The 144179-nt window shown below is 41.4% G+C and overlaps 1 protein-coding gene and 2 pseudogenes across 1 annotated transcript; 1 reads left to right on the plus strand and 2 right to left on the minus strand.

Annotated features, from left to right (window-relative positions):
- Window positions 1-8032: 8032 nt before the first annotated feature.
- Window positions 8033-9588, minus strand: LOC140516283 (neuronal tyrosine-phosphorylated phosphoinositide-3-kinase adapter 2 pseudogene; annotated as a pseudogene).
- Window positions 9589-40506: 30918 nt separating this feature from the next.
- LOC140516432 (protein bicaudal D homolog 2-like) lies at window positions 40507-69987 on the plus strand. The gene is made up of 9 exons (XM_072627396.1): window positions 40507-40685; window positions 51895-52114; window positions 52633-52845; window positions 55391-55543; window positions 59034-59456; window positions 63484-64491; window positions 65614-65765; window positions 67745-67916; window positions 68466-69987. The coding sequence occupies exons 1-9, from the start codon at window positions 40678-40680 to the stop codon at window positions 68487-68489; spliced, it is 2373 nt and encodes a 790-aa protein (XP_072483497.1). The 5' UTR covers window positions 40507-40677; the 3' UTR covers window positions 68490-69987.
- LOC140516433 (ataxin-3 pseudogene) lies at window positions 48320-48920 on the minus strand (annotated as a pseudogene).
- Window positions 69988-144179: the final 74192 nt, after the last annotated feature.

Here is a 144179-nt window from a genome sequence, read left to right on the forward strand (position 1 = left end):
CCTAAACTGCCATCCTCACCTCCAGTGTAAAAGCTTTATCTTTACTCTTGTATCTGAGATATTTCACCCCATTCTACCTCTCCCTTTATGTTTCTCCCCATACATTCTTCTCTCACCCCTTAATTTTTTAGGTATCATCCCTTCATTTTCAATTCACTCCTGTGTCCTCTGTCTATAGATACTTCTATCTACACTAATATTAAGAAAGGTCTTAAAAATTACAAATAACATCTTCCAATGTAGGAATGTAACCAATTTATCCATGTTAAACCTCTTCCATTTTTAAAAAATTTTTTCTGTAATTTATTTATTTTAAGTTTTGAACACTCCTTTCCACAAAATTTTTGAGTTCCAAATTTTCTCCCCATCTCTCCCCTCCCTCCACCCCAAAACGTCTTGCATTCTGATTACCCCTTCCACCAATCTGCCCTCCCTTCTAACACCCCTCCTTTACCTTATCCCCATCTTCTCTCTTGTCCTGTGGTGCAAGATACTTTTCTATACTCCATTACCTGTATTACTTATTTCACAGTTGTATGCAAAAGCAATTCTCAACATTTATTCCTGAAACTTTGAGTTCCAACTTCTCTTCCTCCCTGCCTCCCTACCCACCCCCACTGAGAAGGCAAACAATTCAATATGTTATATACGTGCAGTTTTCCAAATGACTTTCATAATAGTCATTATATATATATATATATATATATATATATATATATATATATATATATATATATATATATATATATACACACATGGTATATACATATATACTATATATAATACACATATAGTATATAATAATACTATAGTTACTATACTAACTATAGTAACTTACAGTTAGTGTAAGACTAATTATACTTCCCTTCATCCTATCCTGCCCCCCATTTCTTCTATTCTCTCTTTTGACCCTGTCCCTCCTCAAAAGTGTTTGCTTCTGATTACGCCCTCCTCCCATTTGCCCTCCCTTCTATCATCCCTCCTCTTCCCTTTCCCCCCTACATTCCTGTAGGGTAAGATAAATTTTCATATCCATTTGAATGTGTATGTTATTCCCTCCTGAAGTCAAATCTGAGGAGAATAAGGTTCATTCATTCCCTCTCACCTCCACCCTCTTCCCTTCCATTGTAAAACCTTTTTCATGTCGCTTTTATGTGAGATAATTTACCACATTGTACCTCTTCCTTTCTCTTTCTCTCAATATATTCTTCTGTCAACCCATAATTTTATGTTTTTGATATCATCTCTTCATATTCAACATACCCTGTGCCCTTTGTGTGTGTATATATATATGTGTGTGTGGTTTTGTGCGTATATATTTATGCATAAACATATATACATGTGTGTAGGTATGTATAAATATATGTGTGTATGCATGTGTGTGTATTTCCTCCAACTGTCCTAATACTGAGAATGTTCTCATGGGTTACTGTGAGGAAACTGAGGAAGTTTCTCCCCAGCCTCTTGCATGACCACCACATGACCTAACATAAGAGAATCAACTTAAAGTTGATATGCTTTCCTAGGAGTGCCAGGGGAACCAGCAGAATTAATGAAGCATGCAGCCAGGGTGAAGGAATGGAGGAGGTGTCTCTGTTCAAGGACCTGGACAGTCCTTGGGCATATACATCAAAGTCAACAACTGAAACTTTTGGCTAGAGTTTCTTCTTTGTTCTAAGGGTTCTCTTTTCCCTGAAGTTACATGTAAAAAGAGACTGAGTGAGAGCAGGATCTTTGGAAGTCTTTTGCTGCAGAAGTGGGTACGCCTGCTTCTGCTGTCCCAGCCAGTACCTTTGCAGACTGCTCCCCCTTTCAGCCTCCCCAGTTTTGTCAACGTGTGGGAGCTCAGACTTGGCTGCTGACGTATACTTTTTCTTTTTCTATTCTGTCTTAACTATTATCTATTCTTTATGTGTATACACTTGCTAACTTGCACGATTTGTAGTAATAGAATTTAACTGCCTATCAAGTTTGTTTTAGTGCGTGTCATTGTATCTTAAGATCTGAACCAAAAGTAAAAGTCTCTGTTTTTACTCCACCATCATGGCCCTGCCTATTTTTCCTTTTGAAAACACTTTGTTTTGGTTGTCCAACTCTGAGAAAGGTCCATTAAAGTCCCTTACTATAATTGTGTTATCTTGCAATTAGGTTTTTTTTTTCTTTATGACTTTATAGATACTGGATTGTTATCTATATTAAGCAAAATGTGATTTCCTTCCTTTTGTTTATATCATAAATTTGGATTTTGCATTTTCCGATGGCATGATTTCAAATGTTACTTTTTTAGATTTGCCTGATACGTATTAAATTTTGCTCTACCTTCTCATTTTTATTATATATATACATCCATCCATCCATCCATCCATCCATCCATCCATACATACATATATGACTTAAGTGTATTTCTTATAATCACCATTTGGGGAGAGAAGGGATTCTCCAATCTGTCACTCTCTTTCCATTGCTTGATTGTTTAATCCGTTTATATTTGTAGTTATGAGAATTAAGTTTGTCAGTTTATCTTTTCTTCTATATTTCTTTCTAGTACTGTTTTTTGTCTGAGTAGGGATTTAGGAGGCCTCCCTTCCTCTTTTAAGTCAGGACTTTGTACCCACTATTAGTTTTGCTTATTCGAGTTTACGGCAATCCTATTCCCACAAACTATCTCTCCCTCTCTCATTTGTCAAGTATTTTACAAATCTTGGAGTTTTGTTTAACTTACTGATTTCTCTTTCTTTGTTCCCTTTATTAATTATCTAATTCTTTTCCTTTTTTCTTTCTCAAGTAAGAGGTTAATTCAAATATCTTCCTTTTCTCCTCCCCTACACTCTTTTTGTTAATTTTTTTTTAATTTTTAGCTTTTTATCCTAAAAGTTATTTCTGCTTTGTTTTCTTAATTCTTTTCTTTCTTTCTATCCTAAAAATTTATTCTTTGATTAATTTCTGCATAGTTACTTATTCCTTATTTAGACTTTTTTGTATTCCTCATGGAATTCAAAGCTTCTAAAAGACCAAGCTTGAGTCCCCTTTTCTCACCAGTTTCTACATTTTTGCTTTTGTAGATCTTGCCCTCCTCACCTCTTTTTCTTACTGCAAGTCACTCTTAGAACTATCCATTCATGAGGGATGTAATGAGGATAGAGGAATTGTCCCATGTTAAAAATGTCCCAAATCTAATTCTACCCCCTGACCTCCTCATGGTTATTTTCTTTTCAACGTGCAATGCAATCTTCTTTCTGGGTCCATGTCTTTCCAACCTTCTGGATGCCAGTTGCCCTGAGGAACTTTGATTTTTCTTCTCCTGAGATGTGATGTTCCATGGAGACTCAACACTCTCTCAGACTAGGTTATCTCCTTATGCAACAGTTCCCTGCATATTGAATCCGTGGCAAGATCCCCATCTCCTGTTATAGAATATACTCCTTCCTTATGAGTATGCTCTTCAGTAGGACCCTCCCTTTGCTCCTCCTCCATCTTTCCCCCTGATTAAATACTTTCCGTTGCCACTCCACACATTCTTGTTGCATCCCCTCTTCTTGCTGAGAGACTACAGACGTTATCTTCCTTTGTTGGTCATCCACGGACTTGATTAGAGTACACCACACATTTCCCTTTATCTTCTATCTTCCTTCTCCCCTTTCATGCACCCTTCCATTGTGCAACTTAGTAACACAAAATATTCACCTATAAGGAAAGCTAAGTCATGCAATTTATTTTGTGATATTTTAAGCTTGCTCCTCCACTGTCTCCTATTTCTTTAAAGGCTGCAGGCATATTTATACTTTTATGTACTTTTAGAATCTATTAATGGTCACTCCATTATTGTTGCTGTTGTTGCTTAACTCATTAGATATCTTTTTCTTTCTAAATTTTTTTCTTCTTTTTATAGTCCCTAGAGATGGACTAATTAATTTAATTATATATTCTTTAATGTATTCGTCATGTTCTTTTAGTAATTAAATTTATTTACCTCATGTATTTCAGGTGTTTGGGGATATTTGTAAGTCAAGTAATCCAAATTAAGCCAGTAAAAAAACCAGGCATTTTTAATGGATAGGAAGCATAACTATTAAAATCACATCACCAAAATAAGAAAACTGAAATTAAAAATCACTACTGATTATTTCTCTTGAAAAACCACATGAAAATTTCAAATATGCATAGTAAAAACGCTGTTATCTGCAATATTTTCCCCTTGACCTGGGAACTCTGGAATTTGGCTCCAATATTCCTAGGAGTTTCTCTTTTTGGATCTCTTTCAGGAGGTGATCAATGGATCCTTTCAATATTTATTTTGCCCTGTGGTTCCAGTAGATCAGGGCTGTTTTCCTTGATAATTCCATGAAAGATGATGCCCAGGCTCTTTTTTTGCTCATAACACTCAGGTAGTCCCCATAATTTTTAAATTGTTTCTCCTGGATCTATTTTCCCAGTCAGTTGTTTTTCCAATGAGATATTTCACATTATCTTCCATTTTTTCATTCTTTTGGTTTTGCTTAGCAATTTCTTGGTTTCTCATAAAGTCATTAGCTTCTATCTGCTCCATTCTAATTTTTAAAGAATTATTTTTATCAGTGAGCTTTTGAATCTTCTTTTCAATTTCGCTAACTCTGCTTTTTAAAGCATTCTTCTCCTCATTGGCTTTTTGGACCTCTTTTTCCAATTGACTTAGCCTATTTTTAAAGATGTCATTTTCTTCAGCATTTTTTGGGTCTCCTTTAGCAAGCTGTTGACTCACTCTTCATGATTTTCTTGCATCGCTCTCCTTTGTCTTCCCAATTTTTCCTCCATCTCTCTTACTTGATTTTCAAAATCCTTTTTGAGCTCTTCCATGGCCTGGGACCATGGCATATTTATTTTGGAGGTTTTGGATGCAGAAGCCTTGACTTTAATGTCTTCCCCTGATGGTAAGTATTATTCTTTCTCATATGAAAGATGGGAGAGAATACCTGTTCACCAAGAAAGTAACCTTCTATAGTCTTATTTTTTCCCTTTTTGGGCATTTTCCCTACCAGTTCCTTGACCTTTGGGTCCTTTGTCAAGAGTAGAGTATACTCTGGGGACCTGTAAGAGCTTGGTTCCTCTCAGGTGGCACAGTCAAAGGAGAGGTGGGGTTCCTCTCTGATTTTATTCACAACGTGACCTACATGGAAATATGTTTTGTTTCATTGCACATATATAATCTTTCTTGCTGGAGTAGGGGGAAAGGAAGGGACAAAATTTGGAACTCAAAATTTGAAAAACAAATGTTTAAATTGTTTCATATGTCATTAAAGAAAAAATAAAATATTAAATAAAAAGCGACGTGTTCATACCCTTGGGCCATTTGTCAACTGGGAAATGACACATACACCTTGACTATGTTAACAGGATTTTACTGAGCCAGTCTCTAACCTGAGAATGATGAAACAGAAAGTCAGAGACAAAGTGCTAGTTATCAAGTAGCCATTTAATTAATTAGTTTCATTATGGGGAACAGATTTGCAAATTGGGAATTCTTCCGATCAGAATTCCAACTGGCTGAAGTGAAGACACAAATTATATACATGAACCACAAATGGGAAAGGAGGTGGACATTTGAATTACAAACCAGGAACTCATGAGTGACCACAGTCAGTAGGGTCCCACTCCTCTGCTATGCACTCATCAGCATATACTCCTCCTGGAACCATAGCCACAGCCTGAGAGTTATTCTGGTCAGCAAAGCAGGGCCCACCATCTATCATCAGCCAGCAGAAGGTCCCTGCAAATTTTCCTGGTCAGCCCCCATTCCTCTTCAATGTGGGGTACAAGCTGAAGCTAAGGCTGCTGCCTATATAAGGTGGGGGTAGGGCAGACTTAAGTTAGGTTTCAAGCCCGTGGGTTGGCTTGTGCAACCCTGCCTGAGTGTGGTGATTGAGGCGGGAAAAGTTACTGAGTGAGAGTGTTGGGGTTTAGAGATTGGCCTTCTCTGCTGTTAGTTGAAGGCTACTACCTAGCACAATAACAGAGTGCTGGTCTGAAGTCAGGAAGACTCAACTTCTGAGTTTCCAGATCAGGCCTCAGTCACTATGTGGTCCTGAACAAGCCACTTTACCCTGCTTGCCTGAGTTTCCTGCTATGCAAAAATGAGCTGGAGAAGGAAGTGGCAAAACACTCCGGTATATTTTTTTCAAGAAAACAAATGTGGTCAGGAAGAGTGGGGAATGACTGAGAACAACTAAACAACAGCAAGCTTATTAATCCCTAAGATTTTTGGTTCATTGAGGTTCTTGGTGTCTTAGATCTTGAAGATTGCTGAAATTTCCTTATTTCTTACACGTAATTCCTATTTTGGAGATGACCAAAAATCTAGTCTGTCATATTGTTGGTCACACTAATAGGAAGTTAAGAAAAAACATTACAAAGACATATTAGAGGTCAGGAATCTTCAAGAGGAAAATCCAGAAGAGAAAAACACCGCATCTAAAAGCTAAGCCTTAGCGGGGGGAAATATGGCTTGGCCACAAGACTAAATGAGTGCCTTGGAAAAGAATGAAGAGATCTTCCTAAAATGAAATCAAAACTGAAATAAAATGTCTAGGGAAAAGAATAGGAAGGAAGGAAACATTTATTATGCACGTAAACTCTGCTAAGCATTTTATAATTATCTCATTTGATATTCACAACAACTCTGGGAAGTAGACTTTAGGTCTTTTTCAAGGGGAGTGGGGGGGATCAAGCTAATTTACATTTCTGCCTATATATATATATATATATATATATATATATATATATATATATATATATATATATATATATATATATATATATATATATATATACATGCATACATACATATATGTGTTTGTGTGTGTGTGTGTGCGTGTGTGTTAGTCCTTCATTGCCAAAGAAGACCATGCCATCAGAGAAATGATGACATGATTTGCACTTGACATTGTTTTGAGTGAGGGAGGGCTGCGCAGGTTACCAGCCTCACTTCTCCTCCAAAGCCATCTGAATCCAGTGACCACATATTCATCAGGATGACTGGAGATGACGCAGGATGAGGCAATTCGGGTTAAGTGACTTGCCCAAGGTCATGCAGCAAGTGAGTGTCAAGTGTCTGAGGTGAGATTTGAACTCAGGTCCTCCTGATTCCTGCACTGGTGTTCTATCCACTGCACCACCTAGCTGCCCTTACATTTCTGCGCTTTTTGTTCAAAGGTGTGCCAAAGGAGTCACCTGCAGAACAAAGAAGGTATGGGGAAAATCTCACTCTTCCTCAGGGAAGTGGAAAGAGAGATTTTGCAACTCTTTGCAATACAAGAAATAGCAAGAGAAGGGGGTCCCAAGGTAAGGGGAATGGGGGGCACAGTCAAAGAAAGCCATCCAGACAAACGAACCAAGAACTAGGGAAGCCTAGGGATACAGGCAAATGGTGTATGGAATGTAAGGATCTGGAAAGAGGGCTCAAGTAGGGAGGTAGTCCTTCTCCTCACTGGTTTGGTCTGGATTCTTAGGGAAGTCATCTGCAGTAGATGTCATCTTTTTCAGGGACTTACTAAACTAGAGGACAAAGTCTTCTGTGGACTCAGATGTTCACTGAGAGAGGGTTAGCTTCAGATGATCCAGGAGTTCACATCCACAAGTTGGCAGCTGTGGGAGTAGTTGGAAGGACCTTATGGGGACTCTTAGAATACATATGAGTTGAAAATTGAGAGAAAACATTATAACATAAGTCCCTGGTTAAAGGCACAAAGAGATGGTCCAGTTTCCCAGCCATGCAGGGCTAGGTTCAAATAATCCAAATAATCCAATAAAGTTTTACTTGCAATTCACATATTTAAATTCCCATATGCAATATAATTATATCTTCTTAGGTACAGATCAAATCAAAACAATAGTAAGTTACAGTCCCATAAAGTCTTTTTTATTCATTTGTAATTCAACACATTTATTAGCAAACAGTCTATTATAGAAGCATGTCAGATGAAAGTCACTTTCTCTTCTGACAGTCTAGATTCTTTAATTTCTATGGTTTGTCAGAGCAGAGAAGGCACTGGTCATGGAATTAAGGGAATGGGATTCCAATCCAACTCCAACATTTATCAGTTGTATATCTAAGATGTCTCAGGGTTTTAGTTTCCACATTCTCTGCAGGTTCTTTTGATCTTCTTCCACTGGAGGATTTCCTCAGCAAGATTTGTCCTGAAGTAAAGAGTCTGGTGAGCTCTTCTAAAGGACTTGTGGGAGTTCTGGAGTGGAAGCCACTCTGAGAGGACCCATAGGTACTGATAGAGGCATTTACCATCTTCCCTCCTTCCTGTAATGTGTTTCTGGCTGTAGTATGTGGCACTGATGGAGAGCTCATTGAGGTGCTTCTTGAATGTAAAGATACATAGGATGGTGGTCTTTTGAGGCTTAATGGGGTAAGTGACCTCCTCATACTATCAGGAGAAGGTGAAGCAGAGTGACTTTTAGAGTATCCATGTGGAGATGATGTTTTATATAAATTGAAGGATGGGGAGGTGACGAAGAATGAACACAAGAGGAAGAAGATGGTCCATGAGCTATTTTCTGGTCTTTCTCTGATTTGGGATGACCCAAATGAGATGGCAGTGATGATGGAGAAGCTCCAATCTGCTGTTTGATGTAAGACACATTTTCCAATACAGGAAGCTTTGTGACCTCAAGCGGAGTTAGAGGTGACTCATCAGAATTGGGGGAACACTGGACAGGTGTTGGTGGGAACTCCAATATTGAGGGTCTATGAGACAGTAAGTTAGGCAAGGGAGGGGGATATCACAGAGCAAACCCTTTGGAGTACATGGCACTCAGGACTTGGCAAAGTCAAAGTCAGGCACTGTAGCCGTAGCACACTGAGAAGAGCAGCTGTGATGGTCTAATTCACATTTTCACTCTTGGCAGACATCATCAAAAACAGGATATTTCATTTCCTCGTAAACTGCCTCACTTTGGTCATCTTTCTCTTTTTTTTGAAGTCTCTTAAAATAGCCCCCACCATTTCAATGTACACAGGTTCCTCTTCCTCAGGATCTAGAGCAGGACTGCTCACCTGTGATAAGGATGTGTCCCATGTCAACAAAGTCTTTGTAAGCCCATACTTTTTAATATAGGTCTCATCAAAAGATGTGCTTAGATAGGTATTTGGATTTCCCTTAGGCTTAGGAGGAGGCATCTTCTTGCAACATTCATCATTGTGGTGCCTGGGTTTGGCTAGCCCTTCCATTTTCTCATGGAGTCTCACACTTTTCCCCGTTGCTGTATCATTGATGGTCTCTGACAATGTGCTCAGTTTTGTCCTGGGGTCCCGCTTTGGCTTTGGTGGAGGCTGTCTCTGAGAGTCACAGCTGCTGTCATCATCCATGCCCCTCACTGGGTGAAGGGACTGGGATCTCACTGAAAGGCCACTGGAACAAGGATGAGGAAGTCTGTCCTGAGGGGCAGGCATGGTCATAATCCCGTTTGGAAATGTTTGCCCACATAACTTCCTTCGTGCTGTCACCTAACTTCTCCACCTATGCTACTCCTCTTTATTTCACTTGGTTGTTCTAGGACAGCTGAGTCTTGGCTCAGCTTTTCTTGATATTGGTCCTTTTTCTCCATTTCTGGTCCTGAGAATCTATCCCGAAAAAGTCTTAAATAACAAGTTCCCATAATCAGAGCTTCAGGTGGGTTCAGCTTTCAAGGATCACACATCCGAGATAATAAGTATTGACTATAATCTTACACTGGTGACGGTAATAGATTGTTCACAACAATACCGCTGCTCTCAAAATCCCTTTAAAGAATGGGAACATCTCTAAGGCGAGTCTTAAATTGCTTGAATACATTTCTGCACATGTTGTCACTTCAGATTAAATAACGGACATAAATAAAATCAGATTTCTCTTTATGATAACACAAGACAGCTCACTAACATAACTGATTGTCCTGTAATCCTATTCCTTTAACAAAAATAAAAGAGATTCTTGACTTTAACTTCACAACTTAACATATTCACATCCTTGTTTCACAAGTTTATTTATCCTTCTCTAATTATAATCATCATTCCAAAAGAAGGAGATACTTCAGCTATAGAATTTTATACCTATTGTAAGTTCAAACATTGATTTAACTCTTACTGTTTTGTTCTGAATTTGTAGTCATTTTATGGACTAAGCAATAAATCATCTTACAAATAAAAATATAGTAGGCCTTCTAAAACTCATGCAAAACATTTTTATAAAACATTACTTCCCACAAGTATTTCCCAAGAAAACAAATCCAAGAGAATGAAAAAAATAGAAGACAATGTGTAATATGGCATTGGAAAAACAACTGACCTGGAAAAGAGATGCAGGAAGACCATTTAAAAAGCATTGGACTACCTGAAAGCCATGATCAACAACCAAAAAAAAAAAAAAAAAAGCTTACACAATATCTTTCAAGAAAACTTCAAGCAAAAATGCCCTGACATTCTGGAACCAGAGGGCAAAATAGAAATTGAAAGAATCTACCAGTCACCTCCTTAATGAAATCCTCAAATGAAAACTGTCCAATTCCTGAGTTCTCTGGTCAAGGAGAAAATATCGTAAGGCATCAGAAAAAAGCAATTCAAGTATGGTGAAGCCACAGTCAGAAAAATACAAGATTCAGCAGCTCTACATGAAAGAATCAGAGTGCTTTGAATATATTCTGGAGCAGCAAAAGAGCTATGGTTACAACAAAGAATCACCTTCCCTGCAAAGCTGAGTATAATTCTTCAGGGGAAAAATGAACATTCAATGAGGAGGAGGATTTTCAGACATTCTAGATATAAAGACAAAAACTGAAGAGAAAACTGAATTTTCAAATACAAGACTCAAGAAAAGCATAACAAAGGTAAACAGGAAGGGGAAATCACGAGGCTTACTAGAGGGGTGGAGCCAAGACAGCAGAGTAGAAAAACGCACATACTCTAGCTCTTCCCCTACAGCCCATAAAATACCAATGACTCTCGGATTTCCGTTTCCGGGAGCCAAGATGGTGGAGTTATTGGTCACTGCTATGTCTCTCCCCTTGTTGACCTTGACTAGCCCAGAGATTATTTCCCTGTAAAAAAAACCCCTGGAACAGTGGGAGCAGCAGAAGGGGTAAACAGGCTCTCAGCACAAGAGGCTAGAAAGATCACTAAGGAGTGTTCCTCTTGCTGTGGCCAAAGGTGACCAGTGCAGGATCAGAACTGGCCCAGACAGTCCCACCTCAACAAACCGGGTGAAGATCCTCAACCCCAGAGGAGTGAAGCCAGCAACTGCCAACACCAGGACTGCAGGTGTGCTTCAGCAACCCAGTAGAACTGGGAAGACACTAGCGCAGAAAACTGAGTTTGCCTGTGTTCTATCTCAGCAGAGGAGCCGCTACAGTCCAGACCACCCCTCCCCCACACTAAAAGCAGCTAGTTTCAGGGTAATTGCGGGGAAACCTTAAAAGACCTAACCAGCCTTTGCTTTCAAACACCAGCCAGTTCAGCACCAGGTAAGCTGCAGCATTTAATTTCTAGCTGAAAGAACCAGAGGGCACAACACACAAAGCCTCAAGTTTTGGGCACAAGAACTGTGAGACAGAGCTCCTTGTGCCACAGAAGCAGAGATCTACCCTAAAAGCCAGGAAAACGGTTATTATCAGAAGTAAAAAGCAAAGCAGAAAAGAAAAGAGCACAGAATCTTTCTATGGGGACAAGGACCAAAACATAAAAAGCAAAGAGGTCAGCATTGACACTGTACTCCCATCTGAAACTTCAGAAGGGAATATGAACTGGTCTGAAGCACAAAGAGCCTTCTTGGAAGAGCTCTGGAAGAATTTTAAAACCTAAATTAGAGAAATAGAAGAAAAACTAACCAATGACATTAAAAATACGAAAAAAGAATTCACTGAAGAGAACAGCTCCTTAAAAAGGAAAATTGGACAAATGGAAAAGGAAGTACAAAACTTATCTGGTGAAAACAACTCCTTAAAAGGAACAACTGAACAGATGAAAAAGGAGACGCAAAAGTTAACTGAAGAAAACAATTTGATTAAAAAACAGAATCGAGCAAGTAGAAGCTAATGAATCTATGAGGCATCAAGAACCAGTCAAACAGAACCTAAGAATGAAAAGACAGAAGAAAATGTAAAGTATCTAATTGGAAAAACAACTGACCTGGAAAACAGATTCTGGAGAGAAAATCTAAGCAGTATTGATCTACTAGAAAGCGATGATGAAAAAAGGAGCCTGTACAATGTCATCCAAGAAATCATCAAGGAAAATTGCCCGGAAGTCCTAGATCCAGAGCAAAAAATAGCCATTGAAAGAATCCAACGTTCACCTGAAAGGGACCCCAAACTAAAAACACTAAGGAATATTGTTGCCAAATTCCAGAACTATCAAGTGAATGAGAAAATATTGCAGGCAGCCAGAAAGAAACAATTCAAGTATCAAAGAGCTACAGTCAGGATCACACAGGACCTTGCAGCTTCTACATTAAAAGACCAAAGCAATTGGAATATGGTATTCCATAGGGCAAACAGGTGGGACTACAACCAAGGATTAATTACCCAGCAAAGTTGAGCATAAAATTTCAGGCAAGGAGATGGACATTCAGTGAAATAAGAGATTTCCAGACCTTCCTGATGAAAAGGTCAGAACTGAACAAAAAACTTGAACTTCAAATGCAGGTCTCAAGAGAAGCACAAAAATTTGAAGAGGAAAAAAAAACCTGTTACGCAATATGGGCAAACTTCTTACATCCCTGTAAGGGAATATGATACTTGTTAATCTTGAGAATTGTATACTTATTATGAAATGTAAAATTGATATACATCGATAGAGGGAGTGGATATAAATTATATGATGTGATGATAATAAATGTGATTTAAGGGTGTCAAAGGGATTGTAAGTGGAGATTTGAAATGGAGGAGGCAGAAAAAAAATAAATTGCATCACAGGAAGAGGAATAAAAATATGTTAATGAAGAGGGAAAGAGGGGAGGGAGATGAGTGTTGTTTGAGGTACTCTCATCTGATGAGATTCAGTTAAGTATAGAAATACAACTAGCTCTATAGGCAATAGGAGGGGAAGGGGGAAAGAAAAGGGAGGGGAGGCTAAAAGGGAGGGAAGAAGTAGTAAGGGAAAAGGGGATTAAAAGGCAGGAGGACTGAAAGAAGGGAGGGAAGACTGAGATGGTCAAAAATCAAAATTATTGGGGAGGAGAAGGGAGAACTAAAAGCATAAACATGGGGAAACAGGATGGAGGGAAAGACACAGATAGTAATCATAACTGTGAATGTGAATGGGATGAACTCTCCCATAAAACAGAGGCAGATAGCAGAATGGATTAAAAACGATAATCCAACAATGCATTATTTACAAGAAACACATTTGAAAAGGGGAGATACACATAGAGTGAAGATAAAAGATTGGAGCATACCATGTAGTGTTTCAGCTGATGTAATAAAAGCAGGGGTGGCAATCCTAATCTCAGAAAAACAAAAGCAGGAATAGATCTAATCAAAAGAGATAAAGAAGGAAACCATATCCTGCTAGAAGGCACTATAGACAGTGAAGCAATTTCATAACTAAGCATACATGCTCCAAGTGGTACAGCATCCAAATACTTAGAGAGGTCAAGGGAGTTACAGGAAGAAATAGACAGCAAAACTATAATAGTAGGGGATCTCAACCTTCCTCTCTCTGAGTTTGATAAATATAACCTCAAAGTAAACAAGAAAGAAGTTAAGGAGGTGAATAGAACTCTGAATAAGGTAGATATGATATATATCTGGAGAAAATTGAATGGGTATAGATAGGAATACACTTTTTTCTCAGTGTTATATGGCACATATACAAAAATTGGCCATGTACTAAGCCATGAAATCCTCACAATTCAGTGCAGAAAGGCAGAGATAGTCAATGTACCCTTCTCAGATCATAATGCAATAAAACTTATATGTAATCAAAGACCATGGAAACATAAACCAAAAACTAATTGGAAACTGAACAACCTAATCCTAAGAAATGAGTGGATTAAACATCAAATCATAGAAACAATCAACAGCTTCGTTGAAGAGAAGGACAATAATGAGGCAACTTACCAAATTTTATGGGATACTGCAAAAGCAGTTGTTATAGGAAGTTTTATATCTTTGAATGCCTACATGAATAAAATAGAAAAAGGGGAGATCAAAAAATTGGGCATGCAGCTGAAAAAACTCGAAAAAGAACAAATTGAAAATCCCCAAGTAAATACCAGATTAGAAATACTGAAAACCAAAGGAGAGATTAATGAAGTTGAAATTAAGAAAACTTTTGAACTTATAAATAAAACTAGGATTTGATTTTATGAAAAAAACCAATGAAATCTATAAACTTTTGGTTAATTTGACTAAAAAAAAAAGAAAGAAGAAAACTAAACTACCAATATCAAAAATGAAAAGGGTGAACTCACCTCCAATGAGGAGGAAACTAAAAGAATAATGAGAAATTACTTTGCCTAACTATACGCCCATAAATTCTACAAAGTAAATGAGATGGATGATTATTTTAAAAGATACAAATTGGTCAGACTAACAGAAGAGGAAGTTGAATGCTTAAATAGCCCCATCTCAGAAAAAGAAATTGAACAAGCCATCAATGAACTCTCCAAGAAAAAATCTCCAGGGCCACATGGATTCACAAGTGAATTCTATCAAACATTTAAAGGATAATTATTTCCAATACTATATAGAATATTTGGAAAAATTGGGGAAGAAGGAATACTCCCAAATTCTTTTTATGATACAAATATGGTTTTGATACCTAAAACAGGAAGGGCCAAAACAGAGAAAAAAAGTTCTAGACCAATTTCTCCAATGAATGTAGGTGCAAAAATTTTAAATAAAGTTTTAGGAAAAAGAATGCAGCAACGAATCAAGAGAATAATACATTATGGTCAGGTAGGATTTATACCAGGAATGCAGTGATGGTTCAATATTAGGAAAATTATTAACATTCAACAACAAAACTAACTGAAACGACATGATTATCTCAATAGATGCAGAAAACGTTTTTGACAAAATACAACACCCATTCCTATCGAAAATACTGAGAAACACAGGAATAAATGGAACTCTCCAGAAAATAATAAGCAGTATCTACCTAAAACTTTAAGCAAGGATTATATGCAATGCAGTTAAGCTAGATACATTTCCAACAAGATCAGGGGTGAAACAAAGATATCCATTATCACCACTATTATTCAATGTGGTACTAGAAATGTTGGCTGTAGCAATAAGAGAAGAGAAAGAAACTGAAGGAATTAGAATAGGCAAAGAAGAAACTAAGTTATCACTCTTTGCAGATGATATGATGATATACTTAGAGAATCCCAGATAATCAAGTAAAAAACTACTTGAAATAATAAATAGTTTTGGCAATGTTGCAGTTTACAAAAATCTTCCACATTTCTGTATATTACTAACAAAGCCCAGCCACAACAGATAGAAAGAGAAATCCCAGTTAAAGCTACAGTAGACACCATCAAATATTTGGGAGTCTACCTGCAAAAACAAACCCAGGTACTATATCAACACAATTGCAAAACACTTTTCACACAAATAAAGTCAGATCTCAGTAAGTGGAAAAACATCACTTGCTCATGGGTGGGTGAGTCAATATAATAAAAATTAAAACTCTACCCAAATTAATTTATTTATTCAGTGCCATACTAATCAACCTATCAGATAATTATTTTGTAGAGCTAGAAAAAATAATATCAAAATTCATCTGGAAGAACAAACGGTCCAGAATAACAAGGGAACTAATGAAAAGAAATGCTAGGGAAGGCAGCCTAGCTCTACCAGATCTCAAATTGTATTATAAAGCAGCAATTGTCAAAACCACTTGGTATTGGCTAAGAAACAGAAGGGGAGACCAGTGGAATTGGGTACGTACTCAAGTCACAGTAGTCAATGAATATAGTAATCTACTGTTTGATAAACCCATGGACCCCAGCTTCTGGGATAAGAATTTACTGTTCAACAAAAATTGCTGGGAAAACTGGACAAGAGTATGGAGGAAACTAGGCATAGACCAATGCCTGACACTGTACACAAGAATAAAGTGCAAATGGGTACATGATCTAGGTATAAAGACTGATACTATAAACAAATTAGTGAAGCAAGAAATAGTATATTTATCAGATTTATGGAGAAAGGAAGAATGTTTGACTAAACAAGAGATAGAAAACATCATGGAGTACAAAATGGATAATTGTGATTACATTAAATTGAAAAGTTTTTGCACAAACAAAACCCATGCAACCAACATTAGGAGGGAAACAGAAAACTGGGAAAGAATTTTTGCAGCTAGCGTCTGTGATAAAGGCCTCAATTCTAAAATATATAGAGAACTGAGTCAAATGCACAAGCATACAAGTCATTTCTCAATTGATAAATGGTCAAACGATATGAACAGGAAGTTTTCAAAGGAAGAAATCAAAGCTATCTATAGTCATATGAAAAAATGCTAGAAATCACTATTGATTAAAGAGATGCAAATCAAAACAGCTCTGAGATACCACATCACACACATCAGATTGGCTAACATGACAAAACAGGAAGATGATAAATGTTGGAGAAGATGTGGGAGAGTTAGAAAACTAATTCGTTGTTGGTGGAGCTGTGAACTGATCCAACCATTCTGAAGAGCAATTTGGAATTATGCCCAAAGGGCTACAAAATCGTGCATATCCTTTGACCCAGCAATACCACTTGTAGGACTGTATCCACAAGAGAGCTTAAAAATGGGAAAGGATCCCACATGTACAAAAATATTTATAGCAGCACTCTTTTTGGTGGCCAAAAACTGGAAATCAAGGGGATGCCCATCAACTGGAGAATGGCTGAATAAATTGTGGTATATGAATGTAATGGAATACTATTGTGCTATAAGAAATGATGAACAGGAAGGCTTCAGAGAGGCCTGGAAAGACTTAAATAAACTGATGCTGAACAATAGGAGCAGGACCAGGAGAACTTTATACACAGCAACAACCACAGTGTGTGAGATTTTTTCTGGTAGACCTAGAACTTCATTGCAGTGCAAGGACTTAAAAAATTCCCAATGGTCTCTTAAGGCAAAATGCCTTCCACATCCATCGAAAGAACTGTGGATTCTATCACAGAATATTTTCATTTTCTTTTTGTATTATGCTTTGCTTTGTTTTATGATTTCTCCCATTCATTTTAATTCCTCTATGAAACACGACTAAGGTGAAAATGTATTTTATAGGGATGTATGTGTAGAACCTACATAAAATCATATGCTGTCTCAGGGATGGAGTGGGAAGGTAGGGGGGAAGAAGGATGAAGGAGAGGAAAAAATCTAAGATATATGAAAGTGAATGTAAAACATTGAAAACAAATAAAATAAAAATAAAATAAAAAATAAAAGAATGACTCTCAGCAAATTCTAGAGCAGCAGAAGCCACAGAACAATGGAGTGGAGGAGATTTCCAGCCCAGGGTGACCTGGAAGGCCAATGCAAAATTCTGTCTCATTGGACGTGGAGAGGAGCTTAGCCCACCCTTGGCCATGCACCACCAGGAAGGCAAAATAAATATTGAAAAAATCCTCCAATCAACTCCTGAAAGAGATCTGCAAAGAAAAAGTACTAGGAATATTGTAGCAAATCCCAAAGTTCCCAGGTCAAGGAGAAAATATTGCAAGCGGCTAGAAAGAAACAACTCGAGTACTGTAGAAATACAATCAGGATAACACAAGATCTAGCATCTTCTACATTAATTGATCAAAGGGACGTGAAATATGATATTCTAGAAGTTAAAGGAACTAGGATTAAAACTACGAATGACCTACCCAGCAAGACTGAGTATAATGCTTCAGAGGAAAAAAATGGCTATTCAATGAAATAGAGGACTTTCACACACTCTTGATGAAAAGATCAAAGCTGAAAAGAAAATTTGACTTTCAAACACAAGAATCAAGAGAAGTATGAAAAGGTAAACAGGAAAGGGAAATCACAAGAGAGTTATTAAAGTTGAACTGTTTACACTCCTACACAGAAAGATAATATTTTTAAATTTTGAAACTTTTCTCAGTATCTGGGTAGTTGGAGGGATTAGACACACACACACACACCGACAGAGAGAGACAGCAACAGAGACAAAGAGGCAGAAAGCATAGGGTGAGGTGAATAGAAAAGGATCATATCTAAAAAAAATAAAATTAAGGGGTGGGAGAGGAATATATTGGGAGGAGAAAGGGAAGAATGGTATGGGGCAAATCATCTCTCATAAAAGAGGCAAGAAAAAGCTTTTTCAATGGAGGGGAAAAGGGAGGAGGTGAGAGGGAAAAAGTGAAACTTGCTCTCTTCACATTTGGCGCAGGAAAGGAATAACATGCACACTCAATTTGGTACGAAAACCTATCTTACACTACAGGAAAGTAGGTTAGAAGGGGATAAGCAAGGTGTGGGGATGAAGGAAGGGAGGGCAAATGGGAGGAGGGAGCAATTAGAAGTAAACCCTCTTGGGGAGGGACAAGGTCAAAAGAGAGAATAGAAGAAATGCAGGGCAGGATAGGAAGGAGGGAAAGGTAGTTAGTCTTACACAACATGACTATTATGGAAGTCATTTGAAAACTACACATATATAGCTTATATTGAATTGCTTGTCTTCTCAGTGGGGATGGATGGGGAAGGAGAAAGGAAGAGAAGTTGAAACTCCAGGTTTTAGGAACAAATGTTGAGAATTGTTTTTGCATACAACCGTGAAATAAGAAATACAAGTAATGGGTGTAGAAATGTATCTTGACCTACAGAACAAGAGAGAAGATGGGGATAAGGGAAGGGAGGAGTGTTAGAAGGGACAGTATGTTGGTGGAAGGGGTAATCAGAATGCAAGGTGTTTTGGGGTGGAGGGAAGGGAGAGATGGGGAGAAAATTTGGAACTCAAAATTTTGTGGAAATGAATGTTGAAAACTTAAAATAAATAAATTACAGAATAAAATTTTAAAAAATGGAAGAGGCTTAACATGGATAAATTGTTTACATTCCTACATCGGAGATGTTATTTGTAATTTATAAGACCTTTCTTAATATTAAAGTAGGTAGAAGTATCTATAGACAGAGGACACAGGAGTGAATTGAAAATGAAGGGATGATATATAAAAAATTAAGGGGTGAGAGAAGAATGTATTGGGAGAAACATAAAGGGAGAGGTACAATGGCGTAAAATATCTCAGATGCAAGGTAAAGATAAAGATTTTATACTGGAGTAGGGAAAGGGGAGGCGAGAGAGAGTGAGAGAACCTTACTCTCAGGAGAATTGGCTCAGAGAGGGAATAAATACACATTCAGTTGGGTATAGAAATCTACCTTTCCCTACAGGAAAGTGGGAGGAGAAGGAGATAAGAGAAGGGGGGAATGACAGAAGGGAGAGCAGATTCAAGGAGGGGTTGGTCAGAACCAAAACCCTTTTGAGGAGGGAGCATGTGAAAGGAGAGAGAAAATTAGAATAAACAGGGTGAGGGAATGGGATGGAGGGAAATGCAGCTACCAATAGTAACTGTATGGAAAATAATTTTGAATCAAGTGTCTGTGATAAGGGACTGATTTCTCAAACATATAGAGACCTGAGTCAAATTTACAAAAATTAGAGCCATTCCCCAACTGATAAATGATCTAAAGATATAATAAGTTTTCAGATGATGGAATCATGCTAAATGGCAGGAGGGAGCAATCAGAAGTAAAGACTTTTGGGGAGGAACAGGGTCTAGAGAGAGAATAGAATAAGTGGAGGACAGGATAGTATGTAGGGAAATGCAGTTAGTCTTTCACAACATGAGTGGTATGGAAGTGTTTTGGGTCTCGACTCATATATAACCTATACTTAATTGCTTGCCTTCTCAGTGGTGGTGGGTGGGGAGGGAGGAGGAGAGAATTTGGAACTCATAGTTTTAAAAACGAATGTTAAAAAAAGTTTTTACATGTAACTGGGAAATAAGACTTAGAGGCAAGACACTTGCAATGGTATAGAAATCTATCTTGCCTTACTAGAAAATAGAGGGGAAGGGGTTAAGGGAAGGGTGTGTGTGTGTGTGTGTGTGTGTGTGTGTGTGTGTGTGTGTGTGATAGAATGGAGGGCAGTTTGGGGGAAGGGGAAATCAGAATGCATGCTGTATTGGGGTGGGGGAGGGGAGAGATGGGGAGAAATTTTGGAACTCAAAGGCTTGTGGAAGCGAATGCTGAAAACTAAAAACAAATAAAATTTTTTTGCGCAATACAATGAAGGCAGATCTTTTTTTTAGGAAGAGAACTGGATTCAATTCATTGTAGAACTGCTGAATTTCTGAACTAAGTTCAGAGACAAAGAAGCATGGCTTAAGTAGTAGGACGACAAAATTAATTAACTATTGAAAGGATCAATTAAAAATAATACAGAATCAATCTGATTCATTTGAACATCATGCTATTTTTTACACTTATCTGAAACATAACTTTTATGGAGGGGCTCTTTCTTTTTTTAAAATTAATTTATTTGTTTTCAGTATCCTACGATCACTTCCATACATCTAAGAATTTTTTCTAATCCCTCCCCTTCATTCCCACCTTCCTCCTCATTCCCTCCCTGAGACAGCACACAATCTTATATAGTTTCAAGTCATTCATTCCTATTAAATACATTTTCACCTAAGTCACACTGCATAGGAGAAATAAAATGAATGAGAGAAACCTTAAAACAAAACATTATACAAAAGAAAGTGGTGTGCTTCATTCTGCTATTCAATTCCATAGTGCTTTATCTGGATGTAGGAGGCATTTTGCCTCAAGGCTCCATTGGGAATTTTTTAAGTCATTTCATTACAATGAAGTACAAAGTCTACCAGAAAAATTCCTCGAACACTGTGGTTGTTGCTGTGTACAAAGTTCTCCTGCTTCTCTTCCTTTCACTCAGCATCAGTTCATATATGGGGCTTAGTTTTTGGTAAGAAGGTTTTAGTGCCAGATGAGGACCCTGGTAAGCTGCTAAGGAGCCCCCAGAATTTGACAACCCAGACATCGTGCTTTCATCTCTGCATTCAGAGACATAAAACTTCCCTTAAGAACTGTTTTCAGAACTCTCAGGAGCCAAGATGGTGGAGTGATCAGTAATTGCTATCTCACTCCCCCATTGACCTTGAAGAGCCCAGAGAATATTTCCCCAGGAAATATTTTAAAAATTAATGGGGGGTGGAGCCAAGATGGCCGACTAGAAAGACACAGTTAGGCAGGGTCCTCCCCACAGCCCATAAAATACCCGCAGAGAGGGACTCTCAACAAATTTTGGAGCAGCAGAAGTGGAGAACAAGAGAGCGGAGGAGATTTTCAGCCCACGGTGACCTGAAAGGCCCATGGAAATGTCGGTTGCGCCAGACGTGAAGCCAAGGATGCAGGTCAGTCCAGACTTGGCCTCGCAGCACACCGCAATGAAACTCTGGGAGGAGGACACCTTGGGAGCACAATCTCCAGTCGCAGTAGTGGGTCCTCAGACCCCTTGGCCCACAGGCACCAAAGGTCACTGATGGGGTTTTTTCAGCTAGCCACTCAGGGAGAAGGGCCTTCCCATAGCTCTGGCAGCAGGCAGCAGCCACAGAGCCTGCACAGCAGCCCCTATGGAAGCTCCATTGTTGGAGCGTAAAAACCCCTGGGGGCATTGAAGAGCTGAGTCTTACCTCAGCCCTAGGTGGAGGCCCTGGGAGAGCTGTTCTTTGTCTGACACTGAATGATGGCCCTGCCCATCCAGCTTATCTGAAAATCAGCCCCCAGTGCTGACTTGGGAACTGAAGGCCAGTTGACTGTGGAGAGGTAACTGCTAAAATTCTGGGCATAAAAATCCCTCTCTGAGTCCAGACCAGTACATGCTTCTTTGTTCCACCCTGGAGGAACTGAGATCTCACAGATTCCCAGAGCATACCCAACTATTGACAAAGGACCCAAAAGTCAAGTAACTGGTTGGGAAAATGCCCACAAAAGGGAAAAAAAATAAGATCATAGAAGGTTACTTTTTTGGTGAACAGATATCTCCTCCCATCCTTTCAGATGAGGAAGAACAATGCTTACCATCAGGGAAAGACATCAAAGTCAAGGCTTCTGCATCCCAAACATCCAAAATAAATATTCAATGGGCTCAGGCCATGGAAGAGCTCAAAAAGGATTTTGAAAATCAGGTAAGAGAGGTGGAGGAAAAACTGGGAAGAGAAATGAGAGAGATGCAAGAAAAGCATGAAAAGCAGGTCAACACCTTGCTAAAGGAGACCCAAAAAAATGCTGAAGAAAATAACACCTTGAAAACTAGGCTAAGTCAATTGGAAAAAGAGGTTCAAAAAGCCAATGAGGAGAAGAATGCTTTCAAAAGCAGAATTAGCCAAATGGAAAAGGAGGTCCAAAAGCTCACTGAAGAAAATAGTTCTTTCAAAATTAGAATGGAACAGATGGAGGCTAATGACTTTATGAGAAACCAAGAAATCACAAAACAAAACCAAAAGAATGAAAAAATGGAAGATAATGTGAAGTATCTCATTGGAAAAACAACTGACCTGGAAAATAGATCCAGGAGAGACAATTTAAAAATTATGGGCTTACCTGAAGCCTTGATCAAAAAAAGAGCCTAGACATGATCTTTCATGAAATTATCAAGGAAAACTGCCCTGAGATGCTAGAACCAGAGGGCAAAATAAGTATTCAAGGAATCCATTGATCACCGCCTGAAAGAGATCCAAAAAGAGAAACTCTTAGTAGCAGTGTGGCCAAATTCCAGAGTTCCCTGGTCAAGGAGAAAATATTGCAAACAGCTAGAAAGAAACAATTCAAGTATTGTGGAAATACAATCAGGATAACACAAGATCTAGCAGCTTCTACATTAAGGGATCGAAGGGCGTGGAATACAATATTCCAGAAATCAAAGGAACTAGGACTAAAACCAAGAATCACCTACCCAGCAAAAGTGAGTATAATACTTCGGGGGAAAAATTGGTCTTTCAATGCAATAGAGGACTTTCAAGCATTCTTGATGAAAAGACCAGACCTGAAAAGAAAATTTGACTTTCAAACACAAGAATGAAGAGAAGCATGAAAAGGTAAACAGCAAAGAGAAGTCATAAGTTACTAAAGTTGAACTGTTTACATTTCTACATGGAAAGACAATACTTGTAATTCTTGAAACTTTTCAGTATCTGGGTACTTGGTGGGATTACACAAACACACACACACATACACAGAGCACAGAGTGAATTGAATAGGATGGGATCATATCTTTAAAAAAATGAAATTAAGTGGTGAGAGAGAAATATATTGGAAGGAGAAAGGGAGAAATGTAATGGGGCAAATTATCACTCATAAAAGAGGCAAGCAAAAGACTTTAGTGGAGGGAAATAGAGGGGAGGTGAGAGAAAAACACGAAGCTTACTCTCATCACACTCGACTAAAGGAAGGAATAAAATGCACACTCATTTTGGTATGAAAATCTATCTTACAATACAGGAAAGTGGGGGAGAAGGGGATAAGCAGGGTGGGGGGATGATGGAAGGGAGGGCAGTGGGAGGAGGGAGCAGTTTGAAGTCAACATTCTTGGGTAGAGACAGGATGCAAAAGAGAACAGAAGCAATGGGGGGCAAGATAGGATGGAGGGAAATATAGTTAGTCTTACACAACACGAGTATTATGGAAGTCATTAGCAAAACTACACAGATATGACCTATATTGAATTGCTTGCTTCCCAAAGGGAATGGATGGGGAGAGAGAGATGAAGAGAAGTTGGAAGTCAAAGTTTTAGCAACAACTGTCGAGTACTGTTGTAGCTACTAGGAAATAAGAAATACAGGTAATGGGGTACAGAAAGTTATCTGGCCCTACAGGACAAAAGAGAAGATGGGGACAAGGAAAGGGAGGGATGTTAGAAGAGAGGGCAGATCGGTGATAGGGGCAATTAGAATGCTCGAAGTTTTGGGGTGGGGGAGGGGAGAAATGGGGAGAAAATTTGGAACCCAAAATTTTGTGAAAATGAATGTTAAAAGTTAAATAAATAAATTTTAAAAAAATAATTAAAAAGGATTTTTTAAAAAAGGAATTAAGGATGTCCGTCTGAGATGGGCAAGTCAGGAAGTCTTGACAGAAGCCAGAATGACTCATTTCTGGGCCAACCATACAGGGCTGTCGACCGGGTTTATGTGTTCTTTTCCAGGAGGGTAAGGGAGGAACCTTTCATTCTCTGTTTATTCCACTTTATGAGAACTGAATGACTCGATAATAGCAAACATAGAAAGAACTCATATATTTATTTGTATATATTCTCTTTATTACTTTATGAGTAATCATATATATGGCTTTAGAGTCTCCTATAGAATAAAAGTCAATACTTATGTAGACAATATGAAAATATGAAAACTCACCCACATGAAGATGATATATGTGTATATATATATGTATATGTGTGTGTGCGTGCGTATACAAGTGTGCGTATATGTATATATATACATACATATACATACACTCATGTTTTTGCTCGTCATTCCCATTTATGAAGGTTCATGAACTCTATCTAAAATTTTGTTAATATGACATGCATTCTATCTCCTCTTAAATTTTAGCAACCACTCTCTCTATTCATATCTGTATGAGTCCTCACATGTTCACTCTCTATCCATCTGTATGAAGGCCCATCTTCTCCCTAGTATCACACACACACACACACACACACACACTCACACACACATCTAACATTCTTTCTCTCTCTCTTCCCCTCTAAGAGTTCTCCTATATTCTCATTAAAACCATTCCAGTGCTTTCTCCTCTGTGAGAGAATATGTGAAGATGCCGGTCTATGAACACAGAAGATATCAGTACTCACATATAGGAATACAGAGAGAACAAGGGATTACTATAGATAAAGGAATATTCAGGGGATGACCACTCATTAATGTTGCACTAATATAGCAACGTAGAAAGACTATATGAGTGCTTATATATACCAATATAGAGAGAATCGATGAATAGTGATATATGAGTCAAAAGAAGCAATATACTATATTAACATATACTGAAAACATAATTGTTCTTGCCTGTGACTCTTGAGATAATATGTGGGAACATGTATACATTGATTGATATAGAGAGAGGATATTTAAATACTGAAATGCAAGCAGTAAAGTATTGTGGAGGAGTATTCATGCATATTCATACAAAAAGAGGACATATCAGTACTCACACGTGTGGATGGAGTGACAGAAGAGTTGAGAACTTATACCAGTCAAAATGCACATGGAAGATGCAATATTCATCTATGAGGAGATATGTCCAAATATTCCACCATTTTTGTTTCTTCGTCTGGATAAGGAAAAAGCAAGCTACTCTAGTATATTTTCCAAGAAAACACCAAATGTCGTCAGGAAGAATGGGGAACAACTGAAAGCAAATGAACAAAAACAAGGTTATTAATCCCTAAGATTTTTACTTCATTACTTCATTCTTGGTGTCTTAGACCTGGAAGATAGCTGAATTTCTTGCCTTATTTCTTGCACGTAATTCCTATTTTGGAAAAGTCCAAGAGGCTGTGAGGATCAGAGAAACTGTCTAGTTCTCCATATTGTTGGTCACAACAATAGGAAGTTAACGCCAAACATTATGAAGACATATTAGGGGTCAGGAACATTCACGAGGAAAATTTAGAAGAAGAGAAAAACACAAGTAAAAGTTCAGCCTCACAGGGGAAATATGGCTTGGCCACAAGACTGAAAGAGTGCCTGGAAAAAGAAGGAACCAAGAGATCTTTTTAAAATGAAATCATAATTGAAATAAAACACCTAGAGAAAAAAATAGGAAGGATAGAAACATTTATTATGCAAGCAAAGGGTGCTAAACATTTTATAGTTATCTCATTTGATCTTCACAACAACTCTGGGAAGTAGGCTTTAGGTATTTTTCAAGGAGAGAGAGGGGTTCAAGCTGACTTACATCTCTGCACATTTTGGCCAAAGGTGTGCCAAAGCAGCCACCAGCAGACCAAGGAAGGTATGAGGAGAATCTCACTCTTCCGCTGGGAACTTGGAAAGGGAGTTTTAGCAACCCTTTGCAATGTAACTGTAAGCAAGGGAAGCAGGGCCTAAGATAAGGGTAATGAGGGGCACAGTAAAAGTAAACCAGCCAGCCAGACAAACGAGAACTAAAACTAGGGCAGCCTAAGGATATTGGCAAATGGTGTATGGAATGTCAGTATCTGGAAAGAGGACTCACATAGGGAGGTAGCCCTTCTCCTTACTGACTTGGTCTGGATTCTTGTGGAAGCCATCTGCGTTAGATGTTGTCTTATTCAGAGCCTTACTGAAATGGAGGACAAAGTCTTCTGTGAGCTCAGATGTTCACTCAGAGAGGGATATCTTCAGATGATCCAGGAATTCACACCCACAATTTGGCAGCTGTGGGAGTAATTGGAAGGACCTTATAGGGGCTCTTTGAAAACATGTGGGTTGACATCTATAAGTGGTCAAAGGTTATGAACAGGCAGTTTTCAGAGGAAGAAATTAAAGCTATCTATAGTCATATGAAAAATACTCTAAATAGCTATTGATTAGAGAGACGCAAATCAAAACAACTCTGAGATACCACATCACACCTATCAGAATGGCTAACATGACAAAAAAGGATGATGGTAAATGTTGGAGAAGATGTGAAAGAGTTGGAGCATTAATTCATTGTTGGTGGAGCTGTGAGCTCATCCAGCCATTCTGGAGAGCAATATGGAACTATGCCCAAAGAGCTACTAAAATGTGCATACCCTTTCACCCAGCAATATTGCTTCTAGGACTGTATCCCCAAAAGATCACAAAAATGGGAAAGGGTCCCACATGTACAAAAATATTTATAGCAGCACTCTTTGTGGTGGCCCAAAACTGGAAGTCAAGGGGATGCCCATCAATTGGGAAATGACCGAATAAATTGTAGTATTTGAATGTAATGGAATACTATTGTGCTATAAGAAATGATGAACAAGAAGACTTCAGAGCAGCCTGGCAAGGCTTGTATGATCTGATGCTGAGCGAAAGGAGCAGAACCAGGAGAACTTTGTGCACAGCAACGACCACAGTGTGCGAGAGTTTTTCTGGTAGACTTCGAACTTCATTGCAGTGCAAGGACTTAAAAAAAATTCCCAACGGTCTTCTAAGGCAAAATGCCTTCCACATCCAGAGAAAGAGCTATGGAATTCAATCGCAGAATGTAGCAGATCATTGTGTGTGTGTGTGTGTGTGTGTGTGTGTGTGTGTGTGTGTGTTGCGTTTTGGTTTGTTAGATGATTTCTCCCACTCATTTTAATTCCTCAACACAGCATGACTGTAGTAAAAATGTATTTAATTGGAATGCATGTGTAGAACCTATATAAAATTGTATGCAGTCTCAGGGAGGGAGGGGGAAAGGAGGGGAAAATAATCATCTAAGTTATATGGTAGTTACCGTAGAACACAGAAAATAAATAAAATTATTTAATTAAAAATGTCAAGGAAGAATGCCCTGATATTCTGGAACCAGAGGGTAAAATAGAAATAGAAAGAATCCACCAATCACCTCCTGAAAGATGTCCCAAAATGAAAATTGCCCGGAATATTGTATCCAAATTCATGAGTTCTCAGGTTAAGGAGAAAATGTTGCAAACCATCAGAAAGAAACAATTCAAGTATTGTGAAGTGACAGTCAGGATACCACAAAATTTAGCAGCTCTACGTTAAAGGATCAGAGGTCTTGGAATATATTCTGGAGGGCAAAAGAGCAAGGATTACAACCAAGAATCACCTACCCAGCAAAGTGGAGTATAATTCTTCAGGGGAAAAATGGACATTCAGTGAGAGAGAGAATTTTCAAGCATTCTTCATGAAAAGACCAAAGCCGAATGGAAAATTTGATGTTCAAATACAAGACTCAAGAAAGGCCTAAAAATGGTAAATGGGAAAGGGAAATTGTGAGAGGCATGATAAGGTTAAACTGTTTACATTCCTACATGGGAAGATGTTATCTGTAATTCATAAGACCTTTCTCATTATTAGGGTAGTTTGAAGTGCATATAGACAGAGGGCCCAGGAGTGAGTTGAAAATGAAGGGATGATAACTAAAAATGTAGGGGGTGAGAAAGGAATGTACTTGAAAAAAAAAGAAAGGGAGAGGTAGAATGGGGTAAATTATCTCAGATACAAGAGTCAGGAAAAAGCTTTTACACTGGAGGGGAAGAAGGGGAGGTGAGGGAGAGTGAGTGGACCTTACTCTCATCAGAACTGGCTCAAAGAGGGAATAACACACATACTCAACTGGGTATAGAAATCTATCTTACCCTACAGAAAAGTAGGAGGTGAAGGAGATAAGAGAAGGGGGGAAGTGATAGAAGGAAGGGCAGAATCAGGGTGATCAGAAGTGAAATACTTTTGAGGAGAGACACGTTGATAGGAGAGAGAGAGACGAGAATAAATAGGGTGGGGGAATAGGATTGGAATGCCCATTTCTGAGAAGATATGGCTAAATATTCCACCATCTTTGTCCATGAGATTTCCATTAGGAGTTAAGGTTCTCAACCTGTTTCACTTCAGTCTACCTGACATCTCCACTTCCTACGTCAATCAGATGATTCAGAAGACATTCTTGAGACCCCCTTTTGCCTTCTCATCATGATTACTAACTGATATCAATTGAGTGTTTATGAAATTATTTTGTTGCGGCCATGAGAGTGGGTGTGAGAGTAAGTGTGGAAGGGGGTGTATTTTCAGCGTTCTGTCAGTGTGTGTGTGTGTGTGTGTGTGTGTGTGTGTGTGTGTGTGTGTGTACTAATTTCCATCCCATTCCCAGTTCATTGACTGGTGTACAAGTGTGTGACTGGGGGACTTTTTCTCAGAGTGTCACATTGAGGGCTGGACTCTCCCAAGTTCTAAACCCTAATCCTTCCTAAATTAGGTAAACCTCTACTTTGATTAGGAAACCACCAAAACCCCTAAATTTTATTTATTTTGCAGAAATTTTGAAGCGGAAATTTCTGCGATTCTTTCAAGTTTAAGGTTGCCTACACTTTGGAGAAGAAAAACTTTTTATTATAGTGTATCCTCCACATTAGGGGGGAAAAAGGGATTTGTGTGCAGGTTTTTTGTTTTGTTTTTTGGAAAAAAGTCTGTTATTAGAAAGATATCCTCTGGGAAAGAAAAGGTTCTTAGGGAAGCAAAATAGCCAATTCACATTTCACTTGAAAATTCTTTTTTTGTGTGTGTTATTTAGTTGAGAATCTAAAAGAATCAAAATTCTCTATTTGGGAATTGTTCTAAATACAAAGTGCACTTTAAATGGCTGAACCAAATTTGCAAATTAATCCAAAGTATATGACAATGTTACCAAATTACATATTCTTGCTGATAAGATTATAAGAACATTAAGACGAGTAGTACACCAAAGAAGTCATTTTAGACAGACAACAGGAGCCCAACCACAGGAGTGTCATAAATTGTCATAAAACTAGAGGAGACAGGAGAGGTCATAACATCCAATTCTCTTAGGGAAAACTGAGAAAACATTCAGGTATGATTGAGTGTTCTTTCCAGTCTTGTGTCCTTTGTGTCCATTTTGTGAAGGATACAACTGAGTTTAGGAGTGGTGGGTTTCTTCTTTCAGTTCAAAGGGACCTTCTACAATTGGGAAAATCTTTAAAGACTGGGAAATATGTGCTGTCATCTCTGTACTAATCCATTCTCGTAGGTGCTTCCAAATATTTGTTTGGTCTTAGACTTTTTCCTGTGCCCTAATAAGCCAGGAGAAAAAGACTGGAAGAAGGAAAACTTAAAAAAAATTTTTCGGAAGAGATAAGTATATCTTTTTTCTCTCTATTTCCAATACTGTCCACATTGGAGGTTGGCAGAGATGAAAGGTACTACTACTACTAAGACTACTACGACTACTACGACTACTACGACTACTACTACTACCACTACTACTACTACTACTACTACTACTACTACTACTACTACTACTATTACTACTACTACTGGATGAATTTCCTATTCTCTATTGGAAAATTCTAAAATTAGGATTTGAAAACTTTATATGAGCACTGACCATAAGTTGCTCTTTCCCAGGACACTTTTTGTTACAAAAGGCACACCCTGTACGAAAGGACTTCTCAGGTAGGATAAAGAAAGTCCTTAAGAAGCTAACAAGTCAGGTGGCCTCCCTCCTCACCACACCCCCATTGAGTACAACTTGCTAATGATGTACAGAAACATATTTATAAGATATGACAACTCATATAGGAAAATAGAAAATACATTCATATATATTTATTCAGGTTCTTTCTCCTCATTATTGTATACATGAAGTTATGTATTCTTCTTGTAAATTCATTTCAATAACTTAGTGTTCTAACTCCTCATGTGTATTAGTAACCATTTTCTCTATTCTTACATATGAGTACTTGAATTTCATATGTATGAGTACCCATGTGGTGTATATTGAACCATAAACACATGTATAATGTATGCATACATTCTCTCTACATATTCACATATGTAAGGTCTCCTATAAGCTCTCAGTAATGTATATGTATAATATATATATATATCATATTATTATTACATATCAGTAATCACAGACAGATACAGCATATAGGAATATAGTCTGTAGTACAGAATAGCATATAGGAATGTAGCATATTGTTCACTATCAGATACAGGAATATAATCTGTAGCACACTGTGGCATATTGGAATGCATTATGTTGTATGCTGTGGTACATGAGAATATAGTCTGTAGCACAATATGGCATATAGGAATGCAGTATGTTGAACACTATGGTACAGAGGAATATAGTCTGTATTATATTATGGCATATAGGAATATAGTACATAATACACTACGGCATAAAGAGATATAGTCTGTAGTACACTATGGTATACAGAAATATAGTAAGTAGTACACTATGACATGTAGGAATATAGCATGTAGTATACTATGGCATATAGGAATATAGTATGTAGTACGCTAGGGCATATAGGTATGTGGTACACTATGGCATATAGGAATATAGAAGAGTATAGAAATAAGGTACATGTACGTAGAGGAATATGGAGAGAATGAATACTCACAGGTGAAGTAATCAGAGAGGAACATGGAAAAGCCGTATGAATGCTCATCTATGCCAATATAGAGTGAGAATACTTGAATAACCATGTATATGAGTCAAAAGAGAAAATATAGTACATGTATATACACTGATTACATGACTGCTCACACACACACATATGTATATCATAAGTATGTGACTGCAGTACTTGGGGGAACGTAAATATATTGATTTATTTATAGAGAGTATATATGAGTACTGAAGTATGGACAATAAGAGAGTGTGGAGGAATATTCATTCACCTAAGAATACATAAGGATAATATATCATTACTCAGATGTATGGCTACAGTGAGAGAAGAGGTGAGTACTCATCCGTGTCAAAATACACATGGAAGACAGTAGTGCTCATCTATGAGGAGATATGTCCAAATATTCCACCATCTTTTCCCCTGACGTTTCCCTTAGGAGTTAAGGTTCTCATCCAGTTTTGCCTTTGTCTGCCGCACCTCCTGAGTCAATCAGGCACTCTTGAGACCCTCCTGTATCTTCTCACCATGATCAGTATTGATATGGATTAAAATATTTTTAACGAAACAATTGTTCCAGAGGTGCCCAAGTGTGAATGAGTGTGGGAGTGTATGTGTTTCAGTGTTTCTGTGTGAGTGTCTCTGTATGTCTTAACTTCCATCCTATCCCCTGTTTGATCATTGGTTCACCAGAGCGTGTGTGGAATTGTGGGAGTGAGACTTTCTGTATGTCTGTGGCTGTGCATATTCTAAATTATATCTGATTCACTGTTCATTGATTTGGGGGCGCGCTCACCCCTGCGTGCATGTGTGTATGTGTGTGTGTGTACATGTGGGAGCATGTGGGATTCTGTACGTCTGTATGTGTGTGTTTATGTCCAAACTTCCATCCCACCCTTAGTTCAATTATTGCTAACACATTTTGAAATAGGTCAGATTGGAGTGTGTTTTAATGTAGGCCACATCTTTCTGTGTTGCGCTTTCCTTTAGAGGCCAATATGGAAGCCGGCAAGGCTAGCAAACAGGAGAGACCCGGTCTGTCCCTTACGGAATGTGTGACCTTGGCCATGTCCCTGCCCTCCTCTTGACCTCAGCCACCCTTTTTCTCAAACGAGGAGGCTGGACCAGATGAGCTCTGAGGTCTCTTTTAGGCCTTCGTCCTATCCAGGCCAACAAGGGCAATCAGACTGCAGTCCCACACCCATACCACCCTTTCCCTAGGATAGGAAACTAGTCCCTGCGCCTCAGCTGAGAAAACCCTGATAGCCTCATCTTCTCCGTTGGAGCAGCCCCCACTCAGGCCCATCTACCCGAATTATAATTCTAAAGATTGGAATAAAACCCCTGTTTCTTCCTTGTCCTACTCCTTGAATTAAAGGTACACCAACCATCATCTCACAGGGACTGTGAGGCCAGGGCAGGGGAAGGACAAAGTCCCATAGGTACCATTGGGGACGCGTTGCCCTACTCTAACTTATGCAGCAGTCCTGGAGTATGTGGTTTACAAGTTCCCTGGCCCCTTGTATCCCTCACTGGCTGAGCCTCAGGTGGGCTTTGGGTGAGTCCCTTGGCATCTTCAGCCTCTCAGATCCCAGCTCCCAGCCCTCGGGGTCCACAGGGAGCCACCAGTCACGAGAAGCTGAGTCTGGGCCAGGTGGACCCCCCGCTGAGCACCGATGACCGCTGCCGTCAGCGCCCACCTTGGCGAGGCAGGAGTCCTCCTCCCGCCAACTCCGCCCCTACCTCTGCTGGCCCTGATCAGGCAGCCCACTCCCCCGGCTCCATGGAGACAGCATCCCTCGACTACACACCATTTCAGTCTCACTTCCCCTGCCCTGCACACCCTCTCGGGCTCGTTTTTCCCTCCTCCACAGCTGTCTGAAGCTCATTTCCCGACCTCCTAAGACGTTCTCAGGCTTATTTCCCCCTCCCCCTAAGAACTTCTCGGGGTCATTTTCCCCTCTGCCAGTGTCTCGAGCTCCCAGCGGGGTTTCCCGACTGCGGCCGTTCCGGCAGCTGGGCAGGGAGGGAGAGGACCCCGCGGACCAGGACCGATGTCCAGCGGCCCCCTGCAGTCTCTGCGGACGGCCCTCTGTCCCCCTCTTCAAAATCGCTGGACTTTGTGTATTCTTACCCAGGAGGGCTCAAATACCTCCTCTCTATGTTCACTGCCTCTATGTCTTCCAGTTTTCCTCTTTATAAGAACTGAATGACTCTCCTTATAATCCTACACAAATGTAAAACATAATATATAGGATGAGCGTCAATCGGCATATACATAAAATATTTATGTTACTCTCCATTTTAATATATCATATATCATTATACGTTTATATAAGATTACATCATCCTGCTTGGGAACTAACTCATGTTACACACACACACACACACACACACACACACACACATACTTGTATGTACTCTCTCTTCACCCATGTGTGCTCACATATGGGCCTGCAGAGTCCCTCCTCTGTAGTTTATAAAGTCGTACTTACGCAAATGAATATGTGGAGAATCTATGACAATTCATGGATATGGAAACAGAGATTATATAAACATATGCACCCAGCTTCTTTCTCTTCATTCCTATGTACAGGAATTCTTTCTATCAATCCATTTACATGATTCATACTTTCTGTGCTCTCATAAACATTAGTAATCATTCTTTGTATTCTGACATATATGAGTACTCACATATTCACTCTCTGTTCATGTCTATGAGTACCCATGTTTTCTCTCTTCCTCTATACAGATGCTACCATATTAAACAAGTCCAACGGGCAGGAAGCAATGGCATTGCCCAGTCGACCACTCTAAGCCCCCAGAAGATGTTAAAGTAGGGCTCTGAGAGAAGCAGGTAAGGGTCATGCCCATAGTTTCACAAATGAAAGAGACTCACTCCACAAAAGCATGAAATTTACTTAGGGTCAGGCCCTGCTTAATGTACATCTCAGGTTGCCCCAAAGTTAGTGGTAGGAATGCGTGGCTCACTTAACCCCACAGTCCTAAGTAGACCTCTAGTTCTATGTGGAACCTACCCACCAGCTTATGGGAAGTGCCTTCCCAGGGACCTTCAGCGCTTGAAGTTTGTCTGTCAGGGGAGGGAGAAGCCAAGATGGAAGCCAGCTGGTCTGGCAGGCAGGAGACACCCTCATTCAAGATCTGGGTCTGCACCTCACTGACTCTGGGACCTCTGCCCTCCTCTTGGCCTCAGTTACTCTTTCCTCTAAAGAGGAGGTTGGATCAGATCAGCTCTGAGGTCTGCTGTAGCCCTCCATCTTATCCAAGGGCATTCAGATTCCACGCCACACATATCCGCAAATCGTACTCCCATGCTCACAAAAACTACCGCCCACAGCACCAGCTGGGAAAAAATCCTACTAGTCTCATCCTTTCCCTTGGAGCAGATCCCCCAATCGGAAATGTCTGCCCGATTCTAACCCTAAAGAGTGGAATTCAGTCCATAGTTCTTCCTGGAGCTGCCTTCTGAACCAGAGGTGCCAGGCCCCATCTCACAGGGGCTGTCAGACCTAAGTTTTTTTGGGGGGGGTGGGGGGGGCGAAAGTCAAGATCCTGAGAGGACGAGTTGAGCACCACTTCCCTACTCTAGACACCAATTCTGGGGTTTGGGGCTTATGGTTCCTGTCCCCTGGTTTGCGATGCTTAGGAGCCTGAGCCTCAGAGGGCTGTGGGAGGCTCCCCTGGCCCCTCTCTCCTCTCAGATACCTTCCCAGAGCTGTAAGTGTCCTCGGGGAGCCAGCGGTCAAGGAGAGTTGAGGTTTGGCAAGATGGATCCCAGCCTTACCCTCACCCCCAGAGCAGTGTCTATGCCTGGTGAAAATGATGCCTCGGTTTCCTCATCGGGACAAGGAAATGGCAAGCCACTCCAGTATATTTTCCAAGAAAACACCAAATGTGGTCAGGAAGAATGGAGAACGACTGAAAACAAATGAACAAAAACAAGGTTATTAATCCCTAAGATTTATACTTCATTAGGGGTCTTGGTGTCTTAGGTCTTGAAGACAGCTGAAATTGCCTTATTTCTTGCACATAATTCCTATTTTGGAGATGTCCAAGAGGCTGCGAGGATCAAAGAAACTGTCTAGTCCTCCTTATTATTGGTCACACCAATAGGAAGTTGACACCAAACATTAGGATGATATATAAGGGGTCAGGAATCTTCACGAGGAAAATCCAGAAGAAGAGAAAAATACTACAACTAAAAGTTCGACCTTGGGGGAAAATATGGCTTGGCCACAAGACTGAAAGAGTGCCTGGAAACAGAAGGAAGCAAGAGATCTTTTTAAAATGAAATCAAAATTGAAATAAAAGTCTAGAGGAAAAAATAGGAAGGACAGAAACATTTATTATGCAAGCAAACTGTGCTAAACATTTTATAGTTATCTCCTTTGATCTTCACAACAACATTAAGTTAGGGTCCTTTTATTCTTAGTAATACTGCAGAGACAACTAGATCAAGAGATTGTGAAGTTAGAAACGTAAATATTATCTGTTTCTCAGTTGGCTTATGTTTAAAAAAAATTCTTTTGTGGTCCATATTGTAAATGCTTTAAAAAGATGTATCACCTGATCAAAAGTTTGAACTGCTTTATCTGTTATAAACTGTGTTAAAAATAAATAAAAAAATAAAAATAAATAAAAATAAGTATAACAGGCATAAGTAAAATCAGATTTCTCCTTATGGTAACACAAGATCGCTCTCCAGCCACTACTCTTCACTAACATAACTGTGTGTCCTGAAATCCTATTCCTTAAGCTAAAGCAAAAGAGATTCCTGACTTTAACTTCAAAACTTACTATATACATCCTTGTTTCTCAAGCTCATTTATCCTTCTCTAATTATACTCATCATTCTGAAAGAATTAGATGCTTCAGGAACTGAATTTTAAACGTATAAGTTCAACCACTAATTTAATTCTTGCTGCTTTGTACCTAATTTGCAGTCATTTCATGGCATAAGCAATAAATTAGCTTACAAATGAAAATTTAGTAGGCCTTCTAAAAATCACTCAAAGATTTATATAAAACACTACTTCCCCAAAGTATTTCCAAATAAAACATACCCAAAAGAATGGAAAAATTGAAGACTATGCACAATATCGCATTGGAAAAGCAACTGACCTGGAAAATGGATGTAGGAAAGATTGAAAAATGATTGGACTACCTGAAAGTCATGATCAAAAAAAAAGCCTGGACATCATCTTTCAAGAAAATATCAAAGAAAAATACCCAAATGTTCTAGAACTATAGGGTAAAACAGAATTTGAAGGAATCCACCAATCACCTCGTGAAAGAGATGCCCGGAATAGTATGTACAAATTTCAGAGTTCTCAGGTCAAGGACAAAATATTGCAAGCAGTCAGAATGAAACAATTCAAGTATGCTGAAGCCACATTCAGGATAACACAAGATTTAGCAGCTCTACAGGAAAGATCAGAGGGCTTGGAATACCTTCTGGAGGGTAAAAGAGCTAGGATTACAACCAAGAATCACCTACCCAGCAAAGCTGACTATAATTCATCAGGGGAAAAAATGAACACTCAGTGACATGGAGAATTTTCCAGCATTCTTGAAGGAAAGACCAAAGATGAATAGGAAATTTGATTTTCAAATACAAGAATAAAGAAAACCATGAACAGGGAAACAGGAAAGGGAAACCATAAGAGCCTTAATATCGTTAAACTGTTTACATTTCTACATGGGAAGATCATATTTGTAATTCATAAGACCTTTCTCATTGTTAGGGTACTTAGAATTACATATAGACAGAGGGCACAGGAGTAAGTTGAAAATGAAGGGATGATATCTAAAACATTAAGGGATGAGAAAAGAATGTACTGGGAGAAAGAGAAAGGGAGGAGTAGAAAGGGGTAAATTATCTCACATAAAAGAGTCAAGAAAAAGCTTTTACACTGGTTGGGGGAGAAGGAAGAAGTGAGGTGAGGGAGATTCTCATCAGAATTGGCTCAAAGAAGGAATAACATACACACGACATTGGGTATAGAAATCTATCTTGCCCTACATGAAAGTAGGAGGGGAAGGAGATACGACAAGGGGGGGCAGTGACAGCAGGGATGGCAGATTCAGGGAAGGGGTGGTCAGAACCAAAACAGTTTGAGGAGGGACCGGGTGAAAGGAGAGAGAAAGAGAGAATAGAACAAACGAGATGGGGGAATAGGATGGAGGGAAATGCAGTAACTGTATGAATAGTAACTGTAACTGTATAGTAACTGTAGGAATAGTGACTATGAAAAATAAGTTTGGAGCAAGTGTGTCTGATAAAGGCCTGATTTCTCACACATATAGGGAACTGAGCCAAATTTGTAAAAGTGAGATCCAATTCCCATTTGATAAATGATCAAAGGACATAATCAGTTTTCAGATGAAATAATCAGGTCAAGTGGGAGGAGGGAGCCATTAGAAGTAAACACTTCTGGGGAGGGACAGGGTCAAAAGAGGGAACAGAGTAAATGGAGGACCGGATAGGATGGAGGAAAATATAGCTAGTCTTTCACAACATGACAGTTATGGAAGTGTTTTGTGTCTCGACTCATATATAACCTGTATTGAATTGCTTGCCTTCTCAGTGTGGGCGGCTGGGGAGGGAGGAAGGTAGAGAATATGGAACTCAAAGTTTTAAAAACAAATGTTAAAAATTGTTTTTACATGCAATTGGAAAATAAGACCTACAGGCAAGACACACATACAAGGGTATAGAAATCTATCTTGGCTTACTGGAAAATAGAGGGGAAGGGAAGAAGGGAAGGGTGTGTGTGTGTGTGTGTGTGTGTGTGTGTGTGTGTGTGTGTGATAGGATCGAGGGCAGATTTGGGGAAGGGGTAGTCAGGATGCATGCTGTCTCAGGGTGGGGGAAGTGGGAGATGGGGAGAAACTTTGGAACACAAAATCTTGTGGCAGTGAATGTTGAAAACTAAAAATAAATAAATAATTTTAAAAATTGACAAGGATTTTCAAAAGAACTAAGGACATCTGTCTGAGAGGGACAAGTCAGGAATTCTTGACATAAACCAGCATGACCCATTGCTGGGTCAACCAGAAAGGACTGTAGACAGGAATGTACTGCTAAAAATTAAACGACCAGCTCTCCAGAAGAAAAATGTATGGCTAGATGTACTTTTGTTGTGGTGGTGGTGGTGGTTGCTCATCAGCCCCAACCCAAGTTTTGGTGGGTACATTTTTAAGTCGAATCTGCGATATTAAAATTTTTACCATCCCTTTCTTGTCTTGACAAGCACGAAATGCAGCCCTGATTTGTAGCCTTTGCAGATTTCTGAAGTATGAACGCTCACGCTGAAAATGTAATTCTCGGCCTCCTAAGCCAAGCTCAGTTGGTTATGGGCGTTTACTAAAGCAGTCAGGCCACAGCCTTGGAGAAAGGCTATTCAGACACACCAGTGCCAACTGATTGTGGGCTCCTTGGTCAGAGGGTGGCTTCTGGAAGGGCCTGAACAGACAGCGAGAACCAGTTTTCATCTCTGATGAACGCCTTTGGGGATTACTCTATGGGAGAAGGTCAGGCAGGGACCTCAGGAGGCCTCAGACTCAGGCCTCTGTCCAAGATCGGTGTTGCTTGTGTTTTAGGGTCTCTATGTGCCAAGAAGGGGCTAAAGGCCCTCTGGAGTCTCTACCAACTCTAGGTCTCTGATTCTAAGTAATGTCACTGAAGGGGTCTGTTCTTGCTGCTTGCTAATGGGCCCAGAAGGGGTGCACGGGGAGCCAGCTGGTGTGAGGCGGTCCCAGGACTGAATCTGACCAGCGACAATGAAGATGGTGTAGTGGGGCAACGATACCCGGGCCTTGGTCAAACAATGGCCAATTCATCCCTGGCTCCTCCCAGCTGATTGGCTCACCAGGGCAATTGCTGCTGAAGGGAACCTGCAGCTGGGGTCTCTCGCTCTGAGGAAAAAGCCTCAAAAACAAGGCTTGGTGGCTGTAACAGAAATCCTGATGAGACATCCGCACTCCACCCCCCTTCCCAGGAGGAAATCCCCAGCTAACCTCTATTCCTCTTGATAGGTGGTATCAGCAGATGCCAGTCCTATCACCTCGACCCACTAGCTGCAGCTGGCCCTTGAGACCACCATCAAGACCCAGTGGGATCACCTTGAAGGAACGGGATTGTACCCCCCAAACACACAGCATTTCTGAACCCGTCCTGTCACTGGGAGGCCTAGATGTTATGGGGTCAAAGTAGAACAACACCAAGACAAAGGCCAAGCCCACTCTTGAAGTGAGAATAGGTTGGGTGGGTCCTTGGGGCCTACTAGAGCGAAAGGAACCCTAAAAAGACACCCTCTCTTTGCAGCAAACTCAATACATTCTCAACGCTTGTAGAAGAACTTTGAAAGAGTAAATTTTTAGACATCCGTCAATACAGAAGAGGGTTTTTGTGCCATCAGCTAATCACATGTTGGAATCAGCACAGAAAACCTCAGGCATTGGTGCACAGAGACAAAACGGGGAAAAGAGAAGCAAGAAGGGGCAGGTATGCAGCCCCCGTCCCAGCTACGCCTGTTGAGGTGGCCACTTCCACAGCACTAACAATGTTCCATCAAGGTCTTTGGTCAGTGGGCAGTCACCCAGTAGGTGCGGAGCCACCAGAATGCCAAGTAGTCGGCGTGCCATGCGGTCATCTAGGCAGTGGCAACATTTCATGTAAATTGTGGACGCTAACAAGGGCCAGGGCTTGAAGTGAGAAGAGTCTGGACCTCATGGTCTCTTTCTTCCCTGAGGTACTTCCTATGTCAACAAAGCCAGATGGGGCTGGCTTCGCCTTCCTGAGGAGGCCTTTAACCCAAGACCCTTTCTGGAATAATGGGGCGTTTTCCATATCCTAGTACCGCCTGGACCTACACTGTGTCATGGCTCCTTAATGGGAAAGAACACGCAGACGTCCTGCACTGTACTTGGAGTGGAAGCTCTGTCAAAGTCTGCTCTCCTGTTGTATTTACAAGCTGCGCAGTGCAGAAATTCCTTTCTGAGGGTCCGCTTAATCACTGGTGGGGACCCTGAATCTGAAGGACACAGACCACCGTGGATGGTCCTGACACAGATTTACGCCTGGTGCACTTTGTCTGAGGCAGCGCGATTTAATATCCGGCCCGTGGATCCACGTCACCGTGAAAACAATAAATAATAATACGATAATAATAAAAACTGTTTGCATTCAGCCTGTCAGGTGTGCTAGCACGTGCAAGGGCGGAGGGCTACGCCCGGGGGAGCCAAGGCCCCTGGCGCACTCCTTTCCCGAGCCAGAACAGGAAGGAAGGCGAATCGAGTCCCGGCAGGCTGGGGTGGAGCTCGGAGCGGGGAGGGGAGGGGGCGTGGCTCACACCCTGGCTCTGCGCACGCGCACTGGCGAAGACCGTGGTTGCGGCTCCACGCGGCTGCGCAGGCTGCCTGTGGCTGTCGAGTGCTTCCGCCCGCGGCTGCCGAGGCTGCGGCCTGGAAGGCTTGGCCCACCCGGGTCAGAGGAAAAGCGGCCGCGCAGCTTCTTCTGGTCCGACCTTCGCGGGCCCTCATGCAAAGGTAAGGTGGCAGACTGGGCGATGAGGGGTGCATAGACGCTTGCTAATGGATTCCTAGCCTCAGCCTCGTCCCTTCCCCCCACCCAAGGCGGGCTGGGTTCATGGCGCGGGAGACTCCTTTTTCCCAGAAAACCTCCCCAACTATGAGAGCAACTGCATGGGACGCTGGCCTGGGACAGTGCCTGGCCCGTAGTGGGTCTCCGTAAACGCTAGCTGGCCGTTTTCTTTCCCGACAGCCTCCTTTGCCGAGACCTCCCTCCTCTCCCCGCCCCCCCCCACCCCCCACCCCCGCTCCTGGGCCTTCCCTGAGGCGGAGGGAAAAGCTTCTGAAGGTGTATCTCTCGGCCATCCCCATAGCGAGCAAAGTCCTATCCCCTTCAACCTGCAGCTGCCAGGCGGTCATTCAGCGTCGATTAAGTAAGTCCCTACTCTGTGCCGAGCACCGTGCTACGAGCCGGGAAGCCAAAAGAGGCCCCAGACTGGAGGAGATGGCAGTCTGAGGGATGGCGGCAGGCGGTGAGGGGTCCAGAGAAGCTACAGACGAGATAAGAGGGGAAGGCCCTGGAATGAAGAGGGCTGGGGGAAGGCTTCCAGTCCTTCCCCAAGATGGAAGCCAGTAGCCAGAGGTGGGAAGGGAGAGCTTTGCAGGCTTGGGGGATAGCCAGAGAGAATGCATGGAGCCAAGAAGTGGAGGGAGGGCTTCTTGTTCCTGGAAGAGCCAGGAGCTCAGTGTCTCTGGGGGGAAGAGCGTGGCAGTGAGGACAAGAGAAAATGCTAGGTCGTGGGGTGCCAGAAGCCTGGAGAGCGAGGAGGGGGCTAGGTGAGGGAGGGCGTGGAACGCCCCCAAGAGGAGGATGTCTCGGATTCCGGAGGCCTTGGGAAGCTTCTAGAATCTGAGTGCGAGAGCCCCGGAGTTCGGTCAGAGCCGCGCCCGAAGGGAGTCTCCTTAGTGGCTGAACCTAAAGGGGACTGCAGTGGGGGCCGCAGGCACGCCAGCGGGCTATTGCAGTACGTCGTGGGGCCCTGCACCAGGGAGGTGGCAGTATCAGAGCAGAGAAGAGAGCATGCCTCCGAGAGCTGTTGCTAAGGTAGAACCGACAGCCCTTGGCAACAGGCTAGATATGGGAGGGGCGAGAGAGTGGGCGGCGGAGGAGGACTCCTCGGTTTCAGCCTGAAAGACTGCAGGTTGCTGCTGCCCTCTGCGGCAACAGGGGAGGGTTGGGGGCGGGGGGAAGATCACGGCTCGGTTTGGGATGTGTGAAATTCAGCATACTGAAGATGGCTACCAGGCAGTTGGGAAGTCAGCAGGGGATTAGGGCTGGATGGGTGGATTTGAGAGTCATCACTGGAGATGGCAACTGAGGGGAGGGTTTGGGGGAAAGAGGATGATTCGGCTTTGACTATGTTGAGCTCAAGCTGTCTGTCTACGTGGCATTTGGAATTTCAAGAGAGCCATCCTATATGACAAATGATAGTGGTCTTTTCTAGAGAGGACTTCCAAAAGGGTCATCACCGTTAAGTGATTGGTACGTGGAGAATGTCCAAAACTCCGTGAGGTGCAAGACCTCTGGAGCTCCCCCCCTCCACAAAGAGGAAGCTTGGGGGTGTCTCCTCCTATCTCCGCCCTACTTGGTCTTTCTGACTTTGGTGTGTTTACTTTTGATTTTTCGATGTGCCCTTGTCCTCTCCATTTCTATTCTTACACTTCCTGTGGATGGTTTTTCTTGGCTCTGCTCCGGCAGTTCACAAAAGCTTTTCCCATGCTTCTCTGTACTCATGACCCCCATCATTCCTTACAGCTCAGAAACATTCCGTGAGGTTCACATGCCACATTTTGTGTAGCCCTTGCCCAGTAGATGGGCTTCTACTTTCTTTCCATTTCTTAGCTGTCAGAGAAAGTGCTGCTGAAAATGTTTTGAAGTACATGGGGACCTTTTGCCATCTTGATGGCGTGGATGTGGTTGTTAAGTCTTTTTTCAGTCGTGTCCAACTCTTCGTGAGCCCATTTGGGGTTTTCTTGGCAGAGATACTGGAGTCCTTTGCCATTTGCTTCTCCAGCTCCTTTTGCAGATGAGCAACCTGAGGCCAGCCAGGTTAAGTGACTTGCCAGCTTCACACAGCTAGGAAATATTTGTCTGAGGCTGGATTTGAACTCAGGAACATGAGTTTCTCAGACGCCAGGAGCTCTGTCCATCACAGTCACACTGAGCGGCCTTTACGGATGGTTTTCTTGGGGTAGAAGGCCAGCAATGGGGTCTTTGTTTTAAAGAGTGTGGACATTTTTGTCACTTTCTTGATGCCATTCAGTTTGCTTTCCAAACGGTTATACCACTTCGCAGTTCCACCAACAAGGCAAAAGTGTGTGTTGTCCTTTTCTTTTGCCACTTTGCAGAGTATGAGGTCAAACGTCAGGGTTGTTCTGATTTGTGTTTCCTTTGTTATGAGTGGCTTGGCGCTTCTTTCATGTGGTTATGAATACTTTGCAGTTCTTCCTAGGATCACTGAATATCCTTTGACCATTTATGTATAGCTGAATGACAAATGATTATACACATATGCACATATACACACACATCTGTGTGTGTGTGTGTGTGTGTATGGAGAGAGAGAAAGAGACAGACAGAGACAGAGAAAGAGGGATAGACACACAGCTACAACAGGGAATCACACCTTCACGAAATTTACATGAAAACTAGGTTTATTACAAGATAAATGAGCATGCATGTGGAACCCAAAGAGTTCACAATCCCCACAGAAGCTTGTCTTTTAATAACAGCAGGCCAAAGAAGGAGGGGAAAATACCCATCTCTACTTAAAGGAGAGTGGCATGGGAGGAGGGAAAGAGCAGTAGGGGTGGGAAAAGGACAAAACCCCTCCTGGAGGGGAGGAGCCAGGCAGCACCAAAGCCCACTTCTTTTCCCTTGGGAACTAATAGACCGTGAAGATAGGGTGGTCTGCTTATCTACAAAGGTCCCAGCTGCACAAGCAGTTTCCCATCTAATGTGGACTGACTGGCACCTGTTTTGCTTCCCAAAGACACACGGGAAGTCCCGTTTGGGATGTTAACAATAACTTTTGTTCCCTTGGGGGGGAGGTTATTCTTGGCACATTCAGGGTCTCCTGCATACTCTGGGTCCAGTGTTTCTGCATAACATGGCAACACAAAAAGGCAAGGTGGGAGGACATCTTACCATTATTCAGCTACACGCGCACACACACACACACACACACACACACACACAAACACAAGAATGCTTATATGTTTTACATACAAATCTCTTACCAGAGAAATTTGATACAAATATATTTTTTCCCTATTCAACCACTTAACTTCTCATCCTCAACTAATTAGTGTTGTCTATGCAGACCCTTTCCAGGTGCAAGTAATTAAAGTTATCTATTTTATCTTTGTAATTGCCTCTATCTTTTGTGTGGTTAAGGATGTATCTCTTACCCATAGCTATGAGATATACATGATCTGTTTCTCTTCCATTTTTTTAAAAAAATATCATCTTTTAATATGAAAGTCACATTCATTTAGAAGGTATTATGGAATAGACTATATGGTACTGTTCTAAGCCTAATTTTTGCCAGACCACTTTCCAACTTTCCCAGCAATTTTTAATCAGATAAGGAATTTTTTTCTAGGTTATTAATGTCTTCCACATTTTCAAAAACTGGGTAATTGAGTTTCGTTATTTCTGATGCACTCTTGTTAAGTCTGTTCCATTATATCTCCTTTTTTTAAGATGGTTTTTGATGACAGCTGTTTTATAATACAGTCTGTGGTCTGGACGTGCTACTTTTACCCATTTGTCTTTCTTTCTATCATTTGCCTCTATATTCTATATCTTTTGTTTTTCCAAATTAATTTTGTTATTATTTTATCAAGCTCTGTAACACATGCCCTTGGCAATTTGATATAGCATTGAAGTATTATTTTAGTAGTTTTGTCATTTTCATCATATTGGCACAGTCTAGCCATGAGCACTGAATATTCTTCTAGCTGTTTAGGTTGTTCTTTATTTCTTTAAGGACTTGCAACTGAATCTATATGTCTTTTACTTGCTTTCCGAGGTTGATATCCAGATATCTTATGCATTTGGTTGTTATTTGGAATGAGAAGGTGGAAGAGGTCTTAAGGGCAGAACAGTGTTAAAGATGGATCTTGGGCAGAGCCCCACTGGGGTGGGGAATGGGCAGCAACCCTGATGCCATACAGGGTAGGAGATAGTATAGAAAAGTGGCAGAGGTCTTCCTCGCCATCCTCTGTCTCATTGGGAGGTGGGGTTAGCAGAGGGCAATGATGATAGAAGTGGAATGAATTGGTAATGGTGGGGATGATAATGTTTATGATTCAGAAAGTGTCCCTTCATGGTCCTTCTGGTGGATGCCTCTGTGCTTGGCCATTAGATTAACCACTTCGTGTAAAAAAACTCTTATTGTCTGACTTACTCTTGTGGTAAGGGAGCTTCTTGTGCATTGTTCCCTCTTGTGAACTTTGTTCCAGCAAATGCTTAAGAGGAGTAAATAGCATTTTGATGCTTGTTTTGAGGGAAAAAAAACAAGCAATTCATTACAAAAACTCAGGTTTCTTGCATTGGAAGAAATGAAATTACATTTCTTTCAAATGCAAAGAGAGGTTTTATTCAGATTAAAAAAATATTCTCTTTAAAGTGACAACTTACAATGTATTGTTTTTCAAGCTAATGAAAGCATTAAAAAATAGCTTTACAGTTTTTTAACACATTTGATCAAGATTTTCTCTGCACTCTGGCAAATCCTGTCTGCCAATATAAAAGCTATAAATACATGTTCATATTATAGAAATTGGCACGAGTTAAAACAGTATTGAATGTACGGACAGTGAGAAGTTAGGCTGCATTTTCAGTTTCTTGTTTTGGCATAATTTTTAGGTATGAGAAGCTTTATTTTATGATACTAAAGCATATATCTGATTTTATTTTCATTGATTTACTACATTTTTAGCAATACACAGTGCTGATTTAGGAAAATCTCCGTGCGGCGGTTCACTTTAAAAAAGCATCTCCATTAATAAAGCAAAATGTTTTGAGAACAATTAAAAAAACTATTTGCCTAACGTTTTTAAACAAAAATATAAATTTTATTTTTTTTAATTTTTGATATTGACATAATTTGCCTCCAAATATTTTTCATATTTATACATTAATCTTCATATCTCTAACCTGCAAATTTTTAAAAAATCTGATCAGTTACTCCTTCCATGTAGAAGTCATGCACTTATCTGAAAATACACATTGCAATGGTCTTTCCAAGTTTGTCGTTACTTATGACTAATGTTGCCGAGTTCCAACCAAAACTTTTCTGTACCTTGTTCATCGCATTTGATACTCCTTTTGCAGAAGAATAAATATTGTTTAAATATTAAACACTAATATCCTCCTAATTGTTGACCAAGAATAGAAATCCTTGTTTGAGCATTTATAGTAATTCCCTACATTTAGTGCCACAAATGAAACTTTGTCACAGCAGGATGACTATTGTCAGGTAGGATTTGGTGTACTTTTATACAGTTTAAAATTTTAAAAAAATTCACAGGTTTTATGCTGCACTGAAGAAATGCCAGATTAAGAAGGTAGACTGGGTGCAGGGGGGAATTTTCAGTTAACTTATTTTATACAATGGAATATGATGAAGTAGCCATCTTTGACATTATGTCAACTAAGGAATATAGTCTGAATGACTAGAATTTAAGCCATCAAAAGCCTATATTCATCTATATTCCATGATAAGATGGCAGTGCATTACTTGTTTTTACAATATAAAATGTATATGCTATGTGCATAGGTAGGCATAATTCAATCTGAACTTTCTAGCCTAAGGGTCCAACTTGAGTCAATAAAAAACATCAAGAATTAAGGCTGATGTGTTATTTTAAAAACTTCTTCATCTGGGCACTGCAAGGGTTTCAGCCTTGTGTTTTACTTTCCTTTATGAGCTTTTACTGTGTAAGCAAGTATGGAAGAAAACAGTTTCAGTCTTAACAGTTAGCTCAGTTTTTAGGTTAGAGAAGGCATTAACGCAAATATATGAAGAGCTGAGTGTAGGTTACTTTATCAATAAAAGGCATTTCTTATATTTTCAGTTACATCTAGCAACAAATCTTACAGTAAAAAATTTTCCCTGATCAGTACAGCCATCCATAATTTTTTAAATGTCATCCTACTATATTTTTAATTTCCAGAGACTCACTTTGAACATTTTATTTAATACATCTACTCTGAAAAATTTTACAGATGAAAACAAATAATGGCTGATGGCAGGAGCAAAATGCCTATTTTAAAAGGGCACTATTAATCTCAATCCAAATTTTAGCACTATTCTATTTCCATAAAAGGAAACAGTCATTTGGGAACCTTATGAAAACATGTGTGACAAAACTGTTTTTTATGTACAACTTCACTTGCTATTGAATAATCCAATTATTGCTGTATTTCTAGCGAAGCAGTATGTTTCAAGTAACAACATAATTTTAAATCTAATTTATGAAGGAAATTATTTCCATGTGTTCCAAGATTATTTTATGGGTGAAAATATTTCTGTTTAATGGAGCATAGGTGAAGCATTTCTACATTTCCCTACATTTCAAATTTGTGTAAAACAGAAAGCACCATTCACAATAAAAGGCTGCAGGATGACACAAACCAGGTAGCCCAGTTTAGTCCATTACACACATATCTTGGACCTTAAATCTTACAATTCACACAAGCTAGCTTGCATACTTTATTTTCCTCATTTTCCTTAGCAAGAGAGGAAACATCGAGGTGCATAGTGTAAGGCTATTCATGTAAATGCTGTAACATTCTGACATAGCAGAGAACATATTTATAAAGCACCTGGAAAAATAGTTATGCTGTCCCCAAACTGAATATTGTCTCAACACCTCACTTTTGCAGGGTTTCCTTCAAATGTAGGAACGCACTGATCACAGGATACTGATCCCTTTATCGCATATTGAAAGGACAGGAAATAATTCTTGTCACAGGCTAACTTCAACTAAGGTGGAATGAAAGGTATATAGGAGAGAAACTGAGGTCAAAGACAATGAAAAGTAAAGAAAATACTCTAGAGCACTTAAAATGCAGTTGGGACTAGAGTGATTTACCCCATTAAATATCATACCTGTTGTAACTAGAGACAAGTGACAGTCTTTGCAATAAAGCCACTTGGGACCTTAAGCAACAAGCAACTATAACAAAGTGAGAGAGGAGTAAATCAGATTATTCAAAAGAACTGGAAAAATCTGCGACTAGATCCTGTGAGTTGGTGTGCAAATAGGTCTCTAAGAAATTCTTATTTTAAGAGGTTATTGGCCATCCCTCAAAAGACAGTAAATGTTATTATTTAGAAAACTATTGCCTATTTCTTTAATGGCTGAATGCCTCTTTGGCTAGTATTTGGAATACAGAGGGTTTAGTTCTAAACTTGATGCATTTTCTATCATTTTTATTTGCAAGCCACCTCCCCCTCCTTTTTTCTGAATTGTGCTACTCTGGCATATTTCTGAAATGAGGTCAGTATGGGATATATCTACAGAAGAAGTCAATGTTAGGGAATATGAATATTTTGATATTTTTTAAAAAAGTTGCTTTGCTATTTTTTTCCTTCAGTCTTCAAATTATTTTTTAACAGTTTTCAAAGACATATTCATAGCAGCTTGAAGCATTTCTTCTTTGGTTATATCGTCACCTGGATCAATTTCAAGGGCATCTGCACTTGTAGATGTGGTATCTGTTCTGGCTGCTGTTGCTTTTCAAAGTAGGCTTTTCTTCTCTTTTGTAGTTCTTCTGAAGTAAGAGATGGTGAATTTGTCCCTGAGGGCTGTGGAATGTCTTCCGAAATATTATTTCTGGAACCACCTTGCATGCTAAGTCGAAGTGCTCTATGCAGATCTGCTTCTTCATCTTCCATATCAATTTCCTGTCGACTTAGTGCTAGATAGAGCTCTTTGTAGATTCTCTTCATCTTCATCTAACATTCTTGTTCCATCATATGTGTAATTTACTTCTAAAGAGTACTCTAGGTCTGTTTTCTGTACTCTTTGATCTTTGAGTTGGGCTAATTCTTCTACAATGAGTTTTGGTCTATGCATTTGTTGTATCCGAATCATCTGCAGGAGCTGGTCAGCTTCACAGTCTGGTAGGTCACCCTTAACAACAAATATGGAAGAACCCTCCTGTTGTAACTGAGCCAAGAAAAGTGCAAGGTAAGTATCTGATATTAATTCTGGACCCGTCAAGAGAGAGTTTAGGTTAAACCATAGTTTTCCTAACTTTCAAACCGTAAACCAATGTTCCCTCTAGTTGCATGTAAATGATCTTTCATTTTTGAATAGAGAAGAAACCACTGTCATCCACATTTCCTGAAGGCTGCTGGGAAAATGTTCGATAGTCTTCACTAGTGACTCCTCCCTCTGCCATCCTCATCCTCTCTTCTTCATCTAGCTGATGAGCAATAGAGGACAATTCCACAGTGCTAAAATATTCCCCTTGCAATAGATTATTCAAGCAGTGTTGAGCACAGAGTGAGCCTTCTTGCTGTTAATTTTACAGATAAGGAAACTGAGGCCCAAAGAAGTTCCATAGCTTTCTCAACGTCAAACAAGTATTAAATGGCAGAAACAAGATTCAAACACAGGTCCTCGGGCACCAAATTCAGTTCTTCTTTCTCATGGAAGATGGACTCCACGTTTATTTGTCTCATGAAATTATTTTCTTGACAAAAAAAAAGCTGGCAGCCAAAAAACTGGAGAAAGCAGAACCAAGATGCCTTATGCTAACAGTCTTAGTGCTGATTTAAGCTTTAATAACTTTACAAGTAGAGAGGCTACAAAATTAAAAAAAAAATCAAAGTTTAATAATTTGAATTGCTAAAAGGAGCCCTCTCTCCACAGAATTAACAATTGGGTAAAACATTGTAGGAGTGGTTCAATTCATAAGAAGTCCAGATCAAAGAGATAGTGGGCCATGATTTAATCACTTCAGAAGTATAAATGCCATGGATCTGTAAGAAAAACAACATTTGAAAGGTTAATTGTTTAAAATATTGGGATGTTTCTCAATAAAAGTCAGTCTAACCACCATTTTGTATTATGCCTTGTTCTAGAGGATTTTTGTGTTTTATGAAAATTTTCAACTCCTTTTCATTCAAAGGATTGCATTTGTGATGCTACCATTAAAGCCATCCAAAGAACAAGGTTTTGATGCATACGCCACAATTTTGACATGACCCTGGCCACACTGGAGAAAGTCTAGTACAGACAGATCAGATGGTCAGGTTGTACCGGCAAGGTGGCCTCCTCTACAGATCCACTGTTCTGAGAGGCTGTCATCCAGAAAGTGTCACTCACAGAATACATGATTGCAAGGTGCCCTGTCTTGGTGAAAAATGGTGTTGTTCAAACAGATTCAACCTCTGCAGCTCGAAAAGCAAAATTTGGCAGCACTGCTAAGTAAGATCCACTGTTGTTGACTGTAGATCCTTCGAAAAAAAGGCAAGGTATATTAATGGTGCACCAGACAAGAACTTTTGGGCAGTTTCTTTCTTGTCGCCAGGCTCCTTGAGACTTTTCTAGGCCCCAAATGTTGCAGTTGTGACGGTTAACTTTACCACTTGTACGGAAAGGTACGTCACCAGAAAAAATCACCTTGTCATGTCTGTCATTGTAATTTTCCATTTTTGACGCCATCAATTGACAGAAGTCTAACCTGGCCTAGAAATCTTCTCCCAGGGACATTTGAACAGTTGCAACCCTGTCCATTGGAATTCTGCTCATCGTAGCCTCGGGAATGCTCAGTTCAGCAAAGATACGGTGCACTGATTTTGGAGGCATTCTGTCCAAATGCCCTCTGGGTTTCAGCCACAGTCTTTTCATGTGTTTGATGTCTCTTGGATCTAGGCTCATCATGAATTGAGCCAGTTTCCTTTAATGTTTTCATTGACTTGTTAAATTTCTGTGGGGAACGTCCTTTTTGTGATGGCAAGTGAATTTTCTCCTTCTTGCTGTTCAGCTAACCAGAGAATGCAGTTGACTTTTTTCTTCATTGCCCTCTTCAGAGGAACTGAAGCAAAAAACTGGTTAAATTTTAATGATAAATTCATTTTTCAAGATGCTCAAAACTGAATAATTTTAATAAAACTAAACAATTAAATGTTAAAATGATTAAAATACTTTGGTCTCATTTCTACTTCTGAAATTATTAAAGGTTAAAACTCCATTTGGCACTGCTGTGGCTAGAGTGCAGGATCTAGAATCAGGAGGGCCTGAGCTCAGCTATGACCTCAGTCACTTACTAGCTATGTGGCCTTGGGCAAGTCATTTAACCCTATTTTCCTCCGTTTCCTCATCTGCAAAATGAATGGGAGAAGGAAATGGAAAACTCCTCTAGGATCTTTGCTAGGGAAACCCTAAATGGGTCATGAAGAGTCAGATAGGACTGGAAAATGACTGAACTGCAACAAAACTGCACTAAGATGCTTGGGACATCCAGCATTTCAGTTGCATTCAACTTGTACCCACACATTATTTTAAAAATAATGTCAAATTCCTTTTTATCAGTTTAAAACAGCCGTGATTGAAAAGGTTTTTTTTTTTAAATCTTTTTCTGCTTTCTCATTTTTACCCATCATCAAACATTTATTCAGGACCTGCCTTATGGCATCAGTTTCTCCCCTCTCACCCTGACCCACCACAATTCATTGACTCATTACAGAATGAGTGGGAAATATTTTGTTTCCTATAGTACTTGCGTATGAATGAAGATGCCTCATTTTCTCTCTCTCCTCCAGGTTGCCCCATTTTTCTTTTCCTTTTTTTTTTTTTTTAGGATTAGTGGAGATGCTCTGAGTGACTAGCTTTCTTGTCTTAAAACTACATTGTCAAATCTTCTCACTGTACTGCTTTGTCTGTTGAACCCTCCCTACTTTCCCAGGCTCTTCCTGTGCACAGTCACCCCCACCTTTTTTTAAAGCTGGTAACTACTGACACTAGAATTTACATCGTCCTCTTGCCCACCCGCTCTCCACCCTCCCAATCCCATACCAAGCTGTGTGTTGAAGTTTCTTTCCATATGAATCTTGTGTTTGTTTAACAGCATACTCGGTAAATATTCCCTTTCTTTAAGGACTTATCTGGGACAACGAACTGATTCTTGGCTTGTGCTTGGCAGGCACGGGTCCACCTTAACCCTTATGGAACAGGAAAGGATCGAGGCACTTCAAGGAGAAGAAGTGGAATGCAGTGAGTTGCAGGAGACAAGGCAGGAGAAAGTCCAGGCCGCCACATGTGACCTGGCAGGACTTGAGGAAAATGCGCTCTTGAATCAGAAATATGGGGACCTGGAAACAGAGCTAGAGTCCCATAGGCTGGAAATGCCTCAACCGAAAGAGGTACACAGGAAGTTAACAGGGACTCAGAACCATCAGTGGCTCCTGGGGAGGTCCCTTCCTGAGAGCTACCAAGGCTGGTTCTGTCTATGCTCCTTTTCAAGGTCTTCCCTTTTGGAGAAAATGTGAAACACACAACTCCTCCCACCAGCTTTCTTTAGCTAAGCACTTTGGTTAAATCTCTTTGCTGAATTCTTTAAATATGTTTAGTTTATATGTAGAGGCCTGTTTTGTTAACATTTTTATTTTATCATCTAAATTGCAAGTTCCTTAAGGGCAGAGACAGTCCCTTAGTATTCCATAAAATTGTGCTGGGTTTTGTTTCTTCTTTTGCTATAAGACACATCGTAGGTGTTCAATAACCATTTGCTGACTTGTCCAGCAAAACTATTTCAGTCATGGGAAAAAGTCATCCCTCTGGGTTAGAATTTAATATTCCTGTGTGCTACACTACAATATCTCAGTTGTAAATCCCATCTCTACTGTGCCTGCAAAGCGACTGTCTTCTTTGTCCATTCTAGGCATTAGCAGAATGTCGTAGCCACCATAAGCGGGCCACATTTGATGGAGAGAACAGAGAAGAATGCTCACTGCTAGAAACCACTTCCAAGGAGGCACAGCTGATGGAGAGAATTGAAGAGCTGCAGGATGACATTGAACAAAAGAGATTTCTTGTGACTACTACATCTGCAGAAAATGTTCGCCTTTCATCCATAATCCAGGAGCTGAAGAAGGTGTGTGTCAGTATGTGTCTTTCTTCCCTGGGTGTATGGACCCCATGCCAAGATTGTGTGGGGGACAGCTTACACATTCTCAATAAGATTCCATTGAAGATTTCCATTATGAAGTACCTTGCTTGCTTACTCAGTAATCTTAAGTCCCCCTCTTACCACCCCCATCCTAAGTGAGAAAAGGAAAGTACAGAACAACCCAAACAGATGTCATTTAGGTCATGTTCTAAAATATGTATACTTTATATACATGAGGAGGCACTCATGGAAAACCTAGTACTGGTAATTTTAAATAAAATTTTAGTAGTTTTATAAGAGTAAGGAGAAGACTAAAAAATAAACATATCAAAGGCACAAGAACAAAAAAAGGTCTCTCCAAGAACCCCATTTAATCCAGAAGCAAATGATCCTATATACCACCATGGCATTTGAGTGTATGCTACTTCACAGCCTGAAATGGTAATTGGTGCTTAAGAAAAAGCACAGTAGCCTTGGGAGTCGGGAGAGACCTGGGCTGAAATTCTGGCTCTTCTGCCTTTGGACTGTGTGACTCTCGCCAGGATAATTGAGGTTATCTATACCTGGGTTCCCGAACTTGTTAAATGGGGGTAATAGTGCCCCTTCATATGGGTGTGAGGAAGACAGTCCATAGAGATCTATCAAATAGTGTATAAAAGAGTTGTTCTTCTTTAAAAAAAGTTCAATTCTGTTTGAAATCTTCTGTTTGCACACAAATTGTCTGCTGGCTTAGTTTTAAAATTAAGTTTTGGATTTTGAGCAAAGATGACAGCACAGGAAGAAACAGCGCAGCTCTCCTACAATTGCTCCAGAAAAGGTCAAGGAAGGTTAAGACCAGGCTGCAGAAGGTAAATTTTTTTTTTAGCACAGGGAGATAACCAGAGGCCTGTGGGCACTGACAAGGCAGTCCAGTCAGCAATTCATTGTGCTAAATTCATTACATACTGAGAGAAATGAGTTTCATGTAAAAGAGAATATGTGTTTTATGTATAATAATATTTTGTAATGTATATGGAAATACAGATTTAATTTGATGGTTGTAAAGTTCAGAATGAAAAAGGCAAAACAATAAAACAAAATGATATCAGATTGGATTTTCAAGGCCCTTTCGAACTCTAAAAATTAAGATTAAAATGAACAAAATAAGAGTTTCAGATACTTAAGTAACTTCTCTAGAGAAGAGGCTGTGCTTCAGGAACTTCCAACATTTCTGGACACATTATGATATATTATAAACTATTTTTGATTACGACACTCGGGGAATGGGAGAGTTGTCACTCAGCTCTGTCTTCCTTTTCTACCAGCAAGTCTGTCACATGACTTCCTCATCTGGGAATGACTGTGTTATACTTCTTTGGGTCTGTGTCCTTTAGAAAGATCCTTTTACATTATCCAGGTGATCAGATCATGTGTTTAGTTTGGACAAGCTTTGTTCCCTACCTTAATGCTTATCACTGCTAATTTTCAGGTTTATAACCTCTTAAAAGTTTTTTAAAATTTAAATTTGATCAGCAAAAAAAGAGGATTTCCATATACATACCAGAGAACAAAGAGAATTGTACATGAAAATGCACCTCTCAATTTTCTACTGTTTGATATATATAAAATTCAGTCAACTAGGTGCTTCATATATATATATGTATATATGACATATCTATATGTACATGTCTACAGACACATATACATGTAAGTAAAAAGTCAGTCATCTACGTGATGCATATGTTTGTTGGGGGGGGGGGGGGCGCAGCTAGTTAGTGCAGTAGATAGAGCACCAGGAGTCAGAAAGACCTGAGTTGAAATCTCCCCTCAGACACTTGACACTCACTAGCTGTGTGAACTTGAGCAAGTCACTTAACCCCAGTTGCCTCATCCTGGATCATCTCCAGTCATCCTGATGAATATCAGGTCACTGGATTCAGATGGCTCTGGAGGAGAAGTGAAGCTGGTGACCTGCACAGCCCTCCCTCTCTCAAAACAAAGTCAAGTGCAAGTCATGTCATCATTTCTGTGATGGCATGGTTGTCTTTGGCAATGAAAGATGGACACACAGAGATATGTGTGTATATGCATACATCGCGCTTGTTAATTACGTGTGATGTGCCAAGCCCTGTGCATGTTCAGATACAAAGAAAGGCAAAAAGAGCCCCTGCTCTTGAAGAGCTTATATTTGCATCAAGGAGAAATCATATCAATAAATAGGTACATACAAGATCCATACGGATAGATAGAAGGGAAACTTAGACAAGAAGGGTCCAGCATCTGTGGGAGAACTGGGAAAGGCCTCTATTCAAAGGTGGTGAAAGACCCAAGTTATACCTTGTGGTACAACAGAACCTCAAGAAATGTTTGGTGAATGAAAAATATTTAGCATCTTCTGTCACGGCCACCATTTTTTAAATACGTAAGTTTCTGCCTTTTGTGCATTTAGATCTAATACCTTCAGAAGCATCTTAAAGCTCTCCAGAAGATGGAAAAAGAGAAATGTTAAATCAGATTTGTCTTTTTAGTGATAAAAGGTTTTTCCCCCCAGTGGTGCCAAAGTATACAAACTGAAAAAGCCCAGTTGAAAGATGACATCAAACAATATGAGATGAATGAATTATGTCAGCTGCAAGACATTACAGAATTGGAAGAAGAAAATCTCTCCTTAAAGGGGCACATTTCCTATTTAAAGGAGACCCGGGTAAGTGAGTCTCGGTTTCCATCCTCTGTAGTTACTGGAGGCTCCAAATGGACTTTAGTAACCTTGTTGCTTTCTTCTTGAAACGCCTGGCAGATCGAAAGGTGGAAGATTTAATAGGTTTCTACTGGGGGACACCAGGGACACTAATTCAGGAGAGGGAGACAGTTGCTTACAGTCTAATTGGAGAAGAGAAAACAAAGGGGAGGTGGAAAGGGGCTGGGGGCAGTTACGTGGTGCAGTGGATCGATCACTTGGGCCTGGAGTCAGAAAGACCTTAGTTCAATTTGGTCTCAGATGCTTACTAACTGTGTGATCCTGGGCTAGTCACTTAATCCTGTTTGCCTCAGTTTCCTCATCTGTAAAATGAGCTGGAGAAGTCAATGGAAAACCGCTTTTGTATCTAGCTATGCCAAGACCAATGAGGTCAGAAAGAGCCACCTGAGATGGAAATGGCTAAACAACAGCAGTTCAAGGGGGTTGGGAGAGGACAGAATTACTGAGGTATAGTGGAGCATTCCACAGAGGGAGCTGAACCTGAAGCAAGTGAGCGTGGCTGGGGCCCCTCAGGAAAAGCGCATCTGGGCCAGGGACTCACCCATCAGGCTAGCAATGACCAGTCATTATGGCACTAGATCAGAGCTGGAGCTAGGCATTTATGTGTCTCATGCAAGGGTTGAGAAGTGTGCCCTTGGGGATTGCTCTCTCCTGAATACTTACAGGCACCAAGGGAAAACGTGGCTTAACAGCAGAAAAATAAGTCCCTCCTCACCATGGAAGATGGTATTGGAAGAGGATTGTTGCCTGCTGTTCATCTGCCCTAGATAGCCCTCCCCATCCCCATGAAGTGGGCTCTACTGTAGAACAGCCATCTGACTTGAAGTCTTACCTAGAAATGATTTGTTGAGAAAGGATTTGGATTTTAAGATCTTTGATAGCAGGGTCATTCAGCCTCTTGCTAGTAAGAGACTTCTGAAGCTTGATATCACTAGATTGGCATGGGCTTCTGGTTGTGGCCTTGCTCAATGGGCTTTTGAACCCCAAGGATGGGGCAGGGGGAGTAGCTTCCCCAAGGAACCCTTGGGTGGGTGTTACTTCTTGGTCATCTAGTGGGTGGAATGTCTTTATTTTAAATCTGTCTGACTCTGAAATACTCCATGTAGTATTTGAAAGGAAATACCCAATGTTTTGGGAGGGGCATTTAAAATGAGAACTCCCCAAAGTACCCTGTGAACATAAGGGGCAATGTCTGAGTGTTTGGAAGGTTTTGTAGCAGATGTGATGATTTTTGGATTTGTGTGTGTGTTTTTAGGAGTCTCTGTGTGTGTGTATGTGTTTCTGTGTGCGCATATGGGCGCACACGGGCAGGGGGGCAGATCGTATGAAACCCTCATCTTTAGTCCTTACTTTTAAAAATATTTTAATCAAAGTTCTATTGAATCCTGGCTTTATTTCAACAATTTCCAGGCAGTCCTCTCTTCTCTATGGTCTCCCCCACCCCAAAATGGCCAACAAGCCATGGATATTTTTTAAAGTGTCACTGAAGATACCTTAAGGTACTTTCTTGCCTTAACTAAATTCAGTGCTCATTATGTGCAGGACATCATGGGAGAGACTATAATACTCCAAGGACAGCAAAGAATGACCACATTCTTCTCTGAGGGATTGTTGATGCGCTGGAATGCTGACATGGAGCCTAGAGATGGCATTCTAGTCTGTTCTGCTAGTGCCACATGTTTGTTATGCTGTTTGCGTATGCCTTTTGGTTTTGTGTTCCCAGAATCTACCACGGTACTTGACCAACAGAGAGGACGCACTTTATGAGCGAGTACTTGTTGTACAGGACCTATTGACTTCCACAGTGATGCTCATTGTACTAGACTAAAAGTGCTCCCTTAGAGCACTTTTCTCAGACTATTCCACTAGATTATAGGTGACAAGAGTTCTCGGGTGGCCAGAAGCAAGAGTCCTGCCAGTGGCATAAGCCAGGTGGGTCAGAGCTATCTTTTAGAGCAGAGAACCATGCAGCTTTTGGCCATACATCTAGGCAGATGAAGTCAAGTAGCAGACTTCAGGAACAGACAGGTTAAGAGACCCAGGAATAGGGGACACAGGCAAGAAGACTGAGCAATGAGAGTTCTGAATTCAAGCAAGAGGGGCTAATAGGAAGCAGCAGCAGGAATGGAGCTTGATACCTAGCCACAGACTTGTAACCAAGAGCTCTCTGTAGACTTTCAGCCCAGAATCAGAAGTGGCCTTTGGCTATTTTTTTCTTTAAATATTTGTTTTAAATGCCAAACCTAAAAGTTCATGAAGATTAGCACTCCTGCATAACAAGTAGAATAGAAAAAGAAGATTGACATCCAACCCAGCACTGCAGCTATTGCTTAGAGTTTCCCTTTACTTTTAAGTATAAGATATATTGCAAAACTATCCTGCTTTTCCTCAGTTCCTTCTGCTCTCTTCTGTACATTTTAAAAAATGCTCCAATGGCCCTCTTTTATTTCTTTCTAAAAACCTTATTGCTGTCACCTTCTCTCTTCTCCAACTTCCCCCCCTCCTACAACACACATGCATGTGAGCACATTTACACATTCACACTCACCGCGCACACACAAATTAAAACAGAACCCTTGTAAAATATGCATTCAAGTAAAACAAATTCTCACATTGACCACCTCCAAAAATGTATGTCTCATTCGTCACCTTATGTATAATTACCCTGGTTCTGTTTTCCGCAGTACATCAGTTCATACAAGTCTTCCCAAGGTTTCTTTGTCATCATTTCTTACAATGCAATGATCATGTTCTGTTGCACTCATATTCATGCATTTGTTCATCTGTTTTCCAAATGATAAGCTATACATTAGACTGAGTTCCCTGAGAGCTAGGATTTTTTGTAATTTTGCTTTCTTTTTAAATCCCTGACGCTTAACATAGTGGTTGACAGTGACTGATACTCGAATTGACTCCCTTTGTTTCCAGTTCTTTGCCATAGAAAAGAGCTACTGTACATATATTTGTACATGAGTCCTCCTCATTCTTTGATGTTTTGGAGTTATTGGCCTGATAGCAGTATCACTGAGTCGTAGTCACAGTTTGGTGTCTTTGGAACATGGTTCCAGATTGCTTTTTAAAATGGCCAGACCAATTCATACCTCTACCAATTAGACATTAGTGTGCCTGTTTCCCTGCAACAGTTGCAATTTCCCTTTTTCATCATCCTGAAGGATATGAGATGGAACATCAGAGTTGTTGTACTGTGCATTTCTGAAACTTTTTGTAATTTGCAGCATTTTGTCAGACGATTGTTGAGAGCTTGCATATCATCCTTTGAGAACTGCCTGTTCCTATCCTTTGGTTCTTATCTATTGGGGAATGTCTGTGATCAGGGCAGTTTCTAGCATAAATAAGGTGAGGCAAAATTCAGAACTCATGAGCTGCACAGGATAAGTAGTTGTTTTAGGAAAAGGACATTTTCTTTTCATTTCAGGTGGAGTATGAAGGCTTAAGACGTGAAGTTCAGAGGAGAAATGAAGAAATTGAGCTTAGAGATAGTCGTCTGGCTGAAGTCACTCGACAGAAGGAGATCTCTGACCATCATCTAGAGGAGGCCTTGGAAACCCTCCAGAGTGAACGAGAACAAAAAAAGGAGCTGCGCAGGGTGCTGTCTGGGTACATCAATACCTATGATTCCTTAGGGACTCTGCCGACAAATTTCGATGGCCTGAATCATTGTAATGATGACGACCTGGCCTTTGGCTACAACAATCAAGTCTTCAGGAACCCCAGAGAAAACATGGTGTCCACGCTTCAAAATAGGAACAGCTTCAGTTCCCCTCCTGGTTTAGTGTGTGATCTTTCGAGTGAGCTCAGTTTATCAGAGATTCAGAAACTGAACCAGCGGCTTGTGCAGGTAGGAGGACTCTTTTCTGTGTGTTTGTCAGCTAGGCAGCATGAGGATCTAAACGTAAATGAGCCTCTTAGGAGAGTTTAGCACTGCAATGCAAGATGGCAAAATTCTTCTGAGAAGTACTCAGCTGGCTTTCTTTTGCTGAGCTGTGTATAGCCTTCCTTCAGTGGTACAAGTAAACAAACAAACCCCGTGGCCTTAGTGTATCTTTGTCTCCAGGTCTTTCAAAGAGGAGAATAGGTGAGGAGTGCTAGTAGGGCTCAGCTGTGGCAGAGTCACAGCTATGATCTGCAGATATGATGAAAGGGGAATAGAATGTGGAAATGACTTTTGCTGAAAAAAAAATGCAGACATCTGGAGCACGTCTTAAATGAACCAGTGAGAAAAGACCTTCGAGGTGGTCGAGGAATTTTAACCTTACCCCCCGAGACTTTTTGAAGAAACAAGATGCCCTCAGTGTTGCTCTCCTGACGTCTGGTAAATCATGTGATAAATTCTTAGCCATTTGACTACTCAGACATTTTCTTCAGAGAGATTTATGTGAAACATCTTGTTTCCCATACTTCCATGGGTATTCTGACCTCTCACTTATTCTTGAAAAAGCTTTAAGAAATTAGTGATTGGTAACAATAGTTCGGTTTTTCAGGTCCAGGTAATCAGGTTTAAGATGAATTTGCAACTGCCTATCTCTGAGTCTGTTCCACTTGAAAACGTGCATGGCAGTAGTAAATGTTTGTTAAACTGAGTTGACTTGATTAGGAATATTCTGGGCTGAACAGTTTTTGCTCAATCAAACTGAAACCAGTGTGGCCCATGACGATAAATGAAACGTATCCCAGCATAGCATCGTTAGATAACTAACTAGCTGGCTAGACAAATGAGAGAGCAAACATTTATGAAACGTCTACTATGTTCCAGACACTGTAGAGAGTTCTAGGGATACAAAGGCAAGAAAACAAGACAGTGTGGGCCTTCCTGGAGTTTACTTTCCAGTGGGGAAACACATTGCCACAAAAGGATAGTGGATCACCTTAGCTTCCCTGCTCTAAAAGAGCTAGATTAAAGTACCAAAAACTTTTGCTCTTAAGTAGATTGGATAAAGAGGCAGGCACTAGAGAAGGCAGGATGGTACACTGGAAAGAGCCCTATTTCAGGAGTCACAGGCTCCCTGGGAGGACCCGTGTTCAAATCTTGCCTCCAGCACTTATGACCTGTGTGACTCAGTAAGAGAGAATCTAATTATGACCAGATAATCTCTGAGTCCTTTCTACCTCTAGATCTTGAAGTCTTAGAATCTGTCCCTTTGCAGAAACAGGCCTCCCATCCCTTGTCTATTGCTGGTAGCATTTGACTTAGCCTGGCTCTAATGTCTTAAAAGCATCTGAAAAAACAGTTTGTCAGAAAGTGGTGTCTCTACCATCCCGTGATGGGAAAAGCTTTTTGCTAATGAGAATGGGACCATAATGTGCCTTGGCTTCTAACCCACTGAGTTCTTGTAGCTGCTGATATTTCATTTTAACAGTGAGTGAGTCAGAGGATTATTTTTTAAAAGAATATTTGCCTCTGGAAAATTACTTGCCTCACTCTAAACTATTCCCACTTTTGTGGCAGAAAAAATGTTCTTCTGCAGCACAAATAATGACTCTTTAGCAAGCCCTTCTTAGAGTCAGAGTCCTGGGATGGAGGCTGAAGGTCCTTTTCTAGTGCAACCCAGGGAAGGGCCCATGTAAACAGGCCTCTTAGTGCTGAGGAACTAATGTCAAGTTGACTCAGGTCCATACTAGCTGGCACAATTGAATTTAACCACGTTTCTTCTACTGTAGTGGGACATTGCTGAGACTTTGAAGTCAAAAAATGACTTTGAAGACAAGGCATAGCTGGCCACAAGCAGTAGTATGGTCAGTCAGGAAAGCCTCAGGTGGGTCAGAAGTCAGGTCCAGGACAGTCAGTTCATGTGAGGAGGTTCAAGTAGCCTCCCTAGAGTCTAGATAGAGAAAGGCCAAGTTCTGAGGATTCAGGCTACAGGAGTAAACTTTAGAGTAAAGAATCCTTGACCCACCAATTACCAAGCAGGGGAACAGGAAAGTCTTGCTGGAGAAGGTGCCTTTCGAAGGGAGCATCACAAGAATTCCTTGGACAAACAGGAGGCAGACTACGCCAGGGGGAGACACAGGAGTCCAAATCAGGGCCAGGAGAGTCATGTAGTCTGACGGGAGTGGAGAGTGTTTGGGTGTAAGTCCCAACAGAGAGTTCAGAAAAGGGTTGTGGTGACAGGCCATGGGGGCCTCGAAGAATGACAGCTGGAAGAGTGGCCTTTTTGTTCACTCTTCCCTCTGCAAACCATCCTTTAAGAAAGTCTTGAGAAAATGTTCTTAAGTCACAGACAGGTGTGACTATCTTACTCCCTTGATCCAGAATCTATAGGGGCCTCCTAGTGCCTTGAGGATAAAAACAAACTTTGTAGGTTGACCCTTAAAGCTTTTCCCATGTCCACAAAGTTCCAATAAACCCTTATCTCACAATATTTCCCATCTTGTCATCTATATCCTAACTAGACTGTACCAGCAGGTGTTCCTACTTTCAACACTTGGACCCTAGTTCCAGGAAGATTGATCTGATTTGCCCCAGGGATTAAGGTTCTGTTTTTAAAGTTTCCTAGATCACTTTTCAAGAAATGTCCCTCAGTTCCATTATTGGTACTGGAACGTACTGATTAGGATATGTGTGGCAGCCACTCAGCAGGACCCAAAGTCGGTGAGGGTAGGGCTTCTTTTCATGTTCATCTGTGCACCCACAGTGTCCTGGAAGATTTTATTTTCAATTTTATTTTATTTTGTTTCACTTTCTTTTCCCAGTTCCTTTTTTTCTCCTTTCCTTTCCTTTCCTTTCCTTTCCTTTCCTTTCCTTTCCTTTCCTTTCCTTTCCTTTCCTTTCCTTTCCTTTCCTTTCCTTTCCTTTCCTTTCCTTTTTCTGGCCTTCTCTTCCCTCCCTTCCTTTCCTTTCCTTTTCTCTTCTTTTTTCTTTTGAACAGAGGAGTAACACCACCAGATCTGTGCATTTGAAATATTCCTTTGGCCTGCGGAGCAGAAAAGAGAGATCTGGGTAGCTAATAAAGAGAGCGGGAATTATTAACATGATTACTGGGGGAATGGAGAGCATAGGAGACTGATGCAGATTTTCAGAGGCAGAATCAGGAAGACCTGGTAGCTGACTGGCTAGGAAAAGTCACTAAGACAGAAAAGTCCAAAGTTGACCCCAGGGTTACCACCTGGGGGTCTGTGTGTGAATGGTGGTACCACCAACAGAAACTGTGAATTCAGGAAGAGTAGATGCTTTTTTCCCCTTCATGGAATCACAGGATTCTGAATACGAAAGTGGCCTCAAATCCTTTTAGTCCAACCCATATCCCCCAAAGGACTCTGAGTGCAGCTTGCTTAAGACCTCCATGGAGGGAACCTGTCACCTCTCAGGGCAGTCAGTTATTCTTTGGGACAACTGTCTGCCTTTCCCTGACATTGAGCCTCTTTCCACCTTCTCCTCTGGGGCCAAATAATAGAGAAAGTCTGAGACCTCTTCTGTATCACAGCTCTTCAAATACCTGAAGATGGCCATTCTGTTCTACCTCACCCAAGTCTTTTCTCCTTCTCATTTCCTTCAACCATTCCTTATACAGCATGAACTCAAGTTCGTTCACTATGCTGGTTGCCCTCTGCATGTTGTCTGGCTTCCTTACTCTGTGGTGTAAAGGCCACAAAAGTTTTCTCTCCCCCCCCTGGATTCTGTCTTAATCTTAAGTCAAACAGAATACCCTTCCCCTTCCTCCCTCTCCTTGATACCCTATTCTAAACATACAATGAGGATAAACTCTAGAATCTCAGAGGTTGGACTAGATGACCCCTAACACACTTGGGAATTTTTATCCATGAAGAAATCCACTCCACCATGTATCAGACAAGTGGTTGTTCATTTGAAGGCCAATATTAGAAGGAAATTTAATTCCTGTTTGAATTTCTTTGCTTTGTACCTTCAGGTTGATCATGAAACGTCATGGCTATTAAGGAGTATAAAAGAGTTGCAGACCCAGCTTGATAGTACGAAGGATGCACTTTCTGTACAGCAAATTCAAAATACCTACCTTCTTGAGGAAATCCACACTTTAAACAGACGGTGCGGCACTAAAGAAGGGGGTTTGCTCTTTGGAAAAGATGGAGAGAAGAGTGGTGGCAGTGAACTCCATAGCCTGGAAAATAAGTGTGCGGCGTCAAACTGTTCCCAATTAGCGAGGCTGAAGACAGAACTTCAGGAGCTACATCAGAAATACCAGGATTTTGAAGCCAGGTACAAACAGGTGGAGGCCTGGCAAGAAGAGTTTCAAAACCTGGCAGAGCACATAAGATTCTGGGCTGAATCAGGTAAGCAGAAGCAAGAGATCCTTACCAACCCAGAGAAGGAGCTTCAGGCTTCGAGGAAACTGTCATCAGAATTTCAGAGCAAACTGAGCCTCACCCAGGAGGAGCTGCAGGTGATTACTGAAGATCTGGCCAACATGTATCACCAGGTGTGTGTCTGCAACAACCTGTTACCTGATAGTGGTCTGTTGGATGGCTATAAAGATGGCCAAGAGGCCCCTGACCATACCTGCAAAAGGCATGCCAGTGATGTTGTGGCCAATGCACGTATGTGCAGAAGCCAGTCTGATGATCTCTTTGTGAAAGCCTTATTTAGCCCTGAGGCAAGCTCCGTGGAAAGTGGCAGCAGCAACCAGGCCGTTTGTGATTCTCCTTGTGAGTCTGATGGAGAAGAGGATGACAAGGAACCTGAGAGTCTTTCCAACCAAATTTCCATCATTGGAAGTCAAGTGAAGCAACTCCAGACAGCCCTGGCGATCTCACTGGGCAACAAGTCCATTGAAACCATGTCAAGAGAGTTGAAGGACAAAAATGCTCTTGTTGAGGAAATAATGGAACTGAAGTCTTTGTTGAACACTCAAAGAGAGCAAATAGCAACTCTCAGGACTGTCTTGAAGGCCAGCAAGCAGGTAAGCTATTGGCAATAATCTTGGGCACTTTGGATACTACACAGCCATGTCACATTTGCCTCTGGAGCAGAGGCAGAAAAAGACATGCTATGAAATTTTAAGGACTCAAAGATGACTTGTTGTCAGGTTGGGAAAAGCAGGCATCCAAAAGAACATTTTTTTCTTTTTCTTTCTGAAGTTCACATGTTAACTTGGAAAGATATAAGGAATAGTTCATTTTTTCCTATTTCTGCCACTTTAAGGTTTTGTTACCCCAACAAAGTACAAAATCCCTTGCCAGTGCCTAGGTGCAAGTTATTACTTGTCATCCCCAAGGTCTATAGTGATGGGAATTTAGCGATCTTGTGTACTAGGCCCCAGGGTAGGTTCATCTTACATTTTTGATTAACATTAGGAACTATAGTTCTGCCTTCCACATCTTGACTTTTTCTGTTGCTGTTTTGCTATATCAGGAGTTGGCATAAGCAATTTAATGGGAATTTGGGAGTAGTTTTGTGGAATCCGCAGATGACACATGAAGGCCAGCAGATGACACTGAAAAACTGTAGAACCGCTGAAATGCATAAAATGTATATAGAATATTATATAACATCAACATATTTTAATGATTTATTAAGGTAATGATTCAGACTTTTTCTCTGGTACAGAGGGAAGACCAAAAATTTTTATGTGGATTTTCCAAGATCTCAGGGTACCGTGCTCCTAACCCCCTTGATATGAGATAACTGTAGTGGGTTAAGAGTCAGTAGCTAACATCATGTAAAGTATGTTGAGAAGTTGGTTCACTTGGTTGATAAAAGCAAATCACTAAGCATTTGTTAAGACGTCCCTTGTGCCAGCCCCTGTGCTGAGGTGTAGGGGTACAAAAACAAAAACCAACTTAAAAAAAAAAAACAAACCAAAAATACGATCCTTGCCCTCCTGGTATTCACATACTGATGGAATAGCCAGCACACGAACAACCATGTCCGTGCAAGATAGACAAAGGGTAAATTGGACTATCAGAGGGAAAGTATTAGTATTGAGGAGGGTGGGGGAGTGCATTGAACCTCTGGAGGAGGTTTTGGAAAATTCTGCATTGCAGCTTGCCAGTAGACTCATATTCTTTTCACTCTCCTCTAGGCTGCTGAAGGTGCCCTTTCCAATATGAAACGCAAATATGAAGATGAGAAGCTTGTGGTGGCAGAAACCATGAATAAATTGAGGCATGAGCTGAAAGTTTTGAAAGAATATAGTGCTAATTTTTGCTCCCTTCGGGCAGTGTTTGCCAGCAGGCAAGTTTCAGTTCTGCCTCTTCTAAAGTTTCCAAAACTCCCCCAACACTCTGGTGTGAGTGGACAACTATTTCCTGGTTGTGAGGAAACACAGAGCTTGGGACAAGGGAAAGATTTCCAGTTCTGGGTTACGCTAATGTGGGCACCTGCCCCCAAGCTAATCTATGCAAGTTTGGTTGTATGTGTGACAAAGGGAGGAAGGAGAGATCTTACACCTTTTCTTCCCAGAAAAGACAATGCACACGTAGAGCTGTTCCTGCTCATATTATCTACACTTCCCATCACTAGTCTAAACATGAGACACTGTGTGAAAGAACCACCAAGTGGGAATTTGGTTCTGACTTTGGGAGTCACATCCTGCGTGATAATGGGAAGATCAATTGCCTTAGTTCCCTTTTTGTTTCTTAACTGTCCTGTACTCTTAGCATGGTGTGCTACATGATCGCTTCCTTGTAAGCTACCTTCAGCAGGAGGTGTATTCATATGAAGACTCAATACTAAAGCACTGAGAGAATGTCAAGGGAATGACACAGGTAACCATGGTGTTTGGCCTTGCCTAGAAGATTTCTTAAAACCAAGATTATGTTTGACTGGGTTTCCTCATGCAGGAGGGTTTTTTTCCAGTCAGAAGGATGTAGGAAAGAGCAATGGACCTAGGGTTTAGCCAGGTTTGCACCGTGGTTCGTGCTTACTAGATTTGGGATCTTAGATGTGTCACATCCTTTTTTTTTTTTATTTAACTTTTAACATTCATTTTCACAAAATTTTGGGTTACAAATTTTCTCCCCTTTTATCCTCTCCCCCCCCCAAACACCAAGCATTCTAATTGCCCCTGTGACCAATCTACTCTCTCTTCTATCATCCCTCTCTGCCCTTGTCTCCATCTTCTCTTTTGTCCTGTAGGGCCAGATAGCTTTCTATACCCCTTTACCTGTATTTCTTATTTCCTAGTGGTAAGAACATTACAGTTGATCCTAACACTTTGAGTTCCAACTTCTTCACCTCCCTCCCTCTCCACCCCTTCCCTTTGGAAGGGGCAAATCTGTGTAGTTTTGCAAATGACTTCCATAATAGTTGTGTTGTATAGGACTAACTATATTTCCCTCTATCCTATCCTGTCCCCCATTACTTCTATTCTCTTTTGATCCTATCCCTCCCCATGAGTGTCGACCTCGAATTGCATTCTCCTCCCCATGCCCTCCTTTCTGTCATCCCCTCCACCCTGCTTGTCCCCTTGTCCCCCACTTTCCTGTATTGTGAGACAGGTTTTCCTACCAAAATGAGTGTGCATTTTATTCTTTCCTTTAGTGGAATGTGATGAGAGTAGACTTCATGTTTTTCTCTCACCTCCCCTCTTTATCCCTCCATTAATGAGTCTTTTGCTTGCCTCTTTTATGAGAGATAATTTGCCCCATTCAATTTCTCCCTTTCTCCTCCCAATATATTTCTCTCTTACTGCTTGATTTCATTTTTTTTTAAGATATGATCCCATCCTCTTCAATTCACTCTGTGCACTTTGCCTCTATGTATGTGTGCATGTGTGCATGTGTGTGTGTGTACTCACATCCTTTTTTTGAGGTTGTCTTCGTTTGAAAAATTGATGTAACAATCCTTGATTATCCAACTCAGTGCTGTGAGAAAAGAGGTTTGCAAACTTTAGAGTACCATGGAGAAAGGAGTTGTTATTAACTTATTTACTGAGTGGAAGCTTTCCTTGAGAGGGCAGTCTCCAGCCTTTTTGATGGAGGGTCTGATCCCCTCCTACATTGAGGCAGTAACGAGTGAAGAACTGTGTTCTTTACAAGGACAAGGAAACAACACGGCAGCTGCTCACTTATGAGTGATCCAGTTGGTCCTTGAAGATAAATGGGTTGAGTGGGATTGCCTGCTTGGGGACCCATGCCTGAAGGGAGACCAAGATGTTTAGATAAAGTGATTGGTGGGAGGTGCTGAACTGCCTTTCTGTTTTTCTTTTGCAGATGTGACGAATATGTTTTGCAGCTTGGTGAAATACAGCAACAGCTTGCTGCTGTGGAAGATCAAAAGAAGACGTTGAAATCTTTCCTGAGCATAACAATTCAGCAGAAACGGGCACTGCTCCAGTGTTTGGAGACACTGGAATCACTGTTCCCTGTGCCACTGAACAGCCAGGTAAAGCTCGTTTCCAACCCTTAAGGGAGACTGTTGAAAAGTAACTGGGAATGACATGTTTGCTCAAGTATGGAGCTAGGAGGGGTGGGAGTGGGGTGCTTCCACACAGTGAAGATTGTGACTGAGGGTAGCTGGCCAACTTTTCATTGATTATATTTATCCCCATATCTCTACCCTGGATGAGATTTTTCTCATAAGTGTGTTTTCAATCCTTGACTCAAGAACTCGTCCCTAATCAAGCTGATGGTGTGTGCCTACTTCCCCACTCCATAGTTCTTTAATAATCTTACTTCGCCAAATAATTGACTTTTCAACATCTTTCCAAGTTGGCTGCTGAATCCTGTGGCCTTGCTTGGAAAGTATCTTTAGTGTGACATAAACTTGTCCTGATATATCTCTCCTCTAGCCATAGAATAATGTGGGAGTGAGACTTCCCTCTCATTTCTCAAAATGTTTAGAATTTTATATGATGAGATGTTGAAAATATTCCATCACAGCTGCTTGCCTAATTTTTATTGCTATGTTTTTATGTTGCTTTGCTTTTCTCAGTCTCCACCAGCAGTAAATGAATAGCATAAAGAAAGAAGACCCCTCTCCTCGTGTTTCCAGGAGAGGAGAACATCATCTTTGACAAGCAAACATATCTGCACAGGACTGGCATTAACATTGAGACCACCCAAGTTATCAGCTTTAAATGGTTGTCCCAGAGTGTTGGATGTCCTTGGGGAAGATATTTAATGTGTTATTTCAGTTACAGGAAGAACATCTATAAGTGTTTTGAAAACCCAGGCCATTTCAAAATGATGCTTGAGTTTGTGTTGTGCCTAAGAGCTACATTCCACTGAAGTATCAGAGGGGTTGTTGTTTGTTTTGAGTACTATTGTCCTGTGATTCCTTTGTGAAGAGTGGGGTATTCCCCGTTCCCCTGTTCATGGGTGTGCCTGTCTCTTCAGAAATGTTAAAAAAAATACCGAAACTTGATGTTGCTCCTCTCCTATGACTAATTCCTGTTGGCGTTCAAGGCCATTTCAAGCATGACACAAAACCTTGCATGTCTTTATGTTTACAAGTTAGTTTCCGTGTAATTGTACATTCACTTGGTGCTTTTTATACTGTGATAGAAACTGTACGCACAAGTAGTTTCTATCTGTGTACTGTGTACTGTTATAAACTTTAAGAACTGTATTTGTGCAAATCCTGAATGGAATGTATGGTTGTAGGGGTTTTTAGGGAATGAGCTTTGTCATCCAAGGCCCCTGAATATGGGACAAGTATTTGGGATGCTTGATAATGCTGGAACTTTCTCAGATTCTTGAGTACAGAGGGCTATTTTTGGAAAAGCAAGGTTCCAAATGCTTGACTCTTTGCAGGTGAAAGCCATCTGAAGCTCAAAGAGAGTACATTGTTAAATTCAGGGATTAGTCAAGTAACCCTAGTAAGGGGCTGCTTTATGCAGTTTTAGAATTGTACATTTTTTGTGGAAAGTTCTCTGGGTTTTTTCCTCCTCCAATCCAGTACCTTTAAAGTTGGGAATTTACCACCCACAGTCCTTTATGGGATTCTTTAGATTCTGCCTGGGTCTTCTCTTGGGGAATAAAAGTTACATGGTGGGACACTGAGTTGTTGCAGATGACGTTATTTTGGGAACCCATTTTTTAAGCATCTTTAATAATAGAAAACCATTTCCTCTTCCTTTCCCTTCTTAAACCGCATGTTGGGTATGGAGCAATCATCTGAAGAGAATTGGTGACTTGAAGGGCGAGTGGTGCTATCAACCACACACCCCCAAATGCTTAGTATTAGTTTGTGAACCTTTGAGTATTTTCAGTACCAGAATGCAGCTGGCTACAAGGGGCTACAAGCTGGCTACTAGATATGCTCGGCAAGAGATAAGGAAGTTATTTAAATGGAATGAAAGTATATATAGATATATTTTAATGGAGATGTTAAGACATCTATTGTACTTTGTGTATGCAGTAACACTCTCTAAATCGCCCCCTCAGTACAAGGCATGTTGAAGTCTTTTGTGTAAAGTATTAAACTCATAAATAAATTGTATTAGTTGTCTGCATTTCTGGTTTCCTGAGCTTGATGTCTTTATATTTAAGACTACTGACTCAATACATACAAGCTCCATTCCAATACAGCAAATAGTAGGAGCAAAGAGTAACAAGACCAAGGGGCCTGTTATTGAGGATATGCCTAACTGGGAAATGCAAGCAGCTTTTTCGTTGGCAATGAATGCTGATTTCACCTGTAGCTTATATACAGAGACACTTGAGCCTGGTGGAATAGACCAGATGCCTTCATCTTCCCCTGGTCACTACTATAGAGTACTATCCAGGATGGTCTCCTCATTGGTTCGTTGTCTTTTCAATTTGTTTTACAAAAGACCAGGTCTTGCTAACTACTTTTCCCATCCTGGGACCACAGGGCTTTTTGACCACCATCCTGTCTCTCTGTGTTCGTCCTGACATGAGAGAAATGGTGACATGAGTTGCACTTGATTTTGTTTTGAGTGAGGAAGGGCTGTGCACGGTCCCCAGCCTCACTTTCCCTTCTGGGTCATCTGGATCCAGTGACCAGATATTCGTCAGGATGACTGGAGAAGGCCCAGCATGCACTAGGAGAACTTGACCTACTCAGGTACTCACTTAGAGTGAGGTCCCCTCTTCCTTTTCCTCTGCAGTGAAGGGAAATTTCGATGGCCAGAGGATGGCCATGTAACTTGGGGTTTAAGCGTCAGATTCCTTCCTTCCTTCCTTGCTTCCTTGCTTCCTTGCTTCCTTCCCTCCTTCCCTCCTTCCTTCCTTCCTTCCTTCCTTCCTTCCTTCCTTCCTTCCTTCCTTCCTTCCTTCCTTCCTTCCTTCCTTCCTTCCTTCCTTCTTTCCATTTGCCAAAACCTTAAACCCACAGCACTTTGAAGCTCACACCTTGTACAACAATAGGTCCCTACCCAAACTCTACTTAATGCCCCTTATGGGGACCCTCCTGGCTTCAGAGTGATTATCAAGAGAATCTACTGCACTTTCCTTCCCAGCTGGTTTTACTTACTTTATTTTTTTTTGCTCATTAAAGGGGCCATTCCCTGTTTACTTCTAAAAGAGGCCTATTCCCTGAATGGGCATTATGTCACTCTAATGGTGAGTACCCTAGAAGGTACTATCATAACACTAGGAAAACAACATAAATAATCATATTAAAAACAAACATCCAGACCTACATAATCTCAATAGATACTGGCAAAAGTCTTGAAAAAGCATATGTTTCTGCTGAAAGCACTGGAAAGTATGGCCACAGAAAGGTATTAAAAATTAACAAGCATCTATCTGCATCCAAAAGCAATCATCATGTACAATGGGATACACTAGAATCTTTTTCAATAAATACAGAGGGAAGCAAAGATACTCACTCTCCCCACTATTATTTCATATAATTCTGGAAATGCTTGCAAAAGGAATAAAATGAGAAGGGAATAAAAATAATAAAGACAGGTGAAGGTAAGATAAAAGTTTACCTACTTGGAAAAACCCAGGGAATCATGAAAGATACTAATTGAGAGAATAGATTCCACAAAACTGTAGGCCACGAAAGAGATCCTTATAAACCAACAGGCTTCATATATAATAATAACAAAACACAACAAACAGTAATGGAAATGGAAATTCCATTTCAAATCACTACAAAATGCGTGAAATATCTTTGGATTTGTTTTCCAAAGAACACAAAAATCTTCTATAGATTCAATTACAAAGCAATCCTTAAAGGAACAAAGCACAACCCAAAGAGCTGAAAAAATATTCAATGTCCATGGTTCACTGTGCCAATACAATACAAATAACTATGCCCCTCCAAATTAATTTGCACTTTTAATGCTATACCAATCAGATTACCAAGATGATACTTTACAAAGTTCCCTAAAATAATATTTGGAAAAAAATCAGATCTAGAATACCAAAGGAAATGATAAAAGGAAATACGGATGAAAGGGGAATAGCACTTCCAGACCTCAAACTATTTTGTAAAACATCAGTCATCCAAACCATCCGAGATTTGTAAAAGAACAGAATAGATTCATGGGATAGAGTACACAAGGGAGATTCAGACACAATAGAACTCAGAAGCCCAGCGTCTGATAAAGTGGAAAATATAGGCTACCTAGAGAAAAACTCCCTATTGAACAAATGCTTCTGAGAAAACTAGACATCAGTTTGGCAGAAATTAGGCTTAGGATAATACCATACACCACTCACTGCAATATGTTCTACATGGATACATGACCTTAACATAAAATATGTGATAAAAAAATTAGAAGAGAAAGAGATCATGCACCTCTCACAGCTATAGGTAAGAGATATATTCTTAGTCACACAAGAGATAGAAACATTTACAAAAGATCAACTAGATAACTGATTACTTGAAACTGAAAATCTTCTGCACGGATAATATTAATGAATCTAAGATAGGAAGACAAGAAATTGAATAGGAAAAACCCTATCAAATCTCTCTGATATATAATCAAGTCGCGTAAAGAGTTAATAAATATAAGCCTAATAGCCATTCTCCAGTAGCTAAATTGTCAGGACAGGAAAAAAAACTTCTCAAAAGAACTGCAATATATTCACAATCACATGAAAAATGCTCTAAATTATTGATATAATGTAGAAGTCTGAGGTTTTAGCTCACGACCTGCGAATTGGCAGGTTGGCGAAATGACCAAAAATCGGCAACAGTCAACACTGGAGGAGTTGTGAGAAGATAGACACACAAAGACATTGTTGGTGGAGCTATGAAATCGTACAACCGTTTTGGAAAGCAAGTTGGAATTGTGCAAATAAAGTGGTTAAAGTGCCTATTCCTTTAAACCAGAGACTCCATTACTGGGCTTACACCCCAAGGAAGCCATTGATAAGAAAAATGTCCTCATTTGTCCAAAGTATTTATAGCAGCGCTTTTTATAATACCTAAAACTTGGATGATCCAAAAGTACGTGCCCATCAATGGCAGAATGGTTAAACAAATTGTACATGAATGCAATGAATTGCTACTGCGTGGTCAATACCACCAAAATTATGTATGTGATGAATACAGAGAAGCATGGAAAAATCTACATAAACTGAGGCAGAGCCAAGGAAACTATCTACGCCAGGTGAAATAAATGTAAACAGCAACTCAGCAGAAAATTAAAAGTAAAGAAAACAAAATTATGAAGATCAATCAGGATTTGAGTGAAGAGATATGAGAAAACACCTCCTCCCCAACATCCAAGGACAGCGTCAGGAAAAGGAAGATCTATGTGGGCAGGGAAGGCTTCTCCAACTCCTCAGGGAGTATCTCCCAAGAGCTATTATCTCCACAAATAACTAGTATTAACCACTGCTCTACCCCACTCTTTAAAATATGTATCAATATGTGAGGGAAATAAGGTTGAATAGAAGCCTCTTAGGGAAAAAAATATTCTGTGTTCCAATCATTTAGTCCATTTCAACGTCCTACCCTCTTCATGATTGTTCTCTTTAGCCATTCTATCTCATGTTCCTTTCCTGTCTCACATTTCTGGGTACCACGTGCCCCCAGGAGCTCATACATCCCTTCTCCTAGGCCAATACTCTCATGGAGACAACACTCTTGGAGTAGTTAGGAGGAAGCTCTCTCCTTTCCAGGTTGGATTGAGATCTTCCTTCTTAAATTTTCCATAATCATTTCCTGTTTTCCTGCCACTTTTTCCCATCCACTTGCAGTCTTTTGTCTTATCTAGAGACTATAGAAAACATCATCACTTCTTTGTGGAGCCATCATCATGATACAGACACATCATCCCTTTCCCTCTGTCCCTGCTTCCCCTTACCCCATCTATGCATACTCTCACTCTGAAATTCCTTGTCACAAAATACATTGATTTCATTGTTGGAGGGAGCGGCTGTGGGCTTTAGCCCATGGCGCTTTAGTTTTGCTCCTCTACCTGCATTTCTGTTTCTCGAAACTCTGTTTACATCTATATTCCCTTACAGACTTTTGAAAAGTCATGTTTTAAAAAATTATTAAAAACTTTAAAGTTCACTTTTTTGAGTTCCAAAATCTTTCTCTTCCTCCTGCCCCTCCCTCACCAAAGGGGCGAACAATATGGTATACATTATAGGTGAGATATCATGCAAAACGTGTCTATTAGTCATGTTGAAAGAAAGCAAGAAAAATAAAGAAAGTTAAAGAGAAGAGGCTTCATTCTGTACTCAGAGACAATCAGTTCTCTCTCTCTGAGAAGTGGACAGAACTTTTCATCATGTTCTCCTGCTCCTTGTACACAGCAGCAGCAACACTGTGTGACCCTCAACTATGACAGACTTAGCTCTTCTCAGCAATACAATAATCCAAGACCAATTCCCAAAGACTGCTGATGGGAAATGGTCACCACATCTAGACAAAGAACTATGGAGCCTTCTTGCAGATCAAAGCATACTATTTTCACTTTTTCTTTTTTTCTTTCTTTCTGCTTCTTCTTTCACAGCACAACTATTGTGCAAGTATGTTTAATATGATTGTACGTGTATAACTTATATCAAATTGTTTGCTGCGTTCGGGAAGAGGTAGAGACAGAAGGGAAGGAGAAAAACTTGGAACTCAAAGTCTTACAAACATTTAACTTGAAAGCTATCTTTCCATGTCATTAGGAAAACTACTCTTACGTTAAAAAAAAATTTTGAAATCTAAGCGTGACAAATCAAAAACCCAAAATTGTCTTGATTCTACTCATTTCATTTTGCATCAGTTCATGTAGTTCTTCCCAGGTTTCTCTGAAAGCCTCCTGCTCATCATTTCTTACAGCAAAATTGTATTCCATCACAATTATACAACACGACTCGTTCAGCCATTCTCCAATTGACAGTCATTTCTTCAATTTCCAATTCTTTGTCACCACAGAAGGAGCTGTTATAAATATTTTTGTACATGTATGTCCCTTTCCTTTGTCTCTGATTTTTTTGGGATACAGACCTAATAGTGGTATTTCTGGATCAAAGGGTATGCAGAAATTTTAGCCCTTTGAGCATAGTTCCACTTTGTTCTCCAGAATGATTGGACCAGTTCACATCTCCATCAAAAGTGCATTAATGTACCTATTTTCCCACATCCCTTATCTCATTTGACATTTTTCTTGGTGATCACGTGGTTAACAGTCAATCTAACAGGTGTGAAGTAGTATCTCAGAGTTGTTTTACTTTGCATTTTTGTAATTAGTAGTGATTTGGAGCATTTTTTCATATGATTATAGATAACTGATTTCTTCTTCGAAAAACCGCCTTTTTATTGTATCCTTTGATCATTTATCAATCTTATTTTTATAAATTTGATTCAGTTCTTTATATATTTCAGGATGAGGACTTTATCAGAGAAACTTACTGTAACTTCCCTCCACCCCCAGTTTCTAGCTTTCCTTCTACTTCTGGTGTGTTGGTTTTGTTGGTGCAAAACTTTTTTAATTTCAATGATCAAAATTTTTCAGTTTTACTTTAAATCCTCTCTATCTCCATGTCTTACTTAGAAGTCAGAAACTCTTACCTTATTCACAGAACTGAGAGAGAAAATTTTCCATCCTCCCCTAATGGACTTATATCACTGCTGTTGACTTATATCTAAATCATTTATCTGTTTTGCCCTTATCTTACTATATGGTGTGATATGTTGGTCTATGCCTAGTTTTTCCCAAAGGGCTTTCCAATTTTTCCAATAATTTTTATCAAATGCTGAGTTCTTACATTAAAGCTTAGAGCTTTGGGTTTATCAAAGACTCATTACTATGGTCATTTACTACTAAGTATTGTGTATCTGATCTATTCCACAGATACACCACTCTATGTTTTGATGATTACTGCTTGGTAGTAGAGTTTGAAATATGCTACTGCTGAGTTGTTTTTCTTCACGTATTTTTTCATTTGATTAATTCCCTTGACATTCTTGATCTTTTGTTTTTCCAGATTAATTTTGTTATCATTTTTTCTAGATCTGTCTTTATTTGTGTGAAAATTGTTTTGTCATTGTGTTTGTATAGTTCCTGGGTTTGTCTTGGCATGTAGAATCCCAAGTATTTTATTTTGTCTATAGCTATTTTAACTGGAATTTGAAGTTTTTGGTTGTATGCCCAGTTCATTGATCTGCTTTTTCTATTTTATTCATGTAAGTGTTTAGAGATATGAAAATTTCCCTAAGTATTACTTTGGCTGCATCTCACAAATTCTGGTATCTTTTCTCACCCTTGCCATTGCCTTTAATGAAATAATTGATTGTTTGTTTGATTTCTTCTTTAATCCACTCATTCTTTAGGATTACATAATTTAATCTCCAATTAGTTTTTACTCTATGTCTCTATAGCCTTTTGTTGAATGTAATTTTTACTGGATTATAATCTTCAAAAAATGGATTTAATATTTGTGTTTTTCAGCACTTTGTTTTGAGGTTTTTTCACCCTAATACATGGTCAATTGTTGGGCAGGTGCTATGTACAGCTGAGAAAAAGAAAAAGGCATATTCTTTTCTATTCTCATTCAATTTTTTTCAGAGGTCTATCAAAACTTGACGTGAAGAGCCAGTTCCATGAATAACTCCTGTCCAGTCAGGGATGATGCACAATACACAATGTTTATTGTAAACGCCTGTGTAATTGCCGAGAGTCAGGTATGGTGTTGGGCAAGACCCATGGGAACTGTTGATGCTTACTCGGGATTGTAACTCCCATTTGGAAGAGTTCGTTGGGTTCCCTCATGTCACTAGTGAGTCAGTCTCAGTGACCAAGCTGGTTGATCTCCTCTGGCTAAGGCTGGCTGACAAGTGGACAAATCCATGGACTTTTTATAGGTATTCTGCAGGGGTGTAGCTGTGTGTAAGGGGAGAGCTCGGAAGCATATTTTGGGTACACACGCATAGTGTGAGAGTTCAAACAGTGCCTTGGTGCCACCTGAGATTATCTTCATGAGATTCATGCCTAAAGAGTGTAACCAGTGGGTGTGCTAAACATTAACTTTGGTATTAGAAATAATCTATTAGTTCCTTAGCAGAATATCATCCTCCTAGAGGGGGAACAAGTTGGTGAAATTTTTTGCTTGAAGAAATTTTTAAAAAGACGATTAGACAATTATACATACTAAAATATTTGGGTTGAGAAGTTTCTAATTTTTCATTTGTTATTTGAATTTATCAGCCTAAAAATGTAAGTTCTCTGGTCTCAACTTATATGCCTCTTTACATTAAAGGAGTTATTTTGCTATATTATTTTGCTCGGAATAGGAGAGCATTAATTGCCTTGCAGTTACATCCACACAGAATATGGGGACTTTGGGAATTTCCTCACACCTGACTGTGAACTCGTTTTGGAGGGGATCTTAGGTTTCACTTTCCCCCCTCAGCCAAGAGAATAATATGCATCAGGGCCTGGCCTTTGCTAGACTTGAGTTTTCATAGGAGTCATCTAACAAACCAGGCACTTCCCTTAAGGGTTGATGTACCAAATGGAAGAGAGGAGGTGATGGAGATGGTTGTGCACTGTTGAACGCATTGACAGGAGCCACTGGGGACAGTACCCTTTGGCAGGTAGGATAATTATAGAGGATCATGGTGTGATCCCTTTCTCAGTAATCCATTCCCTCTTGTCCATTTTATCAGTCCATCATATCTTAAGCTCAGCTCTTATAGCTGGCTGGTTTCTGAAAGACTTCCTGATGTAGCCCTCTGGAGACATCTAAGAAACCAATCAACTCCTCTGGAGATTTCTTCTGGTAGGCATGTTGGAATGGATGGGGCTTCAGAGCAGCTCCCTCTGCAGTTCAGGTCACTTACAGAGATCCCCTTTTCTGTTAAAATATCTGGCACAATGCATCTTAATATAATTTTGCACGGTCCTTTCACGTTTTCTTTTTTAAAAACCATGTCAGGTAGTGAGAGTGATTTCAAATCATAGAACTCTAAAAAGAATATCACTAGACCAGAGAATTTACATTTTTTGGTTAATAAATTCAAATAACAACTGAAAAGTTAGAAAATTCTCAACCCAATTTTTTTTTCCGTATACAATTGTCAAATCTTGTTCTTAACACTTTCTTCAAGCACAAATTTTCACCAAGTCGTGCTCCTCTTAGGAGGATGATGTTCTGCTACTAGATTTTCCTTAATACTTATCTTAACTAATTAAAAATTTGCCAAATTTCTTTTAACAAAATGTTCTGGGGTCAGTTTCAAAACACTGAATATCAAATAAGTTGTTAATTATAAAGCACCTTTGCACTTCAAGCCATGCTCAATACATAGTTGGTGAATGAAAAGTAAACCCAAATCAAATTGACATTTCATGCTATTTCATAAATTACTCTCCACTAAGGAAAATGATTGTCCTAAAATTCTTCAAATCATAACCAAAAATCTGCCTAACTTAGGCTTAATGATTAATGGAATAAGAGTTAGGTCCAATAAACTATTGGGACATTGTCTAATTGTTCCTGTAACATTCTGAGATATTGCAGGGCAGATAACAAGGCCAAACACTCATTTATTCAGAAGTTTAGGATGTGGAAATGACCTTCTATGGAGTTACCAGTCTTGAATATTTACGTTCACCAGACTTTACATAGTTTGCTGGTGCCCCGGAGGCTCATCAAAGTACTTTATAAAACATCCAAATTATAAGGGAGAAATGAAAGAAATGAAGAAAGACTAGCAGATTGTCTGGCCTGATGGTTGGTTCTCAAAGAGGCTGTGTTCTTGAGGACAAAGAACAGAATTAGACAGGAGTGGTGAAATAACAACAGATTGGGATCAGATGGGGGAATTTCTGAGGTCATGAATGTGGAAGCAGAATATTTGCAGGTGGTAGCAAGATCGAGAGTATGACTATATGTGTGTAGCTGAGATGATTTACAATAGTTCTGGGAACTTGGTAAATCAAGCAACTTGGAAGTTAGGGTATTTCAGGGAGCCTTATTGTGTGTAATGAAGTCCCCTAGGCCAAAGGCAGAAGATGAGGAGGTGAGAAAGACTTTAAGTTATGGACTGAACCCATGAAGGAAGTGAGGGGAAAGGACAACAACCACTAGAATCTTGATAGGGTGCTAAGCATGAATGAAATGAACCTCAAAGCAGGAGAGGGTCTTGAACTTCCACCATGACAATTTCAGTCAGTGTGAGAGAAAGGGTGACCATTGTGTTATCAAAAGGAAGTCAGATGGAGGGAGTGAGAAAGGAAAAGTTTTCATATGAAAATATGTTTGTTACCTATGGAGCAGGCCTTCCCGAAACCATAGCAGAAGAAATGGGTAGCTTCAGAGGGAGTGCTTTGGAGGGTTGAATTGAGAGATAGCGGGATAAGAAATCAGTCAGTGGGGGACAGAATGAGGTTTGAACAGGGGAACATGGGGGCTTCAGAATCACTGGGATGCAGAGGACATGAGGGAGTGAGTATATTTTTATCCTTGAAGAATGAGTTCAGGTAAGTTATCACAGTTGATAAGGATTTGGTTTTGAGGTAGAGCTGTCTCAGAGTTTCATGCTGGTGGGAATGACTGGAAGAGGGGAGTCTTGGGGTTGGGGGGAGCAACTGCTGTGGAGTTGTAGGAGGCCCCTGAGAGGTTTCCTTGAGCACAATGGGATGGAGGGGGCCAATAAGTTCCCCTTCAAACATGTGAAGCTAATCCTTGGAACTCCACTGTAAGACATTACATTTATTTGTAGTGTAGTGTGTGCCCTTCCCCTTATCCATCCTAATGCCCCCTGAGCATGCTCAGTTGCCATTTCTACTGATTACACTTGGTCATGGGACCAAATTCTGACTGTGTTTAACATCTCTTCTGAGAGTCTGTTGACTGAGAGTCCTAGGTGCATGTCTAGACATTGTATTTTTTCGACATTGACATTACGGTGGTGGGGGTCCACAACTCCTCACACATGAGCAGATACATCACCTTGTGATATCATTGGTCTTCCAAATGAAGGCCAGACAGCATGCATCATGGATTCGACTAGCCTGACTTGTACTGGAGCCCCTCAATCTCTTTGTCTGTTGTGTATTTCCTTTCTTTAACATTGATCTTGTGATCCATATTATGGAGGAATAAAGATAACTGAGGAGTTACATCTAGACAACAATTTATTTAGCAATGCAAACCAGCCTTAGGGCTCTCAGTAGCCAATGACCCAGAACCTAGGTTTCTACACAGTTCATATGCAATTTAGAGGGAGTGAAAAACAGGATTCTAAGGACTGAGACACTTGGATTCTTATTGGTGGAGAGGATGGAAAGATGAGGAAGTGAGGCAGGGAGTACTTTTGTGACATTCCTTGAGTAGGGTGACCTTTGGGAAGGGGAATAATTTTGTGATTTCTCCCAAATCAGGTGACTTAGAAGCAGCTGAAACTTAGCCCCACAAAATGGTGGATAAAGGCAAATGGAGTCACAACTGCTATCTTTAAAAGTATCATCATTGAAAACTTGTGAGAGATTCAGCAGTTGATGTCTCCCTCTTGTCTGGCAAATAAGCAGCAAGTGAGATACCTAAGGAGTGGTAGGAGTGGGTGGGCATCAAAGAAGCATGGGTGTGGGGAAAAGATCAGCAGGTCATACTGGGCTTAGTAGAGGTAAAATGTGAAGTGGCTAATATTGCTTTGCAAAAAAAGGTCTCATGTTTCAGTGATGCTTGGATATTGACCTGTTAATAGTAATGAGTGAGCTACGGAATTCTGTGCTGGTCATTCTGTAATACGTCCTAGGATTCTTTTGGGCTTTGTAAGAATAAGTCACCTGTTCCAGAACCTTATTTGTACATTGAGTGCCTTTTTGGACTTTCCTTTTTGGGAATAAAGCCTAGAGAAGAGGAAAAAGTAGAATGTTCTCTGAGGTAGTGAGGGCAGGGGTGGCGAACCAATGGATGCCAGAATGGGTAACCCAATGCCCTGAGGGGAGTTCAGACTCTTCTAAAGTCGAACCTGGGCAAACGACGATGAAAGGTAAAAGTGATCAGCACCCCTGGAGTGAGAGGAGGTAGGGACAACCCTGGGAGCTCAGCCCAACAGCTGCCTCTACCACCAGGGGAGACTATTCTATTTCATCTAACTGACTTCAGGCCAGGGTTCTAGCCTGTCTACAACCTTTTGGATCCTGACCTTGTCTTCCTGAAGCTTAGCCGGTTCTGACAATTCCCCCTTCCCCCCAGCCCCTCTGGTCTGTCCAGCCTTTGCTCTGGGCAGCAGCCTTGAGGTGATAGGCGGGCTTCTTTGCTACATTTTCCCCACGTGACAGGTGTTTAACCCCGCCCCTCCGCCCCTCCAGCCCCCGGCAAACCCAGGCATGCGGCCGAGGAGAGTGAAGGTGGCGGTGGCTTCTGGGCTCCACCACCCCAACCACAGACGCTTCAGCCCTGTGCCCAGGCCAGAGGTCAGACAGGCTGGGACCCAGCCAGTCAGCTGTCAAGGGACCAGAAACCGCCCGAGATGGAGCCCCGGGCACGAGCCAGCTGAGTAATGGCCTCGTCCAAGTCCGCGAGTAGAAGGATCAGGGACTCCCCCGTTTTTCAAAGTGGGGAGAGCGTGCTGACTTTCGGAGGACCGACGATGCCCAAGGCCCAGTGCACCTGGGTGGCTGTGGAGAACAATCAGGTCCAATATCTAGTCCGTGACCCATCTGAGAGCGGAATGGGTCCCAGCCAGGAGAGGGACTGGGTCCCATCCCAGGGCGCCCCTCTGGCGGCCCCCATTCCCTCTGCTCCGGGGTGGGGCCCCAGGTTCTGGCCTGGCCACAGCAGTAGCCCAGGCAGTGTCACGCACCTGGGAGCTTCCAGTGGGAACAGATACGGCCAGTCTATGACCCTGGGAAGGGGAAGCAGCACGTCCAGAAACCCTCTGTCTGCCGCCCCTGAGGAATTCTCTGAAGAGTCGCTCTACCCCCTGACCCCCTATGGCTGGAACTACGAATGGACCCCCGAGGGCAATGTGCTCCACTTCTCGGCGGCCTACATGCCCACCACCTCTTCCAGATGGCTGCGGAGAGGAAGCAGCATCGGGAACACCCTGTTGCCTCCTCCAGGAGCAGAGACCATTGCGACCCAATCCAGTGCAGGACCTTTGGTGGCGCAGGGGCGGGACCCAGCCTGGGGACGGGTAGGAACTGTGCTCCAGGGAGAGGAAACCGGCCATCGAGAGACAGGGATGCTATTGCAGGGCCAAAGAAAGAATCCCTGGGCAGGCAGGAAGTCCAGGTCCACCTGCTCAGGGCCCTGAGGTGTCTGCTCGTGCACTCTTCATCCTGTCTGCTAGGAGGACCATTGATGCCATCCTGACTGAGTATGCAGTTTCTGGAGCCAAACCACCAGACCAGAGACAAAAAGTGTGCCATCAGTGCACTGGTGGCTTTGATCAAAGAGTACTTTGACATGGTGCTGGGGATCCAAGTGCTCTACAGCTTTGAGAGACCTCAGTACGCCCAAGACCTCACCCGTTACTCCACTTGTCAAATGTCCCAGATATACGGAGGTGCCCACCTGCTGCGCCTCATTCCACAGATGGTCTCCATGCTCGCTTGCATGCCTCTCAGTGAGGACAGCCTACATGTGCTGCTGAGCCATTTGCAAGATTTCCTGCAACATCTAGTCAGCCATCCTTCTGAGCTACTTACAGCAGCCTGATTACCAGAGAACTTCTGTTGAGTACCAGCAAATGGATGGGTAAAGGCTTGGAGGTCTTGGCTCCTGCCAGATTAGCATTTCCCAGAGCCAATCTACCTATTGGGTATATCAGTCCATATCTTGCCAAAAAGGTTTTGTGGTTGATCTTGTTCTTTTAAATTTTCCCTTTACTTACATGAAGGAAGCCTCTTCTTTCCTAGAACAGTGACTAGTGTTTTTAGTAATGGACATAGAGACTGGGATGCTGAGTAAGATCCTTCTCACCTGCCTGGATGACCACATCGAAGGCTGTCTACTAGGCATTCTGAAGACTTCACACCTCAGCACTTAGGACGTGTGTGACTGATCAGTGACCAAAGACCTTGATGGAAGATTGTTAGTGCTGAAGAAAAGGCCACTTCAACAGGCTTACCAGGGATGGGGGCTAGTTACCTGTCCTTTCTTCTCTTGTCCCTGCATTATTTCTGTGCACCAATGCCTGAGGTTTTCTGTGTTGATTCCAATGCATAATTAGCTGATAGGATAAAAACCCTCTTTTGTATTGACTGGTGTCTAAAAAATTACTCTTTCAAAGTTCTTTTACAAGTGTTGAAAATATATTGAGTTTGCTGCAAAAGGTGCCTTTCTGTGGTTCTGTTCACTCTAACAGACCCCAAGGACCCACCCAACTTATCGTCACTTCAAGAGTGGGCTTTGCCTTTGCTTGGTATTGATCTACTTTGAGTCCATAAGTTCCAGGCCTCCCAGAGAGAGGACAGGTTCAGAAATAGTGTGTGTTTAGAGGGTACATTCCCATTCCTTCAAGGTGATGCCACTGGATCTTTATGGTGGTCTCAAGAGCTAGTTGCAACTAGTAGAGTGAGGTGATAGGACTGGCATCTGCTGACACTAATTATCAAGAGGAATAGAGGTTAGCTGGTGATTTCCTCCTGGGAAGGGGTGGGGTCGGGTGGGGCTGGGGGTGTCTCATCAGGATTTCTGTTAGGGACACAAAGCCTTGTATTAGAGGTTTCTTCCCCAGAACCAGAGAGCCCAGCCGTACGTTGCACTCATCAGTAATTGCTCTGGTGAGCCTATCAACTGGGAGGAACCTGGGATGAACTGACCATTGCTTGGCTAGGGCCCAGGAATCACTGGCCCATTGCACCATCTTCACTGCCACTGGTCGGACTCAGTCCTGGGATCACCTCACCCATGCTGGCTCCCTGTGGACCACACCCCTTCTGCGCCCAATAGCAAGCAGCAGGAATAGACCTCTTCAGTGACAATGCTTAGAATCAGAGACCTTGAGTTGGTAGAGACTCTTTTGCCCCTTCTTGGCACACAGAGACCCTAAGACACAAGCAACACTGAACTTTCACAGAGGCCTGTGTCTGAGGCCCCTGCCTGGCCTTCTCCTATAGAGAAACTCCCAAAGTCCTGTCCTGCATGCACTGACCTCCAGTGGGAGAGCTCCCCCAGGATCTTCTTGTGGAGGAAATATCTCCTTTGTAAGTTCATGTGGTAGGTAACTGCTACTGAAATAAATTTACCACAACACAAAATTTGTAGAGAAAAATATCTAGGTTTTATTATGCGTAGGCACAAGTTCAGAGTAGGAAAATAATCCTAAACTCTGATGAGGATTTTAACGAGGTTTCTTACAAATAAAATTACATTACAGTAATAGAGAAATAGTTCTGTTTTTTTTTTACATATTGCAATGTTGTAGGTTCTTTTAGGCTACAAATTTGAAAAAGACACATTCATAATACCATGCTTCCTTCAATGTCATAAAAATAGAACAAATTTATTTAAGCAGAATCATAATTTCATCCATCCCCTAGGGAAATAAACCTAGTTAAATCTATAGGTAAACTGAGTCAGGTTGCAGAATAAACTACATTTAGATGGTTCATAATGGACTGAATGAAAAGGTATGAATTTACATATCACAAAAATAATGAACAAAACTTAGATTTGGAGAAATCCCTCCTTTAACAGTCAGCTAAGGGAATCATTTCCACAAAAAATGAAATAAATTGTGGAGGAGCTCAAACTCCAGTTTGACTTCTATCTCTGGACTGTCAAGATGTCTTCTCTTTAACACTTCTATTCCCTGAGTCAGGTCTTAGTTAAGTGAGGTTAACATTAACAGAAAGTAGGCCTTCAGTTCACCAAAAGTTTCAGCAGTAATTGATGAATTGTATTGTTTCAGGTTGTTATTTGTTCCTTTAAGTCCTCTGTGTCAACTACTGCAAACACTAGTTACAATTCGTCAAAAGTGAAATATAGTTCATCAAAGATGGAAAATGATTCTTGCTGTCTGTTCAGGCCTTTCCAGATGCCACCCCCTGACTGAGCAGCCCAACACCAGGTGGTGCTGGTGTGTCTGAACAGCCTTTCTCCAAGGCTGTGGCCTGACTAGTTTAGTAAGGGCCCATAGCCAACCTAGCTTGGCTCAGGAGACCAAGAATTACATTTTCAGTGTGAGCATTCATATTTCAGAAATCTTCAAAATCTACAAATCAGGGCTGGATTTGCTGCTTGTCAAGACAAGGAATGGACAGAAAAAATTTTAATAATGCAGATTCACCTTAAAAATGTATCCACTGAAGGTTGGGTTTGGTTTGCTGAGCAACCACCAGCATCACCACCACAACAAACGTATATCAAGCCATACATTTTTGTCCTGGATGGATGATAATTTAATTTTTACCCGTACATCACTATCTACAGCCCTTTCTGGATGGACCAGCAATGGGTAATTATGGTTTCTGTCAAGACTTCCTAACTTGTCCCTCTCAGACAGAGATCTTTAGTACTTTTTTAAAAAATAAATTGTACTCTTTGTTTTCAGTGTTCGGCAATCACTTCCGTATATCTTAGATTTTTCCTCCCTTCCTCCCGATTCTCTCCCTGAGTTGGCGTGCGATCTTATATAGGTTCCACAGTACATTCCTATTAAATACATGTTGCATAGAAGAATTAAAATGAATGGGAGAAGCCATAACATTAAACAAAACAAGAGAAATCATGAAAGACTTTCTAAAGCTAAACTGTTTACATTCCTACATGGAAAGAAAATATAACTCTTGAGAATTTTCTCAGTATTTGGGTAGGTGGAAGGATTGTACATACATGCTCACACACACACACACACATATAGACAGAGAGTACAGGCTGTGTTGAATCAGAAGAGATGATATTCACAAAAAAATAAAACAAAAATTAAGGGGTGAGGGAGGAAAATGCTTAGAGGAGAAAGGGAGTAATGGAATGGGGCAGGCTATAACTAATAAAACAGATAAAGAAAATTCTTGTTCAGTGGGGGAGAAAAGGGAGAAGGGGAGAGGGGAAAAGTGAAGCTACTCTCTCCACATATGGCTTAAGGAGGGAGTAACATGCTCACTCAATTGGGTATGAAAATCTGTCTTACATTACAGGAAGATAGGGGAGGAGGCGACAAGTGGGGTGAAGGGAATGATAGAAGGGAGGGCAAATGGGAGAAGGGAGTAACTAGAAACAAACACATTTGGGAAGGGACAAGATCAAATGAGGGAATAAATATAAGGGGGTATAGAGTAGGATAGAGGGCAATATAGTTAGTATTACACAACATGAATATTGTGGAAGTCTTTTGCAAAATGACACATATGTAGTCTGTATTGAATTGCTTGCCTTCTCAGTGGGGATAGGGAGGGACGGAGGGAGGGAGTTGGAATTCAAAGTATTTAAAACAAATGTTGAGAATTATTATTGCATATAACCTGGAAATAAGAAATACGGGTAATGGGGTATAGAAATTTATCTTGCCCTACAAGAAAAGAGAGAAGATGGGATAATGGAAGGGTGGAGTGTGATAGAAGGGAGGGCACATTGAGGGAAGGGGTAATCAGAATGCAAGGTATTAGGGAGTGGGGGAGGGGAGAGATGGGGAGATAAGTTGGACATGTTACAACGTGACGTAAAAGCAATTAGTATTAAAACAATAGACTGAATTAATTACTGAGACTAAATCAGAGACATCTTTAGTTTGGGGAAAAGAATTTTAGTCTAAGTTTCCTAGAGGCAGGTATCCTTGGGTAAAATTTGACATTGATGGATAAGTTAAGGTTTTAATGGTAAATTTGATTTTATGATTGTTGTTTAATCAGGAACTAGAACAGGTATAGAAAGACACGTAAGCCCCTTAAGACTTGCCTCAAAAAGATGTTCCTTAGCCAATGTGAAATTATAGTCATATCTGAAACCTGGTTATTGGAACTTGCTATTTTAAGATGCTGTGGGACTATTAAGTGACTGTTCTTCTGAGTCTAACTCCAGGTATGGATAGCAACAAAGGCGGTCTGAGCCTCCAATCCATGATGCCAGTAAGCCTGTGAGATGCTGGTATGAACAGCAAAAGATGATCTCATGGGAAGGATGGGAGAGCAGCTGTTCAGCCTGGGCTGAGGTAGGATTCTCCTGACTCAATTTCCCCACTGACACCTGCCAGACTTTAAGCCTGACTGAATGCAAGTAGACAGTCTACTCCTGCATGGAAGTGGCATGAAGTTTGGGAGATAGTGTTTCCCTACAATGTCCGTGCTCTTAGTGGCAATTTCCTATAGTCAAAAGGTTTGTAAGCTTACTACAAGATGTATTAAATTATAGATTGTTGGTTAGGAGAACAATTGAGGTGAAGTGTAAAAGTAAGGTATTAGGTTTAGGACTTTAGACGAACAACAATAAGTTAGGGTCCTTTAATTCATAATAATAGAGTGGAGACGATTATGTTTATGAAGTCAACATACACAGTTATTATTTGTGTATCAATTGGTTAATGTTAAAAAAAAATTCCTTTGGGGTCTATATTCTAAATGCTTTAAAAGAATTGTCACCTGAGCGAAAGTTCGAATATGTTCATATGTGATATAAACTGTGTTAAAAATGAGAAATAAAAAAATAAATTTTTTAAAAAAAAATTTAAAAAAGAGAAGAAAACAAAATGAAAAGATAGAAAAAACGAAAGAAATACTTCTAGTTGTTAAACAATGAACAGTCAATTGGTAAAAATTGTAAAGTAAAAGAATTGAGTTAATTGTTGAGCAAATAAGGTCAAACAAATACATATGGAATTTGGAAAAATGTAAGACTTTTGCTTTCTGTGGTATTTAAATATTTCCTTTGTATTTGAATGTGTTACATATATCAACAAAACAGTACTCCTTTAGCTTACTCTTAATAGCATTTACGTCAAGTACAGAGTTTAGATAAAGTTGGAAACAGCATGGTGTATTTATAACCTAAATTCTCTAAAATTTCAAGTGAACTAAGGGCTTCAAATCTGCTGTTCCCCTTATAGGTCTACTGTTAGTAAGATCGGAACTACAGGGTTTGAGCTTGCTTTCACAACATGAACTAGTTAGTGACGAAGTATATTTTGAGAGTGTGTGTCAATTTGTGTCGAGACCTCTTTTGTAAGAGATTTTGGCAGGAACATCTGAGGAGTTTCTGCAAGCAACTTCGAACCTGGAAAGGAATCCCAATGCACTAAAAACCCTTGAGGACTTGATATTTTCTAAACTGCTGAAAGAAAGATGTGCCAGGGACTAGACAAATTTCTGGGATATCTGAGAGCCTGTATGAAATATGTTGATTGAATGAATATTGAGAAGGAGTACTAAATTGCAAGGAGACAATGCTTGGTACCTTTTGTGTTCATTAAATGTACAGAACTGCACATATTTAAACTATACGGGATGGCTTACTTGTTGTGAGGAGGGTAAAGGCGAGAGCAAGGGAGAGAACCTAGAAAACATAACTTTTCAAAAAGTGCTTAAAATTGTTTTAACATGTAATTGGGAAAAATAAAATATTATTTTTAAAAGATATTGATATCTCTTATTGTATCCTTTTGGTTTTTATTCTCTGCATCTGTACACTAAGATCCCTCGATTTTCTTGGTGTTGTATGCTTTTCTCCTTTGGAATAGTCCCTGATATTGAACATTCTTATGGTGGCTTGTGTTGTGCTTGGTTAATGATCCTAATCTCATTTTGTAATTGATTCTATTCTGTAGCACCCCCTAGAGATGAAAATGCCCAAGGTCCTTTGTCAGGTGTTGACCTTTATGCTTGTGAAGTGTTTCTTTCTCTTAGCTTTTGTAGACCCTTCTGGGGTAGGACTCATGGGGATGTTTTACCGAATGCACTCTCTCTGGTTATCAGCGTAAGCAAGGGTCGCTTTGACCACCAGGAAGAGAATGTTAAGGGGTCCTCTGAACTTGTCTTTTGGGTTGCCATATTTTCCAGATTCTACTATCTTCAGGGTCTAGCCATTCCCAAGGGAAAAGAATGCTGTTTGGGCCATCGTCTTAGCCGTTCCCTTGGGAGAATCCTTTCCCATCCCTCCTGTTCCTTTCCTCCTCCCATGCCTCTCCCATTTAGGTGGAGATTTTTATTCTCTCCTCCTTCCTTAGTGGCAAGCTCATAAGCATGCAAGCTTCTGCTTGGTTTGTGAACTCTTTGCTTTTGCTTAGGGTTCCACGTACACATTTCTCTTGTAATATATCCAGTTGCAACGTATGTCTCATGAATTTCTGATAATGCTTCTGGGTTAACAAGCCTATTTGGTCGCCTCACTGTGATTGCCAATTGATACTGATTAAAATATTTTTTCAAATACTGGTACCAGGGGTGCACACCTATGTTTGTATGTGTTTGTGTGTGCATGAGTGTGTGTGTGTGTGTGTGGGGGGACCTTGGTGTGTTTCAGTGTTTCTGTGTGTCTGTGTGTGTAGCTTACATCCCATCTATTGACGAATCACTGATTCATGAGTGTCTGTGTGTGTGTATTTGAATGAGTGGGGGGGGGTGTGCATCTCTATATCTGTCTGTGTTTTTATGTCCTAACCTCCATCTCACACCCTGTCAATAATGGCTAAGACGTTGGAATAAGTCAGACTAGAGGGTGTTTCAAGGAGACCACATCTTTCCGTGTTGTGCTTCCTTTTGGATTTCTATTAATTACAGAATTTGCTCCAATCAGTTTGGGACTATTGAGAACGTGTTTATAGCTTTCCTGGAGAAGTTGCTCTCCTATATGTCTGGCATCATTTAACAAACGATTGGATTTGGTTTGGCTCCTGCCTCTGGCCTCTGCAGGCTGTTGGCAGCAGGAGACAATCTTCATGATGGTTATCCATGAGGCTGATCAGTGTAGTTTTGGAAGAGAAGCGTCCTTTCCTCTTGGTGGGCAGAAACACAGTGACCTGTCCAGGGTGGGAAAGGAAAGGGCACATGAGCTCTGGTCATGTGGGTATTGGGGCTTTCTTTCCCACTCAGTTCCCAGAGCCCCCTTCTGCAACTGAAACAGGTTCCTGTGAACAGCTGAATCCCCCCTCCCACTCTGTTGTTAATCTGCTCCTTCCTTCCTTCCTATTGCTGAAAGCTCAAGAGCCACCCAGCCCACCTCCACCAAGCAGTTCTTGATCCCTGCTTCTCCAAGCCTTGCCTCCTTTGGACAAAGCTTTGCCACCATTACCACACTGAGCATGTGCAAGGCACACCTACTCCTTCACTGGACTGAGAATGCTCTGAGGGTACGAAAGTCACCTTGCCTAGGCTATCAGCTTCAAACTGAAGGAAAATATTGAGGAAGGACTCTGAGTGAAACAGCCAGGGATCATTGCCCTTATTTCACAAATGGAAGAAACTCATTCAAGGAAGGCATGAATTTTACTAAGGCTCACACTGCTAACTGTGTATCCAAGGCTGGTCTAAAGTTGGGGTTTGGGGGACTTGGATTGCCCTTCCCTCAACCTCATTGTCCTAACTGAAGAGCCCCAGAACCCCAGTTCTGTGGGGAATCTGCTCACCTGCTTCTGGACAATGCTTTCCCAGGGACCTTCACTCAATGAAACTTGGCTGCTAGAGGAGGGAGAGGCTAAGATGGAAGCCAGCTGTCTGGCAGGCAGGACAGACCCTGGTTCAACACCTATGTTTGCCCCTAACTGGCTCTGTGACCTTGACCTTGTCCCTGCCTTCCTCTTGATTATCAGTTGCCCTTTTCCTCAAATGAGGAGATTGGACCAGATGAGCTCTGATGTCTCTTTTAACCCTCCATCCTATCCAGAACTACAGGCCCACAGAATGTACCTTCATAGCCATATCCCCTGCCCCCAATGCTAGCAAACTAATTCCCTATTCTGGGCTGGCAAAACCCTGCCAGTCTAATGTTTCTCTTGGGGCAGCTCCCAGTCAGCAAGTTCTGCCCTTATTCTAACCATAATGATTAAAATAAAACCCCTGCTTCTTCCTCTGTCTCCTGAAGCAGAGATGCCCTCCCCACAGTCTCACAGGGACTGTCAGACCTCAGAGCCCAAGTGGATGGAAAGACATGGTGCCCTAGGAATCAGTTGGTGATCATATCCTTATCATGAGAAGGAGTCCTGGGATCTGGGTCTTATGTTTCCTGACCACATGTCTCCCATGAGCCAGAGCCACAGGTGGGCTTTGAGCTGGTCCCCTGGCCTCTCTCTCCTCTCACATATCCAGTCAGGGAGCCATCAGCTAAGCCCAGCAGAGTCTGGGCAAGGTGGACCCCCCACTGAGGACTGATGGCCAGTGACATCAGCTCCCACTTTGATGAGGCAAGAGTCCCTCTCTCCCCAACACTGTCCCTTCCTCCGCTGGCCCCCAGGAGACATCTCACTCACGCCTCTCGAGACATACGACCTATCTGGGTCATTGTCCCCTTCTCCTCATTCCCCCTTGGGCTCATTTCCCCCTCCCTGACGGCCACTGCAAGCAGCTGGAGCTTCCAGTGAGAGAGATAATACATTATATATGTGCATTTATAAATACCTGCATATATATGTATATGCATATATATATATATATACACACTCAGGTTCTTTCTCTTCGTTCCTATTTATAAGAAGTCATTTTTTCTACGAATACATGTATGCATTCTATCTCCTCAGAAATTTTAGAAATCTTTCTCTTTAGTCTTATGAAAATGGGTCTTCACGCATTCACTTTTTATTCACGTTTAGAAGTACCCACGTTTTCCCTGTTCAAGTTCTGCCCTTATTCCTACTCTAAAGACTGATCTTTCTGGACCTGCCCCCTGAACCAGAGGGGTCCCCCTCTATCTCAAAGGGAGTGCCACTTCTCAGAGCCCGGGGATGGAAAGGCAAGATCTGGGAGGGCCCAATTGGGCACCGTTTCCATACGATGGGGGGGCGTCCTGGCGTCTGGGGCTTTAGTTTCCTGAACACTTTTCTCCCATGCTCAGGAGGCTGAGCCTCCGGTGGGCTTTGGGCTGCTTCCTTGGCATCTCCGATGTGTCAGATATTCCCTCCCGGCCCTCGGGGTCCTCAGGGAGGCACCAGGCAAGGGGAGCTGAGCCTGAGCAAAGGGAACCTCCCCTCCACCCCTCCCCCGCCCGCCCGCTGAGCGCCGATGGCCGGTGACGTCAGCGCCCTCTTTGGTGATGCATGAGTATCCCCTCCCTCCCCTGCCCCCCACCCGACACCCCACTCACCTTTCCCTCTGCAGCCAGCATCCCTCCCGCACAAGTCCCCTCCCGCCCGGGTTTTCCTTCCCCAGGAGCCTTCTCCGCCTCATTTTCCCCTCTCCCCCGTCTCAGACTGCGTTCATTTTCCCTTCTCCCAAAGAACTTCTCCGGCTAATGTTCCCCTCCCCTTCCCACGCTACGAGCATCTCGAGCTCCCAGAATCATTATCTTTGGCCATTCCCAGGAGCCGGGCACTGAGGGAGAGGACCCCGATACCCAGAGATCCCCTGCTGTCTGTCCAGACCAGCCTCTATCCCCCTCTTCCAAATCACTCGGCTTTGTATATCCTTACTCACAGGTGCTCAAATTTTTCCTCTCTATATGTGTTTCTTTTGTATCATCCATTTTCTCTACTCCTCTTTACGAGAACGGCATGATTCTCCTTATAATGCTCTCTATATAGGATTATATCTATATGATTGTATCATCCTATATAAAGGAAAGAACGTGTGTATGTCATTTATAGATATTCCCTATCTTCATCTATGTTTAGCCATACATAAGGTTACAGAGATTGCCCTATTTAATGTAACACCATACTTATGTGAACAAATCTCGAGAGACTTTATGACAACACATACATGTGAAGACATAGAACATGTAATTTATGTATGTGTGTATCTATGTATGCATGTTTTTCTCTCTATATGTATATATTTCCTCAGGTCCTTTCTCTTCATTCCACTGTGGAAGTCATTTATTCTTTCTATAAATTCATTTCTATGATTTATACATTCATTCTATCTCCTCATAAACATAAGTAATCATTCTTAAAGGCGTTTGGTGATTGCAATTAAAAAATCAACGTGACTTAAATACAGAGGTATAGTTACTAAGTACGCTTCCTAAAAATTTTTACATAATCACAGCCTATCTCTTAAGTCAGAATTTCTTGAAAAAATGCTGTTATTCACTAAAAAGTACTCTAGTTCATAGGCTTGCTTCTGAATTTTCAGAGATAATTTTTCTAGTATGTGCTACAAGAAGTAAATCATACGAATAAACAGTGATTTAGTACTAGTGAATAAAAATGCTTTTATCCCTGTTTAAATAGCTGATTTTGTTGCCATGTATCATTTTTAATACAGATTGAATGAACTGACTGTGATAAGATTGGGTAATTTATGGATTTTTCCTCTCACGTGGCAGAAATGCCACACTGTGCTTATTGGACAGGGGAGAGACTGAAGGCAAGGGAGGCCAGTTAGGAGATTCTGATCATTGTATTGTTCCCTTCCCTTCCCTATTGTTACTTGGTATATTGAAACCTGACAAGTTCTTGGTTTTGGAGAGCCTTTGGGACCCAAAACAGCTAGAAGAATTAGAACACCAGTATTTATTTCTTTTGCTGTTTGTTTCAAAATTTCATAGTCCTAAAGATCATCAGGTAATTCAGTAAAATTAGTTACACATATGGAATACATACAATTTTAAAGTACATTTGCTGAAATTTAGCACATTTCTTAATCTTAGACATTACAAATCATTTTTTTAGAGGGGGGAACGCAAGGCAATTGGGGTTAAGTGACTTGCCCAAGGTCACACAGCTAGTAAGTGTCAAATGTCTGAGTTTGGGTATGAATTCAGGTTCTCCTGACTCCAGGGTCGGTGCTCTATTTACTGCATCAGATAGCTACCCCTACAAATCATGTTCAAAAATAAAAAATGTTTTAGATCTACACTGTTTAATGTAGAAGTTTATACTTTTCTAGTGCAAATTAAAATGGTCACTTTGCGGTCTTAAAATAACAGAAAGCTGACAGCTTATAGCTAGGAATGTGTATATTAGAATTTTACTTAATGTTTTAAAAATGCTGTTGTGAAAATATTCTGGTAATATGAATAATACATATTGTCTTGTGTCATTTTAAAAAGCTTTACATATTTAGGTGCACTTTTAACTTTTAAATTTTTGATGCTTCTCTTTTTCAGAAGTGCATATTAAGACTTCATTTAAGCAATGTCTATATTTGAAATTTTGGGAGAGGACAGGGCAGGACAGAGGAAAGGGAAGGGAGGGGAAGAGAAGGGAAGAGGAGAGGAGGGGATGGAAGGGAAGGGGAGGGAAGGGAAGAATCCAGTAAAACCCAAGTCAACTGAGTATCTTTTGGCCATCCAAATTTGCCTTCCATTGGAGAGGAAAAAGAAGGGGAGGGGGAGGCAGACAGGAGAGGAGGACTTGCACTCTGAAACTGGAACACCAATGGGTCCCTGCATAAGACCTCCTCTGGACCCTCCTGGCTTTAGAGTGATTATCAGTGGTAACTGTTGCTGTTTCCCTCCCAGCCTGATGTCTTTCTTTTTCTTGGCCTCATTAAAGGGGCCATGCCCTGGCTACTTTTCAAACAGGCCTAGTCAATGAATGGGCGTTACCTCACTCTAAGCAAGTACCTGCAAAGACCTTGGCCTAAAGGACCCAAGGTCTCCCAGTGCATCCTGGGTCATCTCCAGTCATCCTGATGAATATCTGGTCACTGGTTTCAGATGGTTCTGGAGGAGAAGTGAGGCTGGTCACCTGCACAACCCTCCTCACTCAAAACAAAGTCAAGTGCAAGTCATGTCATTATTTCTCTGATGGCATGGTCTTCTTCAGCAACGAAGGACAAACACACATACATTCATCCAAGTGTATTCATGTATCATTACATGTTTCTCCTATAAAGTATAAATTCATATTTGTGTTACTGAATATATGAGAAATATGACAACTCATGTATATGAAAATAGAGTATATGTTCATACATATAAATATATATGTGTATGTATAGGCACTCACGTAATTTCCGCTTATTTCTAGGTATGAGTGCTCATTTTTTCTTTCCACAAATTTATTTGTATGATTTATAAATCCTGTCTCTTCATCATCCACCTTCATAATCATTCTGTCTTTTCCTGCATATATGAGTACTCACATATTCACTTTCTGTTCATCTACATGACCAGCTATATTCTCTCTGTTCATAAATATGTATGTCTTATAGATAATTTTTAATTATCTCTTTATTCACGTAGAAGTGTTCTCCTATATCCTCTCTATATTCCTAAAAGTTTTCTATGTTTTTCTCCCTGTGAGAGAATACATGATGACTCCTGTCTATGTACGCAGAGGACATTGACCCTTAAATATAGAAGTATAGACATAATATAAGCATGCAGAATGATTTGTTTGGATCTCTACTCTATTCCAGTCAGTATTACCAGTTTGATGTTTTACACAAATCATACAGGCATAATTAGATAAGATTCATTCTTATAGTAGGCCTCAAACTTTAGTATCATGTTCACTACATTTTTACCAGTTCCAAAGCTCACTTGCACAACCACAAAACTGCTAGCAAAGATATATCTGTCCTGTTTTACCCAAATTACATGTCCAAACCCTGCAAGGGTGGGATGTCTTGATTCTTTAGAAAGTCCTCTAATTTATTTTTGTACCTCTGCACCACCCTCTCTTGCCCAACATGAGCAGGTGACCATCTCCTGACCCCTTTCTTGCCCATCCTAATTTTTGGCTCTCGAGAGCAAGGTCTATCAACCAATGAGATTCTGTATTTTGCCATGCCTCTTTTGCACAAGTGGGTATCAAACCATATGAAAGTAAGGTCCTGGGGACTCAGGGGCATGAGGAAGATCTGAGAGCTACTTCATTAGAGGGGACCATGGACTCTTTAATAGAGTGTCATTGGCTCGGAGCTCTGCCACAGTTTCTTCTATTATAGGTCGGACAGTTTTAAACTCCACATAAGGTACCTTTAGGTATAGGAAAATTGAGTGAAGTAGTACTCATAAATGAAATGCTATTAAAGGAATATAGAAAGACTATATGAGCGTTCATATATATGAATGTATAGAGAATACATGACCACATAGATGAGTGACAAGACACAATATAGCATATTTCTATACATTAAATACATGACTGCTCATGTATAATGTGACTATAGAGAATATATAGGGGAATGTGTATATATATATATATATATCCATTCATGAAGAGAGAGAATTAATAGAGACTGAAATATGAATAATTGGGGAATATTGGAGAGAATTAACACACTGAATCCATAAAGAGAACATATTAACCCTCAAATGTATAACTACAGAGAGAGAGAGAAGTGGTGAATATCCATACACATCACATACAAATGGGAGATTTCTGTCCTCATCTGTGAGGGGATATGTTTAAATCTCCCATCATCCTTTTCCACAAGATTTTCCTTAGGACATAAGGTTCTCAGCCTGTTTGGCCTTTGGCTTCCTTGTGTCTCCATGTCCTCAGTCAAGCAAATATTTCTGAAGTCACTTTTGAGACCTTCTTTCGTCTCCTCACCATGATTACTTATTGATATAGACTGAAATTATTTCTCAAGGGATTTTACTGGAGGTTTAAGTGTGTTGGAATGCGTGTGTGAGTGTGTACTTAAGGGTGGAAGAGCATGTTTCTATTTGTGAGTGTGTTTGTCCAAACTTCCATCCCTGTGTGGTGTCTGTGTGTGTCTCTGTGTGTGTAAGTGTGGAATTGTGTGGTTCTGTGTGTCTCTCTGTACTTATGTATTTATGTCCTAACTTCCATCTCACCCCTTTTTCTTTTGTTGCTCACACATTGGAGTAGGCCACAGACAAGAGGGTTTAATGGAAGTCACATCTTTCTGTGCTGTGCTTTCCATTAAATTTGCATTAAGTACAGGATTTGCTCCAATAAATTTGGGCCTGTTCAGGAAGTGTTTAGAGGAGTCCAAGTGAAGTTGCTCCCCTGTGTTCTTAGCCTCTTTATGACAAAACAGTGGATGGGGCACCTGCTTCTGGCCTCTTCAGGCTGTTTTCAGTAGCGAACAACCTTAGTGATAGATGTTCATGAGGCTGATCTCTGTAGGTAGGGGGAGAAGCCCTTTTTCCTTGCTCAAGGGGTTAATGGGGTTTCCTTTCACACCCTGATTCCCAGAGCCCCCTTCTGCAGACCAAGAACATCCCTTTGCACACCTGAAAATGCCCACCTCTGTTCTGTGGATAATCTGCACCTTCCTTTCCATCAATGAAAGCCCAAGTGCTACCCAGTCCACTTCCACCAAGAATTTCTGGATGCAAGTCTCTTCTTTGGCTAAGGGTTTGCCGCTACTACTACATTGGACATGTCCAAGGAACACCTTTTTCCTCACTAGACTGGGAGTTCTCTGAGGGCAGGAAACAAGGATTCTGCCTAGGCTAACTCCTCCAAACCCAAAGAAAATGTTAAAGGAGGGCTCTGAGTGAAACAGCTGCAGTTCTTCCCCTCATTTGACAAATGGAAGAAACTCATTTTTGGAAGACATAGAATTTGTTCAGGCTCACCCTTCCAAATGTGCATCTCAGACTGGATCAAAGATAGGCATGTGGGGTTGGTCTGCCCATCAATTAACCCCAGAGTCCTAACTGAAGATTCCCAGAATCCTTGCTGTATGGGTAACCTGCCTTCAGGCTTCTGTGGGGAACCTTCCCAGGGATCTTCAGTGCATGAAGATTGACTGTCAGAGGAGAAGAGGCCAAGATGGAAGCCAGCTAGCCTGGCAGGCAGGAGAGACCCAGGCTCAAGGCCAGGGTCTGCCCCTTAATGACTGTGTGATGTTGGTCATGTCCTTGCCCTCATCTTGGCCTCAGTTACCCTTTTCCTCAAATGAGGAGGTTGGACCAGAGGAACTTTGGGGTCTGGTTCATCCTATCCTTTCATCCTATCCCTTCATCCTATCCAAACCTACAGCCTTATTCAGACTCCATGCCTATATCCTTCCCCTTCCCCAATGCTAGCAAACTAGCCCACCCCAGAAGTTTAGGAATCCCTGCTGGTTGAATGCTTTCCTTGGGGAAGTCCCCAGTTAGGAAATTCTTCCCTTATTCCCACCCTAGAGAATGGAATAAAACCCATGGTTCTTCCTGGTCCTGCCCCATAAACAAGAGCACTCCCCTCCTCTATCTCATAGGGACTATCAGACCTCCGAGACCAGAGTGGTGGGCAGACAACGTCAGAGAGTAACCCGTTAGGGAAACTTCCCTACCATGGACAGGAGTCTTGAGATCTGGGGCTTATGTTTCCTGGCTTCTTGTCTTCCATTCTCAGGCAACTGTGCTTTAGGTGGGCTTTGGATGGGTCCCCTGGCAACTCTGGGCCTTCAAATGTACACTGCAGAACCCAGGGCTCCTCAGGGAGTCACCAACAGAGTCAACCAGAATTGTGACAAGGTGGACCCCCACCCTAACCCCCTGGGAACCGAGCACCGATGGCCAATGATGCCAGCGTCCACCCTGGTGAGGCAAGAGAACCCCTGCCGTCACCTGAGGTGCTCCCTCCACGAGTCCCAGTCAGGCATTCCACTCACCTGTCTCCTTGCAGTCATCATCCCTCTCCTCTCCCACGTCCTCTCGGCCTTCTGTGCAAGGAGGGAGAGGACCCCGGGGACCAGGATTGGTGATTTCCAGCTACCCCGCGCTGCTGGTGCAGACGGCGTACACACAGATACACAGACACACACACACACACAAGCAGAAAGATTATATCGTCCTATATATAGGAGTTTGTATATTTCATATATATGTATATTTCATAAATATACATGTATATACTCTCTATCTATATGAGATTAGAGTGTCTCTCCTATACATTATAACTTCATGGTTAATGTATACAAATATGTGGATAATATAAGACAGTTCATATATATGAAGATTGAGAATACATTCCTACATGTAAGTGCTCAGGTTCTGTATTCTCATTCTTTTGAACAGAAAGCAATTTATTCTTTCTAGAAATTCATTTATGAACTTAAACATTCTATCTCTTCATAACCTAAGCATTCTTTCTATTCCTGATTATATGGGTACTCGCGTATTCACTCTTAGTTCATATCTGACTACCCATATTTTGTCTCCATATTTATTTAAATCTACACACATGGGTATTTATACATTAACCCTCTACTCACACATATTAAGTCTCCCAAATGGTCTCTATATTTTTAAAAGTATTCCTCTGCTTTTCTCTCTGTGATAGAATATATGAAGACTCCTGTCTATGTACGTAGAGTGTATATCAGTACTCATATGCAGGAATATAGACAGAGAATATGGGTATCTGTATGTATACAAATATGGAGTGAATGAGTACTCACATTAGAAGTACCCATATAGGAATATGGAAAGTTTCTATGAATGTTCATACATGCCAATATATAGAGAGAATACAGGAATACGCATGCATATGAGTCACAAGAAACAATATCATATGTATGTGTGTGTATATACATACATACATATATACTGAATACATAACACCTCATGAAAATTTATGTGTGACTGTCTAGAGTATATGGGGGAATTATGTATATTGATTCACTTATGGAGAAACGAATGTTTTTCCAAAGGAATTTTCTTCCTATTTTAACAAGTTCTATAAAGTACCACCGTGGTAATTTGTTTAGCATATCATTAAAATTGTTAATTAACATTGGAAATATAATTTTAATATGTTAACAGGACTTAGCCATGGGCATTAAGTTGTTCTTTATTTCTTTGCAATTGCACCTCATTAGGGGCAGCTAGGTGGTGCAGTGGATAGAGCACCAGTGCTGGACTCAGAAAGACCTGAGGTCAAATCTCACCTCAGACACTTGACACTCACTAGCTGTGTGACCTTGGGCAAGTCACTTGCCTCATGAGGCAAGCCAATTGCCTCATCCTGGGTCATCTCCAGTCATCCTCATGAATATCTGGTCACTGAATTCAGATGGCTCTGGAGGCAAAGTGAGACTGGTGACCTGCACAACCCTCCCTCACTCAAAACAAAGTCAAGTGCAAGTCATGTCATTATTTCTCTGATAGCATGGTCTTCTTTGGTAATGAAGGACGAACACACACACACAATATGAGTACTGAAATACCAGCAGTAAGGCACTATGGAGGAATCTGTATTCATATGAATACACAATGAGAGCATGTCAATACAATGTACGGATACAGTAAGAGAAGAGGTGAGTCCTCATACGTTTCAAAATACACCTGGAAGATATGAATGCTCACTTAGGAGGAGATATGTCCAAAGATTCTGCCTGTTATATCAGATACAGAGTTGAAACAAAGATTGAAAGAGCATGGGGTATTTATAACCTAAATTCTCTAACTCTTCAAATGAACTGTGGGCTTCTAATTTGATGTCCCCCTCAGAACTGTATTGCTAATAACATCAGAAATATAAACTTTGAGCTGGATTTCCCAAGATGAACTCGTTTCTGAAGAAGTAAAGTTTCAGAGTCTGCGTGAGGCTCCTCCTCTGCCTCCCCCATTTAGGGGGAGATTTCTGTTTCCTCCTCCTTCCTTTGTTGTCATCTCGCACATATGCAAGCTTCTGTTTGGATTGTGAATTCGGCACTTAGGGTTCAGGAGTCTGGTTGATTTCTCTTCTAATAAATCCAGTTGTAATGCATGTCTCATGGACTTGTGATATAGTTTTTGGTTAACAAGCCTCTTTTGTCTCCTAATCATGACTACTAATTGATAGTGATTGAGATAGTTTATGAAATGACTGTATCAGGGGAGCACCAGTATGTGTTTTTGTGTGTATAAGTGTTGGAGCATGTGTGCTTGTGTCCTAACTTTCATCACACCCTGTTTGATCATTGGCACACCAGTGTAAGAGTGGGAGATTGGCTGTTTCTTTGTGTCTGTACTAAATTACATCCTATCCAGTGCTTGATCATTGATTGACTCTGTGTGTGTGTGTGTGTGTGTGTGTGTGTGTATGGAAGTGTGGGAACGTGTGTGTTTCTTTGTATGTTTCTTTATAAGTTTTTGTGTCCTCAAATCTTTCCCACCCCCTGTTCAATCATTTCTAACATACTAAACTACATCAAATTGGAGTGTATTTTAATGTAAGCAAATCTTTCTGTATTGTGCCTTCCTTTAGGTTTTTATTAACTACAGTATTTGTGACAATTAATTTGGGCCTACTGAAGAATGGTTTATAGCTTGCCTGGTGAAGTTCCTCTCTTAAAATCCTGGCCTCATTTTGACAGACAATTGGATTTAGCTCCTGCTTCTGGTCAATTCAGGCTGTTGGCTGCAGGAGACAGTCTCAGTGATAGATGTCCATAAGGTTGATCAATGCAGTTTGAGGGAGAAGTCCTCTTTCCCTAATGGGCAGAACCCCACTGACCTGCCCAGCCAGGGAAAGGTAAGGGCACATGAGCTCTGGTGTTGTTCAGGCTTCCTTTCTGAAGCTCAAGCAGTTGCTTTTGCACATGTGAAAATTTCCCACCTCTACTCTGTTATTAATCTCCTCCTTCCTTCCCATTCCTGAAAGCCCAAGTGCCCCCTAGTCCACTTTCACCAAACTGTTCTTAACTCCTCCCTCTGCAGGGCTTGTCTCCTTTGGGCCAAGACTTTTGCCACCACAACCACATGAGGCATTTCCAAGGAACATCTTTTCCCTTACTAGACTGGGAATGCTCTGAGGGCAGCAAACAAGGATTTTGCCATGGCTAATTGCTCCAAGGCCCAGGAAAATATTCAAGCAGGAATATGAGTGAAGAAGCCAGGGGTCATCCTGCTTCACAAATGGAAGAAATTCATTCAGAGAAGTTCTGTGTGTGTGTGTGGTTTGTTTGCTTTTTACTTAAGCCCACAGTCCTAACTGAAAACTCCCAGAACACCAGTTCTATGGGGAACTTGCCCACCATCTCCTGTGCAGAGCATTCCCAGGGACCTTCAGCTGATGGAGTTTGTATATCAGAGGAGGAAAGGACCAAGATGGAAGCCAGCTAGCTTGGCAGGCAGGAGGTACCTGGGATCAAGCCCTGGTTCTGTGCTCTACTACCTCTGGGACCTTGGCCATGTCCCTGCCCTCCTCTTGGCCTCAGTTACCCTTTTCTCAAATGAGGCATACTTGATGACATCTGAGGTCACTTATAGCCCTGCATGGTATCCAAACCTACAAGCCCATTCAAACACTGCCCTACATATCTATATGCCCTGCCAGGACCATGCTAACAATCTATTCCCCAACCACCAGATGAGAAATCCTTGCTAGTCAATTGCTTTCCCTTGGGTCAGCCCCCAGTCATAAAGTTCTGCTCTTATTTCAACCAGAAAGACTGAAACAAAAAGTGGTTTAACCTGGATCTGCCTCCTGAAACAGAGGTGGCCCCAAGGCAATGGAAAAGGACTGTCAGACCTCAGAGCCTCGGGGTTTTGGAAGGCCAAGGTCTCCTAGGGACCAGTTGATGACCTTTTCCTACCATTAGCAGGAGTTCTGTGATCAGGAGTCTGAACTTCATGTGGGCTTTGGGCTGGTCTTCTGACCTTTCTTCCTCTCTGATATCCACTCTCAGCCCTCAGGGTCCTCACGGAGAGCCCAGGTCAGGTGAATTGTGTCTGGGCAAGGTGGAACCTCTGCTGAGCGCCCATGACCAGTGGCAGCCCCCACCGTGGGGAGACAGGAGTTCTCCCAGTAATCCTGTTGCTCTCTCAGATGGCCTCCAGCAGACAGCAACTCCTCAGTGCCCCTCCACTCAGTATCCTTCACCTAAACACTCTTTCAGAATTATTTCTAGCCCCACCTCCTCCTTGTGGCAGCTGCATGTGTCCTCAGCTGCCACGTGGGTGTCCTGACTGTGGCCCAATCCGAGAGCCAGGCATGGAGAGAGAGGACCCCGGAGCCCAGGACTGATGGCCAGAGACCCCCTGTGTGTGTTCAGATGGCCTTCTCTTCCCCTCTTCCAAACCACTGATCTTTGTGTGTTCTTATTCAGGAGCGCTCAAATATCTCCTCTGCATATTCATGTAAGGGAGGAGCCCTCCTTTCTCTATTCCTCATCATGAGAACTGAATTATTTGCTTTAGAATCACTTACAGGATACATAAAGTCATCCTACAGACACAGAAGAGCTCTCATATTTCATTTATATATGTTCTCTATTCTGGTGTATTCATATATATATCACTGCAGTCTTTGATCTTTAAAGCAAAAATTCACATTTTTGTAAATAAATATATTGTGAATTTATGACTACTCTTACAGATGAAGATAAAGTCTATATTCTTTTATATAAGTACTAATCTGCTTTCTCTTCATTCTAGGTAGGAGTTCTAACTTTTCTTTCTTTTGGAGGGGGAAGGCAAGGCAATTGGGATTAAGAGATTTGCCCAAGGTCACATAGTCAGTAAGTGTCAAGTGTCTGAGGCTGAATTTAAAACCAGGCCCTCCTGATTCAGGTCTGGGGCTCCATTCACTGCACTACCTCGCTGCTCTTAAATTTTTCTTTCTATAAATTAAGGTATATGGTTTATAGATTCTATCTCCTCAAAAACATTAGTAATATTCTATATTTATATTTATAGAATATACGAAAACTCATATATTCACTCTCTGGCCATACCTTTAAGCATTCATCTTCTCTCTGTTCATATGCATACATCCACATGTGTGTTTATGTTTGTGTGTGTGCTTACATGCACGCTCTCTATTCACTTCTAAGAGTTCTCCTATATTTTCTCCCTGCCACTACAAGGACTGCATGCTTCTCTCCCTGTCTGAGAATATCTGGAGACTTCTTTCTGTGGACACAGAGATGTCAGTGCTTGTATAGAAACAGATCACAGAAATATAGACAGAGAAGGATGGTACACATCCGTATAGGGATATGGAATGAGTGAGTACATATCAATGATGTACTGATATAGGAATATAGAAAGGCTGCAAAAGTGCTCATGTACGTGAACATCTAGAGAGAATACATGAAGAATTATATATATGAATCACAAGAGAAGATAGGATATAGCATGAACTGAATACCATGACTGCTCATTTGTATTCATGTATGTCTCTGTGTGTCTGGAAATCCAGAGTATGGAGAACCCATAGATAGATAAATGATAGATAGATAGTTGGATAGATAGATGTATGTATGTATGTATGTATTCATTTACAGAGAGGATATAGGGACAAATTATGAATAGCGAGAGATTTGGAGGAGTGTTCATACATATGAATACATAAAGAGAATATATCAGATGGAGTGAGACAAGTGGTGAATCTTCATACGTGTCAAAATACACAGGGAAGATAAGAATGCCCATCTATGAGGAGATATGTATAAACATGTCTCTCGTACTCATTTCTCCATCTTCCAAAGACCTTTCCTGCATTATTCCACCCTTTCCTATTTCCTCTCCATCTCTACAAGGGTCTGCAGCTGCAAGTGGGTGTGACCTGACTACAGGAATTCCAGGAGTTGGGCACAGAGGAAGAGGATCCTGCGGACCAGGGTGATGCCCAGCGAGCCCCAGTGTGTGTCCAGGTGGCCGTCTGTCCTCCTCTTCCAAACCACTGGGCTTTGTGTGTTCTTTTCCAGGAGGTTCCAGAAGGTTCCAGGAGGAACCTTCCATTCTCTGTTTATTCCTCTTTATGAGAACTGAATGACTCCATAATAGCAAACATACAAAGAACTCATATACTTCATTTGTATATATTCTCTTTATTACTGTATGAGTAATCACATATATGGCTCTAGAGTCTCCTACAGAATGTAAGTCAATACTTATGTAGACAATACGAAAACTCACCCACATGAAGAAAATATACATATTATATATATATATATATATATAATGTATATACATACACATACACTCATGTTCTTGCTCGTCATTCCCATTTATGAAGGTTCATGAACTCTCTCTAAAATTTCGCTAATATGACATGCATTCTATCTCCTCTTAAATTTTAGCAACCATTCTCTCCATTCCTACCTTATGAGTCCTTACATGTTCGCTCTCTATTCATCTGTATGAAGGCCCATCTTCTCCCTAGTCACACACACACACACACACACACACACACACACACACACACTCACACACATCTTAATTCTCTCTCTCTCTCTCTTCCCCTCTAAGAGTTCTCCTATATTCTCATTAAAACCATTCCAGTGCTTTCTCCTCTGTGAGAGAATATGTGAAGATGCCTATCTATGAGCACAGAAGATATCAGTACTCACATATAGGAATGCAGAGAGAACAAGGGATTACTATAGATAAAGGAATATTCAGGGGATGACCACTCATTAATGTTGCACTAATATAGCAACGTAGAAAGACTATATGAGTGCTTATATATACCAATGTAGAGAGAACCAATGAATAGTGATATATGAATCAAAAGAGGCAATATATTATATTAACATATACTGAATACATAATTGTTCATATATGTGACTTGAGATAATATGTGGGATCATTACATATATATATATATTAATATGTAGAGAGAATATTTAAATACTGAAATGTGAGCAGTAAGGTATTGTGGAGGAGCATTCATGCATATTCATACATAAAGAGGACATAGAAGTACTCACATGTGTGGATGTAGTGGCAGAAGAGGTGAGAACTCATACTGGTCAAAATACACATGGAAGATACAATGTTCATCTATGAGGAGATATGCCCAAATATGCCACCATCTTTGTCCATGAGATTCCCTTTGGGAGTTAAGGTTCTTAGCCTGTTTTGCCTTTGTCTACCTGACATCTCCACTTCCGAAGTCAATCAGATGTTTCTGAAGACACTCTGGAGACCCCCTTTTGATTCCTTATCATGATTACTAACATCAATTGAATTTTTTATGAAATTATTTTATTGGGGGTATGAGTGTGTGAGAGTGCATATAATTGTGGAAGGGTATGGATTTCAATATTCTGTGTATACGTTTGTGTGTCCTAACTTCCATCCCATCCCCAGTTCATTTACTGGTGCACCAGTGGGTGACTGAGGGACTTTTTCTCAGAGAGTTAGGTTGAGGGCTGGATTCTTCTCAGTTCTAAACCTAAATTCATCCTAGCTAAGGTAACCCTCTACTTTGAGAAAGAAACTAGCAGAAATTTTTAAGTGGAAATTTCTAAAATTCTTTCAAGCTTAAGGTAGTCTCCACTTTAGAGAAGAAAAACCTTGTTATTAAAGTGTATCCTCCACATTAGGGGGAAAGAAAGGGATTTGTGTGTGCGATTTTATGTTTTGTTGTTTGGAAAGATGTCCTATTAGAAAGGTATCCTCTGGAGGAAGAAAAGGTTTTTAGGGAAGTAAAATAGCCATTTCACATTTCTCTTTAAAAAAAACAACAACTCTTTTTTTCTGTGATGTAGCTGAGATCCTAGAAGAAGCAGAATTCTCTGTTTGGGACTTGTTCTAAATACAACATGCACTTTAAATGGGTGGAATGAAATGGTAAATTAATCCAAAGTAATTTGTCATTGTTACCAAATTGCATATTCTTATTGATGAGATTATGAAAACTTTCAAGACAAGTAGTACACTAAAGGAGCCATTTTAAGCATAAATTGTAATAAAACTAGAGGAGAAAGATAAGGTCATAACTTCCAATTCTCTTAGGGAAAACTTAGGAGACATTAAGGCCTGATTTAGTGTTGTGTCCAGTCCTCTGCCTATTGTGTCCATTTTGTGAATGATAAAACTAAGTTTAGGAATGGTGGGTTTCTTGCTTCAGACTGAAGGGACTTTATACAAATAGGAAATTCTCTAACAGAATGCGAAACCTGTGCTGTCTTCTCTGGGATAATCCAAGCTAGTAGGTGCTTCCAGGCATTTGTTTGGTCCTGCGCTTTTTCTGGTGGCCTAATACACCAGGAAAAAAAGATTGTAAAAAGTCAAACTCAAAAAAAACTTTTCAGAAAAGATAAGTCTCTCTTTTTTTCTCTGTATCTCCAATAGTGGCCACGTTGAAGGCTGGCAGAGATGAAAGATTAAAAAATAATAATAGAGAGAAATTTGTTATTCTCCACTGGAAAATTCTAATATTAGGATTTGAAAATTTTATATGAGCACTGACCACAAATTCCTCTTTTCCAGGACACTTTCTGGTTACAAAAGGCATCACCTATAGGAAAGGACTTCTCAGGTAGGATTAAGAAAGTCTTCGAGAAGCTAACAATTTAGGTGGCCTGCTTTGTCCAATGGAATTATGCTCAAAACAAGTGTCTTTCGTTTCTTTCTCTTTTTTGTTTTTAAAAATCAGCTCTGTAAATTATTCGCTGTGTCTGACCTGTGAAGAGTCGGGTGCCCTGATTTGGTATGCAAATTCTAGCTCTGCAAATTAAATCATCGATGGCTCAGTAACTTTGTCCTCAGCTTCCTTTGTACTTCAGATAATCAATTTTAACACTGTGTTGTGCTTTCATTTAGTTTTCTGATAACTACAGTATTTGCTCCAATCAGTATGGGCCTTTTGGGAAGTGTTCATATTTTGAACATATATTCAATGTATTATATTGAAATGTTTAATTTTTCTGTATATTCATGTAGTGGAGGAAACTTCCATTCTCTCTTTCTATAACTCTTTGAGTGCTAAATGACTCTCTTTAAAATAAAAATATATAATACATGCATATATATACATATATAAAAGATTATATCACTCTATGTATATAGGAAAAACTTGTATATTTCATTTACAGATATTCTTGATCTTCATCTATATGCACTCAGATATATGACTAGAGTGTCTCTCCTATTGAGTACTACTTCCTACTTATGGACACAAATATATTTATAAAATAAGAAAACTCATATATGTGAAGATAGAATATATAATCATATGTATTTACTCAGGTTCTTTCTCCTTATTACTAGCCCCGAAGTTATTTATCCTTCCTGGAGATTCATTTCAATCTATCTCCTCATGAATATTATTAGTATAGTATTAATATTATTAATCATTTTCTGTATTCTTACATATGTTAGTACTCGAGTTTCATATCTATGCGTATCCATATGTTTGATATTTAATTATAAATGTATGTATGTAGTCATACATTCTCTCTCTAGATTGACATGTATCAGGTCTGCTATATGCTCTCTGTGGTCCTAAAAGTATGTCACCGCTTCTCTCCCTGAGAGAGAATAGGTGAAGCCTCCAGTCTATGTAAACACAGAATATATCAGTAATCACAGACAGGAATAGTATATAGGAATATGGTATGTGGTGCAGTATGGCATAGAGGAATGTAGTATGTAGTGCCATACACTATGGCACATAGGAGTATAGTAAGCAGTATCCTATTGTCTATAGGAAAATAGTATGTAGTGGAGTATAGAAATATGGTACATGTACATAGAGAAATATGGAATGAATGAATACTCACAGATGAAGTAATCATACAGGAATATAGAGAGGTTCTCTGAATGTTCGTATATACTAACATAGAGAAAAAATATAGGAATAATCATGTATATGAGTCACAAGAGAAAATATAGTATATTTATATACACTGACTACATGACTGCTCATACATATTATATATATACGAGCATATATACACATTATATACATTATATATATAATTTTATATACACATATAGCATTATATACACACATAAGTATGTGACTGGAGTATTTGATGGAACCTAAATATATTGATTTATTTATAGAGAGTACATATGAGTAGTAAAGTATGGGCAACAAGGGAGTATGGAGGAATATGCACACCTATGAATACATAAGGAGAATATGTCACTACTCGGATGTATGGCTACAGTGAGAGAAGAGGTGAGTACTCATCCACGTCAAAATACACATGGAAGACAGAAGTGCTCATCTATGAGGAGATATGTCCAAACATTCCACCATCTTTTCCCTTGATGATTCCCTTTGGAGTTAAGGTTCTCATCCAGTTTTGCCTTTGCCTGCCCAACCCCTCCACCTCCTAAGTCAATCAAGCACTTTTGAGACCCCCTTGTATCTCCTTACCATGTTTAGTATTGATGTGGATCAAAATATTTTTAACGGAACGTTTGTTCCAAGGGTGTCCAAGTGTGTATAGGTGGGTGTGTATGAGTGTGGGAGTTTATATGTTTCAGTATTTCTCTGTGAGTGTCCCTGTATGTCTTAACTTTCATCCTATCCCCTGTTTGATCATTGGTTCACCAGAGTGTGTGTGGGACTGTGGGAGTGAGAGTTTCTGTGTGTCTGTAGCTGTGTCTGTAGTGTATCTGATTCACTGTTCATTGATTTGGGGGCGTGTGTATGTGTGTGTGTGTGTGTAAATGTGGGAGCATATATGATTCTGTATGTCTGTATGTGTGCATTCATGTCCAAACTTCCATCCCACTCCTAGTTCAATTATTGCTAACATATTGAAATAGGTCAGAATGGAGTGTAGGTCACATCTTTCTGTGTTGTGCTTTCCTTTAGAGGTCAACAGGGAAGCTAGCAAGCCTAGCAGACAAGGAAGACTGAGGTTCAAGACCTGGTTATGGCCCTTACTGAATGTGACCTTGGCCATGTCCCTGCCCTGCTCTTGACCTCAGCCAGGCGTTTTCTCAAATGAGCTCTGAGGTCTCTTTTAGGCCTCCATCCTATCCAAACCCACAAGGGAAATCAGACTGCACTCCCACACCCATGCCACTGCTTCCTCATGCTAGGAGACTAGTCTCTCCCCCTCGGTTGAGAAAACCCTGATAGTCTCATCACCCTTGGAGCAACCCCCAATCAGCACCTTCTACCCTAATTATAATCCTACAGATTAGAATACAGCCCATGGTTCTTCCTGGGTTCCTGGGTTCCTGGGTCTTTTGAATCAAAGGTGCCCCACCCCCTCACCATCATCTCCCAGGGACTGTGAGGCCAGGGCAAGGGAAGGACAAAGTTCCATAGGGACCATATGGCACTTGTTACCCTACTATTATTTATGGAGGACTCCTAGAATCTGGGACTTACGTTTCCTGGTCCCTAGTCTCCCTGACAGGCTGAGCCTCAGGTAGGTTTTGTGTGAGTGCCTTGGCATCTTAAGCCTCTCAGATATCAGCTCCCAGCCCTCTGTGCGCTCAGGCAGCCACACGCCAAGCAGAGCTTAGCCAGGGCCAAGTGGACTCTTCGCTGTGCGGAGAAGGTCGGTGACGTCAGCGCCCACCTTGGTGAGGCAGGAGTCCTCCTCCCGCCAACGTCGCCCCTACCTCTGCTGGCCCTGATCGGGCATCCCACTCACCCCTCTCCATGGAGACAGCATCCCTCCACCACGCACCACCTCAGTCTCCCTTTCCCTGCCCTGCACACCCTCTTAGGTTCATTTCCTGACCTCCTAAGACCTTCTCGGGCTTATTTCCACTCCTCTTAATAACTTTTCGGGGTCATTTTTCCCTCTGCCAAAGCAGTTGCCAGTGCCTGGAGCTCCCAGAGGGGTTTCCTGACTGTGACCATTCCGGGAGATAGGCGGGGAAGGAGAGGACCCCGCGGGCCAGGATTCATATCCAGTGGCCCCCTATTGTCTGTGCAGATGGCCCTCTGTCCCCCTCTTCAAAACCCTCTTATCCAGCAGGGCTCAAATATTTCCTCTGCAAATCCATTGCCTCTATATGTTCCAATTTTCCTCTTCATAAGAAGTGAATGGCTCTCCTTATAGTACTATGCAAATATAATACATAATTTTATGGGATGAGAAACTCAATATATACATTATATATTTATATTACTCCATATTTTAATATGTTATATATCATCATAAATTTATATATGATTGTATGATCACATATGAGAAAGAATTCATATTTCATTGGTATATAATACATATATATATATTCTCCTTTCACCCATGGGTACCCATGTATAGGTCTACAGAGTCTCTCCTCTATAAACTACAGCTTCATAAGTATGTAAATGAAAATGGAGAGAACCTATGACAATTTATGCATATGAAGACAGAATTATACAAATATATATGCACTCAAGTTCTTTCCCTTCACTCCTATGTACAGGAATTCTTTCCATAAATTCAGTCACATGATTTATACTTTCTGTGTTCTTGTCAACATTAGTAATCATTCTTTCTATTTCAACATATGTTGAAATTCACATATTCATTCTCCATTCATGTCTATGAGTACTCATATTTTATTTCTTCCTATACGTACATACATATATATGTATGCATATGTATATGTAAATATATATATGTATATGTATATGTATATATGTAAGTAGGTAGGTGTATGTTCTCTCTACACAGGGATAAGAGTATGCCTCTATCCTCTCTGTATTTCTAAAAGTCTTTCACTGCTTCACCTGTTAGAGAATACATGAAGACCCCTCTCCACGAGCATTCAGAGTATAACAGATGCATTCAAAGGAATATACACAGAGAATAAAGTTGACTATGTAAAAGCACAGGGAGTGGATTGAGTCCTCACAAATGAAGTACTCATATAGGAACATAGAAGGGAACTATCCATGCTGATGTATGCCAACATATAGAGAGAATACAAGAATAATCACATAAATGAATTGCAAGAGACACTACAGTTCGTTTAAATGCAGTGAATATGATTGCTCATATATACGGATATAGAAAGCACATGGTGGAACCCATGTACATATCGATTCATATAGAATGAGGATATATTCGTGCTGACATATGAATAACAGGGAAGTACATGAGAGAATTCACACTATAAAGAGAGCATAGTAATATTCAGTTGTATGGATGTATAGAGAGCAGAGCCAAGTACTCAGACATGTCTATATAAATATGGAAGATATCAATGCTCATTTGTGAGGTGATATGTCTAAATCTTCCATCATCCTTTTCCACATGATTTTCACCAGTAGGTGAGCTTTTCCTGCTGTTTGGCCTTTGGCTGCCCTGCGTCTCCATGTCCTAAGTCAAGCAGATATTTCTGAAAGACAATTTTGAGATCCTCTTTTGTCTCTTCACTGTGATTACTAATGGATATAGATCAAAATTCTCTTCAAGTTATTTATCCAGGGGAGTGGGGGATGGTCACAAGTGCTGGTGGGTAATGTTAGGAGTGAATGTTTCTATGCCTGAATGTATGTGTTTGTCCAAACGTCCATACCATTCAGTTGTCTATCATTGGGACACCAGTGAATGTAAAGTGTAGGAGTGTATTTTTTTGTGTGTCTACGTGTGTCCTAATTTAAATTACATCGACTGTTTACCATCCATGCACAATTTTGTGTGTGTGAGTCTGTGTGTTTCTGTGTGTCTCTTTAAGTCTGCATGTATGTCCTAAATTCCATCCTACCCCGTGTTTCATCATTGCTAATGCATGGGATTGGTCAGCCAGAGTGTGTTTCATGGAGGCCACATCTTTCTATGTTGTGCCTTCTTTTAAATTTCTGTTAATGATAGTACTTGCTCCAGTCAGTTTGGACCTGTTGAAGAAGTATTTATATTGCTACAGGTGAAGATACTCTCCTGCATTTCTGACCTCATGTTGAGAAACAATTGGATTGGGATACGGCTTCAGACCTCTCCAGGCTGTTTGAAGCAGGTGACAACCTTACTGATAGATGTCCATGAGGTTGATCTCTGCAAGTTGGGGAGAAGCCCTCTTTCCTTGCTCAAGGTGTTATTGGGGTTGCTTTATCCACCCCGATTCCCAGAACCCCCTTCTGCAGCCCAAGCAGGTACCTTTGCCCAGCTGAAAATGACCACCTTTGTTCTGTGGATAATCGCCATCCACCCTTCCATCAGTGGAAGCCCAAGTACTACCCTCAAGTCCACCCCCACCAAGCAGTTCTTGATCCCTGCCTCTCTAACACTTGTGTCCTCTAGTCCAGACTTTGATATTGCTACCATGTCCAACCAATCCAACTCACTCCTTTTCTCTCATCAAATAAGGAGCTCTCTCAGGGTAGGAAGTAATGACATTGCCCAGCCTACCATCTCTAAGCCCCAAGGAGATGTTAAAGTAGGGCCCTGAGATAGGAGATAGGGTCAAGTCCCTTATTTCACAAATGGAAGAGGCCCACTCCAGGAAGGCATGCGATTTGCTCAGGCTCAGGTCCTGCTTAATGTACATCTCAGGTTGTCCCAAAGTGGGTGATGGGACTGTGTGGCTCTGTTTGCTCTTCACTTAACCCCACAGTCCTAAGTGGATCCATAGCTCTGTGGGCGGCCTGCAAAGCAGCTTACTGCAAATGCCATCGCAGGGAACTTCAGTCCTTGAAGTTTGTCTATCAGAGGAGGGAGAGCCCAAGGCCTGGCTGGTCTGGCAAGCAGGAGACACCCTGGCTCAATTTCTGGATCTGCCCCTCACTGGCTCTGGGACCTCTGCCATCTTCTTGGCATCAGTTACTCTTTTCTCAAGGAGGAGTTTGGACCAGATGAGTTGTGAGGTGGGGTGTAGCCCTCCATCCTATCCAATGGCATTCAGACTCTACTCCCATATCCCCAAATCCCTCTCCCATGCTCGCAAAAACTAGCTCCCACAGACGCAGCTGGGAAAAATCCTGCTAGTATCATGCTTTCACTTGGAGCAGCCTCCAATCAGGAATATCTGCCCCATTCCATCCCTAAAGTTTAGAATTTAGCCCATAATTCTTCCTGAATCTGCTTTCTGAAACAGAGATGCCCCATGCAAGCCCACAGGGGCTGTCAGACCTAAGATTTCAGGGGAGTGGAAGACCAAGATCCCTCAGGGATCACTTAGAGACACTTTCCCTACCATGGACAGCAATCCTGGGGTTTGAGGCTTAAGATTTCTGGCCCCATGATTTCCCATGATCAGGAGCCTGAACCTCAGGGGGTTGTGGGCAGTTCCCCTGATCCTCTTCCCCTCTCAGATACCCATTCCCAGCTGGAAGGGTCCTAAGGGAGCGAGCAGCCATGATGAACCCCTCTCTTACCCTCACCCCCAGAGCAGTGTCTATGTCTGGTTAAAATGGTGCTTCACTTTCCTCATCTGTAAAAAAATGAGTTGTAGAAGGAAATGGCAAACTACTCCAGAGTATTTCCCAAGAAAACACCAAAAGTGGTCAGGAAGAGTGGAGACTGACTGACAACTGAGAAAAACTGAAGAACAACAAGCTATTAATCCATAAGTTTTTTGCTTCGTTAGAATTCTCAGAGTCCTACACCATGAAGATAGCTGAAATTACTTTATTTCTTGCACATAATTCTTATTCTGGAGATGTCCAAGAGGCTGTGAGGATCAAAGAAAATGTCTACTGCTCCATATTGTTGGTCACACCAGTAGGAAGTTAACACCAAATATTATGAAGACATAGTAGGGGTCTGGAATCTTCAAGAGGAAAATCCAGAAGAAGAGAAAAACACTATAACTAAAAGCTCAGCCTCAGGGGGGAAATATGGCTTGGCCACAAGACTGAAAGAGTGCCTGGAAAAAGAAGGAAGCAAGAGATCTTTTTAGAGTGAAATCATAATTGGAATAAAATGTCTAGAGAAAAGAATAGGAAGGAAGGAAATATTTGTTATGCACCTAAACTGTGCTAAGCATTTCATAGTTATCTCATTTGATCTTCAGAACACCTCTGAGAAGTAGGTTTTAGATCTTTTTCAAGGGGGGAGAGTGGCTCAAGCTGATTTACATTTCTGCACCTTTTGGTCAAAGGTGTGCCAAAAGCGCCACCTGTAGAACAAGGAAGGTATGGGGAAAACCTCACTCTTCCTCTGGAAACTGCAAGGGGAATTTTACCAGCCCTTTGCAATGTAGCCATTAATGAAGGAAGGGGGTCCCAAGGTAAGGGGAATGAGAGGCTCAGTAAAAGAAAACCATGCAGCCAGGCAAGCCAAAACCAAAACTAGGGCAGCCTAAGGGTATGGGCAATTGGTGAATGCAATGTAATGATCTGGAAAGTGGGCTCAAGTGGGGAGGTAGACCTTCTCCTCACTGGCTTGGTCTGGATTCTTGGGAAAGCCATCTTCAGTAGGTGTTGTCTTCTTCAGGGCCTTACTGAACTGGAAGACAAAGTCTTCTGTGAGCTCAGATGTTCACTCAGAGGGGACTATCTTTACCTGATTCAGGAGTTCACATCCACAAGTTGGCAGCTGTGGGAGTAGTTGGAAGGACATTATAGGGGCTCTTAGATGACATATGGGTTGAGAACTGAGAGGAAACAGTATACCATAGGTTGTTGGTTAAAGGCACAGAGAGACAGTCCAATTTCCCAGCCATGCAGGGCTAGGTTCATATAATACAAGAAAGTTTTCTTCAAAATTTCCATTATTGCATTCCCATATGTAATATACTTACATTAAGTCAGGTAAAGATCAAATTACAACAACAGCAAATTCTAGTCCCATAAAGCTTTAAATAGCAAGTTCCAATAATCAGAGCTGCAGCTAGGTTCAGCTTTCATGGGTCACATATCCTAGGTAAGAAGTATTGACTATAATCTTATATTGTTGACAGTAATATGTTCTTCCCAAAAATACCACTGCTCTCAAAATCATTTTAAAGAATGGGAACACCTTTAAGGTGAGTCTTAAATTGTTTGAATACATTTCTGCACATGTTATCACTTCAGATTAAATAACAGACGTAAGTAAAATCAGATTTCTCATTACGATAACAAAAGATAGCTCACCAGTCACTACTCTTCACTAACATAACTGTCTGTCCCGAAATTCTATGCCTTAAAGAAAAACAAAAGAGATTCCTGACTTTAACCTCACAACTTAATATATTCACATCCTTGTTCCACAAGTTCATTTGTCCTCATCTAATTATACTCATCATTCTAATAAAATGAGATAATTCAGAAACTGAATTTTTTCCATATGATAAGTTCAGACACTAACTTAACTCTTGCTCTTCTGTTCTGAATTTGTCATCATTTCATTGCATAAGCAATAAATCAGCTTACAAATGAAAATATAGTAGGCCTTCTATATATCACGCAAAAGATTTTTATAAAATGCTACTTCACAAAAGTGTTTCCCAATAAAATGAACGCAAAAGAATGAAAAAATAGAAGACAATGTGGGATATCATATTGGAAAAACAACTGACCTGAAAAACAGATCCAGGAGAGATCATTTAAAAATTATTGGGCTACCTGAAAACCACAATTAAAAAAATACAAGACTCAAGAAAAGCCTAAAAATGGTAAACAGGAAAGGGAAGTCATAAGAGGCTTAATAAGGTTAAACTGTTCACATTCCTACATGGGAAGATGATCATTGTAACTCATAAGACCTCCCTCATTATTAGAGTAGGTAAAAGTGTCTATAGACAGAGGGCACAGGAGTGAGTTGAAAATGAAGGGATGATAACTAAAAATGTAAGGGGTGAGAAAGGAATGCACTTGGAAAAAGAGAAAGGGAGACTCAGATACAAGAGTCAAGAAAAAGCTTTTACACTGGAGGGGAGGGAGAGTGGATGATCCTTACTCCCATCAGAATTGGCTCAAAGAGGGAATAACATACACACTGGGTATAGAACTGTCTTACCCTACAGGAAAGTAGAGGAGAAGGAGATAAGAGAAGGGCAAGAACCGATAGAAAGGAGGGCAGATTCAGGGAGGGGGTGATCAGAAGCAAAATACTTTTGGGGACAGACAGGGTGAAAGGAGAGAGAGAGAAAAGAATGAATGGGGTGGGGGAATAGGATGGAGGGAAATACAGTTACCAATAGACAATGTGAAAAATGATTTTGAAGCAAGTGTCTCTGATAAATGCCTGATTTCTCAAGCATGTAGAGAACTGAGTCAAATTTATAAAACTAAGAGCCATCCCCCAATGGAGAAGTGATCAAAAGATATTATCAGTTTTCAGATGAAATAATCAGGGCAAGTGGGAGGCGGGAGTAACCAGAAGTAAATACTTCTGGGGAGGGACAGGGTCGAAAGAGAGAATAGAATAAATGGAGGGCAGGATAGGATGGAGGGAAATATAGCTAGTCTTTCACAACATGACTGTTAAGGAAGTGATTTACATGTCTACACATGTATAACCTATAATGAATTGCTTGCTTTCTCATTGTGGGTGGGGTGGGGAGGAAGGTAGAGAATTTGGAACTCAAATTTTAAAAAGGAAAGTTAAAAATTGCTTTTACATGCAACTGGGAAATCAGACCTACAGGCAAGACATACATATAAGGGTATAGTAATCTATCTTGCCTTATAAGAAAATAGAGGAGAAGGGGATAAGGGAAAATTAAAATTTAAAATTTAATTAAAATCAAATTTCCTATTCATCTTTGGTCTTTCCTTCAAGAATGCTGGAAAATCCTCCATGTCACTGAATGTTCATTTTTTCCCTGATGAATTATAGTCAGCTTTGCTGGGTAGGTGATTCTTGGTTGTAATCCTAGCTCTTTTACCCTCCAGAAGATATTCGAAGCCCTCTGATCTTTCCTGTAGAGCTGCTAAATCTTGTGTTATCCCGAATGTGTCTTCAGCATACTTGAATTGTTTCATTCTGACTGCTTGCAATATTTTGTCCTTGACCTGAGAACTCTGAAATTTGTATATAGTATTCCGGGCATCTCTTTCACGAGGTGACTGGTGAATTCCTTCAAATTCTGTTTTACCCTATAGTTCTAGATCATTTGGGTATTTTTCTTTGATATTTTCTTGAAAGATGATGTCCAGGCTTTTTTTTGATTATGACTTTCAGGTAGTCCAATCATTTCTAAATCTTTCCTACATCCATTTTCCAGGTCAGTTTCTTTTCCAATGCAATATTATACATAGTCTTCAATTTTTCCATTCTTTTGGGTTTGTTTTATTTGGAAATACTTTTGGGAAGTAATGTTTTATATAAATCTTTGAGTGATTTTTAGAAGGCCTACTAAATTTTCATTTGTAAGCTAATTTATTGCTTATGCCATGAAATGACTGCTAAGTACAAAGCAGCAAGAATTAAATTAGTGTTTGAACTTATACGTTTAAAATTCAGTTCCTTAAGTATCTAATTCTTTCAGAATGATGAGTATAATTAGAGAAGGATAAATGAGCTTGAGAAACAAGGATGTATATATTAAGTTTTGAAGTTACAGTCAGGAATTTCTTTTGCTTTAGCTTAAGGAATAGGATTTCAGGACACACAGTTATGTTAGTGAAGAGTAGTGGCTGGCAAGCTATCTTGTGTTATCATAACGAGAAATCTGATTTTATTTATGCCTGTTATATTTATTTTTATTTATTTTTATTTTTTTAATTTATTTTTAACACAGTTTATAACAGATAAAGCAATTCAAACTTTTGGTCAGGTGATACATCTTTTTAAAGCATTTACAATATGGACCACAAAAGAATTTTTTTTTGAGCATAAACCAACTGAGACACAAATAATATTTATGTTGCTAACTTCACAATCTCTTGATCTAATTGTCTCCGCAGTATTACTAAGAATAAAAGGACCCTAATTTAATGTTCTTGGTCTAAAGTCCTACGCCTAACAGCTTAATTTTAGACAGACTAGGATGTTCCTCTCCCCATAATCTATAATTGAATAGATCTGGTATTAAGCTTACAAATCTTTTGACTATAGGAAATTGCCACCAAGGGTCGAGACATTGCAGGGAAATAATATCTCCCCAACTTCATGTCTGTTCCAGGGAGGGGTAGATTGTCCACTTGCATCCAGTCAGGCTCAAAGTCTGTCAGGTGTCAGTGGGGAAATGGAGTCCAGAGAGTCCCACCTCAGCCCATGCTGAACAGATGCTCTCCCACTCTTCCCTTGAGATCACCTATGCAGTTCATACCAGCATCTCATGAGCATACTGGCATCATGTAATGGAGGCTCGGATCGCCTTTCTTACTTCCCATACCTGGAGTTAGACTCAAAAGAACAGTCACTTCGTAGTCCCATAGCATCTAAAAATGGCAAGTTACTATAACCAGGTTTAAAATATGATTATAGTTTCATTTTGGCTAAGGAACATCTTTTAGGCAAGTTTTAAGTGGCTTACATGTCTTTCCATACACGTTCTAGTTCCTGATTAAATGGCATTCATAAAATCAAATTTACCATTAAAACCTTGACTTTTCCATCAATGCCAAATTTTATCAGAGGTTACCTTCCTCTTGGAAAGTTAGACTGAAATTCCTTTCTCCAAACTAAAGATGTCACTGATTTATTCTCAGTAATTAATTCACTCTATTGTTTTAATACTAATTGCTTTTACCTCACTTTGTAACGTGTCCAATTTTTCTCCCCATCACCCCTCTCCTCCCACTTCCTAATACCTTGCATTCTGGTTGCTCCTTCCCTCAATGTACCCTCCCCTTGATCACACCCCACTCTTGTCCTATCCCCATCTTCTCTCTTTTCTTTCAGGGCAAGATAAATTTCCATACCTGTATCCCTGTAATTCTCATTTCCCGATTATATGCAGTAAAAATTCTCTATATTCGTTTCTACTACTTTGAATTCCAACTTCTCTCCTTCCCCCTCCCCAGCCCCACTAAGAAGGGAAGCAATTCAATACAGACTAAATATGTGTTGTTTTGCAAAAGACTTCAATAGTAATCATGTTGTGTAATACTAATTATATTACCCTCTGACCTACCCTATCCCCCTTATTTTCCCCTCTATAATTGACATTGTCCCCTCTCGAAAGTGTTTATTTCTAGTGACCCCCTTCTCCCATTTGCCCTCCCTTCTAACATTTCCTTTGCTCCACTTGTTGCCTCCTCTTCTACTTTCCTGTGGTGTGATATAAATTTTTATATCAAATTTAGTGAGCATGTTATTCCTTCCTTAAGCCACATGTGGGGAAAGTAGCTTTATTTCTCCCCCCCTCCCCTTCTCCCTTATCTCTTCTATTGAATAAGATTTTTCTTATCTCTTTTATAAGTTGTAGCCTGCCCTGTTTCATTACTCCCTTTCTCTTCCCGGTATTTTCCTCCTTCATCCCTTAATTTTTGTTTTATTTCATTCATTCATGCATTCATTCATTCATTCGTTTGTTTATCTATTTATCTATTTATTTATTTATTTATTCATTCATTCATTCATTCATTCATTCATTCATTCATTTATTTATTTTTGTGGTTGTGTATCTGGATATCATCTCTTCTGATATAACACACCCTGTACTCTCTCTCTATCTATCTGTGTGTGTGTGTGTGTGTGTACCATCTCTCCAAATACCCGTGAGAAAAGATTCAAGAGTTAAAAATATTTTCTTTCCGTGTAGTAATGTAAACAGTTCAGCTTTAGAGACTCTTTTATGATTTTTTTCCCCCTGTTTGCCTTTTCAGCCTTCTCTTGATTCTTGTCGTGGGAAGTCACATTTTTAAATACAGATCTGGTCTTTTCCTCAACATGAAATCTTCAAATTTATCTCTGTCACTGAATGTCCATTTTTTCCCTTGAAGTATTATATTCAGATGTGCTGGGTAGGTGATTCTTGGCTTCAGTCCCAGTTTCTTTGACTTCTGAAATATCCTGTTCCAAGTCCTTCGTTCACTTAACGTTGAAGCTGCCAGATCCTGTGTTATTTCACTGCATTTCCACAGTATTCAAATTGTTTCTTTCTACCTGCTTGCAGTATTTTCTCCTTGATCTGGGAACTCTGAAATTTGCCCACAATATTCCTAGGAGTTTCTCTGTTTGGGTTTCTTTCAGGGGGTGAGCGGTGAATTTTTCCAATATCCATTTTGCCCTCTGATTCTATAACATCAGGGCAGTTTTCCTTGATAATTTCACGGAAGATAGTGTCTAGGTTTTTTTTTTGATGGTGGCTTTCAGGTATTCCAACAATTTTAAAATTATTTCTCCTCGATCTATTTTCCAGGTCAGTTGTTTTTCCAATGAGTTCTTTCACCTCATCTTTTATTTTTTTTTTTAATTTTTGGTTTTGTTTACTAACTTCTTGCTTTAACTCATAGTCATTCTTTTTCCCTGGACTCAATTCTCTCTCTCTCAATGAATTATTTTGTTCATTGAGCTTTTGAACCTTCTCCTCCATTTGGCTAATTCTGCTTTTTAAAACCTCCTTCTCCTCGTTGCCTTTTTGGACCTCTTTTTCCAATTGAGCTAGCCTCTTTTTAAAGCTGCTATTTTCCTCAATGTTTTTTTGGTTCCCCTTTAGTAAGCTGCTAACTTGATTTTTAAGGTCTTCTATTGCCTGAGCCAAATTTAAGTCCCCTTTGGAGGAAGGGCCTTTGACTTCCTCTGACAGGATGCCTTGTTCTTGCTCATCGGAAGGGATGGGAGGAGACACCTGCTCCCCAAGAAAGTAATCTTCTATGGTCTTATCTTTTTTCCCTTTTCTGGGCATTTTCCCAGCCAGTTACTTGACTTCTGGGTTTCCTCTCCACATCCACCTCTCCTCCAGTTCTGCCCAGCTAGCGCTTATGGTCTGAGATTCAAATGCTGCTTCCCAGCCTCAGGGCTTTTGGCAGGGGCAGGGCTGCTATTCAGTGTGAGATTAAGTTCAGGTGCTCAGGTGGGGACAGGGTTGCCACACAGGGCTCAGTTCCCTCAGGGGGTTTACATTTATCCATCCTCAACAATGGATCCCAGCTCCTGCCTGCATTGGGAGCCCTTGTCTGCTGCTGCCTCCACTGCTGCCTCCCGAGGGGGTCTCAGTCATGGGGACATGCCGCTCCCCACTTGACAAGCTGAAAAAACCCTGTCACTGACCTTTGGCGCCTGTGGGTGGAGGGACCTGTGCTGCCCTTGGAGATTCTGCCCCTCAAGCCTGCTCTGATCTGCTCCCTTCGGTGCCAGGAGGCCAAGGCAGGGCTGGGCCCTGCTCTGGGTCCAGTGCGTAACAGACCTTTGGTGTCAGTTTTTCAGGTCTCTCTGGAACAGAAATCTCCTCCACTCTGTTGTTCTGTGGCTTCTGCTGCTCCAGAATTTGTTGGGAGTTCTTCTTTACAGGTATTTTATGGGCTGTGGGTTAGGAGCTAGCGTATGTGTGTCTTTCTACTCTGCCATCTCGGCTCCTCCCCCCATGTCTCTTATTTAATCTGAAAGAAGAGCATGTGCAGGAATGTATGAAAGCAATTTAAGACTAGCCTTAAAGGTATTCCCATTCTTTAAAGGGATTTTGAGAGCAGTAGTATTTTTGTGAAGGGTCTATTACTGTCACCAAGGTAAGATTATAGTTCATAATTATGATCTAGGATACGTGATCCATGAATGCTGAACCCACCTGATGCTGTGATTATTGGAACTTGCTATTTAAAACTCTATGGGACTGGAATTTACTATTGTTTTGATTTGATCTGTACCTCACTTGATTTAATTATATTGCATATACGAATTCAATTATGAGAATTCTGAGGAAAACTTTACTGTATTATTTGTAGCTAGCCCTGCATGGCTGGAAAACTCAACATCTCCCTGTGCCTTTAACGAAGGACCTATGTTATACTGTTTCCTCTCAATTGTCAACCCATATGTCTTCTAAGAGCCCCATAAGGTCCTTCCAAGTACTCCCCCTACTGCCCCTATCACACTAAGAGTGTGAATTCCTAGATCGTCTGAAGATGGTCCTCTCTCAGTGAACATCTGAACCCACAGAAGACTTTGTCCTCCAGTTCTTTAAGGACCTGAAGGACGTGACATCTGATGCAGATGGCTTCCCCAAGAATCCAGACCACGCCAGTGAAGAGAAAGGATAGCTACCTACTTGAGCTCTCTTTCCAGATCCTAATATTCCATACACTGTTTGCCCACATCCTTAGGCTGCCCTAGATAGTTTTGGTTTTGGTTTGTTTGGCTGGATGACTCTAGGACAGTGCCCCTCATTTCCCTTAACTTGGGTCCCACCTTTTCTTCTTCTTGGTTGCATTGCAAAGGGTTGCTGAAACTCCCCTTTCAGTCTGCTGAGGAAGAATGATTTTCCCCATATTTTACTTGGTCTGCACGTGATGCTTTTGGCACACATTTGACCAAAAGGTGCAGAAATGTAAATCAGCTTGAGCCACCCTCCTCTCTTGAAAAAGACCTAAAACCTCCTTCCCAGAGTTGTTGTGAAGATCAAATGAGATAACTATAAAATGTTTAGCACAGTTTGCTTGCATAATAAATGTTTCTGTCCTTCCTATTTTTTTCTCTAGACATTTTATTTCAAGTTTGATTTCATTTTAAAAAGATCTCTTGCTTCCTTCTTTTTCCAGGCACTCTTTCAGTCTTGTGGCCAAGCCATATTTTCGCCCTGAGGTCGAACTTTTAGTTGTAGTATTTTTCTCTTCTTCTGGATTTTCCTCGTGAAGATTCCTGACCCCTTATATATCATCCTAATGTTTGGTGTCAACTTCCTATTGGTGTGACCAACAATAAGGAGGACTAGACAGTTTCTTTGATCCTCACAGACTCTTGGACATCTCCAAAGTAGGAATTATGTGCAAGAAATAAGGCAATTTCAGCTGTTTTGCAGACCTAAGACACCAAGACCCCTAATGAAGTGAAAATCGTATGGATTAATAACCTTGTTTTTGTTCATTTGTTTTCAGTCGTTCTCCATTCTTCCTGACCACATTTGGTGTTTTCTTGGAAAATATACTGGAGTGGCTTGCCATTTCCTTGTCCCTATGAGGAAACTGAGGCATCATTTTCACCAGGCATAGACACTGCTCTGGGGGTGAGGGTAAGGCTGGGATCCATCTTGCCAAACCTCAACTCTCCTTGGCTGGTGGCTCCCCGAGGACACTTAGAGCTCTGGGAAGGTATCTGAGAGGAGAGAGGGGCCAGGGGGGCCTCCCACAGCCCTCTGAGGCTCAGGCTCCTAAGTATCACAAACCAGGGGACAGGAACCATAAGCCCCAAACCCCAGAATTGTTATCTAGAGTAGGGAAGTGGTGCTCAACTCGTCCTCTCAGGATCTTGACTTTCAGCTACCCCCCCCCCCAAAAAAAAACTTAGGTCTGACAGCCCCTGTGAGATGGGGCCTGGCACCTCTGGCTCAGAAGGCAGCTCCAGGAAGAACTATGGACTGAATTCCACTCTTTAGGGTTAGAATAGGGCAGATATTTCTGATTGGGGGGTCTGCTCCAAGGGAAAGGATGAGACTAGTAGGATTTTTTTCCCAGCTGGTGCTGTGGGAGGTAGTTTTTGTGAGCATGGGAGCAGGATGTGCGGATATGTGTGGCATGGAATCTGAATGCCCTTGGATAGGATGGAGGGCTACAGCAGACCTCAGAGCTGATCTATCCAACCTCCTCTTTTGAGGAAAGAGTAACTGAGGCCAAGAGGAGGGCAGAGGTCCCAGAGTCAGTGAGGTGCAGACCCAGATCTTGAATGAGGGTGTCTCCTGCCTGCCAGACCAGCTGGCTTCCATCTTGGCCTCTCCCTCCCCTGACAGACAAATTTCAAGCACTGAAGGTCCCTGGGAAGGCACTTCCCATAAGCTGGTGGGCAGGTTCCACATAGACCTAGAGGTCTACTTAGGACTGTGGGGTTAAGTGAGCATTCCTACCACTAACTTTGGGACAACCTGAGATGTACATTAAGCAGGGCCTGACCCTGAGCAAATTCCATGCTTTCCTGGAGTGAGTCTCTTCCATTTGTGAAACTATGGGCATGACCCTTACCTGCTTCTCTCAGAGCCCTACTTTAACGTCTTCTGGGGGCTTAGAGTGGTCGACTGGGCAATGCCATTGCTTCCTGCCCATTGGACTTGTTTAATATGGTAGCATATGTATAGAGCAAGAGAGAAAACATGGGTACTCATAGACATGAATAGAGAGTGAATATGTGAGTACTCATATATGTCAGAATACAAAGAATGATTACTAATGTTTATGAGAGCACAGAAAGTATGAATCATGAAAATGGATTGATAGAAAGAATTCCTGTACATAGGAATGAAGAGAAAGAAGCTGGGTGCATATGTTTATATAATCTCTGTTTCCATATCCATGAATTGTCATAGATTCTCCACATATTCATTTGCGTAAGTACGACTTTATAAACTACAGAGGAGGGACTCTGCAGGCCCATATGTGAGCACACATGGGTGAAGAGAGAGTACATACAAGTATGTGTGTGTGTGTGTGTGTGTGTGTGTGTGTAACATGAGTTAGTTCCCAAGCAGGATGATGTAATCTTATATAAACGTATAATGATATATGATATATTAAAATGGAGAGTAACATAAATATTTTATGTATATGCCGATTGACGCTCATCCTATATATTATGTTTTACATTTGTGTAGGATTATAAGGAGAGTCATTCAGTTCTTATAAAGAGGAAAACTGGAAGACATAGAGGCAGTGAACATAGAGAGGAGGTATTTGAGCCCTCCTGGGTAAGAATACACAAAGTCCAGCGATTTTGAAGAGGGGGACAGAGGGCCGTCCGCAGAGACTGCAGGGGGCCGCTGGACATCGGTCCTGGTCCGCGGGGTCCTCTCCCTCCCTGCCCAGCTGCCGGAACGGCCGCAGTCGGGAAACCCCGCTGGGAGCTCGAGACACTGGCAGAGGGGAAAATGACCCCGAGAAGTTCTTAGGGGGAGGGGGAAATAAGCCTGAGAACGTCTTAGGAGGTCGGGAAATGAGCTTCAGACAGCTGTGGAGGAGGGAAAAACGAGCCCGAGAGGGTGTGCAGGGCAGGGGAAGTGAGACTGAAATGGTGTGTAGTCGAGGGATGCTGTCTCCATGGAGCCGGGGGAGTGGGCTGCCTGATCAGGGCCAGCAGAGGTAGGGGCGGAGTTGGCGGGAGGAGGACTCCTGCCTCGCCAAGGTGGGCGCTGACGGCAGCGGTCATCGGTGCTCAGCGGGGGGTCCACCTGGCCCAGACTCAGCTTCTCGTGACTGGTGGCTCCCTGTGGACCCCGAGGGCTGGGAGCTGGGATCTGAGAGGCTGAAGATGCCAAGGGACTCACCCAAAGCCCACCTGAGGCTCAGCCAGTGAGGGATACAAGGGGCCAGGGAACTTGTAAACCACATACTCCAGGACTGCTGCATAAGTTAGAGTAGGGCAACGCGTCCCCAATGGTACCTATGGGACTTTGTCCTTCCCCTGCCCTGGCCTCACAGTCCCTGTGAGATGATGGTTGGTGTACCTTTAATTCAAGGAGTAGGACAAGGAAGAAACAGGGGTTTTATTCCAATCTTTAGAATTATAATTCGGGTAGATGGGCCTGAGTGGGGGCTGCTCCAACGGAGAAGATGAGGCTATCAGGGTTTTCTCAGCTGAGGCGCAGGGACTAGTTTCCTATCCTAGGGAAAGGGTGGTATGGGTGTGGGACTGCAGTCTGATTGCCCTTGTTGGCCTGGATAGGACGAAGGCCTAAAAGAGACCTCAGAGCTCATCTGGTCCAGCCTCCTCGTTTGAGAAAAAGGGTTGCTGAGATCAAGAGGAGGGCAGGGACATGGACAAGGTCCCAGTGGTAGTAGAGCACAGAACCAGGCCTTGAACCCAGGTACCTCCTGCCTGCCAAGCTAGCTGGCTTCCATCTTGGTCCTTTCCTCCTCTGACATCCAAGATTCATCGAATGAACGTCCTGGGGAAGGCTCTATCCAGGAGATGGTGGACAAGTTCCCCATAGAGCTGGTGTTCTGGGAGTCTTCAGTTAGGACTCTGGGCTTAAGTAAAAAGCAAACAAACCACACAGACACAGACACAGACACAGACACAGACACACACACACACACACACACACACACAGAACTTCCCTGAATGAATTTCTTCCATTTGTGAAGCAGGATGACCTCTGGCATCTTCACTCAGGGTCCTACTTGACTATTTTCCTGGGCCTTGGAGGAATTAGCCATGAAAAAGTCCTTGTTTCTTGTCCCCATAATATTCACATTCTAATGAGGGAAAATGTGTGCCTTGGACATGCCTCATGTGGTGGCAAAGCTTTGGCCAAAGGAGGCAGGGCCTGGAGAGGAAGGGGTCAAGAACAGCTTGGTTGAGGTGGGCTGGAGGGGCACTTGGACTTTCATGATTGGGAAAGAAGGAGCCAATTAACAACAGAACAGAGGTGGATAATTTTCAGAAAGGAAGCCCAAACAACACATGAGCTCATGTGCCCTTACCTTTCCCTGGCTGGTCAGGTCAGTGGACTTCTGCCCTTTAGGGAAAGAGGGCTTCTCCCCGAACCTGTCTCAATTGGTCAGAAGCAGGAGCTAAATCCAATCGTGTGTCAAAATGTGACCAGGAATATGAGAGGAACTTCACCAGGAAAACTATAAACACTTCCTCAGTAGGCTCATACTTACTGGAACAAATACTGTAGTTTACAGAAATCTAAAGCAAGGCACAATACAGAAAGATTTCACCTACACTAAAATACTCTCCAAGGCGATGTAGTTCAGTGTGTTAGAAATGATCAAACAGGAGGTGGGAAGGATTTTAGGACATATAAAGAGCCATGCAAAGAAACATACATGCTTCCACATTTCCATACACACACCCACACCCACACCCATCCACACACACACACCCCCACACACACATACATGCCAATGATCAAGCACTGGATATGATGTAATTTAATACAGACAAAAAGAAACAGCCAATCTCCCACTCTTAAACTGGTGTGCCAATGATCAAACAGGGTGGGATAGAAGTTAGGACACAAGCACACATGCTCCAACACTTATACACACAAAAACACATACTGGTGCTCCTCTGATACAGTCATTTCATAGAAAATCTCAGTCACTATCAATCAGTAATCGTGGTTTGGAGACAAAAGAGGCTTGTTAACCAAAAACTATATCACAAGCCCATGAGACATGCATTACAACTGGATTTATTAGAAGAGAAATCAACAAGCCTGTGGAACCCTAAGTAAAACAGAAGCTAGCATATTTATGAGATGACAACAAAGGAAAGAGGAGGAAACAGAGATCTCCCCCTAAATGAGGAAGGCAGAGGAGGAGACTCACACAGACTCTGAACCTTTACTTCTCCAGAAACGAGTTCATATTGGGAGATCAAGCTCAAAGCTTATACTTCTGATCTTACTAACAATACAGTTCTGAGGGGAACATCAAATTAGGAGACAAAAGTTCACTTGAAACTTTAGAGAATTTAGGTTATAAATACCCCATGCTCTTTCAATCTTTAAGAGAAAAGCAGTGGAATACTTTTAAAAATATAGAGACCATTTGGGAGACTTAATATGTGTGAGTAGAGAGTTAATGTATACATACGCATACATGGAGATTTAAATAAATGTGTAGATAAAATGCGAGTAGTCAGATATGAACTAAGAGTGAATATGTGAGTACCCATATAATCAGGAATAGAAAGAATGATTAACAAGAGTTAATGAGAAGATAGAATGTTTAAGTCATGTAAATGAATTTCTAGAAAGGATAAATTGCTTATTGTCAAAAGAACGAAGAGACAGAACTCGAGCACTTATACGAATATGTTCTCGATCTGCATATATATGAGCTGTCTTCTCAACATATTTGTATCCATTAAGCATGGAGTTATTATGTATAGGAGAGACACTCTAACCTTATAAAGATAGAGAACACATACATATATATGTATATATACATATATATATGAATATACAAACTCTTTCCTACATGTAGGACGATATAATCTCTCTGCTTGTATGCGTGTGTCTGTGTGTACGTCGTCTGCACCGACAGCGGGGGGTCTCTGAGCATCCACCAGTCCTGGTCCCCAGGGTCCTCTCCCTCCGTGCACCGAGTCAGGAATGACCACAGTCAGGTAACAGATGGGAGGGTGTTGGGGAGGGGGAAATGAGGCCGAGAGGATGTGGGAGAGAGGGTGGGAGAGAAGAAGGATGATTACTGCAAGGAGACAGTTGAGTGGAGTGCCTGACTGGGGCTAGTAGAGGGAACGGCAGAGGTAGGGGCGGAGTTGGCGGGAGGGGGTCTCCTGCCTTACCAAGGTGGACGCTGAGGTCATTAGCCATCGGTGCTCGGCCCCCAGAGGGGTTGGGGTGGGGGGTCCACCTTGTCACGACTGTGGTTGACTTTGCTGGTGAGTCCCAGAGGACCCCTAGGTTCTGCAGTGTATATTTGAGAGCCCAGAGTTTCCAGGGGATCCACCCAAAGCCCACCTGAAGCCCAGGTGCCTGAGAATGGAAGACAAGAGGCCAGGAAACATAAGCCCCAGATCTCAAGACTCCTGTCCATGGTAGAGAAGTTTCCCTAACGGGTTACTCCCTGACGTTGTCTGCCCACCACTCTGGTCTCAGAGGTCTGATAGTCCCTATGAGATAGAGGAGGGGAGTGCTCTGGTTCATGGGGCAGGACCAGGAAGAACCATGGGTTTTATTCCATTCTCTAGGGTGGGAATAAGGGAAGAATTTCCTAACTGGGGGCTGCCCCAAGGGAAAGCATTCGACCAGCAGGGATTCCTAAACTTCTGGGGTGGGCTAGTTTGGTAGCATTGGGGAAGGGGAAGGATATACGTATGGAGTCTGAATGAGGTTGTAGGTTTGTATAGGATGGAGGGTTAAACCGGACCCCATAGCTCGTCTGGTTCAACCTCCTCATTTGAGAAAAAGGGTAAGTGAGGCGAAGAGGAGGGCAGGAACATGGCCAACGGCACACATTCAGTAAGGGGCTGACCCCAGCCTTGAGCCTGGGTCTCTCCTGCCTGCCAGGCTAGCTGGTTTCCATCTTGGCATCTCCTCCTCTGGTAGCCAAGCTTCATGGACTGAAGGTTCCTGGGAAGGCTCCCCACAGAAGCCTGTAGGCAGGTTACCCATAGAGCAAGGGGTCTGGAAGTCTTCAGTTAGGACTCTGGGGTTAATTGATGGGCAGACCAGCCCCACACGCCTATCTTTGACTCCATCTGAGATGCACGTTTGGCAGGGTGAGCCTGAACAAATTCTGTGTCTTCCAAAAACGAGTTTCTTCCATTTGTCAAACGGGGGGATGAGCTGTAGCTGCTTGACTCAGAGCCCTCCTTTAACATTTTCCTTGGGCGTGGAGGTGTCAGCCTAGGCAAAATCCCTGTTTCCTGCCCTCAGAGAACTCCCAGTCCAGTGAGGAAAAAGGTGTACCTTGGACATGTCCAGTGTAGTAGCGGTGGCAAATCCTTGGCCAAAGGAGAGGCTTGGATCCAGAAATTCTTGGTGGAGGTGGACTAGGTAGCACTTGAGCTTTCATTGATGGAAAGGAAGGTGCAGATTATCCACAGAACAGAGGTGGGCATTTTAAGGTGTGCAAAGGGATGTTCTTGGTCTGCAGAAGGGGGCTCTGGGAATCAGGGTGGGAAAGGAAACCCCATTAACCCTTTGGGCAAGGAAAAAGGGCTTCTCCCCCTATCTACCCATCAGTCTCATGGACATCTATCACTAAGGTTGTTCCCTGCTGAAAACAGCCTGAAGAGGCCAGAAGCAGGAGCCCCATCCACTGGTTTGTCATGAATAGGCTAAGAATACAGGAGAGCAACTTTGCTAGGACTCCTCTAAACACTTCCACAGCAGGCCCAAACTGATTAGAGTAAATACTGCAGTTAATGGAAATTTAAAGGAAAACACAGCATGGAAAGGTGTGACCTCCATTAAATCCTCATCTCTCTGACCTATTCCAATGTGTTAGCAACGATTGAAAAAGGGATGAGATGGAAGGTAGGACATAAATAAATGCGTACAGAGACACAGAGAAACACACACTCACACACACAGGGATGGAAGTTTGGACAAACACACTCACAAATAGAAACACAGGCTTCCACTGTTAAGTACACACACACACACACACACACACGCACGGACACACACACACACACATCCCAACACAATTAAATCTCCAGTAAAATCCCTTGATAAAGAATTTCAGTGTATATCACTTAGTAATCATATTAAGAAGATGAAAGAAGATCTCAAAAATGCCTTCAGAAATATCTGCTTGACTGAGGACATGAAGACACAAGGCAGCCAAAGGCCAAACAGGCTGAGAACCTTACATCCTAAGGAAAATCTTGTGGAAAAGCATGATGGGAGATTTAGGTATATCCCCTCACAGATGAGGATGGAAATCTTCCATTTGTATTTGATGTGTATGGGTATTCACCACTTCACTCTCTCTATAGCCATACATCTGAGGGTTAATATGTTCTCTTTATGGATGCAATGTGGGAATTCTCTCCAATACTCCCCAGTTATTCGTATTTACTAATTAACAATTACTAATATATGAAGATAGAGTGTGATCATGTATTCTCTATACATTCATATATATGAACACTCATACAGTCTTTCTATATTCCTTTAATAGTATTTCATTTATAAGTGTTCCTTCCCTCAATATTCCTATACCTATAGGTACCTTATGGGGAGTTTAAAGTTGTTCAAAAGAAACTGTGGCAGGGCTCTGAGCTAATGACACTCTGTTGAAGAGTCCATGGTCCCTCTAATGAAGTGGACCTCATATCTTCCTCATGCCCCTGGTCCCCAGGACCTTTCTTTTTTAGGGTTTGATATCCACCTATGCAAAAGAGGCGTGGTAAAATACAGAATCTCATTGGTTGGTAGACCTTGCTCTTCAGAGCCAAAAATTAAGATGGGCAAGAAAGGGGTCAGGAGATGGTCACCTGCCCATGTTGAGCAAGAGAGGGTGGTGCAGAGGCACAAAAATAAATTAGAAGACTTTCTAAAGAATCAAGGCATCCCACCCTTGCAGGGTTTGGACATGGAATTTGAGTAAAACAGGATGGATATATCTTTGCTAGCATTTTTGTGGTTGTGCAAGTGAGCTTTGTACTGGCAAAAAAGTAATAAACATGACACTAAAGTTTGAGGCCTGCTGTAAGAACCTATCTTATCAAATTATGCCTGTATGATTTGTGTAAAGTATCAAACTGATAATATTGGCTGGAATAGAGTAGGGATCCAAATAAATCATTCCGCCTTCTTGTATTATATCTATACTCTGATATTTAAGAAATTATGTCCTCTGTGTACACAGATAGTAGTCATCATATGTTCTCTCACAGGGAGAGAAACATGGAAAACTTTTGGGAATATAGAGAGGATATAGGAGAACACTTCTAGGTGAATAAAGAGATAATTGAAAATTATCTATAAGTTATATGCATATTTATTTATGAACATAGAGAATATAGCTAGTCATGTAAATGAATAGAGAGTGAATATGTGAGTACTCATATACACAGGAAAAGAAAGAATGATTATGAGAATATAGGATTTATTAATCATACAAATTAATTTGTGGAAAGAAAAAATGAGCACTCATATCTAGAAATAAAGGGAAACAACGTGAGTGCCTAGATATATTTTTATGTATCTATATCTATATCTACATATACATATACACACACACATATATATATCTGTCTTTATGCACATGAGTTGTCATATTTCTTATATATTCAGTTACACAAATATGAATTTATACTTTATAGGAGAAAGAATGTACCAATATATGAATACACTTGAATGACTGTATAAATATATATGAATGAAATACACAAATTCCTTTATATAGTAATATATAATCCCATATATATATCCATATATGTGTGTGTGTATACACACACACACACACACACACCATTATAAAGAGAATGATAAAGTTGTAAAGAAGAGACATTGGAAGATTATTGCCTTACATGAATAGACTGAGGAAATATTTGAGCCATCATGAATAAGACTACAAAAACCTCAACGTTTGGAAGAGGGAGGGGACACAAGACCATCTGGAGAGACAACAGGGGTTCGCGGGGCAGCATTCCTGGTCCCTGGAGTCTTGTCCATTCCTGTCAGGCTCTCAAAATGATAAGTCCAGAAACCCCACTGGCAGCTCTAATAGTAACGATGGGTGAGGGAAAAATCAGCCTGAGATAGGGTCGGTGGGAGGGATACTGACTACACAGAGAGAGGAGTGAGTGGGAGGCCTGGTGAGAGTCAGTGGTGGGGGAGCAGTGTTGTTGAGTGGGACAATTCTTCCTCGTAAAGGTGGAAGCTGAAATCACTGGCCATTGGGGCTTGGCAGGGGGTCCACTTTGCCCAGACTCAGCTCGGTTTAACTAGTGGCTCTCTTAGAATCCCAGAGGTTGGAAGCAGATATCTGAGAGATGGGAGATACCATGACACCCTCCCAAAGCCACCTGCTGCCCAGGCTCCTGATCGTGGGAGACAAGTGGACAGCAAATGTAAGCCCCTGAGCACAGGGCTTCTGTCCATGGTTAGGAAACAGTTTCCAACTGGTCCTGAAGGGACCTTAGCCTGCCACCCCCTGGCCTTTGAGATATGAGAGTCCCTGTGACATGGGGATGGGGGAGGACACCTTGTGTTCAGGAGGCAGATCCAGGAAGAATAATTCGGTTTTTTACACTTAGGGTTAGAATAAGGGCAGAACTTGCTGATTTGGTGCTCCCCTCAGGGAGAGCATTTGACTAGCAGGGATGTCTCAGCTGGGGGTGTGTGTGAGTAGTTTACTAGCATTGTGGGAAAAGTTCAATAGATGTAGGGATAGAGTCTGCGTGTGACCTTAGGTTTCTATAGGATGGAGCTATTGCAATGCGTTAGCAATGATTGAACAGCGAGTGGGATAAATGTTAGGACGTAAACACACACACACACACACACACACACACACACACACACACACACACCCATACATACCCATGCACACACATATACAGAAGAAACACACTTTCACATTCACGCACCCTTACACTCTCACACACTTGTGCACATTTGGTACAAGCATTTGCAGTCATTAAAAAAAATTCAATCCATATCAATTAGTATCCCTGGGGAGGAGATGTAAGGGGGTCTCCAGAGTGCCTTCAGAAACTTCTGATTGACTTGGGAAGTGGAGATCGGGCAGAGAAAGGCAGAACAGACTGAGAACCTTAACTCTTAACAAAATCTCATGAAAAAATAGTAGAATATTTGGTCATATCTCCTCACAGATGAGCATTCCTGTCTTCCATGTGTATTTTGACATGATGAGTACTCAGCTTTACTCTCATACCCTTACATGAGTCTTGATATGCTCCCTTTATGTGTGAATATTCCTACTCCTTTGGTGTTCATATTTTAGTATTCATATGTCCTCTGTAAATGAATCAATATGTACATTTTCCTCGATATTCTCTAGATAGTCAAACGTATATGTTCATGCACAAACATATATAAATACATATACGAGAGTGTATTTAGTGTATTTAAATATGCTATGTTGTCTCTTGTGACTCATGTATACTATGATTCTTATATTCTCTCTCTATTGGCATATATTGGCATTCACAAAGCCGTTGTATATCTCTATATGAGTACTTCATTTGTGAGTACTCATTGACTCCACATTTCTCTACTTACAGGTGTCCTTATTGTGTATTTTCCTTGATGTGAGTGCTGGTATGTTCTGTGAATAAACAGACCACATTTTTGATATATTCTCTCAAAGGGAATGAAGCAATGCAACAATTTTAGTTTTATAGAGAGGATACAGAAGAATTACCAAATGTGAGAAGAGAGACAGAACGTGTAAATGCATATATAAATAAAGGCATAGAGAAAGTATGAGCACTCAGATATGAATAGAGAGTGAATATGTAAGAACTCATTTGCATAGAAGAACGAGTGATTACTAATGTTACTGAGGAGATAATATGCATGTCCCATAAACGAATAAAACAAAAAAGTAAATGGCTACAAGAACATAATAAAGAACAGAGAAAGAGCCTGAGTACACACACACACACACACACACACACACACACAAATGTATATATACATATATGTGAATATATTCTTTCTCTTCACCTATATATGCTGTCATACATTGTCTATAATATGTTCATTTAAATAAGTAGGAAATTAAATTCCATAGAAGATACAGACTGTAGTCATGTGTGAGTAGGTACAGATGAAGAAAGGGAATGTAGATAAATGAAATATGAGAGTTATTCTTTACCTATAGGATGATATATATATACATACACACACACATATATTTATGATTCCATTTGTTTAGAATTATATAGAGAGGTATACCGTTATTATGAAGACCAATAACAGAGAGAACGGAAGGTTACTCCCTTACATGCATATACAGATGAGCCCTCCTGGATCAGAATACACAAAGCTCAGTGGTTGAGACAGAGGGCCTTCTGCACACACAGGAGGGGGGTCTCAGTCCCCGTCCACGGGGTCCTCTCCTTCCTTTTCCAGGATCCCCGAATGCTGTCAGGTCACCCCATCGGCAGCTCGAGATACTCGTAAAGGCGGCGGAGGAGGGGAGATAAGCTCGTGAAGGCCTTTGGGGAAAGGGAATATGAGAACAAGAAGGAAGAGGAGGAAGAGGAGAAGGAAAAGGGGGAGATGAGGCGGGGAAAACGTGTGAAGAAAGAAAAACTGAGCCCGACAGGACGTGTGATGGAGGGATGCTGACTGCAGAGAGAGAGGCAAGAGGGACGTCAGGGGAGGGGGGCTACAGCAGAGTGGGCAGGTGGGCGACTCCTGCGGACCAAGGAGGGGGCTGACGTCACTGGCCATCGACGCTTATCAAGGGATCCAGGGGAAGGGGGGTCCGCCTTGCGAACCTCAGCTCCGCTTGGCTGCTGGTTCCCTGAGGACTCCTACAGCTGAGAGTGGATATATGAGAGGGGAGAGGGGCTAAGAGAGTCGCCCTCAGCCTGCCTGAGGCTCAGACTCCTGAACTTGGGAGACCAGGGGCCGGGAACCATAAGCCCCAGGCCCCAGGATTGCTGTCCATGGTAGTGAAATGGTCCCCAATTGGTCCTCTCGGGACCTTGGCCTTCAATCCCCCTGAAATCTTAGGTCTGACAGCCCCTGTGAGATAGGGCGGGGCACCTCTGGTTCAGGAGGCAGGTCCAGGAAGAACCATGGGCTTTATTCCACTCTTTGGGGATTAACATATGGCAGATATTCCTGATTGGGGGTGGTCCCAAGGGAAAGGGTGAAACTAGCAGGATTTTTCCCAGCTGGGGCTGTGGGCGCTAGTTTTTGCAAGCATGGGAGAAGTATTGTTGGATATGTGTGTAAAGTCTGAAGACCCTTGCATAGGATGGAGGGCTACACCAGACCTCAGACCTCATCTAGTCCAAACTCCTCAATTGAGAAAAGAGTAAGTGAGACCCAGAGGAGGGCAGGGACATGGCCAAGGTCCCAGAGCCAGTAAGGGGCAGACCCAGATCCTGAGTGAGTATGTCTCCTGCATGCCAGAACAAATGGATTCCATCTTGGCCTCTCCTTCCTCTGACACACAAAATTCAAGGGCTGAAGGTCCCTGGAAAGGCACTTCCCATTAGCTGGTGGCTAGCTTCCAGAGAGAACTAGGGCTCTACTTAGGATTGTGGGGTTAAGTGAAGGGCAAACTGAACCACACACTCCTACCACCAACTTTGGGGCAACCTGAGATGTACATTAAGCAGGGCCTGAAGCTTAACAAATCCCATGCCTTCCTGGAGTGGGCCTCTTCCATTTGTGAAATAAGGGGCATGATCCCCACCTGCTTCACTCACAGCCCTACTTTAACATTTTCTTGGGGCTCAGAGGTGGTAGGCTGGGCAATGTCATTACTTCCTGCCCTCAGAGAGCTCCTGATTTGATGAGAGAAAAGGATTGACTTGGACATGTTGGATATGATGGCATTATCAAAGCCTTGCCCAGAGGAGACTAGTCTTAGGAAGGCAGGATTCAAGAACTGCTTGGTGGAGGTGGGCTGGGGGGCATTTGGGCTTTCTTTGAGGGGAAGGAATGTGAAGGAAGGGAGGTTATCCACAGAACAGAGGAGGGCATTTTCTTCGGTGAAAATGAACCTGCCTGGGTTGCAGAAGGGGCCTCTGCAAACTGTATGGAAAAGTAAGGCCAAATAATCCCATGGGTAGAGCTTATATACCCTTCCCTTTCCCACCCTGGGCAAGGCAGTGGGGTTCTGTCCACCAGGGAAAGGGGGCTTCTCGCCGAGCTGCATAGATCAGCCTCGTGGACATCCATCACTAAGGCAGTTTCCTGCTGGAGACAGCCTGAAGAGGCCACGAGCAAGAGCCCAATCTAATTATTTCTCCACATGAGGTCAGAAATACAGGAGAGTAACTTCACCAGTAGCAATAAAAACACTTCCTCAACAGATCCAAACGGATTGGGGCAAGTACTGTCGTTAACAGAAATTTAAAGGAAGGCACAACATAGAAAGACGTGGTCCCCATGAAACACACTCTCTCTGACCAATCCCATGTATTAGTAATGATGGAACAAAGGGGTGGGATGACAGCACAAACACACAGGCATGCAGAGACACGTAGAAACACAGGCTAACAGACACAATTGTGCATTGATGATTAAACAGTTGATGGGATGTAAATAAGGACATACGCAGACACAGAAAGAGACACTCCTACACTTCACACACACTGGTACCCCAGTGATGGAACACTGAATGGGATGGAACTTTGGGCAAACACATACATTCAGGCGTAGAAGCATTCACTTCTACCTTTACCCGCATCCCAACGAATAACTTGATATAGAATTTTAATCTATACGGGTTAGTAATCATGGGGAAGAAACAAAAGAGGATCTGAAAATTGTCTTCAGAAATATCTGCTTGACTTAGGACATGGAGAGATAGAGGAGCCAAAGGGCAAACAGGCTGAGAACCTTACGACTACTGAAAATAATGTGGAAAAGGATGATAGGAGATTTGAACAGATCACCTCACGCATTAGGGTTGATATCTTTCATTTATGTAGACACGTCTGAGTACTTGGCTCTGCTCTCTACACATCCATACATCTTAGTATTACTATGCTCTCTTTATGGTGTGAATTCTCTCATGTACTCCCCTGTTATTCATATGTCAGCACGAATGTACCCTCTCTCTATATAAATCAATATATACATGGGTTTCCTAAATTTTTCTGTATTCATATATATAAGCAATCATGTATGCACTGCATTTAAAGAAACTATTGTCTCTTGCAATTCATTTATATGATTATTCATGTATTCTCCCTGTATGTTGTCATACATCAGCATTGATAGAGCCATTGCATATTCCTATAGGAGTACTTTATGGGTACTGATTCAATCCCTCTCCTTTTACGCACAGTTATCTTTATTCTCTATCTACATTCCTTTGTATGACTCTGTAATACTCTGTATGCTCATAGAGAGGAGTCTTTATATATTCGCTAACAGGGAGAGAAGCAGTAAACTACTTTTAGAAATATAGAGAGGACAGAGGCATACTCTTATCTCTGTGTAGAGAGAACACATACATACCTACATATATATATATGTATATATATACATACATATATATGTATATATATATACATATATATGTATATATATACATGAGTGTCTATATGACCAGAGAAAATATGGATACTCATAGACATAAATAGAGAGTGAATATGTGAGTAGTTGTATATGTCCGAATAGAAAGAATGATTACTGTTTATGAGAGCATGGAATGCATAAATCATGTAAATGAATTTATAGAAAGAATTCCTGTACATAGGAATGAAGAGAAAGAAGCTGAGTACATATATATTTATATATTTCTGTCTACATATACATGAATTGTCATAGATCCTATATTCATTTACATAAGTATGAAGTTATAATCTATAAAGGATAGACTCTGCAGACCTATATATGAGCATATCTGAGTGAAGAGAGCATTTTGTATATACATATATATACGAAATATGAGTTTATTCTCATACATGGTGATAAAATGCTATATAAATATATAATGATACATAGTATACTAAAATATACAATAATATAAATATATAATGTGTATATTGAACGACTCTTTATAATTCTAAATATTATGTGCTATATATACAAGAATATAAAAAGACTCATCACATTCTTATAAAGAGGACAAACGGAGCACACAGAGGCAATGAATATATAGAGGATATATTTGAGCCCTCCTGGATAAGGATACACAAAGCTCATTCGTTTCGAAGAAGGGGACAGAGGGCCGTCTGCACAGACATCAGGGGGTCTCTAGACATCAGTCCTGGTCCGCGGGGTCCTCTCCCTCCCTGTCCAGCTCCCGGACTGGCCACAGTCAGGAAACCCCGCTGGGAGCTCCACACATTTGGAACGGCTTTGGGGGAGGGAAAAATGACCCCGAGAAGTTATTAAGAGGAGGGGAAATAAGCTGGTGAAGGTCTTAGGAGGTCGGGAAATGAGCCTGAGAGGGTGTGCAGGGCAGGGAAAGTGAGATTGAGGTTGTGTGTGGTGGAGGGATGCTGTCTCCACGGAGATGAGTGAGCGGGATGCCTGATCAGGGCCAGCAGAGGTAGGGGCGGCGTTGGCGGGAGGAGGACTCCTGCCTCACCAAGGAGGGCGCTGACATCACCGTCCATCGGAGCTCGGGAGTGGGGAGAATGGAGGGTGGTCCACCTCGCCCAGGCTAAGCTCTGCTTGGCTTGCGTCTCCCTGAGGACCCCGAGGGCTGGAAGCGGATATCTAAGAGCGGAGAGAGGCCAGGGGACCCGTCGAAAGCATACCTGAGGCTCAGCATGCTGACCAATGGAGACAAGGGGTCAGGAAACTTAAGCGCCAGAACCGCAGGAATCTTTGCCCTCGCTAGGGAAACAGTCTTTAAGGAGTCCCTACTAAAACTTTGCCTTCCACCTTCACGGAAAGGAAGAAGCAGATTATTAACAGAATGGAAAGTCAAATTTTCAGCTATGAAAAGAGACCTGGTTGGGCAGAAGGGGCCTCTAGGAATCAGAGTAGGGAACGGAAGCCCAAATAACCCCTGAGAAGAGCGCATATGGCCTTTCCTTTCCCACCGTGGGCAGGTCAGTGGGGTTCTGCCCACCAGGGAAAGAAGGCTTCTCCCGGAACCTGCCCACATCAGCTTCACGAACATCTACGACTGATGTTGTCTCACAGCTCCCAACAGCCTGAAGAGACCAGAAGAAGGAGCCAAATCCAACTGTTTGTCAAAATAAGGGCAGGAATACAACAAACGCTCTGGTGAACAGGAATCTAAAGGAAGGGACAACATAAAAAGATGTGGCCTCTATGAAACACACTCCAATCTGACTCATTATTCCGTTTTAGTAAAGTTGGAAATGGGGTGTGATGGAGGTTAGCACATACGTAGGCACACAGATGAAAATGGAAAAATATGGGTACTCATATAGATGAACAGAGAATGAGTACGTGAATATTCAGGTCTAGTACTAGAGAGAATAATTACCAGTGTTTATGAGGAGATAGAATATATAGATCATATAAATGAATTCATGGAGAGACTAAATGACGTCCTCTACATTAGAATGAAGAGACGGAACCAAAGTACATACATATAGAGACATACATACATAAATTATATATTCTCTTTTCCTGTATGACTTGTCATATGTTCTCTCTATATTTATTTACACAAGGAGGAGGTTACACTGTATAGGAGAAACTCTGTAGTCTTATATATGAGTAAGCATAGATGGGGGTAGGGAAAGGCTGTCAAAGAAACACACAAGTTCTTTCCTTTACGTAGGATGATATAATCAAATATATACAATCCTATACAGAGAGGATTATAGGGAAAGCCATACACGACTCAAAAAGAGGAACAGAGGAAATAGATGATCCCCAAGAAATATGTACAGGGGAAAAATTGGAGCACTTATGACTATGAAGGTACAAAGCCCAGGGTCACAGAGGGCGGGTTGCACGCACAGCAGGGGGTTTCTGGGCATAGGTCCTGGGTCTTGGCATCCTCTCCCTCCTTGCCCGGCTCCCCAAATAGCCGCAGTCAGGACATCCTGCTGGCTGCTCGGGATATTTGTAGTAGTTGAGGGAGAGGGGGAAATTAGCCTCATGTTGAACACAATAGGGGTTTTGGGTAGGGGAAAATGAGGCCGAGAAGGCTGGCGGGGAGGGAAAACCCGGGCGGGAGGGGACTTGGGGAGAGATGCTGCCTGCAGACAAAAAGGTGAGCGGGATGTCGGGAGGGAGGTAGTGGAGGGAGGGGCTGGTTTGAAGCGAGGGGTCTCCTGTCCACGGATCACTGGAGGTCGGCCCTCATTCTGGGTTCCACCTCGGCCAGACTCGGCTCCTTGCCTGGTGGTTCCCCAAAGGGGAACTGCGCGGTAGAGAAGCGAAAAAAGGACAGAAGATTTTCAGAGAGGGGAAATGAGCCTTAGAGGTTGTGGCGGGGGGAGGAAATGGTGACTATAAGGAGGAGGATGAGTGGGATGCCTGATGGGGACCAGGGGAGGAAGGGGCTACTCCTGCTTCAAGAAGGTGAACACTGATGTCACCGGCCACTGGTGCTCAGCGCTGGGTCCATTCCCGCCGAGACCCCGCTCCCTTTGGCTCCTGGCTCCCCGAGGATCCCAAGAACTAGGAATGGATTTCAGAGAGGGGAGAGAGGCCAGGAGACCAGCCCCAAACCCCCTTGAGGTTCAGCCTCCTGAGCATGGGAGACAAAGGGTCTCTCACGGGAGACAAACATAAGCTCTTGAACCGCAGCGGTGTTGCCCATGCTAGGGAAACAGTCCCTGACAGGTCCCTCGCAACCTTTGTCTTCCATCCCCCTTGACATCTCAGGTCTGACAGCCTCTGTGAGGTAGGTGAAGTGGCAGAGGGGACGGCCACCTCTGGTTCAGGAGGCAAGTACAGGAAGAAGCAGGGGTTTAAAATTGGAATCTTTAGGGTTAGAATAAATGAAGAACTTGCTGACTAAGGGTTGCCTCAAGGAAAACCATTGGACTAGCATGGTTTTGTCAACTGCAGGAAATGAGCGCTAGTTTGTTAACATTGGCAGGACTATAGATATGGAGGTAGGGTCCGAGTTGGCTTGTATGTTTGGATAGGATGGAGGGCTGAAAGAGACCTCACAGCTCCTCTAGTCCCAACTCCTCATTTGAGAAAAAGTCTAACTCAGGCCAAGAGGAGGACAGGGACATGATAATGTCCAAGAGTCAGTGAAGGACAGAATCAGGTCTCTCCTACCTGCCAATCTTGACTTCTCTCTCCTTTGATTGCCAAGCTTCATGGGCTTCAACCTGAGAATGAGCTCCCCAGAAGCCTGTGGGCAGGTTCCCTATAGAGCTGGGGTCCTGAGAGTCTTCAGTTCCTACCATAGGGAAAAATAGAAAGTAAATCAACCTCCCCACCTCAAACTTTGGGTTAGTCTGGGATATACACATAGCAGAGTGAGTCTGATCTAATCTCATGCCTTCCTTGTTCCATTTGTGAAATAAGGGAGATGAATACCCCCCTCCCCACCTGCTTCTCTCACGGCCCTTCTTGAACACTATCCTGGAGCTTGGAGGTGTTAGCCTAGCAGGGTTCTGGTTTTCTGCCCTCTGAGAAATCCCATTCTAATGAGGGACAAGTTGTGCCTTGGACACGCCCAATGTGGTAGCGTTAGCAAAACCTTGGACAGAAGAGGCAAGCCTTGGAGAAGCAGAGATCAAGAAGTGCTTGGTGGAGGTGAGCTGGTGGCACCTGGACTTTTCTTGACAGGTAGAAGGTGCAGATAATCAACACACCAGAGGGGAGGACTTTTAGCAGTTCAAAAGAACCTGTTAGAGCTGCAGAAGGGGTCTCTGGGATGTGGGTGGGAAAGGAAACCCAAATAACATAATGACCAGAGCTCACATATCCTTTCATTTACCACCCTGGGAAGGCCAGTGGGGTTCTGCCCATCAGGGAAAGAGGGCTTCCCCCCCAACCTGTAAAGATCAGTTTCATGAACGTGTACAACTAAGGTTGTCTCACACCTGCAAACAGCCTGAAGAGGCCAGAAACAGGAGGCACAGGCTCGTCCATGTGGCCTCCATGGAAGACACTCCTGTCTGACCCATTCCAAAGTGTTAATAATAAAGGAACATAGGGCTGGATGGAGATTAGGACATAAAAACATAGAGAGAGGGAGACACACACACAGAGAGAAAGAGAGAGAGAGAGAGAGAGAGAGAGAGAGAGAGAGAGAGAGAGAGAGAGAGAGAGAGACAGAGAGAGAGACAGAGAGAGAGAGAGAGAGAGAGAGAGAGAGAGACAGAGAGAGAGACAGAGAGAGAGAGACAGACAGACAGACAGACAGACAGACAGACAGACAGATAGAGAAACCGAGACAGAGACAGAAACAGAGAGAAACAGAGAAACAGACAGTGAGACAGAGACCAAAAAACATATTCTTACATGCTTACACAGATATATACACACTGGTAAATCAATGATCAAGCAGTGCTATGGATGAAAGTGAGGATATATATATGTGTGTGTGTGTGTGTGTGTGTGTGTGTGTGTGTGTGTGTGTACACACCGAAATACACACTCATGGTACCTAATACAAACATTTGATAAAGAATTTTAATCTATAACCAGGATGAGCAGACAAAAGAGCATCTCAAAAGTGCTTTCAGAAATGTCTCCTTGACTTAGGACATGGAGAGATAAGGCAGCCAAAGGTAAAACAGCCTGAGAACCTTAGCTCATAAGGAAAATCATGTGGAAAAGGATGATGGAAGATTTAGATATATTCCCTCACAGATGAAGATTGATAGCTTCCATTTATATTTTGACATGTATGGTTACTCACTCTTTCACTCTATATAGTCATACAACTGAGTGTTAATATATTCTCCTTGTCAGCTCAGTGTATACTCTCCTATACTCCCTCACAGTACATATGTCAGTAGTCATCAATATTTCTTTTCATTAATCACTATTTCTATGTGTTCCCCGTCTTGTCTCTCTATTCACATATGTATGAGCAATCATGCAATCAGTGGATTTAAATATGCTGCCTCTTGTGACTAATATATACGATTATTTATATATTCCCTCTATATCTTGGCATATAGAACCTTTCTATATTGTCATATGTGAGTCTTGTTATACCCTGTGTATCCGTAGATAGGAATCTTCATATGTTCTCTCACAGGGAGAAAAGCAGTGAAATATTTGTAAGAACAGAGAGAGAATGTAGGAGTACTCTTATACGTGAGTAGAAAGAAGGTATACATAGAAATATAAACAAAGTAGAGAAAATATGAGTACTCACAGATATGACTAGAGACTGAATATGTTAATAAATTTATGTAGTCATTGAGAGAATGATCAACTATGCTTATGATGAGACAGTATGTATAAATCATAGAAATGAATTTACAGAAAGCATAAATGACTTCTACAGTGGAATGAAGAGAAAGGACCTGAGAACATATATACATATAGTGAGAAATATATACAAACATACATAAATTACGCATTCTCTGTCTTCACATATATGTGTTGTCATAAAGTCTCTCTAGATTTGTTCACATAAGTATGGTGTTACATTCAATAGGGGAATCTGTAACCTTATGTATGACTAAGCATAGATGAAGATAGGGAATATCTATAAATGAAATACACACGTTCTTTTCTTTATATA

The sequence above is a fragment of the Notamacropus eugenii genome, chromosome X (assembly GCF_028372415.1).
Source record: "Notamacropus eugenii isolate mMacEug1 chromosome X, mMacEug1.pri_v2, whole genome shotgun sequence".
Lineage (NCBI taxonomy): Eukaryota > Metazoa > Chordata > Mammalia > Diprotodontia > Macropodidae > Notamacropus > Notamacropus eugenii.

What these genes read in the sequence shown, in the direction of transcription:
- LOC140516432 (XM_072627396.1), top strand. An exon ending in TCTTGAAGGCCAGCAAGCAG is followed by an intron (nt 64,492 to 65,613) that starts GTAAGCTATTGG and finishes ACTCTCCTCTAG; the next exon opens with GCTGCTGAAGGTGCCCTTTC. An exon ending in CTGTGCCACTGAACAGCCAG is followed by an intron (nt 67,917 to 68,465) that starts GTAAAGCTCGTT and finishes TGCTTTTCTCAG; the next exon opens with TCTCCACCAGCAGTAAATGA.